Source organism: Schistocerca americana, chromosome 3 (genome assembly GCF_021461395.2).
Source record: "Schistocerca americana isolate TAMUIC-IGC-003095 chromosome 3, iqSchAmer2.1, whole genome shotgun sequence".
NCBI lineage: Eukaryota > Metazoa > Arthropoda > Insecta > Orthoptera > Acrididae > Schistocerca > Schistocerca americana.
The window spans coordinates 215,251,199-215,395,377 of record NC_060121.1 but is presented as its reverse complement, the minus strand read 5'-3'; the positions used below and the strand labels follow the sequence as shown (position 1 = coordinate 215,395,377).

The 144,179-nt window shown below is 44.9% G+C and overlaps 1 protein-coding gene, 1 non-coding gene and 1 pseudogene across 2 annotated transcripts; 2 read left to right on the top strand and 1 right to left on the bottom strand.

The window, feature by feature from the left end:
• Positions 1-31,451: 31,451 nt before the first annotated feature.
• Positions 31,452-31,570, bottom strand: LOC124608127 (annotated as a pseudogene).
• A 23,850-nt stretch (positions 31,571-55,420) lies between these two features.
• Positions 55,421-107,684, top strand: LOC124605981. Its single transcript, XM_047137945.1, has 5 exons — positions 55,421-55,466; positions 55,516-55,746; positions 100,113-100,233; positions 103,502-103,856; positions 107,466-107,684. Exons 1-5 carry the CDS (start codon positions 55,421-55,423, stop codon positions 107,682-107,684), a joined length of 972 nt encoding a protein of 323 aa, XP_046993901.1.
• Positions 107,685-134,757: 27,073 nt separating this feature from the next.
• Positions 134,758-134,832, top strand: Trnas-cga. The gene has a single exon. It is a non-coding gene; the product is annotated as a tRNA-Ser (tRNA).
• The last annotated feature ends 9,347 nt before the right edge of the window (positions 134,833-144,179 follow it).

The following is a 144,179-nucleotide window of genomic DNA, read 5'->3' as shown; positions in this document are numbered from 1 at the left end:
CCCATACCATCACGCCGGGTGATACGCCAGTATGGCGATGACGAATACACGCTTCCAATGCGCGGTCGCCGTGATGTCGCCAAACACGGATGCGACCGTCATGATGCTGTAAACAGAACCTGGATTCTTCCGAAAAAAAATGGCGTTTTGCCATTCGTGCACCCAGGTTCGTCGTTGAGTACACCATCGCAGGCGCTCCTGTCTGTGATGCAGCATCAAGGGTAACCGCAGCCATGGTCTCCGAGCTGATAGTCCATGCTGCTGCAAACGTCATCGAACTGTTCGTGCAGATGGGGACGTTCGCAAGACAACAACCATCTGTTGACTCAGGGATCGAGACGTGGTTGCACGATCCGTTACAGCCATGCGGATAAGATGCCTGTCATCACGACTGCTAGTGATACGAGGCCATTGGGATCCAGCACGGCGTTCCGTATTACCCTCCTGAACCCACCGATTCCATATTCTGCTAACAGTCATTGGATCTCGACCAACGCGAGCAGCAATGTCGCGATACGATGAACCGCAATCGCGATAGGCTACAATCCAACCTTTATCAAAGTCGGAAACGTGATGGTACGCATTTCTCCTCCTTACACGAGGTATCACAACAACGTTTCACCAGGGAACGCCGGTCAACTGCTGTCTGTGTATGAGAAATCGGTTGGAAACTTTCCTCATGTCAGCACGTTGTAAGTGTCGCCACCGGCGCCAACCTTGTGTGAATGCTCGAAAAAGCTAATCATTTGCATATCACAGCATCTTCTTCCTGTCGGTTAAGTTTCACGTCTGTAGCACGTCATCTTCGTGGTGTATCAATTTTAATGGCCAGTAGCGTAGATACTAAAGACTCTTCTGGGCAGATGACACTGTAGATGCAGTAGCAGAATGTCAGCTTTAATACAGCCATTGGACTAGAGACAGATGTGTGTGTGTGTGTGTGTGTGTGTGTGTCTGCCTTTGAGTGCGACACATGCAGTAAGAGAGGAGTTCGGGGGTGGAAAGTGAGGTGAGGAGAGGGTGGGAAGAGAGATGGAGTTAGAGAAGGAGGAGGAAGAATAAGGCCCAGTAACAAGGAGCTAGAGAGAACGAACTTTCAAAGCGATGCGAGTCCAGTGAAGAAAGAAGTGGCGAAACAGGGGAGTGGGCCAGCTGTGGCCCAGGCTGAGTGCCGGCCTCACAATACAGAGTAGGGGGGGGGGGGGGTGAGGAGGGGGAGGCAGTGGTATTGGGCGCTGACGCTGGCTGCCGCACGCGTGGGCCCGCCCTGTCCTGTGCCTTGCCGTGCCGTGCCGTGCAGTGCTGTCCTGTCGATAGCCGGGCCCGAGGCTGCGCGCCTGCTACGTCACGACTGCCCTTTCCCTGCCTGTCTCGTGGCGGCTGCCGGCCGACGCCCTGTGTCCACTCTCGAGTCACTCTCCACGTGGTACCTAGCCAGTGGGTGCGATAAGGCCGCAGCAACGGAAGTCAAACGTGTTTCACAATGAAGCGCCATTTTTCAATCTTTGAGAAAATATTCATCTGTTTTTTTTTTAAAAAAAAAAAAGATTGTAAGTAGGCTGTTTAGGTGTAAGTAGGCTGTTTAGGTTTTTTATGTTGGTAACGACACGTAGCGCTCTGTATGAAAATCACTGACTGTGCTGTGTGCAGTCTGTGGTTGGTTAGCGTTGTTAGAATATTCGCTACTGTAGTGCTGTGCAGTTCGATGTGAACAGCGCGTAGCGTTGCGCAGTTGGAGGTGAGCTGCCAGTAGTGGTGGATGTGGGGAGAGAGATGGCAGAGTTTTGAGAGCGGATGATCTGGACGTGTGTCCATCAGAGACAGTAAATTTGTAAGATTTGATGTCATGAATTGATATATATATTATGACTTTTGAACACTATTAAGGTAAATACATTGTTTGTTCTCTATCAAAATTTTTCATTTGCTGACTATGCCTATCAGTAGTTAGTGCCTGCAGTAATTTGAATCTTTCATTTAGCGGGCAGTAGTGGCGCTCGCTGTATTGCAGTAGTTCGAGTGACGAAGATTTTTGTGAAGTAAGTGATTCGCGAAAGGTATAGGTTATTGTTAGTCAGGGCCATTCTTTTGTAGGGATTATTGAAAGTCAGATTGCGTTGCGCTAAAAATATTGTGTCTCAGTTTAAGCACACTCATTTATAATTTTTCTAAGGGGACGTTTCAAGATGAGTCATTAGTCTTCTGACTAGTTCGACGCGGTCCGCCGCGAATTCCTCTCCTGTGCCAACCTCTTCATCTCAGACTAGCACTACGTCCACAATTATTTGCTGGATTTATTCTAATCTCTGTCTTCCTGTACACTTTTTACCATCTACAGCTCTCTCTAGTACCATGGAAGTTATTCCGTGAAGTCTTAACGGATGTCCTACCATCCCGTTTCTTCTTCTTGTCAGTGTGCCGCGCGGGATTAGCCGAGCGGTCTTGGGCGCTGCAGTCATGGACTGTGCGGCTGGTCCCGGTGGAGGTTCGAGTCCTCGGCATGGGTATGTGTGTTTGTCCTTAGGATAATTTAGGTTAAGTAGTGTGTAAGCTTAGGGACTGGTGACCTTAGCAGTTAAGTCCCATAAGATTTCACACACTTTTTTTTTCTTGTCAGTGTTTTCCATATATTCCTTCCTTCGCGATTCTACAGAGAACCTCCTCGTTCTTTAAATTGTCAGTCCACCGAATTTTCAACATTCTTCCATAACAACACATTTCAAATGCTTGGATTCTCTTCTTTCCCGGTTTTCCATATTTCACTACTATACAATGTTATACTCCAAACATGCATCCTCAGAAATTTCTTCCTCAAATTAAGACCCATATTTGGTACTGGTAGACGTCACCAGCCTTTGCTAGCCTGCTGTTTATGTCGTCCTTGCTCCGACCGTCAGGATTATTTTGCTGCCTAGGTAGCGAAATTCCTCAACTTTGTTTGCTCCATGAACACTAATCCCGATGTTGAGTTCCTCGCTGTTCTCATTTCTGCAACTTCTCATTACTTTCGTCTTTCTTAGATTTACTCTCCATATCCTGTACTCATTAGACTGTTCATTTCATTCAGGAGATGCTGTAATTTATCTTCACTGTCCCTGAAGATAGCAATGTCATCAGCGCGTTGATCATAATATACTTTCACCTCGAATTTTAATCCCACTCTTGAACATTTCTTTTATTTCCATAACTGCTTCTTCGATGTATAGATTGAAAAGTAGGGGCGAAGACTACTTTCTCCAGGTCGACAAATCCTATGAATGTGTCTTGGTTTTTCTTGAGCCTTGCTTCCATTATCAACTGCAACATCAAAATTGCCTCTCTGGCTCCTTTACCTTACCTAACGCCAAACTGATCATCATCTAACAGATCCTCAATTTTCTTTTCCATTCTTCTATATATTAGCATCGGCCTTGTCGCGGTGGATACACCGGTTCCCGTGAGATCACCGCAGTTAAGCGCTGTCGGGCGTGGCCGGCACTTGGATGGGTGACCATCCTGGCCGCCATGCGCTCTTGCCATTTTTCGGGGTGCACTCAGCCTCGTGATGCCAATTGAATTGAGGAGCTACTCGACCGGCTTCGGTCAAGAATACCATCATAACGATCGGGAGAGCGGTGTGCTGACCCCACGCCCCTCCTATAAGCATCCTCCACTGAGGATGACACGGCGGTCGGATGGTCCCAGTAGGCCACTCGTGGCCTGAAGACGGAGTGCTTCTTTTATTCTTCTGTATATTATTCTTCTCAGAAGCCTGGATGCAGGAGCCGTTAAGCTGATTGTGCGATAGTTCTCGCACTTGTCGGCTCTTGCAATTTTGGGAACTGTGTGGACGATGTTTTTCCGAAAGACAGACTCATACATTCTGCCACACAGCTACGTGAATAGTCGTTTTGTTGCCACTTTCTCCAATGATTTTAGAAATCCTGATGCAATGCTATCCATTCTTTCAGTCTTATTCACTCGTATCCGCTATCTCTTCTACATAGACTCCTGTTTCTTCTTGTATCACATCATCAGATAAGTTTTCCCCCCTCACAGAGCCTTCAGTGTACTCTTTCCCACCTATCTGCTCTCTACTCTGCATTTAACACCTGAATTCCCATCGCTCTCTTAATGTTACCACCCTTGCTTTTAATTTCACCGAAGATTGTTATGACTTTTCTGTATGTTGAGTGAGTCCTTCCAACAATCATTTCCTTTTAGATTTCTTCACATTTTTCCCGCAACCATTTCGCCATAACTTCCCTGCACTTCCTACAGGATGTATACACGGACAAGTAAAAAAAATTCCCGGATTTTTCCCGCATTTCCCGGTTAAAAGTACAATTTCTTCCAGGTGAATACACACTTTTTCCATATTAAATGACAGTAGATTTTCCCTCGGAATTGTAAAACTTATCAATCCCTTGGATGGTTATGTTTCTATACACGGGAGTAGAATTTCCCATGCATTTTGGAAAACGAAACTCAGGGAAAAAAACATGTTTTGGAAGGATGTACGCTGCACATGTTCGTATTACGAAAGTATAAATTCGAATTCCACCAAACACCGCATGTCACTTTCAGAACCAAGCTATGAAACGATCGTTTCATGGCTTCTGTTACTGATAATACCTAGACACCAGTGCCTACAAGCTTTAATTTGTACGCTAAAGCACTGAAGATGATCATTATGTGATAGAAATTCGATTTTGCTGTTAATACATCATCAAAATTACGGTCAACGCTGACTTTCCTTCTAATTTCACGATTGAAAATTATCGCAAAAGCAGTTCGTCCAAGAATTGGTAAGACCAAAACCATTATGAAAGATTGTATACCACTTGACAACCTGACTGGCTGACACTCTTCAGTTTTTATCTACTGCTGATTCTTATATAAGTTTGACATATCTTTTCAAAGTACATTGCTCACCGATATGCCTCTTGGTACCATACTGTGCAGCTCTTTGGTAGAAGGACTCAAGAAATCAAATGTTTATGTTAATATTTTGCTATCGTACACTGAGAGAACTATGAATTTCATAAATGCGATAAGTCTACAACCAGTGTTATATTAAAAAATGATAACTGGTATGTTGCTGGTCACGAACATTAAAAGCACATGATGAAGCTTAAAAAAGTTTGTAAGGATTATCTTAGGTAAAACAGAATTACGGCTCACTGTTGCAGGTTTTCTCCCACAGCGCGAACGAACTTTTTCAGGTTGCTGTAGTTTGCCACCAGTCTTCAGAATTATCCGAGAGATATACCTGTGTTCTCCTACGCCTCGTATTCGTATCAACTGGCGTCACATGCGTTATGTGACAATAGTGTACTTGGTTGATATAGCTGCCGCCTACACAGTTAGTTCATGTTCAACAATGGAGTATTTGCTGCTACCTCGCTACGGAATTGCGGGACATCAAAGGTTGTTGAGCGGATACTGAAGCAAATAATTATGCTATTTAACCAAAAGCTTTTCCGCCAACTGAAGACTGGAGTGAAACTGTTTAAGCTAGAGTGCTTTAAAGTATTTGATAAAATGTTAAGTGAACTGGGAAACAGATCTCACATGTAACACAACATTTCATCTCACTGTCGGGGACGCCTTAAATGAGACCTCCGTATATTATTTTGCGACCAGAAAACCACAGATGCCAAGGCACCTGACACATCTGCGGCACAGCGGCGCCCTCTGGCTCCATCCCCTATGACCACCTTTACGGCTGCAACTCATTCGTTTCCTGTGACGATTACCAAATCCCAACAAATAGAAAGGCCTTCTGCAGCCTCATCACGCCCACTTGTTGAAGTTTCCCAGCCCTTCATTGAGGCGCCTTCTCCACCAGCCACCACATCCACCCCTGTCCGCCGTAAGGTCAAGCACCTGGGATGTTCCCCCAGTGGTGGAGACAGATGCTTCGTTTTGGGATGACATGAGAGAGATCCTCCAGGTCATCTCTCTGGTCACACAGCCCCACATCAGGACTATCATTCGTGAAACTGCTCAAAAGATCCATCGGTCAGAGGACAGGCTCACAAAGGTCATCACTCTGGTTGAAGGGCTCAGCCAGATCTGTTATAATGGGGAATCACCCACTGCACAACCATCAGCCCCCTCGGGATCTCACCGATTATATTTTCAATGCTAATGGTATTAAAAAAATGAAGACTGAACTGAACTCCTTCCTCTACGTCCACCTTGTGGACATCTTACTTGTCTCAGAAACCCACCTCAAACTGGCAGACGATATTCGTTTATGCAACATGGTTTGCTATTGCACATACTGATTCCATCGCCGAGGTGACGGCACAGCAGTTTTTCCTACAAACACACTATCCACTATCACGAATCTCTCGAATCACTAGAACATACAGAGGTCGCAGCGGTCACTGTCTCTACCCGCCGTGGTGTTATTACTTTTGCTGCGGCGTATTTGAGCCATAGCCTTCCACTTCTGGAAGCGGACCTACACATATTGACATCATTTGACAAACTCAGCGCTGGGGCAGGTCTCAATGCCAAGTAGGCATTTGTTGGTATGAACAAACTCGCCCTCAGAGGTGATTAATCCAACAGGGATGCAAATGTGTCACTCCTCGTCGCCCACTGTGGCATTCCGCTAGCTGCTGAACTACTGGGCGCGTGTTTCCAAACGACGGGCGAGCCGCCGAGCGGTTCTAGGCGCTTCAGTCCGGAACCGCGCGACTGCTACGGTCGCAGGTTCGAATCCTGCCTCGAGCATGGATGGGTGTGATGTCCTTAGGTTAGTTAGGTTTAAGTGGTTCTAAGTTCTAGGGGACTGATGACCTCGGATGTTAAGTCCCACAGTGCTCAGAGCCATTTGAACCATTTGAACGGGCGAACCGCCGAGAGCCTCGCCAGGAGCATCTCAAGTGTGTGCTGTGCAGGCGGTGGCGATCTCGGAGGGTGTTGCGCCGCCGCGCTCGACCGGTCAAGAGTAAAATGCCCTGCCGGTTGCCGCAAGGTCCTGCCACATAAGGAGACAACTGCCACGCCAGTTTCTGCCCCATTCTGTGCGATGGGTAACACTGCTGTTTGGACGGGTATTAACGCAGCTCAAGAGGCCGCTGATATAGATCTGCCTTGTCCATGCTTCGTAGAGGCAATAGGGGAGAGCAACAGACGACTTGACGCTTAAGACACCTTCGCGGTGACGACAGACGACTCAGATGTCTGTTAGACGCGGCAAGGCCGCGGAAGAAGGACCCGACGGTCACTCCCGTCGTCGCTACTGCAGCCGAGACAACCGCGGCGGGCTGCTCCCGGAGCTCCATCGCAAAGAAGAAAAAGACGAAGGCGTAGCGGTCCACTCCTGCGCCTGCTGCCGCGCGGCAGCCAAGTGAGAAGGCTTTGTTTTCCCGGACAGGCGATACACACCCATGTGCGGTCGTTGCCTACCAGAAACAGATTCGAGGACGAGGACGACGAAATGGTGGACGATGGCGAGGCGTCTGCGGCGCCACCCAAAAACAAATCTCTACAGCCGACACCTATAGCCGTGCAGTGGGACCGTGCTTTCGCCGTAAGACTGAGAGGGCCCCCACACCCAAGGCGATGAGAGTTCCTGGCTGTGACCTGTGTAGTTACAGACACCATCTGTAAAGATGGCCTTCTCTGCTATACGCACCTATCAGAACCGCTGAAACTGCTGGAGGTATTGGCCCACCATCTTCCACTAAAGTTTGAGCGGATAATCTTCGAGAAGTACTCGAGGATATGGCTTCGGCGTCAGGTTCACGGGACTGGCGAAGTCGCTGCGCACCCACCAAGACATGTCGCAGTACCAGGTTGTCCTCGTTGACAACCTGGACGCGTCACGGTGACAGTGGAGCCACTCCAGGTCAAAGGCAAGAGAGCGCAATGCTATTCTTGCCAGCGGCTCGACCACATCTCGAGGTACTACTCTGTGGTGGCCCCTGTGTCAAGTGCACAGGCCCACACGAGAGCAGGAACTGCCGATTTTCCTGAAAGGAGAAGCGGGCAGCGTCGTGCCACGTGGAGTCGAGCCTTTGAGACGTCAAGGAATACCGCTCCTATGTACTCCCTCGTCTTCAGCGCTCGCATCGCCTGTTCCACCAGGCGTAGCAGCTGTTGGGTTGCGGAATGGCCACTTCGGAACCTGAACTGCTGCTCTGGGATGAGCTGTTCCGCGTGATGTGACGTAGCAGCCACCCCGCGTGTAACCTCTTGGTTCGTCTCTGAGCACTATGCGACTTGACTTCTGTGGTCATCAGTCGCCTAGGATTTAGAACTACTTAAACCTAACTAACCTAAGGACATCACACACATCCATGCCCGAGGCAGGATTCGAACCTGCGACCGTAGCGGTCGCTCGGTTCCAGACTGTAGCGTCTAGAACCGCACGGCCACTCCGTCCGGCGTGTAACCTCTCAAAGACTTTGGAGTAGGTTGATCGACCAGTAGTTTGCTCACAGTCATCCGCCTTTGCTGCTTTTCTGGATGGCTACGATCCCTCTGCGTGTTTCTACGACGAAGGAAAAACACTGGAGATCAGAATGCTGCTGAAGATGTCCGCCAGGACCTGACGGACCTACGATGGCAGCCTCTTCAACAGACGGTTGGCAACAGCGTCAGTGCCACCCGCTTCTTCACGTCGAGGCAGCGGAGTTGCCGATCGACCTCCTCCGCAGGCGTGATCGGTTCGATCACGTCGTCGGCATCTCTAGCTGCAAGGAAGACCGGCAGTCGGTCCTCGAAGTGACGGGTATGATCGACATTCGGCGGCCGGCGAGGACGCTGGCCTTAGCATCAGGCTCGCAGATGGTGTCGCCCCCACGTGGAGAGGCGGGATTCTGATGGCGACGGAGAAAGTTTCCCGCGCAGCGGCAGCAGAACGTCGAGGTCTGCCTCCTGTATCAATCCTGTCGGCAGCCAGCAAGCCGCTACGAAGGTGATTACACCCGCCGTGGTAGTAACAACACCCCCCCCCCCCCCCTCTCAGTGGCCTCCATCGTGGCGAGAGGCGGTAGCTAGCGTTTGGGGGAAGTCTTCCCATAGACGGCAGTCCCTCCGCCGGCGGACAGCCTCTCGGTGTGGTAGCACGATAGTTTGCAACATCTACACGGATTCCAGGTTTCAGGAAAATCTCGCACACGAGGCCGTTGTCAATCGCCTTGTCGCGCAAGAAACTCTCTGAACTCCCCTGCTGGGGCACCAAACTGTTTTGTTCGTGAGACTATGAATATGCTGGTTATTCATGTCTGATCGCAGAACGCACGACGCCGGCCGGGAGGGCCGTCATGGCAGCGGTGACAAGCAGCGGAAGTTCTTGGAGCAACTGGCTTAAGTAAGATCGCAGGAGCGATCGGAGCTCAGCCGCATCGTCAGCCGCGGGGGCGGCAGGGGCCGCTGGACCGGGCTCCACCGTGGGGGCTTCTGACTGTGGCCACTCCATACGCGGCGGCTGCTGCACGGCCTCAGAGGCCTGCTGCGACTGCTGCGCAGCGTGTGTAATGGGCTGCGGCCGTTGCGACGCATTAGTGGCAGGATGCAGTGCAGCTACGGGGACGGCTGACCCATTTGGCCGGGGGCGCCTGCTGGGGCGGCAGCCCGCGCGCCAGCCGTGGCCGTGGGAGTTGCCGCCGCGTCAGGCGTAGCCACAGATGGCTGCCGTGACTCACGCACTTCGACCATCGGCCGCTTGGAAGATGGGACCCTTAGTAGCGGTAACGAAGCTAGTCTCAAGCTGCACCCTTCTGGAAGGCGAAACCCTGTCTCGCTGTTGTTGACGGCCTTTTCGGAAGGCCGAGAATCGTCCGTAGCTAGCGGCGTGTACAAACTCTTCATGTACTGCGTACCGACGTCGTGTATGCTCTCCCTGCGCTCTTACTTCTCGGGAAGCACTTTCCACGTCCGAGAAGCTCGAGGGACTTCCACTGACCGGACAATAAGTGCCGGGAAGCCGCAGGGGTCCGTCCTGGGCCACCTGCTTTACTCTCTGTACACGGCCGATGCTCCGCTGTTGGCGCGCGTCGAGTTAGCACTCAATGCTGACAACACGGCGACGTTCACCTGCAGCATGAACGCGGTCGCGATGCGACGCCGCCTCCAGTTCGGATGTGATGTCCTGGGTCTCTGGTCTACCAAATGGCGCCCCAGATTCGATGCAGGGAGAAGTCAGGCGTCGTCTCGCGGAAGAGGCTTCCTCCAGACCTGCCGCTGGCCATAATCGTGGCTGGCTCCATGGCATGGTTGCGGACCCTCAAATACTTAGGGGTAATGCTGGACAGGCTGCCGCACGTCAGGGGGTGGGCAGTGGGGCTCAGTCCTTCCTCCACTCTCCCCCCACGGCATGGCTTCATCATGTACCAGGCCCTTGTCCAACCGGTACTTGAATATGCGGCATTGGTGTGGGGAATTGCTGCTGTTTCACACATTGCGCCCAAAACCGTGCGCTGCGACTTGCGCGACAAAAGCTGCCTCGCTACCCAACGAGGCTGTTACATGAGAAGGCAGGCATTCCACTCACACGGGACCGCTTCCGGCAGACCACCAGGCAGAACACTCTTGACAGTCGCCTAATACGGGAGTTGGGCCACCAGGCACACCAGAGGCTGACCACACGTATTAGTGTCTCCCGCGGCACAGAGACACTGGGAAGAAACGTGTATAAAGTCTTTATAGGTGGTCTAGGGGTAGCGTCTTTGATTCATATTCAAAACGTCCTCGGTCCCGGGTTCGATCCCCGCCACTGCCTAAATTTCGATAAATAATCAGCATTTGCGGCCGATGACTTCTGGCATAAGAAGTCAGCCTCATTCTGCCAAGGGCCTTGTCAAAGAGGGCGGAGGAGCGGGTAGAGGTTCAGGGCACTCTCTTGTCCTAGGGGTGGGAAATTGCCCCTAAAGGCGGAAGAATCAGCAATGATCAACGACATGAGGATGCAGAAGTCAATGGAATCCACTGCATTAAAGATACGTAACGTGTATCCACAGGACATGTGGCCTATAATTGAAGTCTCATGATGATCTCTCCATTGGCAAAAGATTCCGGAATAGTCCCCCATTCGGATCTCCGGGAGGGGACTGCCAAGGGGGAGGTTACCATGAGAAAAAGATTGAATAATCTACGAAAGGATAACGTTCTACGAGTCGGGGCGTGGAATGTCAGAAGCTTGAACGTGGTAAGGAAACTAGAAAATCTGAAAAGGGAAATGCAAACGCTCAATCTACATATAGTAAGGGTCAGTGAAGTGAAGTGGAAGGAAGACAAGGATTTCTGGTCAGATGAGTATCGGGTAATATCAACAGCAGCAGAAAATGGTATAACAGGTGTAGGATTCGTTATGAATAGGAGAGTAGGGCAGAGGGTGTGTTACTGTGAACAGTTCAGTGACCGGGTTGTTCTAATCAGAATCGACAGTAGACCAACACCGACAACGATAGTTCAGGTATACATGCCGACGTCGCAAGCTGAAGATGAACAGATAGAGAAAGTGTATGAGGATATTGAAAGGGTAATGCAGTATGCAAAGGGGGACGAAAATCTAATAGTCATGGGTGACTGGAATGCAGTTGTAGGGGAAGGAGTAGAAGAAAAGGTTACAGGAGAATATGGGCTTGGGACAAGGAATGAAACAGGAGAAAGACTAATTGAGTTCTGTAACACGTTTCAGCTAGTAATAGCGAATACCCTGTTCAAGAATCACAAGAGGAGGAGGTATACTTGGAAAAGGCCGGGAGATACGGGAAGATTTCAAATAGATTACATCATGGTCAGACAGAGATTCCGAAATCAGATACTGGACTGTAAGGCGTACCCAGGAGCAGATATAGACTCAGATCACAATATAGTAGTGATGAAGAGTAGGCTGAAGTTCAAGACATTAGTCAGGAAGAATCAATACGCAAAGAAGTGGGATACGGAAGTACTAAGGAATGACGAGGTACGTTTGAAGTTCTCTAACGCTATAGATACAGCAATAAGGAATAGCGCAGTAGGCAGTACAGTTGAAGAGGAATGGACATCTCTAAAAAGGGCCATCACAGAAGTTGGGAAGGAAAACAGAGGTACAAAGAAGGTAGCTGCGAAGAAACCATGGGTAACAGATAGGTGGAAAGAATACATTGAAAGCCTCTATGAGGGTGAAGATTTGTCTGATGTGATAGAAGAAGAAACAGGAGTCGATTTAGAAGAGATTGGGGATCCACTATTGGAATAGGAATTTAAAAGAGCTTTGGAGGACTTACGGTCAAATAAGGCAGAAGGGATAGATAACATTCCATCAGAATTTCTAAAATCATTGGGGGAAGTGGCAACAAAACGACTGTTCACGTTGGTGTGTAGAATATATGAGTCTGACGACATACCATCTGACTTTCGGAAAAGCATCATCCACACAATTTCGAAGACGGCAAGAGCTGACAAGTGCGAGAATTATCGCACAATCAGCTTAACAGCTCATGCATCGAAGCTGCTTACAAGAATAATATACAGAAGAATGGAAAAGAAAATTGAGAATGCGCTAGGTGACGATCAGTTTGGCTTTAGGAAAAGTAAAGGGACGAGAGAGGCAATTCTGACGTTACGGCTAGTAATGGTAGCAAAGCTAAAGAAAAATCAAGACACGTTCATAGGATTTGTCGACTTGGAAAAAGCGTTCGATAATATAAAATGGTGCAAGCTGTTCGAGATTCTGAAAAAAGTAGGGGTAAGCTATAGGGAGAGACGGGTCATATACAATATGTACAACAACCAAGAGGGAATAATAAGAGTGGACGATCAAGAACGAAGTGCTCGTATTAAGAAGGGTGTAAGACAAGGCTGTAGCCTTTCGCCCCTACTCTTCAATCTGTACATCGAGGAAGCAATGATGGAAATAAAAGAAAGGTTCAGGAGTGGAATAAAAATACAAGCTGAAAGGATATCAATGATACGATTCGCTGATGACATTGTTATCCAGAGTGAAAGTGAAGAAGAATTAAATGATCTGCTGAACGGAATGAACAGTCTAATGAGTACACAGTATGGTTTGAGAGTAAATCGGAGAAAGATGAAGGTAATGAGAAGTAGTAGAAATGAGAACAGCGAGAAACTTAACATCAGGATTGATGGTCACGATGATTGGTTGGTTGGTTGGGGGAAGAGACCAAACAGCGAGGTCATCGGTCTCATCGGATTAGGGAAGGACGGGGAAGGAAGTCGGCCGTGCCCTTTCAGAGGAACCATCCCGGCATTTGCCTAGAGCGATTTTGGGAAATCACGGAAAACCTAAATCAGGATGGCCGGACGTGGGATTGAACCGTCGTCCTCCCGAATGCGAGTCCAGTGTGGATGGTCACGATGTGAATGAAGTTAAGGAATTCTGCTACCTAGGCAGTAAAATAACCAATGACGGACGGAGCAAGGAGGACATCAAAAGCAGACTCGCTATGGCAAAAAAGGCATTTCTGGACAAGAGAAGTCTACTAATATCAAATACCGGCCTTAATTTGAGGAAGAAATTTCTGAGGATGTACGTCTGGAGTACAGCATTGTATGGTAGTGAAACATGGACTTTGGGAAAACCGGAACGGAAGAGAATCGAAGCATTTGAGATGTGCTATAGACGAATGTTGAAAATTAAGTGGACTGATAAGGTAAGGAATGGGGGGGGGGGGGGGGGTTCTATGCAGAATCGGAGATCAAAGGAATATGTGGAAAACACTGATAAGGAGACGGGACAGGATGATAGGACATCTGCTAAGACATGAGGGAATGACTTCCATGGTACCAGAGGGTGCGGTAGAGGGCAAAAACTGTACAGGAAGACAGAGATTGGAATACGTCAAGCAAATAATTGAGGACGTAGGTTGCAAGTGCTACTCTGAGATGAAGAGGTTAGCACAGGAAAGGAATTCGTGGCGGACCGCATCAAACCAGTCAGTAGACTGATGACCAACAAAAAAAACAAAAAAAAAAAAAAAAGGTGTTCACAGAGGCCAATTCAATGCCAGAGGCCAACATTGCCGCTATCAGGTCTCAGCAGGACAGCTTGTTGCTATAGCCTGCGCACATACCTGGCTTAGGAAGCCAGTGAACTTGAGCAAGCCGGCCGCTGTGGCCCAGCGGTTCTAGGCGCTTCAGGCCGGAACCGCGCTGCTGATACGGTCGCAGGTTCGAATCCTTCCTCGGGCATGGATGTGTGTGATGTCCTTAGGTCAGTCAGGTTTAAGTAGTTCTAAGTCTAGCGTACTGATGATCTCAGATGTTAAGTCCCATAGTCCTTAGAACCATTTGCTGCAGTAATTTTTCTTCGTCTGAACTATCGTATTTTACGAAATAATTCTTGAGAGTTTTATTTGTACTTGAGGATGTTATGTTGGATTTATGATTTTCCTATACAACTTGATGCTTCATATCTGGAATTCCTCTATGATCAATACTTAAATAAGTGTTACAGAGTTTGCAGAAGGCTTCATATTCCGTTCTGCCTTTTTTAATAACGGGACATTAATCGCTATATCTGTCGGAAATTTTGCACTTTCTGTTAGACATTTTTACCAGAGCTAAAAATTATAAAATACGGTATTTAGAAACTTCGTCATTAGTTTTAAAAGAAGCTATATTTTATGTACAATACGACAACTTTGTAAAGAGATCACTTTAGAAGCGGGTGAGAGAGAAAGGGCAGTGCAGGGGTAAGCAGTTAACAGCATTTTGTGCATGGCGGACAACATAAACATTGACCAATCTTCCACTACGGTAGAAATGCCCCACGGAAATATCAAGGTTTCGAGAATGCGCACTGTAAGGGTGCTGTCATTCAAATATATTATTTGTAGTAGTAAATCTTTATAAATAGAAACGCAGATGTTCGTTTCTTCAAAATCGTGTATCTCCGAAACGTCTTGAGAGATTGTTTTGAAATTCTAACACAACATTGTATTATACTCTGAAGCGTCAAAGAAACGTATAGGCATGCGTATTCAAATACAGAGATATGTTAACAGACAGAATACGGCCCTGCGGTCGGAAACGCCTATATAAGACAACAACGGTCTCGCGCGGTTGTTAGGTCGGTTACTGCTTCTACAATGGCTGGTTATCAAGATTTAAGTGAGTTTGTACTTGGTGTTATAGTCGGGCGATGGGACACAGCATCTCCGAGGTAACGCTAAAGTGGGGGTTTTCCCGTACAATCATTTCACGAGTGTACCGGAATATCAGGAATCCGGTAAAACATCAAATCTCCGACATCACCGAAGCCGGAAAAAGATGCTGCAAGTAACTGAAGAGAATCGTTCAACGTTACAGAAGTGCAACCCTTCCACAAACTGCTGCAGATTTCAATGCAGGGCCGGCAACAAGTGTCAGCGTGCGAACCATTCAACGAAACCACCGATATGAGCTTTCGGAGCCGAAGGCCCACTCCTGTATCCTTGATGACTGCACGACACAAAGTTTTTCGTCTCGCCTGGACACGTCAACACCGACGTTAGACTGTTGATGTCTGGAAACATATAGCCTGGTCGAACGAGTCTCGTTTCAAGTTGTGTTGAGCAGATGGACGTGTACGGTTATGGAGACAACATTATGAACCCATGAACCCTGCATGTCAGCAGGCGACTTTCAAGCTGGTGAGGCTTTGTAATGGTGTGTGACATGTGCAGATGGAGTTATATCGGAACCCTAATACATCTAGATACGACTCTGACAGGTGAAACGTACGTAAGCGTCCTGTCTGCATCTGTTCATGTCCACTGTGCATTCCGGCGGATTTAGGCAATTCCAGCAGGACAATGTGACATCCCACACGTCCAGAAATGCTACACAGTGGCTCCAGGAACACTCTTCCGAATTTAAACACTTCCGCTAGCCACCAAACTCCCCAGACATGAACATTATTGAGCGTATCAGGGGTGCCCTGCAACGTGCTCTTCAGAAGAGGTTTCCAGCCCCTCGTATTCTGACAGATTTATGGACAGCCCTGCAGGATCCATGGTGTCAGTTCCTTCCAGCACTATTCAGGCACTAGTCGAGTCCATGCCACGTCGTGTTGCGGCACTGCGGCACTTCTGCGTGCTCGAGGGGGCCGTACGCGATATTAGCTAGGTGTACCAGTTTCTTAGGCTCTTCAGTATAATATAGGCTTGTTTCTAGGTACCTACCCCTTTAAAAATGAATGTATGTATATTTAACTTTCAAATTTTGTAACAAAGTTTTCCTACTATTAAGTTTATTTGAAAAAATTTATTTCCTACATTAAAAAACATGTATTTCAGTGCAATGTTGTGTCAAAATTTGAAGCATTCGATTCAAAAACTTTCGGAGATTTGCGATTACGGACATTTACAGTTTCTATACACATACGTTTGTCATATCAGGTGCATTGTGCTGCCACCTACTGCCAGGTACTCCATATCTGCGACCTCAGTAGTCATTAGACATTGTGAGAGAGCAGAACGGGGTACTACACGGATCTCACGTACTTCGAATGTGGTCAGGTGATTGGGTGTCACTTGTGTCATACGTCTGTACGCGAGATTTCCACACTCCTAAACATCCCTAGGTCCACTGTTTCCGATGTGACAGTGAAGTGCAAACGAGAAGGGACACGAACAGTACAAAAGCGTACAGGCCAACGTCGTCTGTTGACTGACAGAGGCAGCCGACTGTTGAAGAGGTTGGGGTGGTTGGTTTTGGGGAAAGAGACCAAACAGCGAGGTCATCGGTCTCATCGGATTAGGGAAGGACAGGGAAGGAAATCGGCCGTGCCCTTTCAGAGGAACCATCAAGGCATTTGCCTGGAGCGATTTAAGGAAATCACGGAAAACCTAAATCAGGATGGCCGGACGCGGGATTGAACCGTCGTCCTCCCGAATGCGAGTCCAGTGTGCTAACCACTGCGCCACCTCGCTCGGTAGTGTTGAAGAGGGTCGTAATGTGTAATAGGCAGTCGTCTATCCAGACCATCACACAGTAATTTCAAACTGCCTCAGGATCCACTGCAAGTACTATGACAGTTCGGCGGGAGGTGAGAGAACTTGGATTTCATGCTCGAGCGGCTGCTTATAAACCACACATCACGCTGGTAAATGCCAACCAGAGCCTCGCTTGGTGTAAGGAGCGTGAACATTGGACGATTGAACAGTGTAAAAACATTGTGTGGAGTGATGAATTGGGGTACACAACGTCGCGATCCAATTGGACGATTGAACAGTGTAAAAACATTGTGTGGAGTGATGAATTGGGGTACACAATGTCGCGATCCAATGGTAGGGTGTGGGTATGACGAATGCTCGGTGAACGTCACCTGCCAGCGTGTATAGTGCCAACAGTGACTCGGAGGCGGTGGTGTTATGGCGTGGTCGTGTTTTTCATGGAGGAGGTTTGCACACCTTGTTGTTTTGTGTGGCACTATCACAGCACAAGCCTACACTGATGTTTTAAGCACATTCTTGCTTCCCATTGTTGATGAGCAATTCGGGGATGACGATTGCATCTTTCAACACGATCGAGCACCTATTCATAATGCATGGCCTGTGGCATATATATACTGGAACGCCATTTCGTATATATGAAATAAAAGGGGAAACGTTATAAAAATGTAAATATTGTTTTTTTTTCAGAACCATTAATCTCCGAAAGTTCTTGAGTGAATGCTTTGAAATTTTGATACAACGTTGAATTCTAATACGTGTGTGTTTTTAGGTACCTAGTTATTTTATATATATAACTGTCAAGTCTTCGGGGTAGCACTCGAAAAACGAATTCACAGCATCCAGATACTGATGGCTCAAGTATGCTAATGTCCATAATTTGACTGTCTATACATGAAGTTCATGTGGGGCTTGAAGATGGCATATTGGAATGCTGAACTGGTTGTTAAAATACTATAAAGTACTTCTCAGAATGTACCGCTGATTGGCGATTTTCCAAGTTACAATCATCTATGAGCTTAGCGTATAAGGACGTGGTATTGTGCACAATATACCTTTTAATTCTAAAAGTTTTGTTTCTGACAAACCTTTGCATTATGTGCTACATTTTATCTACTAGTATGACACAATGGCATGAGCTTCCAACTCAAAATGAACACATTTTATAACAAGAAATTCTTGAAGACCAGAAGGTGACAATTATATTTGTCGAAACCGGTTGTCATAAATAAAGAAGAATTTATGCGATCTTGGTTCTAGAAAGTCTTCTACCTAGTAAAACAGATCACTCCTTCTAATTTCTCAAGGTGACGAAATTCAGTCAAATGGTAACTTCCTATATGCAGCGACAGTGTGGTATGATTTTTGGTCAATGAGAGCACAAGTACCTATAGGTCTATCAATCACTGGTATTATTGATAAAGATACGGGATTTTTTTGCTATGAAAAAGATTCTATTAATTGTTCTTGCTTTGCCGCAACTACACACGCAACTGCACGATCCTTTAGTACTCTACGAAGAATAGATCTGTTGCTGTGTTCTAGAACGAGTGAAAACAGGTTATGTGAGCTGTACACGAGAAGTGTACACAGAAAAGAAATGAGTGACAAACATGATTTCACTAACATAGTTATTGACACTCCGCCTGCTTACCTGGGTGGTAACATGCTCGCCTCCCATGCAAGCGGGCCCAGGTTCGATTCCTGAGCGGATGGGAGATTTTTCCCGCTCGTTGATTGGATGTTGTGTTGTCCTCATCATCATTTCATCCTCATCACCGGCACACAAGTCGCCCAATTTGGCGTCGAATGAAATAAGACTTTCCCTTGGCGGGCGAACTTCCCCGGATGGGGCCTCCCGACCAACGATGCCACATGCACATTTGATTTCCATTGATAAATTTTGGCAGCAGCCGCAGCTTCAAACGACGTCAGCTGCAACATTAAATTTTGTGTAGTTTCATGTAACATGTGGTTCTTCATGGTTAGTCTTTTATTCATCAGCTCTTTTTTTAGAAAAACAATTAATCAATTTCTTATTTCAAACAATAATTTGTAAGCTATCATTTATTACGGTTGAAACTGCTTTTTGTGATTGTGAATAGATGTAATTTTTGTAAGGAGAGTTAAAATAACAGTGCATTAGCATTTTTAAAATTTGTTCTCCTCGTTTTCACTTTCGAGGAAGATTAAGACTCTTCATGGCTGTTTTTTTTTTGTTTATACTCAACAGTATTCTTATTTCTGATTTTTTTCTACTTAGAGTTTTCACATTCAGTATCATTTAAAGTTACCGGTATAGGAATAAAAATATCTTTTTTAAAGTTTTACTTCTTTCCTTCCTAATTTATTGATCGTTTTGTTGGATGTAATATGTCAGATTTATTCGTGAAAAGATATAATTTAAGATTATCAACTTCAAAAATGTGTCATATCCATAATCGTTTTTATAATACAAAACGGTTTACTTTGAACGTAATCAGGAAATGGTGCTTAGTTTTCAGGTATTAAGATAATCTACTTATAACAAATACTTAGCGTATAATCATCAGTTTTTTGAGACATGCAATAAATGTCAATTTTAGAGCTACGCTTCCCCCCCCCCTCCCCACCCCACAGAAACATTTCTGGAGACACCCTTGATGGGTGGCCAACGTAATGCGATAGGGAGAAGCGTGAGGCGAGGTAATGCGTGTGAGTGTGTGTGTGTGTGTGTGTGTGTGTGTGTGTGTGTATGTGTGTGTTTTCAGTACACCCAAGATAAACTGAGTTTCCTTCCGAAGTTGTTGTAGGTATACATCTGCACCATTCGTTTCGGCTTTCTTTTGTTTACGACTACGAACAGTCTCAGCAAAACTAGAGAGCAAAGCAACTCTGCTACGGAGACAGACGGTAGCACTTAATGTTTAAACTACAAATTGTGGTTTTATTGTTATGATTATAAGAAACTATTTTTCAAAAAACTGAATTTCAAACACTTTTATTGAAAAAAGTTTACTCATTCTATGAAACTTCCCCTTTGAACAATTTATACATGACTGTGCTTAAACTGACATAAAATATTTTTAGCGCAACGCAATCTGACTATCAAAGATCCCTGCAAAAGAATGGCCCTGACTAACATTAACCTATATCTTTCACAAATCACTTACCTCACAAAAATCTTCGCTACTCAAGCTACTGCAATACAGCGAGCGCCACTACTGCCAGCTAAATAAAAGATTCAAACTACTGAAGGCACTAACTACTGATAGGGATAGTTAGCAAATGAAAGATATTAATAGAGAACAAACAATGTATTTACCTTAATATCATCACAAGTCATAATATATATATCAGTTCATGACAAATTACAAACCTCCGCCATCTCTCTCCCCACATCCACCACTGCTGGCGGCTCACCTCCAACTGCGCAACGCTACGCGCTGTTAACATCCAGCTGCCCCTCTACAATGGCAGACAACAATGCAAACTAGCCACAGACTGCACACAGCACAGCCAGTGATTTCATTTTCATACAGAGAGCGCTACGTGGCGGCGGCGTTACCAATATAAGAACCTAAACAGCCTACTTACATAAGAACCTAAACAGCCTACTTACATAAAGAAAACATAAACAGCCTACTTACATAGCCCCCATGCTCCCCACAAAAAATTTTTACAAATGGTGTTGGGCACTGGCCAATACAGATTTGACAAAAATTTTTCATAATTACAGTAACAAAGATATAAAATGCACACACTTATTGATGCAATGTTGGTCAAAAGCTAAAATTTTCTCACAGTCCATAAAGATAGTCCTGATCATTCATCATAATAGTAATTACAGTTTCTCATTAGTAAAAGAAATTGCACATAGAAGTAGTGGATTTCCATACAGTCTTGAAGAAGTAGTGTTGTCCTTCCAACGGAAAGACAGTGCTGACTCTTGACATGCTGACTGGTAATGGGCCACAATGGAGCAAACCCACAGCAGAGTCATTCAAAGTTTTGAAGAATATTGGTAGGTAGGTCATCACAGAGCAGACCCACTGGAGTCCTGGTAGAGATTGTGGTATTGGTGGGCCACCAGAGGTGCAGACCCACTGCAGTCCTTGTAGAAATAATGGTATTGATGGATCATCAAAGATGTAGACCCACTGTAGTCCTTGTAGAGATAATGGTATTGATGGATCATCAAAGATGTAGACCCACTGTAGTCCTTGTAGAGATAGCCAGCAGCCATCTGTTGTGACTGTGCAGGTGCACAATCACCATTTAAGAGTCTTGCGGATAATATAGCAAGTCCATAACCACCACTTGTGCACTCACAAAGTTTTTGGAATTGTCCTTAGAACCAGCAATGCTGTTATCCAGTCCCTTGCTGAATTATTAACACACGTGCAAACACTAACAGTCCCAACTTCTCACATATTGTCCCTATACTATGACCAACAGAAACGTGTGCAGTGAAATGTAACTAACAAGTTAATAATATCATGAACTGGTGACAATTACAATTTTATAACATAAGAATACAATAAAGGTACAAAATACATCATTAAAAACATAAAAATATAGATAACATTTGTAGTACAGGCTTTACAAAAGAATAGAAATAGACATATACGTCAGTGTTACAGGAATTATGACATGAGTACATACATAGAAGATCAGAATAACTTGCGAAACATCAACTTCACACATGAGCATTTAAACAGAATGAATAATGTCTAACATCTTTACAAAGTAAATAACATATTATTAATGCCAATTATATTTGAGGATAACAGTATTCCTCATCATAGTGAATGTAGCTTAATATTAAAAGAGAAAAAAATTCTATGAAACTACACAGAGACAGGAAGAAAACAACAACACAAGGGTACACAAACACATAGTGGGATAACACCAATAGGAAAGGATAGGGTTCGTTTTCAGTGTAACATTTGGTACTGCAGTCCAACCCAAAACTTCATATATCTTTCCTCTTATTTCATCCTTTGTTTCCACAAAAAAAATTCTATCTAAGCATGCTTTCTGTATTTATATGTTCACACATTTCTCACCTCAACATTTATTTCCAAGAAAATCCTACCTAAACCTGTTTTCTGTACTTTTTTTGTATAACTTCTCAATGCATTCTTTACCTATTCTCCATAGTCAGTTTCTTATATAGTCTACCCCCTCTTAAGCTAACTAAATCTACTGAGCTCAGATGCTAAACTAAGGGACGAGGCAATGCAGCAGCACATAAAACAATTAATATAAACAGCAATGAAAAAAAATGGAAAATCGCAAAGCAAGCTACAGTAAATCTAAATTACCAAGCAATTCAACATTACAACTAATATGAGGCAATGCGCAGCAAACAAAAAAATAAATCTGGCTTAGCAGAGTAACACAAATTAAAGTTCAGTAGCACTATGCCTGGCAAACAGCAGCTTATATCTAAACATGACATAGCTCAAGCAAAAAAAATAGTACACTAAAGATAACAATGCAGATAAGGGAAATGTATAATCACATCTTAATGTCTAAGTAATTAAAGTGGTGCACCACAACAACTTATTGTAAAAGAAATATTACCATGTACTTGAAAAGAATATTATGTATGCAGTTACTGTTACTAGTCCCTTCTTCTTGTTCTTTCCTTTCCAAGTGCTCCTTTTTTGAAGAATGTGGATCACAAAATTATTATTTAATAGATCTGTTGACAGAAAGTGTTCACATTAGCAAATGCATTTAATTTTATTTTATGAAACCAATGCTGCAACACAGCTGAAAAACAGATGTCAAATGAAATAAGCAATTACGCAAACCAAAGCATAAAAACATCATTCAATAGTCATGTGGCATTTCGTAAGTCAGTAGCTCTCAACTCTCATAGAAAGACACTTGTCATAATCAGGTGTGCAGATGTACGAATATTTCCCATCAATTCATAAGCATTGCAGTAATTAGCACAAAGTACGAGTAATCATATGTTTTCAGGTAATGAGCGTGTAATATTTGCGATGCTTTCTACAAAGGAATGTCAATAGCAAGGTTAATGGAAGTAATGAGGGTGTCGCATTTGCAATATTTTCTCTAAAGGAATGTCAATGGCGAGGATAAAGGCCTTCCCCTTTTTTTTCTACCACCTAATGGCTTTTTCTCAAGGCGGCTGGCACACCTGGCCGCTCACAACGAATTACGTCACGGTCACTTACTTTCTTACCGAAATATTTATGACAGCAGTTTCCGCTACAGTGACAGTCTCATATAAAAATTTCACAGGTCGAAAATTTGCGTTACAAATGTGTAGAAACAAAATCCTATAAATATAACAGCGTCCAAAAAATTTTCGCCAGCATTGTGATACATTCACGCATATACACACATTTCATAACTCTTAAAGTACGATTCTTGGTTTCCAACAAACTTTTTCACAAATCAGAGTCCCTAATCACTACTGAAGTAGGCTGTTTATGTTTTCTTTATGTAAGTAGGCTGTTTAGGTTCTTATGTAAGTAGGCTGTTTAGGTTCTTATATTGGTAACGCCGCCGCCACGTAGCGCTCTCTGTATGAAAATGAAATCACTGGCTGTGCTGTGTGCAGTCTGTGGCTAGTTTGCATTGTTGTCTGCCATTGTAGAGGGGCAGCTGGATGTTAACAGCGCGTAGCGTTGCGCAGTTGGAGGTGAGCCGCCAGCAGTGGTGGATGTGGGGAGAGAGATGGCGGAGGTTTGTAATTTGTCATGAACTGATATATATATATTATGACTTGTGATGATATTAAGGTAAATACATTGTTTGCTCTCTATTAATATCTTTCATTTGCTAACTATCCCTATCAGTAGTTAGTGCCTTCAGAAGTTTGAATCTTTTATTTAGCTGGCAGTAGTGGCGCTCGCTGTATTGCAGTAGCTTGAGTAGCGAAGATTTTTGTGAGGTAAGTGATTTGTGAAAGGTATAGGTTAATGTTAGTCAGGGCCATTCTTTTGCAGGGATCTTTGATAGTCAGATTGCGTTGCGCTAAAAATATTTTATGTCAGTTTAAGCACAGTCATGTATAAATTGTTCAAAGGGGAAGTTTCAATTCTAAGTTTTATCTGAAGTTTTCAACACTGGGGAGGTGGGATTGTGTGGTTGAAGAGGTGCGTTCTCGTACCTAAAATTTTTGAAATTAAGCACTGAACGTAGACGTACATTCCGAATAAACCTCGTCATTAAATATACTAAATTCAGAAGTCCCGTTAGTGGTAGTGATGTTTTTGACAATATCGACAATTCTCTTTAATTTCCCCCTGCTGCCCTAAGTTTTCGTTCTACTATTATTTCCGAACAAAAAACATTCAGCAGCCTAGATCGCAAAAACATTTCTTTATTTAAGACATCCAGTTTCGGCAGATTTTACTGTCACCTTCACGTCTTAAAAATCTTTTTGTTGTAACACATGTTCGTTTGTCCAGCTTAGGTAAACAAAGGTGCTACTGTGTATTGTGTATTGTGCGAGCGATATACGTATGGACATGACATTTTGCACAAGGCCCTTTAAGTTTTTCAATATTTTAGTTATGACAAACCTTATTTAATATTACAAGTAGTATTCACTTGACAGTTTTGCGTGAAGTTTCTACGTATAACGAATATGTTTTACAACAAAAAGATTTTTAAGACCTGAAGACAACAGCAAAGTCTGTCTAAAACGGTTGTTCAAATGGTTCAAATGGCTCTGAGCACTATGGGACTCAACATCTTAGGTCATAAGTCCCCTAGAACTTAGAACTACTTAAACCTAACTAACCTAAGGACATCACACACACCCATGCCCGAGGCAGGATTCGAACCTGCGACCGTAGCAGTCTCGCGGTTCCGGACTGCAGCGCCAGAACCGCACGGCCACCGTGGCCGGCTAAAACGGTTGTCTTAGATTTTATGCGCTCTAGGATGATGAATGTTTTTTAGTAAGTAAAACAGATAGCACCTTCGGTACTCTCAAAATGAGAAAATTAGATTAAATATTGTTTCCTAGCTGATTCATCGATCGGGTCCTGAAGACAATGTGCTGCTGATCGAAAGCCGTGGGTTCCTCTACTAGCGCTGTTATTGGTTGCGTATTGGAGGGACGTGGAGTCAGCACACAGCTCTCTCGGCCGTCGTCAGCCTTATGACCTTGGAGCCTCTACTTCTCGCTCAAGTAGCTCCTCAGTTGGCCACACGAAGCTGAGTGCTCTCCGTTCCCGTATTCATACAAAGCAAAAAATCAATACGGTATCGGGTATCGCGCCCAGGACTTCCGCGTGGTAGCCATCCACGCTGACTGCTCATTTATGGAGGCAGTCTCTGTTTCCAGTAAATGCTGTATGTCGTCATGACGGCAGTAGTATGCAGTCTGTACAAAAGAAGGCAGGAGGTTTACTATCTTTGGCTCGAATAAAGCACGTTCTTTGAGAATTTTTTTTCTCGGGATACGTAACAGATATCAATGTCAAATTTGGTCAAAATTTTTGTTGATATTTCCTCCACGAACTGGAATTTTTTCGATCGGAAATGTCGAAGAGCAAAGGCGGAAGTGCTGTCGGAACGAAACAAAATTTCGATGTAGAACTCTACGCGCAGTATGTCACAGTGCAGCTGGCTGAAATCAAAACTGAGTTGACGTTAGCGAAGTATATAAGATTCTTTAGGAGTTGTACCTCGCTTAAGTTATTTGGACCATAGGAAACAAAATGGCGTCCATTTGAAAAAAATTGGGTTTTTTCATCGATTTTTCGATTTCGTCGGCCAAGTAAAAATATTTATAGTTGATGGATCGGAATAAAAATGGTACAACTCCTAGACAATTTCTTTAGCTTCGTCGGAAACAAAGAATCATGCCAATCCGTTAAGTAGATTTGAAGTTACCATACCGCGCAATAAAAAAAAAGTCATTTAGAGAAAAACGCGTTTGAAGTTTTGACTACAGTTAGATGCAATATTAGGTGGTGGTGGTTAGTGTTTAACGTCCCGTCGACAACGAGGTCATTAGAGACGGAGCGCAAGCTCGGGTTGGGGAAGGACTGGGAAGGAAATCGGCCGTGCCCTTTCAAAGGAACCATCCCGGGATTTGCCTGAAACGAGTTAGGGAAATCACGGAAAACCTAAATCAGGATGGCTGGAGACGGGATTGAACCGTCGTCCTCCCGAATGCGAGTCAGTTAGATGCAATATTAGGCAACGTATGTTCAATATGCTATTCCGAGTCCATAAACTGGTCCTTCCTCTTCCTCATAGAAGGTGTTCTTCTCGATCTGGGTCATCCTGCGTTGCTCCAGAGCCGCTCGTGCGACCGGTGACAAGAAGTTTTCGGCCGCTTGAATCCGGTGGTCGTCCCCTAGAACTTAGAACTACTTAAACCTAACTAACCTAAGGACATCACACACATCCATGCCCGAGTCGGGATTCGAATCTGCGATCGTAGCGGTCTCACGGTTCCAGACTGTAGCGCCTAGAACCACTCGGCACACTGGCCAGCGGGAGTGTATTTAAGGAAGGACACAGAAACCGTATTAGAACATTGTTTGTTTGTAAGAAGACCTCGGGTACGGAGGAGAAAAGTCTACCAGTATAATGGGAGGGCCGCTGTCTGTCACGACTACAATTTACCATTCCGTTATTTTGCAGCTCGCGTTGGGCGGGTTGCCACGACAGTTATGAGAATTTGGAATCGATGCTTTCCGGAGGATAACAGTCAGCACCATGCAGATTTTGAACAGCCCCACGTGACAAGCTCCCGAGAGGACATAAACATTTCTCGCTCTATTGAGTAGGGCCGTGATGGCACGACACGTATGTTGAAACCGGAAATGGTCTTGTTTACAGAAGGACAAGTATCCACACCACGAACTGTCAGTGCGGCGAACATTGTTGCCATTTCCCTTGGCGCTGCAATAGACAGAGGTGCGCCAACGAAGTTACACCAACGACAATACTGCACATGACAGTGCCACCACAACGTCTTTTCAGACCAGTCACGGTTCAGAGTTCTCAATGGATGTTTCCTTGTCTGGGGGCTCCGGGAAGAACGAATGTTGTCACGGTGCATTCGTCATTCTCATGCGCACCCATCACCCTGCGTGATGGTATAAGCTTCTGTTACATACATAACACGGCGGTCTCTGTTTCCCTTAGCTCAGAGGTCACCAAACGTTTTTCACATAGAGCCACCTAACTGACAAAGTGACGAGCAGGGGCCGCATCATCATTCTGCACAATACTTGCAAGCCAGACCAAAAGCACTAGGAAAAGAGACGAAACGCAAAGTTCTGCATTCCGTATTAATCATAGGTGAGTGGCATGCAATGCACTATATGCAAGTACACCAAACATATTTATGTACAACAAAATTCTCAAAAGAGGCGGCGTTGTAAAAAGATATTTACATTTTTCATTGAAAAAAAAAGGAACATTTAGTTTCTGAGTTCGTAAAAACGAAACAGGCGGCTGAGTTTTACCACAGCTGAGCCACTTCACTAAGATAAGACCACTCACAGAATTCAGAATCAATTTCTTAAAGAAAAACCTGGCACTGTCTACGACTGAGTGCACGTCCCCGAATGAAATTCACAGCGGAAACGACTGGTTTCAGTACGCAATAAATACTCAATCTTTTCCACAGAGCCGGCCGAAGTGGCCGTGCGGTTAAAGGCGCTGCAGTCTGGAACCGCAAGACCGCTACGGTCGCAGGTTCGACTCCTGCCTCGGGCATGGTTGTTTGTGATGTCCTTAGGTTAGTTAGGTTTAACTAGTTCTAAGTTCTAGGGGACTAATGACCTCAGCAGTTGAGTCCCATAGTGCTCAGAGCCAGCCAGCCATTTTCCACAGAGTGCTTGCTATTGTATGATGAGGCGTATGAATTTGGAAATTTTCCAACTGATCTGGCCCATAAGATGCTTCCTCAATTAAGCCATGTTTTCTTCCTCAATGAACTGCAACACCCCGAAGCCGATTCCATTGAAGATTACAGTCTTGCAAAATTTTTTGCACTACCGTGAAGATGTATTCTCCTGTTCTTCTTCCATACCTGCCACAAAACGGGCACCTACTCCTCCGTTACCTGGAAGTCTAAATTGATACCATGAATGAACATGAGAAGTTTTTTCACACTCGAGAGGTCAACAGACTCGTCCAGCACCAGAAAATATCACAACAAGCATGTAGGTTTCTAGCATACGTTAGCACCATGTTCCCTCCAATTTCTTCTGTTTTCTGCACAACTGGAGTTGTAGGTGACAATCCTGTCCCGATTTTGTAAGCATCGTCGCTACTTTTTTTTTAATAATAGTCGTCAAGTCTCGCTACACGAGTACGATAGGACAGTGTAGAACGTAAACAATTCAACTTTTAAATATTTTAAGTTGCAAATACGATAGTTGTATTGTAGTTTTGACTAACAGTGTCACATCTTAAATATTTTATGTTTCATGTATGACAGTTGTAGTTCAGCTTTGGTATGAGAACGAAAAACGGACGAACGTTAGTAAAAATTGACATTAATATATTAAATATTACCTTTTCTTTGAACTGTCCCAATTTTCTACTTGCAAAGGTGGCAATGTCGCGACTTTTGACTTGCCAAAATCGGCAACCCTACATAGAGCTTAAGGAGCATGGGCTGACGTACTAGTACTGTTATCCAAGCTCTGATCGACTCGATGCCTAGCCCGGTCAGAGGCGTTGTTGCTCCAGAGTTCACAGGTTTCCATGCTATATTTCACGCCCTGTATACATATATCTGAATCAGCTACAACTTCAGTCTTGTATTCTTTTTACTGTGCTGTATACGCACAATACGTAAAATTTCATTATTTGACCAGCAGTGTATGACACCTAAGTGGTACAGAGTGTAACCGCTTTCTGTAACAGACCGGTCGCGATAAATGTGTAATTCGCACAAGTTAATTAACACCTACACTGGATAAGTAGCCGGAATGTAAGATAAAAGTGTCACATAATTCTAATACTAACGGAACACGGTAAACACACCTAAGAAATATGTATCTGCCTCTCCACCTCAGATAACTAACTGTATTAGTATTGGCATGTAATAGGTCTTTCGCATAGGCAACAACAAACACTACCCTTAAGATAACCGTTACTAAGATTTTATTGTTGTGGTCTTCTGTCCGAAGACTGGTTTGCTGCTGTTCTCCGCAGTAGTGTACACTGTACAAGCGTCTTCCTCTCCGCGTAACTGCCGGCCGAAGTGGCCGAGCGGTTCTAGGTGCTACAATCTGGAACCGCGCGACCGCTACGGTCGCAGGTTCGAATCCTGCCTCGGGCATGTATGTGTGTGATGTCCGTAGGTTAGTTAGGTTTAAGTAGTTCTAAGTTCTAGGGGACTGATGAAACTCAGAAGTTAAATCCCATAGTGCTCAGAGCCATTTGAACCATTTCTCCGCGTTACTACGGCGATCTATATCCGTTTGAAGTTCCGTGCTGTGTTCAAGCCTTGGTCTTCTTCTACAATTTTTACTTTCCATACATCCTTCTGTTATCAAGATGTCCGTCTGCTTAGCTGAGTGGTAACGTGCTTGCCTCCCATGCAGCGGGCGCAGGTTCGATTCCCGGCCGCGATGAAGATTTTCTCCGCTCATTTCATCCTCATCTCTGGCACACAAGTCGCCCATGTGGCACCGACTGAAACAAGACTTTTGCACTAGGCAGCCTAACTTCCTCGGATGGGGCCTCCCGGCCAACAATGCCTCACGCTCATTTAATTTTATTTTGTTACCAAACTAACTATCCTTTGATGCTGCTGGACGTGTACCATCAACTGACCCTTTCTTTTAGTCGTGTTGTGCAGTAAGTTTCTTTTTTCTCCAATTTTATTTACTACCTCCTCGTTTGTTATTCGACGTTTCCATCTATTCTTCAGTATTATTCCGCATACCCACATTTCAAAAGCTTCTATTCCCTTCCAGTCTGAACTGTACGCATATCATCCATGTTTCACTTCTGTTCAAGCCTACGCTTCAGGCAAATACTTTTGAGAAAAAACTCTGTAACACATAAATTTATATTCCTTGTTAACAAATTTGTCTTTTTCAGCAACGCTGTCCTTGTTATTTCTAATCTATATTTTGCATGCCTTTTACTTTAGCCATCGTCAGCTGTTTTACCCATATCGCGAAATTCATTTACCGCTCTAAGTATCTCGTTAATGACATGCAGATGTATAAACATGGCTCCCGGGTTCTACGGCTCCAAGAAAACTACCGAGTTATTTATCCTCTCCTACTTTTCTTTCTCCTTTATCTTTTCTGTATTCTTCTTTTTGTATAGCGAACGTTGTTCATATTTCTAAAGTTTTTGTTATGTCCTTGTTGTGGCATGACAGTCGTCCAGTAGCACATCACCTCAATACGACTGCACCACTGTAGTGTCTAGGCAGCTACACAAATAAATAATCCAAGTAAGATAACTGCGTCTGTTAGAACAATCAAACAGGAAGTAGACCTCTGGTATAGTTGGACACAATTAGTACTTTCTAGACCAGGAAACTTCCTATAACTAACCCCCTCAGCTTGACATGCAATACAAGTCTGATAGTTCGATTTACGTCTGTATCTTATAAGTTATATTGTGAGATGACTTTGTAGAGATTCATTGTGCTAGCACTCTCCGATGACTGCCGTAGACCGTGGCTGGCTTCTTGACGTCGACTGCAACCGTGGGCTGTTAGCGTCGTGAACCCACGGTGAACTCGCTGTGGACTGAGCGTGGACTCAGCAACGCTGGCTATATGATCACGCGGATAAGTCCTTGTGATTGACTGCCGCTGGCCGGGATGACGAGCTACTTGCTCATTGGCCCTCTGCGTAACGTGATGTCATGCGACGGGTGATTGGCGTCTACGGAAGGTGTGGCAATGTAGTACTGTCGGCTGCGGTACCCTCTTGGAGCGGACGTCGCTATCAGCCTTGCCGAACGGCCGCGCCAGCCGTAAAAAGTGGTGTCGTCCGGCGGGCGTAGGAGGATGTAACAGCTCTGATGAATTACTGCAACCTAGAAAGAATATAATAAAAATTGAATAAAAAAAGACTGTTCTTAAAAGACTTCGTATTCGCCATTGACTGTATTACAATTTACTACTACTACTACAACTATCGGAAATATGGACCTTTTGGTCATTTTCAAGCGGCTAGAGCTGCTATCAATAACACAACGAAGTTAGACATACCACTTACAGAAATACAAAAACTTTTCGCAGTACAACCACGAAAAATATAAGCTAAAATAAACGTCAATTTCTCTACTCTTACTTTAAGATTAGCACCCAAGAGTATACTGGTCTATATTGGCAATGGTTTTGTATCAGGACGCCTGCTTGCGTCTTGAATCTAGACCTACAAACTCCGTCAGAACAGGCCTCGGAAGGTTCAATGGAACCGACCGACCGCCGTGTCATCCTCAGCCGATAGGCGTCACTGGGTGCGGATATGAGAGGCATGTGGTCAGCGCATCACTTTCCCGGCCATTGTCAGTTTTCGTGACCGGAGCCGCTACTTCTCAGTCAAGTAGCTTCTCATTCGACCTCACAAGGGCTGACTGCACCCCGCTTGTCAACAGCGCACGGAAGACCCGGACGGTCACCCATCCAAGTGCTAGCCCTGCCCGACACCGCCTAACTTCGGTGATCTGACGGGAACCAGTGTTACCACTGCGGCAAGGCCGTTGGCAAATATAGTCTTTGGCTAACGAATAAATGACTTAGAGCTGCTTCCCACCTTTTTTGAACAATTAAGTTTTCGTTACTGACATGTGCTGTAAGCCCGAATTCAGTTTCATGTGTTTTTGTTCTGTCACATAATGATAAAATTAGTTAAGAGTGTTGCATTTATCTGTGCGTTTAATGATATGTTGTCATAACATCATGATGATACTATATATAGATGGTGTATGTTTTTTTTATTAATGTTAATGACTACTATGTTTTCAGCACGTGAGTAATTTTCGGTTTTTTTTAAGTCGTATATTTCATCGTCTTACTGTGAAATGTGTGTGTGTATTTCTTCAGTGGTATGCCAGAGTTCAATGTATATATTAATTGCAGCTCTAACGAACTGGAAATTATCAAGACGACGCAAACATTGTAGTTTAATGTTAATTAATATTGTGTTTATACTGGTTGCTGGTGAGGAGGAAAGTTAGTTATTAGTATTTTATTAATGATCTCATTCATAAGCACCCATATAACACTCATCACAGTCGCTGTAGAAAGTTGTAATTAAGCTTTACTTGTTTAATCAGAATCGGACGATGACTCTCCTTGTCCGCAGTCTCGATGATTCGAAGCGATCTGCAATCCTGTGTAAATAAAATGTCTTGGTTTTCTTGCGTTGCGTAGTCAGTCGGGAAACCTCGGATCAAGCGGAAAGTTTGCTTTGGTAGAGTTTAATTATCCGATGAAATAATGGAGCTCTTGGATCTAATAATTGCAGGTTCGTTTCAAATTCATCGGAAGTTCCCTTCTGATTACCAACGAAACGACACCTCCATGCAAATTTCCAATTAGAGAATACATGTATAATGAAATTCCTTACACGTCTTTTATGTAAATGCTCAGTATATATTTTCTTGAGGAGCATACAATATATTTTGAATCTCTTTCTTCCAGTAATCTCGATAGCAAAATTACACTTATTCAATGGGCTATTCGGCACGGAGAAGATCCTAGAAGTCCTCTCAACACACCAGAGAGAATATTACAAAGAGTAATTATGCGCTCATGGAATAGTAATAGTACTGTACTACTTTGCACATCGATTCTGCGAGTATATAGATGGTCAAGTAGGAAACGTAATTCACTCATAGAATTGTGCAGGGATAAGTAGTAGAATATAAAGAGATATTACAGTAGTAGTGGATATTGTAAGATATGCATAGTCAATGGCGAATATGAAGTCTTTTAAAAAGTTCTACGTGACTGTGAGCCCACAACAAATACAGTTGTAAAAGAGGATAAACTGGCAGCGCACAACAAACGGAACACGAGAAACGGCGCTTAGGCCTCTTGGAATTAGGACCGGCTCCATAGCGCTCTCGCCGACTGCAGCTGCTAAGCAGCTGAGACGCCAGCGCGACCCGTCCTAAGTAGTCCGACGACGCGACGGGTTGAAAAGGTGGCAGCAGTACAGAAGAAAAGAATCCTACGAAAACAGTCGAAACGTGGACGAACAAGAATACGGAAGAATGAAGAAATAAACAATCAACAACTTCTTTTCGGCGGCATCTCAATACCATAGAGAAAACGGTGAAGAATTTGGTTGTATTTTTGGATGGCCATGTCAAATGTGCAGAAAATATTGTTGTCACGTGCAGCTAAATGTCATCTTGCCAATGTGCCTTTCAGAGATTGCTAAATATTTTTCGACAGGATGTAAAATGCACACTTGTGCGTTCACTCGTTCCGCCGAACCTACACTACTGCGAGGTGGTCCAACACGCAAGTGCGACTTGAACGGGGTGGTCATGGGTAGGTGGTGCCTGTGAATGGAGCAGGCGCTATACCTCCACGAACGCTAACAGCAGTTAGCTGATGGTCTGAATATGGTCTAAAGCCGACCGAAACCGGTAACTTTACATTAAAAAAAGTTTATCGCGGTTGTGACAGATCATATTCATTTCTAAGTAAGAAATAAACCGCTGTACTCCAGAGAGACATGTTATCAAAAATTAACAAAATATCTCTACCCAAGTTCTATGCTGACTGCTGTGTGTGAAAATTCTTCTGTGTCTGATAATCAATTTCAGTTTTTATGTTTGAGGTTCGGCTTTCTACAGCGTGATAAGGAAAGGATAACAGCATCCGTAGAGCAGGGAGGACGACTGTCATAACATTAGAATCAAATCAGAATCAGTCGTCAGATGCTTTCTCTAAATAGCTCCAGTGCGGCGCAGAACTTCTACGCATCGTTAAAATAATAAATTAAACTCTTCTCTCTTAAAGTTGTCTTCAAACGTCTAAGTAATTCACTTATATTCTGTCGTACGACCTAAAAACACCTCTTTAGGCTCACGCGTATAGTAAAAATTTGTAACATATTTTTCAGATAAAGTTAATATCAGTCTGTACGCAAATCTAGCATTAACTTTCAAGCTTCAAATAATTTATTTTGTGTTGTAAGCTTTGCACATCTGAATGAGCAAGCCCATCTGATAAAAACTGCAGTCAGCTCAAAACCATATGTTACGTTTAAAAATGAACGATACAAGATGTCATGGTGAAAGCAGGGATAATACGTGACCGGTTGCTCTGAGAGACTATGACCCTCGGCGCGTTAAGTTTTGTGACCAAATATTCGACAGCGCGGTCTATCTTTAAAGGCGTCACACATTCTTCCCGTGAACAACAATTACACGAAAAGACAAATACACCATTTCCGCAGTCTCATAACAAACACTTATTTTAACATGGAAAACAGCTTGTAAAACGGCTTGTACAGGCATTGAGTGGGCGATCACAGGTAGCGAGACTCACCGACAATTTCGTGACGCTACAGCGTTTATAATGTAGGACAAGAGGTACCGGCCGATTTGAAGCTGCGAGGGCGGGTCCTGAGTTGTGCTTGGCCAGCTCAGTCGGTAGAACACTTGTCGCCAAAAGACATCTCTCCCAGGTTCGAATCCCGGTCCACCGCACAGTTTTAATCTACCAAGAAATTTCAGATGAGCGCACTATGCACTGGGGAGCGAAAACTCATTCTGGAAGTAAATAAAGTGCCTCCATCTTCTCCAAGTTGCAGTTTTTTCTCTTTGAGTTCCAGATAATTATGTCACTTCCTTTTCGCAGAACTTCATTACTTGTTTCTTTTTTTTAATCGCGTTCCTCTTTCTCTCTCTTCTCTTCCGTCAACTACTGCCCCCACCCTCAGTTTACACTGTTTCCCATTGTTTATGAGTAGTTATTTCTGTGTTGTAGCTATATTTAACGTAAAACCTTTTCTCATGCAAGTGTCGTCATGAAAATAATATAAAATATTTGAAAGGTTTGGTTTTGTACAAGAGAAAGCCTGACAGAATTAATCTTGCCAGGATAAATATATTAATAATCGCAATTGACGCCATGTCACAGAATTTTATTTTATTATGGTAAATTTTATTATGGTAAATAAACAATCAATGTCTGGATTACACCTTGTATTGCCGACTATTGTTTTCAATCTGCGGTGCAGATAATCTTCAGGTCTAACGCCTCAAAGAGCAGTTTGTTAACTGACATTGGCGATGCTTGTTTATTTACTCAGTCACTAAATAACAAAACCACAGAAATGAGTGACGAAATACGATGTTTTATTGCGATATAATAAACCACAAACAACTTAAGAAAAACTCCAAATGAGAATATAGTGTGCAGAGGGACGAACAGAACGTGAAACGATAACAATAGTAGGCACACTATCTGATCAAAAGTATCAGGAGATCCCTATCTAGTAGACCACTAGATGTCACGAGAGGCTGATCCACCAGTAGAAGATGACGCGGAGAAAAGCAGTAACAGCAAGATGGGATTGTCAGAAGAGCTGTGACTTCCAACCTGGACTAGTCATTGGATGTCCTCTAAGTAACAAATCCAACATAGTCATCTTACCCATTCTAAAGCTGCCCAAATCGACTGTTGATGATGTGAATTTGAAGTATAAACGTGAAGGAACAACCAAAGCTGAACCAAGACCAGACAGACCTCAAGCTTTCCGGAGATTGGTGAAATAGGGGGAAGGAATCACTTGTGAACTCGAAAGTGCTCCCAGCAGTCCAGATAGCAAAATGGCTGTACGGAGGGAGTTAAAAATAATGGAGGACAACGTTCAGACAGCTCCTCATAAGGCATATACTTCTGTATTGAATGCTAAGCGACGCTTGAGCTAGTGTAAAGAGCGACACCTCTGGAGAGTGGATGACCGTAGAAGTTTGGAGTGATGAATCACGCTGTACCCTGTGGCAATCCGATGACCGGGCGAAGAGCGTTGGGTTTGACGACGGCGACTGCCTGCAGAATGTTACCAGTCATAAAGAGGCATCTGTCAGGCAATGGTTTGTGGACAATAACATTTTTGAAATAGACTGGCTTGCTAAGAGTCCTGAACTGGATGTCATGGAACATCTTTGGGATGCGTTAGGACGTCGACTTCGTTGCAGACCCCAGCACTCAACTTCACTACCTCCTCTGGTTTCGCCTCTTGAGAAACAATAGGCTGCCATTCCTCTGCAGCCATTCAGGCACTTCATTGGAAGTGTTCCAGCAGAGTTCAAGCCATCGTGAAGGCGAAGGGTGGACGCTTCCCGTATTAATGTTCACTAATAGTGTCAGGGCACTTTTGATCACATGAAGTGGCGTGCCACTCGCAACCATGTCGCACGACGTAAGAACAGTGTTCGCAGAAAGATCTAGCGGACAGCGACCAGAGATGAGTGTCACGCCTTGTCAACGGTGATCGGTTTCAAACCAGAAAGCAACGTCTTCTTTCTCTGAATGGAGACCCATTTCAGCCAATTTCATAGTGAATATTGCGAGGGGGACTGTATGTAATGGACATTTGGAGCCGGGTACCTCCCAGAAGGTCATTTCTCTGAGCGGCACATACAGCTGTATGACTTCAGTGCCAACCAACACAGGAACTGGACAGTAGCTGACTGCAGGCGTCTAGTGTGGTCCGACTGGTCGAAATTTTGTCTCTTTTTCCAAATGATACAACGCTTCGAGTGCAGCGACGGACAACTGAGATGTTTAACCCGCCGTGTTCATTACTTACAGTACGACTGCAACATATTTTGTTCTGAAACAAGTTGGTTTTATTCAGGACTCCAACATACCATATTATTCTTCACTCTTTTGGCTACAAAATCCTATTTTTCAACATTATCTCCGTTCAATGCGACGGCTTTACGCCACCTTAGTGCGAGGGCCTGTATGCCTTCATGGTACCACTCTACTGGTCGACATCAGTGTCAACGTGGTGCTGCATCAGTACCTCCCCACCATCCACGTAGTTCAGCCCTTGGAATGCAGCCTTCATTGGGCCACACAGATGGAAGTCGGAAGCTGTGAGATCCCGGCTGCAGGGTGGTTGACTAAGACCAGTCCAATGAGGTTTTGTCAGTTCCTCTCGGCTGCGCACACTTGTTTGCAGCCTTGCGTTGTCATGAAGAAGCAGAAGTTCGTTTGCATTTTTGTCGCGACAAACATGCTGAAATCCTTTCTTCAATTTTCTGTGGCTAGCATAGTACACCTCCGAGTTGATCGTTGCAGCATGGGGGAGGACATCAGACAGAATAACTGACACTTTCACAGTCCTTAGAAGACCGTCGCCATGACTTTACCGACTGCGGGTGAGACTTTAATTTTTCGGGTTTTGAGGAGAGGTGGTGTGGCGCCATTCTGTGAATTGGCGATTTGATTCCAGTTCGAAGTGATGACCCCATGTTTATTTGCCAATGACAATGTTCGACAAAAAATTGTCGCGATCAGCCTCGTAACGCGCAAGCAATTCCGCACAGATAGCCCTTCGTTGCACTTTATGGTCTACTGTTAGGCGGCGAATAATCTAGTAGGCACGCACGTTCGAGTACCACAACTGGTAGACGAGTGTATCAGCACTCCCAACAGAGAAATCCAGTTCAGCCCGACTGGAGTCACAGCTGTGTGCGACCGGCCAGCACGCGGATGTTCGCGCAGGTTTGCGCGATCTCGTTGCGATGATGACACACTCCTGGCCCAACGGCTCATCGTGCTTTTGTTAACTGAAAGGTCCCCGTAGACATTCTGCAAGCGCCCGTGGATATCTGCGATGCTCTGATTTTCCGCCATAAGAAACTCAGTGACAGCTCTCTGCTTGGAACACCCCTCGGTTATAGTCGCCATTTTGAAGGTCCCGTATAGCGTCGCCACCAATCAGAACTTCACGAAACTGCAGGGGCTGAAGCAGATATATTTCACGATGTCGCACAACAAATTCCCACTTTTTTCAACCGAAACTGGCCGACAAAAATGTGTTGCATTACTTACTGAACGCCTCCCGTACTACATCAATAATAATAATAATAATCCTTCAGACGACGTTGCGATCATTAGAGACAGAGCACAATCTCAATTTGACTCAAATCAGGCAGAGTGTACAACGCTACTGAAGAAAACCTTTAGCATTCGCTTATATGTATTATGGGAAATCGCACGAAACCTAAATCACGCCAGTCCAACAGGGATTTTAACACCGAGCATCTCCACTAAGTGCCTAGCGCTTTATTCTCTGCCACTGCTCGCTCGGCGGTCTTAATTCTCTTTAACTTCAGCTGTAACTTGCACTTTAATATGGTGTTCATTTTTTATCTAAAACTATACCAGAAAAATAATTGTTTGAAAATATCCCGTGCCCTGTGCTTATCTGTAGTTACGTTTGTAGGAAGTATGCTATTCGCCGCTGTTGTTTCAGGCAGATCTCCTCCTCTGTGTATTTGGTGAATCTTTATTAAAACCTTGTTTTATGCACTCTCCTTATGTCATGAGCATATAATCGTATGTAGTACATGTCAGTAATAAGTGCAACTACCCCGATTTCGGTATTAAATAGCTGGCCGGTGTGGCCGAGCGGTTCTAGGCGCTTCAGCCTGGAACAGCGCGACCGCTACGGTCGCATTTTCGAATCCTGCCTCGGGCATGGATGTGTGTGATGTCCTTAGGTTAGTTAGGTTTAAGTAGTTCTAAGTTCTAGGGGACTGATGACCATAGATGTTAAGTTCCATAGTGCTCATAGCCATTTGAACCATTTTTTTTTAAGTATTAAATAATATTTCACTTAGCTTTTTCTGCAAGCTGTAATCGGCTTCTCGTTGTCCCATGGCTGATCTGAGGTCCACAGGTTTTTTATAAAGCATAAAATAATCTAAACCCTAATTTCAGAATGCGAACTATCTGCTCTAGTTCAGTCAAGTCGAACGTATCAAACACCATTCCGCCATCTTGTCTTTGTCTTTTTTCACGTGCACCAAATGTCATTTTTACAAACACTCTACTTCTTGACAAATGTGCACCACGTAATTAGTGTATATCAGCTGTGGCAATGTGTAAACAGTACTGAACTGAATGTAACTGGTCTCTCGACAACTGTTGGTACTGCTGTTTATAAACTTTCCAGAGATTCTAAAATAAACATTATGGGGGCGTCAAATAATTAAAATTACAGTTCCGGCCTTTCTCTGTGTTATTACATTTTAAATCAAAGATATTGTTGTCAATTAACGTAGTAGTGAAATCATGAAATGTATGTAGGTTGCATAAATGACATTGCTGATTCAAAATTTTTGTTTGTATTTTGCACAAATCGAATTTAAGGAATATTGCATCAGTTTGAGTGCGCTTTTTAGCGTTTTTATGAGTAAACGAAAAAAGTTATACAAATCCTTGCAGTAATCGTTGCAAAACAAAATGGGATATTTCGTTATAGCATATTTATACTCACTTCTACTCTCTAATTTACACAAAGTACATGTTCTGAGAGGCGTGTGAATGTCTTAAACGACGTAATTAATCAGGTAATAAGTTTCAATATCATTCTGAATCGTTTTGTGACTCGTTCGTACTTCTGCTAAATATTACGAAACATTTGTAAAGATACCCAGTAATTGTTCATAGGCGGACATTTCTTATGAAATTAGGTTTTAGTTCGGATATCGTAGTTCGCAGTACATTTTTCTCATTGATATTACCCATTAGATGCTGCTAGATTTTCTACAAGCTGTACTACAGATAGTGAATGACTTTGTCCAGCAACACTTCTCGCCTCGTGTTGTCTCTGAATTTCATTAATATTCTGATTGTTTCAAGGAAGAGTACTTTCCAATCTACTACCAAGAAGTAGTTCAGTAAAAGCCAAATTTGTGTCTCTCTTTAAAATGCTACCCAATGCTACGGTACCTTCCCCGCTTTGTTCCATTTCCCTAAATCAGAAGTGTTTAGCCCTTTGTAATTCGTAAATAAGATTGCTTTAACTACGTCAATATTTAAAGGAGAAGGATTCTGTAGGGAATTCGGTGATGGTACATTCCCAGTATGTTTAAGATACTAGACCCAGTGGGCTAGACAATGCAGCTTCAAAATTACTTAGTGGAAGTAATGGTACGAGATATCGAACTAGGATGGAACAGCCAGCCGACTGTGCACAATGCGACTTATTTGACGGAAGTAACGGCATCTCTGTTCTTCGTGAGCCACGCGGAAGACAGCGCTTGCAAACGGAGTCTCACTACGACTGCGCATAAGATAAATTCATAAGTGCGAGGGTACATGTATGACTCTTGCACATGTTGGTGGCACACTTATTCGAACTTGAACGTGGAAGTAAAAAAAAAGTCACGAATAATGATCTTCCCAACAATTCTTTTTCGTATTGCTTACAACAAATTCACACAGACTCTGACAACACCCGTTAAAAGACATTTTGCTGTACGTTATGAACTGCATGTAAAAATGTTTAATTGCCAGACCGGTATTCGGGCTTATAATCCATCACCAGTGGCACCTGGTACAGAGGGCAAACAAATAAATTTATACATACTGATGTCTGTAACATAAGAACATTTTGTTCACATTAGAGCAGAAATAGAAGACTACTTACATATTGTCTATGTCTATATGAAATGACGAGTTTGTCATGTATGAAATCTTTATGATGTTAAAATTGATTTGGATCTAGGAAACATAGAACGCCGTGGGTATTTAAAATCTAATTACAACCATGTCTGTGTACCAACGATAGCGTCCTCTGTCTGTCTTACTCTGTAGAACAATGTCTGTCGTGTGTACATCGTAGCTGTCAAACGCGAAAAGGCGAAACTTCTTGATCGTGTTGGATACTACTGTCACAGGATGAAAACATGAAACTGGTGGTCAGGGCAATGAGTCTTATGTTACAGGTCCTTTGTTATCTCTGAAATCATATGTAGATGCATCTGTGACAAGCACTCACTGTTACAAATAGTTTGCATCAAATGCCTTAGGGTGACGGACCACTTCATATGGAACAACTTCTGTTAGAGACATACGCTGACGCTTCTCGGCACCCTTCACTATTTGCCACTTTTGGGACAGCGAGATTTCGCCGAACTTGCTGGGTATACTACGCAGCTGTGCTGCATACTACCTACCGCATTAAATTCATAGGTTATTTTCAGCAACGAAACCTTAAGGATGGGAAAGATGTTTTAGAAGCGAAACAATAATTATAATTTTTAAATGAACACATTACCATTTGACAATATTGTTGTTCATTTAATTACGACATTGGTTCGGCCTTTTATGCCATTTTCATGTGATTGAGCTTACGTCATTAACATATATTGCATGACATAAACTCAATCACTGAGTGTGAGTGATTGAGTTATGTCATTAACATATATTGCATGACAAACTCAATCACTTGAAAATGGCATAAAAGGCCGAAACCTGGGTCGTAATTAAATAAGCAAAAATACAGTCTAATGGCGGTGTGTTTATTTAAAAATTACCGTATGACTTTGCTCAGCAACATCAAAAACTATTTAGTAATTTTAATTTTGCTCGGTCTATGTCCTTACACGCAGAGCAGATGTCTGGACTATAGGAAAATCCCATACCGTACAAAATTCGGAGAATATCTACATCCCACCGCATCTCGGGGGCCTAGCCGATGATCAAAGACGCTTAATGTCACACAGAAGTATCAGAAAACATTTTGTCTTCAACCCAAGTTGTTCGTACTCGGTCATATTGGAGAACCCTGATGACGTACCACTCAGACATTTTCACTACTGCAAACTTCGTCTTACGCGAAATTTTTAATTACACAGGATTTTTAAGGATAGCGTTAGATATGCGTGCAGTATTCGTGAAAACTATAAGAAAGTTCCTATAATTACGTGTTCAGAAACCAAACCCGCTGAGATATCCGTTGTTTCACGGCGTTTTGCTTGTGTTTAGTAATGTCTACTAGGGACCGAACTGCTGAACAAGTGGCATCGTAAATTAGCATAATACACACTTGTGGGCAGATGTAAATCTTCCAGCTATCATGGAGCCGAGTGACAGACTCGTATGGATATACATCTTACCAAACGGATTAACAGGTGCTGTGTATCACGGGTTTCTGTGCAGTGAAGTGAGAACATTATCCTAGCACAAAGACAACGACTGTGGTTGACGCACGACAGAGCACCACGTCATGTTCTATGGAGCATGCGACAGGACCTCACCGAAACGATTCATGGGCGATGGATCGGTCAGTGAGATCCGGTTGCATGGGCTTCCCGTCCAACGGACGAGAATCCGTTAGATTTCTGGCTCCGGAAACATTTAAAGACGCTGGCATATGTCCAACCCACAGACAAGACATTTAAGGGCTCTGGTGCACTCCCAACCCACAGACAATATGTAGGCTTTACACTCAGATTGTTGAAACACATACGTTTACGTTGCGAGCACTTCTCCGAGCCTGTTAAGCAGAACGAGCTACTACATAACGTATTCAGGGGCGTGTAGCTTGATTTGGAATTAAATTTCCTAGTATTTGTCTACCTCATTTATCTTTCTTTTTAAACACATCATGTAGAAACATCAACACAGTCATTAATTAAACTTTTGTCTACATTTTTAGAGACAGGGGCAGATAACCAGTTTTTATGCATTGCTGCTGGGAATTACGTTCATCGCCTCTTTTATTACACGATGTTCGGATGTCTCTGTCTTCTTCTTTACTTTTTCTTGCGTGGATATCGGAACGAAGTGCACGATTTCCGCCATTGTGCTGTGCAGTTGTTTCATTCCTTATGAATTTACATAAATGCTACACTCAGGAGCACAGGCATCAACTTAAAAAAATGGCTCTGAGCACTATGCGACTCAACTTCTGAGGTCATCAGTCGCCTAGAACTTAGAACTAATTAAACCTAACTAACCTAAGGACATCACACACATCCATTCCCGAGGCAGGATTCGAACCTGCGACCGTAGCAGTCGCTCGGATCCAGACTGCAACGCCTAGAACCGCACGGCCACTCCGGCCGGCGGCATCAACTTAAAAGATATTGTGTAAAGCACCAACATTAAAACCAAGGTGAAACATACTCTTTGTGTAATTCATTTGTAGTTACTCAATATCTGAATGCACTCACCATTCTTTTCTCCTCAATTCTAATTACATGGCAGTCCACGTATAATATTGCTGTGGGAGACAGACCTCGAAAAGGTTAAGTTGTCAAACATTCGTCTCTACATAGTCGAGCATATTGCTGAGAGAGCCATTGTAGCGATCTCCGATAAGACCAGGAATAGTTATTTCCAGTTAATTTCAGAAACATAAGGCAGTTCGAGGAATAGCTGTTTTAATATTTATCCAAACAAATTTTTAAGTATTATTTGCAGTTAACCTAACATAAAAAAGCTTTTAATGCTTGTAATCATACCATACCATCTAATTCACGGGGACGCTACAGTGTAATAATAATTTGCTAAGAAGTCGAAACTGGTAATGATATGTGACCTAAGGTTGAATTACATGAAGATTTTGGCTGTAAACGGTGGTAAGCTGCACACGATGAGAGATTTTTTGCACTTCATTCATATTGGCTGATAGTTCCACGATAAACCGAGAAATGTGTCTAATGTCTAATGTGTCTAATGTCAGAGTCTTCGCTAATTGCAACTTTGGTAGGATATGTACATGTAAACAGTTGAAATGGTTGTTGTTATCTTCAGTCCGAAGGATGCAGCTCTCCATGCCACTTTATCCTGTGCAAGCCTCTTCATCTCTGAATAACTACTTCAACCTACATCCTTTTGAATCCGCTTACTGTTTCCATCTCTTGGTCTCCCTCTATGATTTTTAACCCCCACGCCGGCCGGAGTGGCCGAGCGGTTAAAGGCGCTACAGTCTGGAACCGCACGACCGCTGCGGTCGCAGGTTCGAATCCTACCTCGGGCATGGATGTGTGTGATGTCCTTAGGTTAGTTAGGTTTAAGTCGTTCTAAGTTCTAGGGGACTTATGACCACAGCAGTTGAGTCCCATAGTGCTCAGAGCCATTTACCCCCCACACTTCCCTCCAATACTAAATTGGTGATCCCTTGATGTCTCAAAGTGTGTTCTGTCATCCGAATGCTTCTTTTGGTCAACTTGTGCCACAAATTTCTTGTGTCCCCAGTTCATTTCAGTATCCGCTCATTAGTTACGTGAGCAACCCATCTGATTTTCAACATTGGTTTGTAGCACTCCATTTCGAAAGCTTCTTTCTCTTCTTGCCTAAACTGTTTATCGTCCATGTTTCATTTCCATAGATAGCTACATTCCATATAAATAGACAGTGGTAAGTGACAAAAACAAGGCTGCTAGTAGTAGTAACGTGTGCGGTTTCGTGCCTGGAAAATTATTTTCAGAGACGATTTGTACAAATCTGACGATGATGTGGATAACTACGCTTCAGAGAAAGACCTTGAATATTTTCCTGAACACAAATGAGCTTCAAAAGTTGTCGCTAATCAAGTAAATGTGAATAATTCTTTAAGTTAGTATATAATGATGTCTCTCTCACCATGTCACTTGAACTTAAGGGCGTTAGATGGCAGAAATGTTATGGGCCATCCTTAGCATTGTTTACGTGCTTTTGATAAGGCGACGGTAAAACTAATTTTGTATTGTGCGCAATCATAGATTGTCATACTTCGTTATTTCAAATATTGCTAATGCAAGTCTTAGTATCACAAACTGAAGCAGTTCGGACCCTTTAAAGTTGTATTTTTGAGATGTTTCGCAGTATTGCTTCGTTAACTCACCAGACAATCAAACAATGGACAGTCATTGGTAACTGATGTTAAATGCGCTCAGTTTGCAAGTAAACAACGTTAAGTAACCATTGACGTACCCTTTTGGATAGAATGTACGATTCTAATAATATCTCATTATTTTAGAAATATTTGATAACGAAGACTTATCCGAATAGAAAAATGACATTGCCTGTAGCTGAAACATCCTATTTATGAAATTTTATTGAGTGTGTATCGTGCAGTTTTTCAAACAACCAACTTCTCCCATATCTTCATTTACAACCAAGATGTTCACATAATAAAAAATTTCGTTCTCAAGACGGTCACTCTAGTTTCCCTGAAGCAATACACTGAGGCTGTATTCAAATGCTGCAGCATCTACTCACATCCCCAAATTACTCATCGCATTATCACATACTTGCCCCGCATTCTCTTCTCCTCTTTCAATATTGTTGTGCTCGTCGGAGTGAGGGACGCTTGTGCTCTAAAAATGGAAAGCTTCCCACAGCAGTATGGGGAAATCTTACGCCGCTTCTGTCTAGAACCACGATCCTGGCTGGCTGCTCGTAAATATGTACTGGCCCGTTTTCTTGGTCATTTCCGCTGCGCATGAACAATGTGTTGTTTTTGTTGTGGTCTTCAGTCCTGAGACTGGCTTGATACAGCTCTCCATGCTACTCTATCCTGTGCGAGCTTCCTCATCTCCCAGTACCTACTGCAACCTACATCCTTCTGAATATGCTTGGTGTATTCATCTCTTCGTCTCCCTCTATGATTTTTACCCTCCACGCTGCCCTACAATACTAAGTTGGTGATCCCTTGATGCCTCAGAACATGTCCTACCAACCAGTCCCTTCTTCTAATCAAGTTTGTGCCACAAACTCCTCTTCTCCCCAATCCTATTCAATACCTCCTCATTAATTATGTGATCTACCCATCTAATCTTCAGCATTCTTTTGTAGCACCACATTTCGAAAGCTTCTATTCTCTTCTTGTCCAAACTATTTATCGTCCGTGTTTCACTTCCATACATGGATACAGTCCATTCAAATATTTTCAGAAACGACTTCCTGACACTTAAATCTATACTCGATGTTAACAAATTTCTCTTCTTCAGAAACGCTTTCCTTGCCATTGCCAGTTTACATTTTATATCCTCTCTACTTCGACCATCATCAGTTATTTTGCTCCCCAAATAGCAAAACTCCTTTACTATTTTAAGTGTCACATTTCCTAATCTAATTCCCTCAGCAGCACCCGACTTAATTCGACTACATTCCATTAACCTCGTTTTGCTTTTGTTGATGTTCATCTTATATCCTCCTTTCAAGACAATATCCATTCCGTTCAACTGCTCATCCAGGTCCTTTGCTGTCTCTGACAGAATTATAATGTCATCGGTGAATCTAAAAGTTCTTATTTCTTCTCCATAGATTTTAATACCTACTCCGAATTTTTCTTTTGTTTCCTTCACTGCTTGCTCAATATACAGATTGTATAACATCGGGGAGAGGCTACAACCCTGTCTCACTCCCTTCCCAAACACTGCTTCCCTTTCATGTCCCTCGACTCTTATAACTGCCATCTGGGTTCTGTACAAATTGTAAATAGCCTTTCGCTCCCTGTATTTTACCCCTGCCACCTTCAGAATTTGAAAGAGAGTATTCCAGTCAACATTGTCAGAAGCTTTCTCTAAGTCTACAAATGCTAGAAACGAAGGTATTCCTTTCCTTAATCTAGCTTCTAAGATAAGTCTTACGGTCAGTATTGCCTCACGTGTACCGATATTTCTACGGAATCCAAATTGATCTTCCCCGAGGTCGGCTTCTACTAGTTTTTCCATTCGTCTATAAAGAATTCGCGTTAGTATTTTGCAGCCGTGACTTATTAAACTGATAGTTCGGTAATTTTCGCATGTCAATACCTGCTTTCTTTGGGACTGGAATTATTATACTCTTCTTGAAGTCTGAGGGTAATTCGCCTGTATCATATATCTTGCTCACCAGATGGTAGAGTTTTGTCAGGACTGGCTCTCCCAAGGCAGTCAGTAGTTCTAATGGAATGTTGTCTACTCCCGTGGCCTTGTTTCGACTGAGGTCTTTCAGTGCTCTGTCAAACTCTTCACGCTGTATCATATCTCCCATTTCATCTTCATCTACATCCTCTTCCATTTCCATAACATTGTCCTCAAGAACATCGCCCTTGTACAGACCCTCTATATACTCCTTCCACCTTCCTGCTTTCCCTTCTTCGCTTAGAACTGGGTTTCCATCTGAGCTCTTGATATTCATACAAGTGGTTCTCTTTTCTCCAAAGGTCTCTTTAATTTTCCAGTAGGCAGTATCTATCTTACCCCTGGTGAGATAAGCCTCTACATCCTTACATTTGTCCTCTAGCCATCCCTGCTTAACCATTTTGCACTTCCTGTCGATCTCATTTTTGAGACGTTTGTATTCCTTTTTGCCTGCTTCATGTACTGCATTTTTAGATTTTCTCCTTTCATCAAACAAGTTCAATATTTCTTCTGTTACCCAAGGGTTTCTAGTAGCCCTCGTCTTTTTACCTACTTTATCCTCTACTGCCTTCACTATTTCATCCCTCAAAGCTACCCATTCTTTTTCTTCTGTATTTCTTTCCCCCATTCGTGTCAGTTGTTCCCTCATGCTCTCCCTGCAACTCTGTACAACCTCTGGTTTAGTCAGTTTATCCACGTCCCATATCCTTAAATTCCCACCTTTTTTCAGTTTCTTCAGTTTTAATCTACAGTTCATAACCAATAGATTGGTGGTCAGAGTCCACATCTGCCCCTGGAAATGTCTTACAATTTAAAACCTGGTTCCTAAATCTCTGTCTTAGAATTATATAATCTATCTGAAACCTGTCAGTATCTCCAGGCTTCTTCCAAGTATACAACCTTCTTTTATGATTCTTGAACCAAGTGTTAGCTATGAGTAAGTTGCGCTCTGTGCAAAATTCTTCCCCCCAATCCATATTCACCTACTACGTTTCCTTCTCTCCCTTTTCCTACTACCGAATTCCAGTCACCCATGACTATTAAATTTTCGTCTCTCTTCACTATCTGAATTATTTCTTTTATTTCATCATACTTTTCTTCAATTTCTTCATCATCTGTCGAGCTAGTTGGCACATAAACTTGTACTACTGTAGTAGGCGTGGGCTTCGTGTCTATCTTGGCCACAATAATGCGTTCACTATGCTGTTTGTAGTAGCTTACCCGCATTCCTATTTTGTAATTCATTATTAAACCTACTCCTGCATTACCCCTATTTTATTTTGTATTTATAACCCTGTATTCACTTGACCAGAAATCTTGTCCCTCCTGCCACCGAACTTCACTAATTCCCACTATATCTAACTTTAACCTATCCATTTCCCTTTTTAAATTTTCTAACCTACCTGCCCGATTAAGGGATCTGACATTCCACGCTCCGATCCGTAGAACGCATGAACAATAGGTAATTTAATTTAATTTCTTCCTCAGTCTCGACCGTAGAAAGCTATCGTTTTCACATCTACCTGCAAGCCTCTACTTGCGTGGCTTCCAATATGTATATATGAAAACTGCGTCCAATGAAATTTGCGCCCACACAAAAATCTATAAAATTTGCGCTCCGTATTCATCGAAACTAACACCTCCTAACTCACGGTCGGCTTGCACGCCGAGAGTCGTCTACGAGAAGTCTACTTGAATTCAGCCGGCCGCTGTGGCAAAGCGGTTCTAGGCGCTTCAGTCCGGAGTCGCGCCGCTGCTACGGTCGCAGGTTGGGCATGGATGTGTGTGATGTTCTTAGGTTAAAGTAGTTCTAAGTCTAGGGAACTGATGACCTCAGATGTTAAATCCCATAGTGCTTAAAGCCATTTGAACCACCTACTTGAATTCCGTAAGTCCTCGTTAGCCAAGTGGATATGATGATCTGCTTGGCTGAGGTACGTGCTGCTGAAGTTGGCCTGTGTCCGCAGTGAGGCGCTGGCTGCCCTGTCCGTGCCGTGTCGACGCCTCCACGCAGATGACCGACGTAAACATCCAGCTGCCGGAAAAATGGCCGACACGACGTTCTGCGATATGCCCTCTTACATACGCATACTGAACTAGTCCTAGTCTTTTTAAGATTAATATCCTGCATTTCCATCGTTTATGATGCGTACTCAGTCTTAAACGCGATAAATCGTCTTATGCATTATCACTTTAAAAGTTTTTTGTTCGTTATTACGTAAATTATTTTGTGATATTTACTCTGTCCTTTTAAAGTATATCTTACTTAATGTATGATATCTTCCACTTAGTGACACTGATAATGGTAAGCTAAATTAAAATTGTCAAGATAATTTTTGTTTGTTTGTTATTACATAAGTTATTTTATGATGTGTACTCCGTCCTTTTATGCAACGTCCCCTTTAGAAAAATTATACAAGACTGTGCTTAAACTGACACACAATATTTTTAGCGCAACGCAATCTGACTTTTAAAAATCCCTACAATGGCCCTGACTAACAATAACCTATACCTTTCACAAATCACTTACCTCACCAAAAATCTTCGTTACTCGAACTACTGCAATACAGCGAGCGCCACTACTGCCAGCTAAATAAAAGATTCAAACTACTGAAGGCACTAACTACTGATAGGCATAGTTATCAAATGAAAGGTTTTGATAGAGAACAAACAATGTATTTACCTTAATAGTGTTCAAAAGTCATAATATATATAGCAGTTCATGACATCCAGTCTTACAAATTTCAAAACTCCGCCATTTCTCTCCCCACATCCACTACTGCTGGCGGCTCACCTCCAACTGCGCAACGCTACGCGCTGTTCACATACAGCTGCCGCTGCCAAACACTACAATGGCAGACAACAATGCAAACTAGTCACAGGCTGCACACAGCACAGCCAGTGATTTTCCTACAGAGCACTACATGGTGTTACCAATAAGAAAACTTAAACAGCCTACTTACACTTTTAAGGTGCTTTTTACTTGATACACAATTTTATAATGTTTGTATATCTCCCGCTTGTCAATACTGACGACAATATGGAGGATAATAATTATAAAGAGAATTGCTTCCATGTTTTGATGTCACGTATAGAAAACGTCCCTGCCTACCGTAGGGAATGGGAGGATAGGCTGTGCAGCGTTTACGTCACCAATAGACACGCATAATCCTGCCCATTTAGTTATTATGGCAAGACATCTTACCTACATTACGTGTACCATATGACGCCCCACGGCTATGAATATTGTATGTTTATTCTAAAGTCTGCTCCGACAAGTAGAAGAGAGACGATTATTAAATTTCGTGATTCTGATTTGATTTTTATGTTCCCCTTTTTAATTTCAGAAGACCCAACCAAAAGTAGAAATTTAGTGATCGTGTCAGGAAGAAGTACAATAAACAATAATCACTTCCATTTTTTTAAAATACTAGCACTATAATTCTCGTTCGAGTGTCTGCAGTCCTCTTTATCAGTTCACCACGTGCGTAAGAGCCGACTGCTCCTCTGCCTGCACGACAAGTTGTGGTGTTCGGACAGGGGGATTAGTGCAGCTTTACCCGACCTTTTATGGGCGCACATTTCACTAGGCGCACTTTACAGTACAACTTCAAGTATAGCTACTTACGAGACTGAGGATGGCGGGTAGAGGCTACAACACAGCAAACCGACCCAGCGAGGTTTTCCCTAAGGTACTGACCACTCTTGTCGCCTACTGCTTATTTAATAAGATACTCTGTTTCACGATTCTGTCGCTGTAGCTACTGCACGGTGATTTTGAGCAATTTATGTGTTTTGGCAAAAAAAGTCAAAATTAAACCTGTCCGCAAGAGAAATGTAACCGTTCTTGGTACCTGATGGCGCTTCTTCAAATGATAAATAGTTAACAATTCAGACAGAAATAAATCTCCACTTCTGTTGCAATTTTGGAGGAATCCTGTAACGCACCGTATTTTTGAAAGTGAACGACTGGAATAGAAACATATGGCAGGACTTTCTACCTGTTCTTCATCTGAGAAATATGGAAATAATTCGCACCGGAAGGGGGGGGGGGTACCATACATCTATTCCAATCCCCATTCAGAGTGAAGTGGTGAACGTGTCTGTCATAATTATCATTTAATGTGTTAAAGATAGAGTACATGTATTTATAATCTCCTTTAACCTTAATGAGTAGTCTGTAACGGTCCATAAGGTAATGAAACAATGCAATTTTTAGAGCCATCCATAGGCATTGAAACGAGATCTGCTGTGGGCTTTTGCAAAACAACATGTGTGAAGAAATTACACGTTTAATTTTCGTATCAAGGATGTAGTTTTTTCTAAGCAGTTGTCCTGATTTGTCCTCAGTTCCTCAGGTGCAGAAAGAAAATCATTTGCTAAGTTTCAGTCCATCTGTTCCTTATTAAAAAGACAGTGGGTTACAAGATCACTCTGAAATTGCAACAAAAGTGACGATTTATTTTGGCCTAACTTTTTAAGCTCCTCTCAGTCATCAGTGGCTATTTTTGGCTAAAATGTTAAATAACTTATATGAAAATAAATTTTCAATTCTGTTGTAATTTCACTCTGCAACTTATTTCTTTAATAATGAACAGCTGGGGCTGAAGCTTACCGGAGGATTTTCTTTCTACATCCCAGTTGTATTTGACATACGAAAAAATGCACCAAATATCGTATGGTCTATCCTGTTCCTATCCCTATACACAATGGGAGAGTGAATCTTCTTACTACCAATATTTTTTAATCCATCACTGATATTGACTTCGACAAATATCTGGCAAGACTCTGCAAGTCTTCAGTGTGTTCCCAGCTTCAGAGTTACGAAAGAGTTTTATTCCGCAGCAAAAATGCAGTATTATTCCATTAGAAATACCAAATTTGGGGCCTGTGTATCTGTGGATAAAAGCGTCACAAAAACATGATAGTCATTAGTTTATGAACTGCTTGAGACTATTCATTAAGGTTAAAATAAATTATATATATTTATAATCTATCTTTAACATATGAAAAGATTATTAGGATGAAGACGTTCACTACGTCACTCTAAATGGCAGTGGAACAAACTCGTGAGACCTCATTGCTGCGAATTATTTTCATATTTCTCAGATGAGACACAGGGAGAAAATCCTTTTGTACGTTTCCATTCCAGTCGTTCACTTTAAAAATACTGTGGATTACAGGATTCATGCAAAATTGCAACAGAATTGGCGATTCATTTCTGCCTGAATTGTTAACCATTCCTCATTTGAAGAAGCTTCGTCAGTTATGAGGAATGGCTATGTTTTTCTTGTTGATAGGTTCAGTTCTGCTTTTTTGCGAAAACACAGTGTAAATTTCACAAACTCACCTGTTAATAGCTATTGTGACAGAATCTTGGAGCAATGTCTTATTAAACAAACAGTAGTCGACCAGAATGGTCAATACCTTATGGAAAACCTCAGTGTGTCAGTTTGCTGTAATATAAGAAATTTGACGTTTATTTTCGGACCAGCAAATATTCTTTTCACTAGCTATCAATGACTTTTTAAAAATTACAATACTGAATTGAAAAATATATATAATAAAAACCATAGCTCTTGGTATATCACTATAGATAAGAAAGAAATTACATCAATACCATTAGCTGCTGACGGGCGTTGATATACATCAAATGGGACAGTTGAAAATGTGTGCCCCGACCGGGACTCGAACCCGGGATCTCCTGCTTACGTGGCAGACGCTCTATCCATTTTTTTTAAATCTCATTTTGTTCGTTTTCGTTCGTTGTATCTGCTCGGGGCGGACGTCGCAAGACACCCATATCAGTTCGTCATTGATCCATTAACTCATTTTTTTATTACAGAGGGCAGCTAACCCTCTGACCGAACACGCTGAGTTACCGTGCCGGCAAACCATCTGAGTCGCCGAGGGCACAGAGGATAGTGCGACTGCAGGGACTTACCGCAGGTACACTCCCCGTGGGACCCACATTCTCAACTTATGGTCCACACACTACATTCGTAGTGTCCCTGCCATTATACCCATTACTCGCGGCAGACAATCCACCGAGTCCCGTAAGAGTTCAGGCAATTCGTGTGCATCCGAACTGAAGAAGGTCATCAGCCGGTTAGCATTAAATGATATGAAGATGGCATCTGTTCTTTCGGACATGTCCGGAAGAACAGATGCCATCTTCATACAGATAAGAAAGTTCCGTAAGTTAACCATGCAGCAAAATACACCCCTCTTTGTGTGCTCTCACTTGCCAAAATCTCGTATCAATATCTCGAATGGTTTAGGTATATGAGGTGTGTTTTAAATATTTCATTCTCAACTATGTGCAGTCGGAAGTGTATCTGCTATACAAATCCCATTTTATTGAGATTGGAAACGGATAGAGACCTCGTCCCAATTCTAAGGAAAAATTCGGTATGTTACCTAAATTTCATTCGCGACAACATTTGATGTAAAATGCACCAAATGAAAATTCATAGCGATCCATATTTTTCACTGCAAACTTTTTCGAATTGCGCGCGCAGCGTCTTACTTAAATCAGGATATCACAATAAGTATGACCATTACCGAAATTTCGGGCATTTTACCATGAAGATGACATATGAAACTATAAGTAAAGTGAAAATAATTTTTTTTAACGATTAGTTCTGTGTAATCATTTGAGAAAGACTGCAGGGTTGCGTTCCGATTCTGTCCGTGCAGCACACAGTCAACCGGCCCGCCGAAATCGGGCAAAGAATGTCTTGTTCATTCCAGCTCGGCAGCAGCCGCGAGACAGCGTCACTCAGCACCGCCACCTGGCTGCCACTGTATGCTGACTCATTAGATAACAAGGGGTTATTTATCGCAGTGGTTCAAGCCGCCTTGCGCTGCCCCCCCCCCCCCCCCCCCCCCCACGGGGGTGAAAGCTATATGGGTGGAGAGGCAACAAGCCAAGTAGTTCCTTCCAGACCACTAGAGGCGCTATGGGTCAAACGAAGCTGCAATTGACCAATGAGAACTGTCCATTGGCGGTTATTGATATTATATGACTCTAAGCATTATGGGACTTAACATCTGACGTCATCAGTCCCCTACTGATATTATATCGTCTTGCTCTGTACTGAAGTCCACGGTTACAGTCGTCTTTGTATATGTTTCATATTTACATACTACTCATCTTCATTATAAACAGATTTATTACTTTAAATTTCATAAAGTTCACTGTCGAACTGAAGAGATTTCCTGCAGAAAAATGTCCACAATTAATCCTAAGGTAAGACATTTAATTTTCTGTAAATAATCTCGTAGCCTATGAATGAAATGTATTCCCTTCTGTCGTGAATGAATCTGTGTGATTTCTCTTTGCTCACTTAAATAATATTGATATGTCAATAGTGGTTTTATTTGATGAAGAATTTTATGTTTTTCAGAATATTCAACACAACAAATTGACATAGAAATACTCCTGTAAATTCCCTGGCTGTTCATCTGGATATTACGTCGGTTCAACTAGGAACAAGCATTTCAACAGGTTTCCAAAACTACTTCAAGGATTGCTTCTGAAGCGGAAAAGTGTTTGTAAACTGTGACCTGATGTGAATTGTGCTACTTATTTTGTTTGTGAAGATCACTTTTTCGAGGAAGATTTTACGAATAAAACTAGGCATAGGCTAAACAGGGGCGAGTTTCCAAAACATGTGGCAGGTGTTCCATGTGAAATTGTTAATATCAGTAGTGAATCAGGTGAAACTGTTGCTCATTGAGAAATTTGTACTGTGTGCTTAACAAATAAAAAGTAAGTTTTGTTTTCATTTCACTGTTTTTATCCACCTTTCCTATTTTTGGTACTTAATATTGATGTCTTCTTTTTTGTGTTGAAGCGTTTACAGTTATAAGATGTAGGAACTTTTTTAAGAAATTAATGGTCAGTAGTGCACTTTTCCTGGGCAATTACTCAGAGATTACAGTCCTGAAACATAGTTGTAACAAATTTTAGAGTTCTTCATTCATTAACACTGTGACAAAGATTTCTTAATTGAACCTCTGTAACTGCCAATTATTCTCTTAATAATAGTTTTTTTCTTCCATTGCCCCCACAGCTTATAAGATGTCAAAGAATGACATTATTCAGGAATATTTGTGGTCCAATTTATATGCAACAATTTTTATTTAGCTTGTGACAGTTATTTAGACTACAAGCTTGATACGACTTACTGTCAGTTTCAAGTGTTGCGTCTAGTTCTTGTGATGTTTGCGCCTGACGGTTGCTGCTCAAGAAAAGATCATAGAAGCAGCGACTGTCAGACGCAAGCGTCAAGAATATACTTGTAAACTGACATACTTATATTGATTTCTATCAACACATAAGAGCTCCAGGATATTGTGTGCGTCATAAAAACTAGACGCAACACTTGAAACTGACAGTAAGTCGAAACAAGCTTGTAGCTTAAATAGCTGAAGCTAAATAAAATTGTTGCAGCTGCATTGGACTACAAATATCCCTAAATAATAGGTTGTCACTGCTGTATTGCAGTGTGCTATAGTTGTGTTTAAATTATTTTATTATGATGCTAGCCAAAATAATTACATAGCACGCCCAGAAAACTGAGATAAGAAAATTAAAAGAAAAAAAAAACAGCGTACATAAGGTAGGAGGGATGCAACCCGCAATGTTTATCCGTTTTTAGTTCATCTCCATACCACTAGAGGCGCTGCCATCGGTTAGTGTTTCCCATTTTTTAACATGGGAGATGCGCTTCTCTTTTCTTGTTCTTCTGTCGGTCCCCCAGCACGGGGGTACAGTAAGAGTCTCTTGTGACAGAACCCCTGTTGACTGTGTGTGCAGGCTTCATCGTGGTGGCGGCCTGCGTGATGACTTTCGAGGCGCGGGACAGCGCGGCCAAGGTGGTTCCGGCGCGGCTCAAGGTGACGGGGTCCGCGCGTGCTGGCGGGCAGTCGCCGCAGCCGGGCGCGCACGCGCACCAGGCGGCGCTGGCCGCCGGCAAGCAGGGCAGCTACCGGTCGGACGCGGGCAGCGCGCGCCGCAGCGCCAGCTGCCAGACTCGCTGGGACAACCACCTCGGCCTCTTCCGCGCCATGCAGCTCAGCAACGGCGCCGTCGACTCCGGCACGGCGGTGAGCCGCCCCACTCCTCTTACCGCTACCGTCCCTCAACCTAACTACTGCGGTTCCCACCTTGTCTGAAGGAGACGGCCAATATCCTTGAAGCTGTCCTCATTAAGCGCGCCAACCGTGGTTTATATCGCGGTTGGTGCGCACTCAAAATCGAGCCGGTGCATCACACGGAACGTGCCCCTCATCATGATTTGCGACACAGCGGCAACTGTCGGTTGCACCTGGCTCGCAAATCACACACTTTTTTTTTACACGAATGGACGTGCGCAAAGCTACTACGTTACCTCTGTTCAAAGTCTCTTTCATTCCTTGTCCTGTTGTTCTGTCTTTTATATACGTAAACAAAAAATTCAATGTCCATGAACATGTGATGAGACAAAAAGACAAGTACCATCTCCTGTCAATAACGACATTAGGATTTAAAAGTTCCACTACACAAAAAGTGTGAAATATAAATTTACAGTCATCATCCACGTAAGATGAAAATTACTTCAGCGTTCCCAATTTGAGTAAAGTCCTAAGCTCATTGTTACTTCGTTACTGCTTTGACTCAATAGCAACATTTTCAGAATATTTGAAATAGAAGACTTTGAACAACAAAGTGCAAAATAACCTGTTGTACCTATTGCAACTAGTGCAAGCTCTCTTGTACATACAGCCGAAAATAACATATGTACTGCAATATCACTGTTACATTTTCTCTGTACTTCATTTAAGAGTGTGTGTGTGTGTGTGTGTGTGTGCGCGCATGTATACAGGGTGGTCCATTGATCGTGACTGGGCCAAATATCTCACGAAATAAGCGTCAAACGAAACAACTACGAAGAACGAAACGTCACTAGCTTGAAGGTGGAAACCAGACGGCGCTATGGTTGGCCCTCTAGATGGCGCTGCCATAGGTCAAACGGATATCAACTGCCGATTTTAAAATACGAACCCCATTTTTATTACATATTCGTGTAGTACGCAAAGAAATATGAATGTTTTAGTTGGACCACATTTTTCGCTTTCTGACACGGCGCTGTAACAGTCACAAACATAAGGCTCACAATTTTAGACGAACAGTTGGTAACAGGTAGGTATCTTAAATTAAAATCCAGAACGTAGGTACATCTGAACATATTATTTCGGTTGTTCCAATGTGGTACATGTACCTTTGTGAACTTATCATTTCTGAGAACGCATGCTGTTACAGCGTGATTACCTGTAAATACCACATTAATGCAATAAATGCTCAAAATGATTTCCGTCAACCTCAATGCATTTGGCAATACGTGTAACGACATTCCTCTCAACAGCGAGTGGTTCGCCTTCCGTAATGTTCGCACATGGATTGACAAAGCGCTGACGCATGTTGTCAGGCGTTGTCGGTGGATCACGATAGCAAATATCCTTCAACTTTCCCCACAGAAAGAAATCCGTGGACGTCAGATCAGGTGAACGTGCGGGCCATGGTATGGTGCTTCGACGACGAATCCACCTGTCATGAAATATGCTATTGAATACCGCTTCAACCGCACCCCGAGCTATGTACCGGACATCCATCATGTTGGAAGTACATCACCATTCTGTCATGCAGTGAAACATCTTGTACTAACATCGGTATAACATTACGTAGGAAATCAGCATACATTGCACCATTTAGATTGCCATGGATAAAATGGGGGCCAATTATCATTCCTCCCATAATGCCGCACCATACACTAACCCGCCTAGGTCGCTCATGTTCCACTTGTCGCAGCCATCGTGGACTATCCGTTGCCCAATAGTGCATATCATGCCGGTTTACGATACCGCTGTTCGTGAATGACGCTTCGTCCCTAAATAGAACGCGTGGAAAAAAATCTGTCATCGTCCCGTAATTTCTCTTGTGCCTAGTGGCAGAACTGTACACGACGTTCAAAGTCGTCGCCATGCAATTCCTGGTGCATAGAAATATGGTACGGGTGTAAACGACGTTGATGTAGCACTCTCTATACCGGCGTTTTTGAGATTCCCGAGTCTCGCGGAATTTGTCTGCTACTGATGTGCGGATTAGCCGCGACACAGCTAAAATACCTACTTGGGCATCATCGTTTGTTGCAGGTCATGGTTGACGTTTCACATGTGGCTGAACGCTTCCTGTTTCCTTAAATAACGTAACTTTCCGGCGACCGGTCCGGACACTTGGATGATGTCGTCCAGGGTACCGAGCAGCATACATAGCACACGCCCGTTGGGCATTTTGACCACAATAGCCATGCAGCAACACGATATGGACCTTTTCCGCAATTGGTAAACGGTCCATTTTAAACACGGGTAATGTATCACGAAGCAAATACCGTCCGCACTGGTGGAATGTAATGTGATACCCTGTACTTATACGTTTGTGACAATTACAGCGCCATCTATCACAAAGCGAAAAAAGTGGTCCAACTAAAGCATTCATATTTCTTTACGTACTACACGAATATGGATAAAAATGAGGGTCCTATTTAAAAAAAACGCTGTTGATATCCGTTTGACCTATGGCAGCACCATCTAGTGGGCCAACCATAGCGCCATCTGGTTTCCCCCTTCAAGCTAGACGAGTTTCGTTCTTTGTAGTTTTTTTTTCGTTTGATACTTATTTCGTGAGATATTTGACCCGGCCACTATCAATGGACCACCCTGTTTTTGTTCACACAGTCATAAGCATTGTAATATTTATAATGTATGCCACAATCTATAATGTTTTTTTTTTTGGATGAATAAATAAATACTGAATTGCGATCAAATCAAGGGTTAAGGTAGAAACTACCCTCGCAATTCGTTGCTCTACTATATTCTCAGGCGTGTTCACAAAATCGATCCCGTCCCCCACTCGGATCCTCTATGATCTCATTCCTTTCCCCCATCTGCTCCTATTCCTCGAACATATCCGCATCCTCTACACCTCCCGCTGCCTTGAACCCCCTCACCCCCTGGTTGCTCCTCTCCTCTCCCATCCCTGCCCCCTGCCACGTCTTCACTGTTGTGTCCCCCCTATCCTCCATCTCTACACCCTACATCTCCTTTCCCAAGGTGGCTTCCACCAACTCCCCCTCCCAGATGATGCCCTCTCTCCCTCCATTTATCCCTCCTATCAACTCTGATCCTCACTCCCCCTCCTTTCCTCTTCCTGGGCTCCCTCTCCCCCCCTTCCATCCTCTTTGTTCCCCACCTCCCCTCTCTTTGCCTCCTTCTCTCCCCCCAATCCTTTTACATTTCCCTCCTCTGCCTCCTCTCATTCCCTCTCGCGTCTGCCCTTCTCCCCCTTTATTAGTCCTCTCTCTCCTTGGTTCCCCTCCCTTTTCGTTTTTTCCTCTCCTCCCTCCTTGTTTTTCCCCCTCCTCCAGGTCCCCCCCCCCCCCCAATCTGCCTTTGGCTCAGGAGTGCCATATTTGTGCCGCCATTTTCGTGCAGTGGTTTACAGTGTGTGTTTTTCCAGTGAGTGTTCTGTGTTGTGTCTTTTGGGAAGTGTAGCGAACAGCCATCATACTGTCGCTGGGTGTGATTTTTTATCTCTTGCGAACAGAAACCAGACTGTCGCCCTGTTTTTTAATTGTGTGTCTACTATGTTACTTGTCTGATTCCTGTGTACTTTATCAACATTGGCAACCCCCTTTTGCTTTCTGTTTTAACTTTCCGCATTTTTACGCCATTTTACACTTTAAGTCACCATTTTATCGCCTGTTTTCCTTGTTTCTTTCTTCTTCCTCTTTTTTAAAAAAAAGTCTGTAGGCTGTAGAACAGCGTACTAAGCTGCTGCCAGCCCGCCTCCTTCGGGGGGAATTGAAAATCAATAAAGAAAAAAAACACAAAATCGAACGCACGCGCCCCTGAGATTGAGCAGTATTATATTTACGTGATACCGAATACTAAAGAATATATTTGTATTAAACTGATAAGAAAGTCCTAGATCGTTTTCTAAAACGCTAAAGAGAATACAAATATCTGTTGATATAGAGAACGCGATCGATCCACATCTGATTTCGTAACGCCACGCCCCACTGCACTAGATGAACATAATACCACAACCCTGTGTATTTCATGTCATTATTTAATAAAGGCTTTAATTGCCAATATATTGTCCACGGATAATTATAACAATCTTATCAAGAACGATGCGCGGTTGATAAATCTTCAATGTGCCGTTGCCTTGAAACAGCGTACTTTCACAACATGCAAATTTTACGACAGGGTGGCCACGAATTCGGCTGGCGAGTCGTGCCCTGGCCTAGGTGCCGTAGTGCTTAGTCGGACAGTTACATTTCCCCACGGCCACGCCACGCTATCTGAACATGAAGACGGGTAAAGGGCGAACGCGCTGCATTTAAATGGCAATGTACTCATACTGCGTACGACTTGGTTTCATATTTCACATCTGTCAACAATATAGACCACAAACAAAACAAATTTATGGTATTACTTAATTTCTGAAGACATAACGTAATTTTTACCTGGTACAAATTGTCGGCATACAGGCAGACGGAGACAGTTTCACAGATTTTCGCACTCAGGTTCTCATATAATAGTCACTTATTTCGTTTCGTAGTTGAAAAAAATCCTATCACACACACACACACACACACACACACACAAACACACACACACTCACACACAAATGATAATCGAAATATTTTATCACGTTGCAAACTCATTATGGAGACACAGAAACTGTCTCTGAGGACGGCGTCCTGGACAGTTTTAACGTAAGGGGAATTGTCTTTAAAATGGAAATTATATCGCAGATCTGCCGGCCGGAGTGGCCGAGCGGTTCTAGGCGCTACAGTCTGGAACCGCGCGACCGCTACGGTCGCAGGTTCGAATCCTGCCTCGGGCGTGGATGTGTGTGATGTCCTTAGGTTAGTCAGGTTTAAGTACTAAGTTCTATGGGACTGATGACCTCAGAAGTTAAATCCCATAGTACTCAGAGCCATTTGAACCATTTTTTGTTTTTTATATCGCAGATCAATCACGTACATCTGCACATGCAAAGCGGCGTTTTCAACTGAGACCGCAAACGGTCTCGAAGCAGATGTAACATTAGCAGTATCCTTGTAACTAAATAAATAGATTAAGAAAACACGGAACCACAAAATCCAATTCTATACTAGGAATGAGCTCAGCCAGAATACACTCCTGGAAATGGAAAAAAAAAACCATTGACACCGGTGTGTCAGACCCACCATACTTGCCCCGGACACTGCGAGAGGGCTGTACAAGCAATGATCACACGCACGGCACAGCGGACACACCAGGAACCGCTGTGTTGGCCGTCGAATGGCGCTAGCTGCGCAGCATTTGTGCACCGCCGCCGTCAGTGTCAGCCATTTTGCCGTGGCATACGGAGCTCCATCGCAGTCTTTAACACTGGTAGCATGCCGCGACAGCGTGGACGTGAACCGTATGTGCAGTTGATGGACTTTGAGCGAGGGCGTATAGTGGGCATGCGGGAGGCCGGGTGGACGTACCGCCGAATTGCTCAACACGTGGGGCGTGAGGTCTCCACAGTACATCGATGTTGTCGCCAGTGGTCGGCGGAAGGTGCACGTGCCCGTCGACCAGGGACCGGACCGCAGCGACGCACGGATGCACGCCAAGACCGTAGGATCCTACGCAGTGCCGTAGGGGACCGCACCGCCACTTCCCAGCAAGTTAGGGACACTGTTGCTCCTGGGGTATCGGCGAGGACCATTCGCAACCGTCTCCATGAAGCTGGGCTACGGTCCCGCACACCGTTAGGCCGTCTTCCGCTCACGCCCCAACATCGTGCAGCCCGCCTCCAGTGGTGTCGCGACAGGCGTGAATGGAGGGACGAATGGAGACGTGTCGTCTTCAGCGATGAGAGTCGCTTCTGCCTTGGTGCCAATTATGGTCGTATGCGTGTTTGGCGCCGTGCAGGTGAGCGCCACAATCAGGACTGCATACGACCGAGGCACACAGGGCCAACACCCGGCATCATGGTGTGGGGAGCGATCTCCTACACTGGCCGTACACCACTGGTGGTCGTCGAGGGGACACTGAATAGTGCACGGTACATCCAAACCGTCATCGAACCCATCGGCCGGGAACTTGCAAGGGAACTTGCTGTTCCAACAGGACAATGCACGTCCGCATGTATCCCGTGCTACCCAACGTGCTCTAGAAGGTGTAAGTCAACTACCCTGGCCAGCAAGATCTCCGGATCTGTCCCCCATTGAGCATGTTTGGGACTGGATGGAGCGTCGTCTCACGCGGTCTGCACGTCCAGCACGAACGCTGGTCCAACTGAGGCGCCAGGTGGAAATGGCATGGCAAGCCGTTCCACAGGACTACATCCAGCATCTCTACGATCGTCTCCATGGGAGAATAGCAGCCTGCATTGCTGCGAAAGGTGGATATACACTGTACTAGTACCGACATTGTGCATGCTCTGTTGCCTGTGTCTATGTGCCTGTGGTTCTGTCAGTGTGATCATGTGATGTATCTGACCCCAGGAATGTGTCAATAAAGTTTCCCCTTCCTGGGACAATGAATTCACGGTGTTCTTATTTCAATTTCCAGGAGTGTAGGTTAACTTCCGATTTTACCAGACGACGGCGCAGTACTCTCTGCGCATGCGCAGTGTGCAGCAAAGTCAGAAATTTAGAACCCCACGCTCGGCAGAATCTGTAAGTAACTGATATTGCGCCACGGACACGTTCGCGAAGTGGTGGGCTGCTGATTTACACACGGGCACGGAAGTCGCACGCTCTTCCGTGTAGTCGATTTCAGCCAGAAAGTCGCTCGTATAAAACGGGCTTTAGGTGCGGCAGCCCACGCAGGGTGTGGAGTATGAGGGTGCGGAATGTCGCTGCATCCCACACAGGAATGGAAATCGCACGGCGAAACTAGCATCTTCTCTCCCTGTTCCACTCCCAAACAGAACGGGGGAAAAATGACTGCCTGTATGTTTAATGTTTACGACGCCATGTCTCCTGAACTATTTGTCCTACAATGATATAATTTTGAAGGAACACTCAGTGGTATATGTGGACACTGTTTGTGAAATTTATTGCGAAGCGACTTAGTAGCAAATAAGTAATAAATTTAAACGTCATGCATTACGCGGCAGTTTTTCATGCATCTCATTGTTTATGGCGTCATATCTCGTACAATGATATAATTTTACACTTACATTCAGTGGTGTACGTGTATACTGGCTATAACATGTGCCACTAATACAATTAGAAGCAAAGAAATAATAAACTATGACGTCGTGCCTCATAGGGTACTTCTACTGCGTAATAAACCACAAAGTCGTGCCTCATGCGCTACTTTTACTGCATGAGCAGCGAGAAAGTAGTAAGCGATAAACATTTTTCCATAATTTTGTAGGGGTTGTTAGCGGAAAAAAAAATTCGTAAAGGATTGGAATTATGAGTAAACTTTGTTGCAAGTCGCTAAGTGCTCTCATTCTGAAACAATGGATGAGCAAAGTCTGACACCCGCACCCCTCAGACAGGTAGGTGGTTTTTACCCCCACAGCGATTGTCCTCTGACACTAAGGTATGCGTGTGCGAAGTTAGGTTGAAATCGGTCCAGTGTTGTAGGAGGCGATATGGAAAACAAACACACACACACACACACACACACACACACACATATATATATATATATATATATATATATATATATATATATATATATATAGTGTTCATTTTAACTGAAGACATTGAAATATCTCGCAAACTACACATCGAATCAATAAAAGTTATAATTCCATAATTCCAATTTGTTTGTCTCAGTGTGCGGATGGCGGGGCCGAGAGGGGTGGGGTGGGGGGGGGTGGAGAGGGAGGGCAACATCGAAACATCGAAATCTTCAACTGACACCCCCGTTTTTTATTGCAGATTACTGTACTACAGCAAAATCTTCGTAATTTTGTCTGAAGCATTTTCTTCGTTTCGCCAGGGATGGCGCTGTAATTGGGGGTTCAAATGGTTCAAATGGCTCTGAGCACTATGGGACGTAACACCTACATCTACATCTACATCTACTACATCTACATTTATACTCCGCAAGCCACCCAACGGTGTGTGGCGGAGGGCACTTTACGTGCCACTGTCATTACCTCCCTTTTCTGTTCCAGTCGCGTATGGTTCGCGGGAAGAACGACTGTCTGAAAGCCTCCGTGCGCGTTCGAATCCCTCTAATTTTACATTCGTGATCTCCTCGGGAGGTATAAGTAGGGGGAAGCAATATATTCGATACCTCACCCAGAAACGCACCCTCTCGAAACCTGGACAGCAAGCTACACCGCGATGCAGAGCGCCTCTCTTGAAGAGTCTGCCACTTGAGTTTGCTAAACATCTCCGTAACGCTATCACGGTTACCAAATAACCCTGTGACGAAACGCGCCGCTCTTCTTTGGATCTTCTCTATCTCCTCCGTCAAACCGATCTGGTACGGATCCCACACTGATGAGCAATACTCAAGTATAGGTCTAACGAGTGTTTTGTAAGCCACCTCCTTTGTTGATGGACTACATTTTCTAAGGACTCTCCCAATTAATCTCAACCTGGTACCCGCCTCACCAACGATTAATTTTATACGATCATTCCACTTCAAATCGTTCCGCACGCATACACCCAGATATTTTACAGAAGTAACTGCTACCAGTGTTTGTTCCTCTATCATATAATCATACAATAAAGGATCCTTCTTTCTATGTATTCGCAACACATTACATTTGTCTATGTTAAGGGTCAGTTGCCACTCCCTGCACCAAGTGCCTATCCGCTGCAGATCTTCCTGCATTTCGCTACAATTTTCTAATGCTGCTACTTCTCTGTATACTACAGCATCATCCGCGAAAAGCCGCATGGAACTTCCGACACTGTCTACTAGGTCATTTATATATATTGTGAAAAGCAATGGTCCCATAACACTCCCCTGTGGCACGCCAGAGGTTACTTTAACGTCTGTAGACGTCTCTCCATTTATAACAACATGCTGTGTTCTGTTTGCTAAAAACTCTTCAACCCAGCCACACAGCTGGTCTGATATTCCGTAGGCTCTTACTTTGTTTATCAGGCGACAGTGCGGAACTGTATCGAACGCCTTCCGGAAGTCAAGGAAAATAGCATCTACCTGGGAGCCTGTATCTAATATTTTCTGGGTCTCATGAACAAATAAAGCGAGTTGGGTCTCGCACGATCGCTGTTCCCGGAATCCATGTTGATTCCTACAGAGTAGATTCTGGGTTTGCAAAAACGACATGATACGCGAGCAAAAAACATGTTCTAAAATTCTACAACAGCGAGTTGGGTCTCCCACGATAGCTGTCAGAGATATAGGTCTATAGTTTTGTGCATCTGCTCGACGACCCTTCTTGAACACTGGGACTATCTGTGCTCTTTTCCAATCATTTGGAACCTTCCGTTCCTCTAGAGACTTGCGGTACACGGCTGACATCTGAGGTCATTAGTCCCCTAGAACTTAGAACTAATTAAACCTAACTAACCTAAGCTCATCACACACATCCATGCCCGAGGCAGGTTTCGAACCTGCGACCGTAGTAGTCGCGCGCTTGCGGACTGAAGCGCCTAGAACCGCTCGGCCACCATGGCCGGCTGTAATTGGGGGAACAGAAATGGTATACACTACACAGTCGTAATTTACGATATGCTACTCAATGGCCTTGTATATCCAATGGCACGTGGGACTCCACCTCCATGCTGCGAGGGTACGACAGGCCAATATTTCATAGCTCCTAATTGGAAATCCCATTCGCAACGTTGTATTCCTCCTATATATCGAACAGGGGACTACTCGAAGCGCCACTGCGGCTATGACTCAAGGCGAACGCTGCTCTGCTTTTCCAATTAGAGTTAGTGTTCAAACGTAGTAGCGCCAACTTCAGTACACTTACAGATCCGCTCTTCAAATGACCATACACAGGACAGAAGCACATCTGCGAGAATGTCAGCACAGGTCGACCGTGTCTTCACGGCCTGTTGGCACACCTTCTCTTTTAAATATTCACACAGAAAGAAATCCGGTGGCGGGAAATTCGGCGGCCTAGCGTAGCAATTCGACTAAATACCTAGGAATTACAATGACCAGCAAGTTAAATTGGAAAGACCACAAAGATAATATTGTGGGGAAGGCGAAACAAAGACTGTCCTTTGTTGCCAGAACACTTAGAAGATGCGACAAACCCATTAAAGAGACAGCCTACACTACGCTTGTCCGTCCACTGCTGGAATATTGCTGCGCGGTGTGGGATCCTTACCAGGTAGGATTGACGGAGGACATCGAAAAAGTGCAAAGAAGGGCAGCTCGTTTCGTGTTATCGCGCAGTAGGGGTGAGAGTGTCACTGATATGATACACGAGTAGGGGTGGCAGTCATTGAAACAAAGGCGGTTTTCTTTGCGGCGAGATCTATTTACGAAATTTCAATGCCCAACTTTCTCCTCCAAATATTTTGTTGACACCCACCTACGTAGGGAGAAATGATCACCATAATAAAATAAGGGAAATCAGAGCTCGAACGGAAAGATTTAAGTGTTCCTTTTTCCCTCGCGCAATTCGAGAGCGGAATGGTAGAGAAGTAGCATGAAAATGGTTCGATGAACCCTCTGCCAGGCACCTAAGTGTCAATTGCAGAGTAACCATGTAGATGTAGATGTAGAGGGCCACCTTTGACGATCCACCGACCAGTGTAAATACGGTCTAATACCTCCCGCGCTTCAATTACGTAATGCCCTGGGCAACCGTCCTGCTGAAATCACATACTTTGGACGTCCAGGGGAACAGCCTGCAGTAGCATTGTAGTTCCTGTTCCAAAAACGTTCGACATTTGCTTCCAATATTTACCAATGTGTTTGTTCTTCATGATACCTCACCATACTTTAACCGACCAAGGACTTTGATACTTATGTGAATATGATGTCTGTTCTTTCGTTCATGTCCAAAAGAACAAACACCATATTCATATAAGTATATAGTTCCGACAATACCGGCGATGACCTTCCTCTTCTGTGCGGACTACCCATACTCTTACGGGAGTGAAACGGGAATTCCACTGTTAAATGCAGAGGAGAGAGCAGATAGGTGGAAAGAATACATTGAAAGCCTCTATGAGGGTGAAGATTTGTCTCATGTGATAGAAGAAGAAACAGGAGTCGATTTAGAAGAGATAGGGGATCCAGTATTAGAATCGGAATTTAAAAGAGCTTTGGAGGACTTACGGTCAAATAAGGCAGAATGGATAGATAACATTCCATCAGAATTTCTAAAATCATTGGGGGAAGTGGCAACAAAACGACTATTCACGTTGGTGTGTAGAATATATGAGTCTGGCGATATACCATCTGACTTTCGGAAAAGCATCATCCACACAATTCCGAAGACGGCAAGAGCTGACAAGTGCGAGAATTATCGCACAATCAGCTTAACAGCTCATGCATCGAAGCTGCTTACAAGAATAATATACAGAAGAATGGAAAAGAAAATTGAGAATGCGCTAGGTGACGATCAGTTTGGCTTTAGGAAAAGTAAAGGGACGAGAGAGGCAATTCTGACGTTACGGCTAATAATGGAAGCAAGGCTAAAGAAAAATCAAGACACTTTCATAGGATTTGTCGACCTGGAAAAAGCGTTCGACAATATAAAATGGTGCAAGCTGTTAGAGATTCTGAAAAAGTAGGGGTAAGCTATAGGGAGAGACGGACAACCAAGAGGGAATAATAAGAGTGGACGATCAAGAACGAAGTGCTCGTATTAAGAAGGGTGTAAGACAAGGATGTAGCCTTTCATCCCTACTCTTCAATCTGTACATCGAGGAAGCAATGATGGAAATAAAAGAAAGGTTCAGGAGTGGAATTAAAATACAAGGTGAAAGGATATCAATGATACGATTCGCTGATGACATTGCTATCCTGAGTGAAAGTGAAGAAGAATTAAATGATCTGCTGAACGGAATGAACAGTCTAATGAGTACACAGTATGGTTTGAGAGTACATCGGAGAAAGACGAAGGTAATGAGAAGTAGTAGAAATGAGAACAGCGAGAAACTTAACATCAGGATTGATGGTCACGAAGTCAATGAAGTTAAGGAATTCTGCTACCTAGGCAGTAAAATAACCAATGACGGACGGAGCAAGGAGGACATCAAAAGCAGACTCGCTAAGGCAAAAAAGGCATTTCTGGCCAAGAGAAGTCTACTAATATCAAATACCGGCCTTAATTTGAGGAAGAAATTTCTGAGGATGTACGTCTCGAGTACAGCATTGTATGGTAGTGAAACATGGACTGTGGGAAAACCGGAACAGAAGAGAATCGAGGCATTTGAGATGTGGTGCTATAGACGAATGTTGAAAATTAGGTGGACTGATAAGGTAAGGAATGAGGAGGTTCTACGCAGAATCGGAGAGGAAAGGAATATGTGGAAAACACTGATAAGGAGACGGGACAGGATGATAGGACATCTGCTAAGACATGAGGGAATGACTTCCATGGTACTAGAGGGAGCTGTAGAGGGCAAAAACTGTAGAGGAAGACAGAGATTGGAATACATCAAGCAAATAATTGAGGACGTAGTTTGCAAGTGATACTCTGAGATGAAGAGGTTAGCACAGGAAAGGAATTCGTGGCGGGCCGCATCAAACCAGTCAGTAGACTGATGTCCAAAAACAAACGGGACGTGGTAAGAATGTCTTCCACAAGTTTAGTGTGTTGGGTAGGGACACGACGAATGTAGTGTGTGGACATATGTGAGAATGTGGGTCTCGCGGGAGGCGTGCGCGAGATAGACCCTGCAGTCGCACTATCCTCGGTGGCTCAGATGGATAGAGCGTCTGCCATGTAAATAGGAGATCCCGGCTTCGAGTCCCGGTCGGGGCACACATTTTCACCTGTCCCCGTTGATGTATATCAAAGCCCGTCAGCAGCTGAAGGTATTAATATATAATTCTAAGGACTTTGATGGTCAACTTGCCGTATCTAGTGAGGATTGTCTACACTCCATAATGCGTGTTACGCCGATTAACACTGGTTTGTGAATGAAGACTCGTCGGAAAATTGTACCTCGGCAAAGAACGTGCTTGTCGTTTGCATTTGTTGACGCGCCCATTCACCAAATACTAACCTGTTATGGAAATCGGTGATGCAGTGACACGTAGTATGAATGATACTTACGACGATGCGGTATCGTGACAGTCTGCTTATGGAAATACCGGAATCGCCGTGTAATTGCCGGGCGTTTATCCGTGGGTTGTGATGTGCTGCCGCTAGTACAGCTATTTCGTTAGCTTGTGCTGTAACACGTTTCCTTCGTTTCCTTTTGCCTGTCTGTACGCTGTCGTCAGACAAAAGGTTTTCAGAATTTTGGGAAAACACTCGGCGTAAAAGACAATCGCAGCCTCAACATTTGTCTACATTCTCCGAAAATCAGGATGATTTCAGTTTTTTCTTCTGTTCTCCAATGATAGGTAGGCGTTCAGGCAATAAACACTGCGCAAGTATTGTAATGTTAGAGCCGCTATCTGTCCTACGTCTGGACGATACAAAAATGGTTCAAATGGCTCTGAGCACTATGCGACTTAACTTCTGAGGTCATCAGTCGCCTAGAACTTAGAACTAATTAAACCTAACTAACCTAAGGACATCACACACGTCCATGCCCGAGGCAGGATTCGAACCTGCGACCGTAGCGGACGCTCGGTTCCAGACTGTAGCGCCTAGAACCGCACGGCCACTCCGGCCGGCCTGGACGATACGTGAGCTCCGGTAGCAGTGAAGTGCACCCACCTTACTCATCTGATCTTACGCTGCCTCGGGCATGGATGTGTGCGATGTCCTTAGGTTAGTTAGGTTTAAGTAGTTCTAAGATCTAGGGGACTTATGACCTCAGCAGTTGAGTCCCATAGTGCTCAGAGCCATTTGAACCATTGATCTTACGCCCGCAGATTTTCACCTTTGCCGCTCTCTATCGAACAACCTTCAAGGAAATTCCTTTCCGGACGAAAATGCGTTCGGAACATGGCTCGACGAGGTCTTCGCCATAAAACCACGTGATTTCTTCAGTCTCGAAATGGAAAACATACCCCATCGTTGTAATATATGAGTAAAGCATCTGTTGTGTTTGTTAAACATATGGGAAAACGCTACGAACTTATACACCAACCCAATGCTTTCCTTACTGCATCATGTGCCCACAACTCTACCAGGCAGCATTCAAACTAGCGATGCCAGTGGTCGTAACGATTAAACTCAACCTCGTATATCGCCTATTATTTGGCGTTTAGAAAGAGGTATGGGGCTACATTAGGTTTTAAAAATAATTTAGATATGTTGGCTGCACTTCATACATAGAAAAGTAGTACCCAAAATGCAGCAAACCTAATCTGACCAGCGAGTACATTTATCACAGTAAAATTTTCGAAATGTATGCAGTGGGTTACTTAATTTCGAACTATGTAATAACTAGGAGCAATGGCGAAAAGAGAGACATTTAATTATCAGACTTGGATGTGAGACTATGAAACAAGAAAGAATAATGTTTGTTTATCGAATAGATTCCTCAAAATCGAATGACGCGGAAAGTAGAAACTAACTACAGAGATGGATATTCTTTGATCCGCATCAAACAATTTTTTTAAAGGTACATTAGAAGATTCGGAATTCGGTCCGTAGGAGCCCCCCTTCCGACCCCTGACAGTAACTACGCTCGCTTGTAATAACTCAAAACAGCACATGAGACGCAACTTCCAGAAGATGAAAACCGCATTTCGGAAATTGTTTTCCGGTATCGTGTTTACAAGTTAAGGACTGAAGGGTTTGCAAGATCGGTCAAATATCAGTCTTCCGGTAGTCAGTTATTTTACACAAATGACCTCTGGTAATCGGGTGATCCGGTTTCTGATTAAGTGAGCACAGTGGCTCTTTCTCTTAAATTAAATACCGAAGGTAGACAACTTCATGCTCATTCTAACACACTGACGTGACAGAAAATGGCTCTGAGCACTATGGGACTTAACTTCTGAGGGCATCAGTCCCCTAGAACTTAGAACTAATTAAACCTAACTAACCTAAGGACATCACACACCTCCATGCCCGAGGCAGGATTCGAACCTGCGACAGTAGCGGTCGCGCGGTTTCAGACTGTAGCGCCTAGAACCGCTCGGCCACACTGGCCGGCTGACGTGACATAAGTAAAGAGATATCTTCTAATACCGGGACGGACTTTCTTTTGCCGGGAGTAGTGCATCAGCTTGACGCGGCATTGACGCAACAAGTCGCTGGATGTCCCCTGCAAAGATACTGAGCAATGCTGCCTCTGCAGCTTCCATAATTGCGAAAGTGTTACCAGTGCACAATTTTGTGCACGTACTGACTTCCCAGCTATGTCCCACAAACGTTCGATGGGATTCATGTCGGGCGATCTGGGTGGCCAAATCATTCGCTCGAACTGTCCAGAATGTTCTTCAAACCAATCGCCAACAATTGTGGCCCGGTGACATCGCACATTGTTATCTGTAAAATTTGCTTCATTGTTTGGGGATATCAATTCAATGAATGGCTGCTAATGGTCTAAAAGTACCCGAACATAACCATTTCCAGTCGAGGATCCATTGAACTGGACCAGAGGACGCCGTCTATTCCATGTAAACATAGCCCACGCCATTATGGAGGCAGCACCAGTTTGCACAGTGCCTTGTTGACAACCTGGGGTCTCCGCCACTCTCGAACCCTACCATTAGCTCTTGCCAACTGCAGTCGGATCTCATCTGACCAGGCCACGGTTTTCTAGTCTTCTAGGGTACCAACCGATATGGTTATGAGTCCTGGAGAGGCGCAGCAGGCGATATCCTGCTGTTACAAAAGGCACTTGCGTCGTTCGTCTGCTGCCCTATCCCATTATCGCCAAATTTCGCCATACTGCCCTTTCGGATACGATCGTCGTTCGTCCCACATTGTCTTGTGCAGTTTTTTCACGCGGTGTTACTTGTCTATTACCATGACAACGCTACGCGAGTGCAGCTGCTCTCGGTCTTTAAGTGAAGGCCCTCAGCCAGCCGGCCGCTGTGACCGAGCGGTTCTAGGCGCTTCAGTCCGGAACAGCGCTGCTGCTAAGGTCGCAGGTTCGAATCCTGCCTCGGACATGGATGTGTGTAATGTCCTTAGTTAAGTTTTAGTTGTTCTAAGTTCTAGGGGACTGATGACCTCAGATGTTAAGTCCCATAGTGCTCAGAGCCATTTGACCCATTTTTGAGCCCTCAGCCATTGCGTTGGCAGTGGTGTGAGGTAACGTCTGAAATCTGATATTCTCAGCACACTTTAACACTGTAGATCTTTGAGTAGTGAATTCCCTAACGATTTCCAAAATGGAATGTCCCATGGTTCTAGCCCCAACTGACGTTCCGCGTTCAAAGTCTGTTAATTCCCGGCGTGCAGTCATAATCGTGTCGTAAACGTTTTCACACGAAACACCTGAGTATACCTGACAGCCCCACCTGCGCACTGTCCTTTTATACTTTGTGTATGCGATAATATCGCCATCTGAACTTATGCATATCGTTAACCCGTGACTTTTGTCATATCAGTGTATTTCTGTTTCCCTTCATTCTTCAAAATCCGGCAGCTAGAACCACATTTCCAGAATCGATTTCGGAGTGCTTAGATGACCATCCAGATGCGATATTGGGACATAGCTTAAGGAAACCTGCCCTCTTTTGCACGTCGCCTCCCATTTTCATCAATTTTATTAATGTTCTGTTTCACTGCATGGTGGTAACAGACCGAATAAGGTTACTGTAATGAGAGTATTTGTACTGAGAACTCAAAAATACTTTTCACTTGACTCCTATACATGTTGGGTTAGTTACCTGTGTGGCCTGTGCGAGGCGACCATCGGAGGACGCGGCACACTGCATTTCCGGTTGGGGGCTGCACTTCCCCGAATTCTGAGGGGTTCGTACAGTGGGCTTAAGCGCCTGGCGGAACGACTGACGTCGGTCGAGTTTCGCCAATTGTACGAGGTGCATTCAAGTTCTAAGGCCTCCGATTTTTTTCCTCTGGACTGGAAAGAGATAGAAACATGCACACTGTTTTAAAATGAGGCCGCGTTCATTGTCAATACGTACGGCAGAGATGGCAGAGATGGCAGCACCGTACGGCAGATGGAATTTTACCGCCAGCGGCGAGAATGAGAACTGTTTTAAATACTTAAAATGGCGACCTTTTCCTTACCTGAACAGCGTGCAATCATTCGTTTTCTGAATTTGCGTGGTGTGAAACCAATTGAAATTTATCGACAGTTGAAGGAGACATGTGGTGATGGAGTTATGGATGTGTCGAAAGTGCGTTCGTGGGTGCGACAGTTTAATGAAGGCAGAACATCATGTGAAAACAAACCGAAACAACCTCGGGCTCGCACAAGCCGGCCTGACGACATGATCGAGAAAGTGGAGAGAATTGTATTGGGGGATCGCCGAATGACTGTTGAACAGATCGCCTCCAGAGTTGGCATTTCTGTGGGTTCTGTGCACACAATCCTGCATGACGACCTGAAAATGCGAAAAGTGTCATCCAGGTGGGTGCCACGAATGCTGACGGACGACCACATGGCTGCCCGTGTGGCATGTTGCCAAGCAATGTTGACGTGCAACGGCAGCATGAATGGGACTTTCTTTTCGTCGGTTGTGACAATGGATGAGACGTGGATGCCTTTTTCAATCCAGAAACAAAGCGCCAGTCAGCTCAATGGAAGCACACAGATTCACCGCCACCAAAAAAATTTCGGGTAACCGCCAGTGCTGAAAAAATGATGGTGTCCATGTTCTGGGACAGCGAGGGCGTAATCCTTACCCATTGCGTTCCAAAGGGCACTACGGTAACAGGTGCATCCCACGAAAATGTTTTGAAGAACAAATTCCTTCCTGCACTGCAACAAAAACGTCCGGGAAGGGCTGCGCGTGTGCTGTTTCACCAAGACAACGCACCCGCATATCGAGCTAACGTTACGCAACAGTTTCTTCGTGATAACAACTTTGAAATGATCCCTCACGCTCCCTACTCACCTGACCTGGCTCCTAGTGACTTTTGGCTTTTTCCAACAATGAAAGACACTCTCCGTGGCCTCACATTCACCAGCCGTGATGCTATTGCCTCAGCGATATTCCAGTGTCAAAACAGACTCCTAAAGAAGCCTTCGCCGCTGCCATGGAATCATGGCGTCAGCGTTGTGAAAAATGTGTACGTCTGCAGGGCGATTACGTCGAGAAGTAACGCCAGTTTCATCGATTTCGGGTGAGTAGTTAATAAGAAAAAAAAATCGGAGGCCTTAGAACCTGAATGCACCTCGTATGCAGGGCGAAACTACGTGCAAGACGTCTGAGTGTCGCCGCAGTTTATGTGTTTACTGTTCCAGCGCGTCCAGAACGAAGATTCCTGGCATCGACTGACTAAATTGTTCTCTTGATTCTGAGAGTACTTGTGGACCTTGCCCTGCTGGGTGGAGCTGTCTGGCGCCAGATTGCCGGCAGTGTAGCCAAGTTGTTTTCGTAGCCAGTCGAACGGCAAGTTCAGTGCCCTGAGATGAATAGCGCAGGCGTGATTGGTCAACTTAAACTGAGGCTAGTTGACGTCATAAAGCCCTGCTCGAAATTGGAACGGTCGCTATTGGCGCGAATGATGTTCTGAGACAGTGTGGAGGAATTTTGGAATCAGAACCGAATGCTGATTCGCGGTTTTCGAGGAGAGTAGGGAGTTGAGCAATGTTGGCTTCGCTCTTGCGTTGCGCTAGGAGCGGAAATTCGGGATCTGATTTTCGCCGGAGTCGGCCGGTCTTGCGACTTAGTCGCACATTTTTTCGGCAGAACTTAGAATTCTCGGACAACCTTCGAGGCCAGGGGTTGAAACAGAGTTGCTGCACACCAGAAGTCGGCGCCTACATCATCAGAAAGCTGCCTAGCGACGACCTGCTACAAATTTCAGGATTGGTAAAGTATTTTGCGGCTCCGGCATTGTAGGACCTTATCAGTTTTATACTGAAGTCCTCAGCAGCACGCGCGCTCGCTTTGCCACAAGTCCACCTTGCTTGTTTCTCCATGTGATCTCATGTGAGCTCTCACTACTAATTACGATACTGCAATATAGTCGAGAGAGTAACATTTGGTTGATTAGGACCTCCAGTCATTGTCGTCAAGGTATTGCATCACAGAGAGTAGGAGCCCTTGTTCTCGAGCCAACTCTTATTCTCATAATAGTTCAGTATACCCTATCCTTTAAACTACTGTTTGTGTCGATAATCATGTGCCTTTATGTTCTGATGAATAATAAATCTCGTTGTAATATTTAATCCTCATATCATTTCGTAGATACTGGTGATCAAAAAGTCAGTATAAATTTGAAAACTTAATAAACCACGGAATAATGTAGATAGAGATGTAAAAATTGACACACGTGCTTGGAATGACATGGGGTTTTTATTAGAACAAAAAAAAAACACCCCACATTGCTAGACGCGTGAAAGATCTCTTGCGCGCGTCGTTTGGTGATGATCGTGTGCTCGCCGCCACTTTCGTCATGCTTGGCCTCCCAGGTCCCCAGACCTCAGTCCGTGCGATTATTGGCTTTGGGGTTACCTGAAGTCGCAAGTGTGTCGTGATCGACCGACATTTATAGGGATGCTGAAAGACAACATCCGACGCCAATGCCTCACTATAACTCCGGAGATGCTTTACAGTGCTGTTCACAACATTATTCCTCGACTACAGCTGTTGTTGAGGAATGATGGTGGACATATTGAGCATTTCCTGTAAAGAACATCATCTTTGCTTTGTCTTACTTTGTTATGCAAATTGCCGTGCGGTTCCAGGCGCTGCAGTCTGGAACCGCGAGACCGCTACGGTCATAGGTTCGAATCCTGCCTCGGGCATGGATGTGTGTGGTGTCCTTAGGTTAGTTAGGTTTAACTAGTTCTAAGTTCTAGGGGACTAATGACCTCAGAAGTTGAGTCCCATACTGCTCAGAACCATTTGAACCATTTGAACCATTTGTTATGCTAATTATTGCTATTCTGATCAGAGAAGCGCCATCTGTCGGACATTTTTAACGTTTGTGTCATTTCAAGCATATGTGTCAATTTGTACCTCTCTATCTACATTATTCCATGATTTATGCAGTTTTCAAATTTGTACTGACTTTTTGATCACCCGGTATATGCAGAATCCCATTTCCTGTTGTTTGTTATGATAAAGTTCTCTTTTTTTTATCTGAGTAGATTACAATTTTTATTAAATTATTGTGAGTGTGCACTTCTTATTTTACCATATAGCAGGGTGCACCATCATTTCCTTCCATTACCGTTGTGCGCATAATTAATTAGGTAGTAGATAAGGAGGGGGTCGAGTGCATGTCTCGCTCTCATGCAAAATTCGTCAGAATTAAAGAGGTACAAACTCTTCTCCGCCCCGGCACCTCACAAACCCGCATTTGGGAGCCTCATGTAAACACTGTGAATGAAAGCATAGCGCTTACACAGCATTAGCTCGCCCAAAACATGCGCCGCAGCACAACCAGGAGGCGACAAGCAATTTGGCGGTCCGTGCTGGCCACCGTTGTGTCTGTGGCGGGCAGCGCAGTGGCCGCTCGCTGGTTAGCCCGGGCCAAGCGGCCGTGTTGACAGCCCGTGCCGCCTCATTAATCACGCCGCCGGGCACACTCACTGTGTGCGCCGTCCATTAAACGCCACTCCGCAACATCTCGATCGAGACTCGTTTCCTGCTTAATACACTGTCCACACAAAGTCATTAAGTGCGGACGTTTAAATACACTGTTGTTCCAGCGTGTTTACGTGTTGTCACAGGCCGGCCGGAGTGGCCGTGCGGTTCTAGGCGCTACAGTCTGGAGCCGAGCGACCGCTCCGGTCGCAGGTTCGAATCCTGCCTCGGGCATGGATGTGTGTGATGTCCTTAGGTTAGTTAGGTTTAATTAGTTCTATGTTCTAGGCGACTGATGACCTCAGAAGTTAAGTCGCATAGTGCTCAGAGCCATTTGTTGTCACAGAAGAGATACTGAATTTAATTGATGAAAGGAGAAAATACAAAAATGCAGTAAATGAAGCAGGCAAAAAGGAATACAGACATCTCAAAAATGAGATCGACAGGATGTGCAAAATGGCTAAGCAGGGATGGCTAGAGGACGTATGTGAGGATGTAGAGGCTTATCTCACTAGGGGTAAGACAGATGCTGCCTACAGGAAAATTAAAGAGACCTTTTGAGAAAAGAGAACCACTTGTATGAATATCAAGAGCTCAGATGGAAACCCAGTTCTAAGCAAAGAAGGGAAAGCAGAGAGGTGGAAGGAGTATATAGAGGGTCTACACAAGGGCGATGTACTTGAGGACAATATTATAGAAATGGAAGAGGATGTAGATGAAGATGAAATAGGAGATATGATACTGCGTGAAGAGTTTGACAGAGCAGTGAAAGACCTGGGTCGAAACAAAGCCCCGGGAGTAGACAACATCTCATTAGAACTACTGGTAGCCTTGGGAGAGCTAGTCCTGACAAAACTCTACCGTCTGGTGACCAAGATGTATGGGACAGGCGAAATACCCTCAGACTTCAAGAAGAATATAATAATTCCAATCCCAAAGAAAGCAGGTGTTGACAGATGTGAAAATTACCGAACTATCAGTTTAATAATCCACTGCTGCGAAATACTAACACGAATTCTTTACAGACGAATGGAAAAACTGGTAGAAGCCGTCCTCGGGGAAGATCAGTTGGGATTCCGTACAAGTGTTGGAACACGTGAGGCAATACTGACCCTACGACTTATCTTAGAAAATAGATTAAGGAAAGGCAAACCTACGTATCTAGCATTTGTAGACTTAAAGAAAGCTTTTGACAATGTTGACTGGAATACTCTCTTTCAAATACTGAAGGTCGCAGGGGCAAAATACAGGGAGCGAAAGGCTATTTACAATTTGTACAGAAACTAGATGGCACGAAAGGGAAGCAGTGGTTGGGAAGGGAGTGAGACAGGGTTGTAGCCTCTCCCCGATGTTATTCGATCTGTATATTGGCAAACAGTAAAGCTTGTACGAAAAATTCGGAGTAGGAATTAAAAACCATGCAGAAGAAATTAAAACTTCAAGGTTCGCGATGACATCGTAATTCTGTCAGAGACAGCAAACGACCTGGAAGAACAGCTGAACGGAAAGGACGGTGTTCTGAAAGGAGGATATAAGATGAACATCGCCGGTCGGAGTGGCCGTGCGGTTCTACGCGCTACAGTCTGGAGCCGAGCGACCGCTCCGGTCGCGGGTTCGAATCCTGCCTCGGGCATGGATGTGTGTGATGCCCTTGGGTTAGTTAGGTTTAATTAGTTCTAAGTTCTAGGCGACTAATGACCTCAGAAGTTAAGTCGCATAGTGCTCAGAGCCATTTGAGCAATTTAAGATGAACATCAGCAAAAGCAAAACGAGGTTCAAAATGATTCAGATGGCTCTGAGCACTATGGGACTTGACATCTGTGGTGATCTGTCCCTTAGAACTTAGAACTACTTAAAGCTAACTAACCTAAGGACATCACACACATCCATGCCCGAGGCAGGATTCGAACCTGAGACCGTAGCGGTTACGCGGTTCCAGACTGTAGCGCCTAGAACCGCACGGCCTCACCGGCCGGCTGCAAAACGAGGATAATGGAATGTAGTCGAATTAAATGGGGTGATGCTGAGGGTATTAGATTAGGAAATGAAACGCATAAAGTAGTAAAGGAGTTTTGCTATTTGGGAAGCAAAATAACTGATGCTGGTCGAAGTAGAGAGGATATAAAATGTAGACTGGCAATGGAAAGGAAAGCGTTTCTGAAGAAGAGAAATTGGTTAACATCGAGTATAGATTTAAGTGTACTTTCTGAAAGTATTTGTATGGAGTGTAGCCATGTATGTAATTGAAACGTGGACGATAAATAGTTTAGACAGAAGGAGAATAGAAGGTTTCGAAATGTGGTGCTACAGAAGAATGCTGAAGATTAGATGGGTAGATCACATAACTAATGAGGAGGTATTGAATAGAATTGGGGAGAAGAGAAATTTGTGGCACAACTTGACTAGAAGAAGCGATCGTTTGGTAGGACATATTCTGAGGCATCAACGGATCACCCATTTAGTATTGGAGGGCAGCGCGGAGGGTAAAAATCAAAGAGGGAGACCAAGAGATGAATACACTAAACAGATTAAGAAGGATGTAGGTTGCAGTAGGTACTGGGAGATGAAGAGTAGCATGGAGGATAAGAGTAGCATGGAGAGCTGCATCAAACCAGTCTCTGGACTGAAGACCACAAGAACAACAACAACAACAACAACAACAACAACAACAATGGTAGCTTTATCCTCGGAGAGAGAAATTACAGCACATGTGTGATTTCCGAGCTTATCTTTGAAATGCCACACAAGCGGTCAACTTTTTGACAGTTTTAGCAATTTTTGTTATGCAGAGGGTCCCAGAAATCTTTCCCTGATTACAAATATGCATAACGCAGAGAATATGAATCACAGACTCATCTCTTTTTATCTTGAAGTGCAGGTAAAATACACACATACACAATTAATAAATTTCGACGTGCGCTAGCTTCATTGCCCGAATGATATCCAGACGATATTCCATTCATATGCTTCGTCAACATTTCGTGAGGGATACATGTTATGACCAGTAATTCTACATCTACATCTATACATCTACATCTATACTCCGCGAGCCACCTTACGGTGTGTGGCGGAGGGTACTTATTGTACCACTATCTGATCCCCCCTTCCCTGTTCCATTCACGAATTGTGCGTGGAAAGAACGACTGCTTGTAAGTCTCCGTATTTGCTCTAATTTCTCGGATCTTTTCGTTGTGATCATTACGCGAGATATATGTGGGCGGTAGTAATATGTTGCCCATCTCTTCCCGGAATGTGCTCTCTCGTAATTTCGATAATAAACCTCTCCGTATTGCGTAACGCCTTTCTTGAAGTGTCCGCCACTGGAGCTTGTTCGGCATCTCCGTAACGCTCTCGCGCTGACTAAATGTCCCCATGACGAATCGCGCTGCTTTTCGCTGGATCATGTCTATCTCTTCTATTAATCCAACCTGGTAAGGGTCCCATACTGATGAGCAATACTCAAGAATCGGACGAACAAGCGTTTTGTAAGCTACTTCTTTCGTCGATGAGTCACATTTTCTTAGAATTCTTCCTATGAATCTCAACCTGGCGCCTGCTTTTCCCACTATTTGTTTTATGTGATCATTCCACTTCAGATCGCTCCGGATAGTAACTCCTAAGTATTTTACGGTCGTTACCGCTTCCAATGATTTACCACCTATGGCATAATCGTACTGGAATGGATTTCTGCCCCTATGTATGCGCATTATATTACATTTATCTACGTTTAGGGAAAGCTGCCAGCTGTCGCACCATGCATTAATCCTCTGCAGGTCCTCCTGGAGTACGTACGAGTCTTCTGATGTTGCTACTTTCTTGTAGACAACCGTGTCATCTGCAAATAGCCTCACGGAGCTACCGATGTTGTCAACTAAGTCATTTATGTATATTGTAAACAATAAAGGTCCTATCACGCTTCCCTGCGGTACTCCCGAAATTACCTCTACATCTGCAGATTTTGAACCGTTAAGAATGACATGTTGTGTTCTTTCTTCTAGGAAATCCTGAATCCAATCACAAACCTGGTCCGATATTCCGTAAGCTCGTATTTTTTTCACTAAACGTAAGTGCGGAACCGTATCAAATGCCTTCCTGAAGTCCAGGAATACGGCATCAATCTGCTCGCCAGTGTCTACGGCACTGTGAATTTCTTGGGCAAATAGGGCGAGCTGAGTTTCACATGATCTCTGTTTGCGGAATCCATGTTGGTTATGATGAAGGAGATTTGTATTATCTAAGAACGTCATAATACGAGAACACAAAACATGTTCCATTATTCTACAACAGATTGACGTAAGCGAAATAGGCCTATAATTATTCGCATCTGATTTATGACCCTTCTTGAAAATGGGAACGACCTGCGCTTCCTTCCAGTCGCTAGGTACTTTACGTTCTTCCAGCGATCTACGATAAATTGCTGATAGAAAGGGGGCAAGTTCTTTAGCATAATCACTGTAGAATCTTAAGGGTATCTCGTCTGGTCCGGATGCTTTTCCGCTACTAAGTGATAGCAGTTGTTTTTCAATTCCGATATCGTTTATTTCAATATTTTCCATTTTGGCGTCCGTGCGACGGCTGAAGTCAGGGACCGTGTTACGATTTTCCGCAGTGAAACAGTTTCGGAACACTGAATTCAGTATTTCTGCCTTTCTTCGGTCGTCCTCAGTTTCGGTGCCATCGTGGTCAACGAGTGACTGAATAGGGGATTTAGATCCGCTTACCGATTTTACATATGACCAAAACTTTTTAGGGTTCTTGTTTAGATTGTTTGCCAATGTTTTATGTTCGAATTCGTTGAATGCTTCTCTCATTGCTCTCTTTACGCTCTTTTTCGCTTCGTTCAGCTTTTCCTTATCAGCTATGATTCGACTACTCTTAAACCTATGATGAAGCTTTCTTTGTTTCCGTAGTACCTTTCGTACATGATTGTTATACCACGGTGGATCTTTCCCCTCGCTTTGGACCTTAGTCGGTACGAACTTATCTAAGGCGTACTGGACGATGTTTCTGAATTTTTTCCATTTTTGTTCCACATCCTCTTCCTCAGAAATGAACGTTTGATGGTGGTCACTCAGATATTCTGCGATTTGTGCCCTATCACTCTTGTTAAGCAAATATATTTTCCTTCCTTTCTTGGCATTTCTTATTACACTTGTAGTCATTGATGCAACCACTGACTTATGATCACTGATACCCTCTTCTACATTCACGGAGTCGAAAAGTTCCGGTCTATTTGTTGCTATGAGGTCTAAAACGTTCTGTGCCGTTATGCGACGATATCGTCCACTGATGTTGCGTAAACCCGGTCCTTGACATCACCCCAAAGGAAGAAATCCAGTGGTGTTACGTCCAGTGATCGCGGAGGCCAGGTGATGGGACAAACAACGTCCGATCCATTTTCCCGGAAATGTTGTCTCCAAATAGGCACGTACATCTAGCCCCCAATGAGGTGGCGCTCTACCTAGTTGGAAAATTAAGTCCCAGATGTCATGAATCTGTGGCACAACAAAAGCTGCAACAAATGAAGATACGTAGTGGCTGTGATTGTCATTTCAATGAAGAAGAAAGATCGTATGATTTTATTGTGCATAAGACCGCACTACGCGCTCAGCTTAGTGCTGTCTCTGACGGTCTCAAATACAGAGTGGGGTTTTCCAATCCCAATCCTAGTACTTTGTCGATTGACAACACCGTTCAAATTAAATGTACCCTTATCTGAGAAAAGGACACGTTTCAGATAGTGATCATCTTCCTCAATCTTAGCCAGCATGGCAACAGCAAAGTGTTCCGTTGGTTGGAGGAACTGCATGATCTGGACTTTGCACGCACGGCAAGAAGTGCAACTCACGTGAGGATCTGTGGACTGACGTTTTGGGACTTCTCACGAGAGCGTCTCTCATTGTCTGAATTGTATAAGCATTAGGTCGAGGCCTGCCTGTTCTAGGGCGATCAAAGACGCCAGCTGTTTCCTAAGTCCACATACCACATCTTGATGCTTTTCAGATCTGGTGGCTGCCTACGGTACGCCGTCTGGAATTTACATTTCCTTAAGCTGTTGGTCGTCTAGACACTCCAAAACCGATTCTGGAAATGTGGTTCTAGCTGGCGGATTTTGAAAGTGAAGGGGAAGAAGAAATTCACTGAGATGACAAAAGTCACGGGATAGCGATATGCATATGTACAGACGGCGGTATTATCGCGTACACGAAGTATAAAAGGACAGTACATAGGTGGGACTGTCATTTGTACGCAGGTGTTTCATGCGAAAACGTTTACGACACGATTATGACCACGCGACAGGAATTAACAAACTTTGAATGTGGAATGGTAGTTGGGGCTAGACCCATGGGACATTCCATTTCGGAAATAGTTAGAGAATTCACTATTCAGAGAACCACAGTGTCAAAGGGTGCCAACAATATGAGATTTCAGACGTATCCTCACACCACTGACAACGCAATGGCTGAGTGCCTTCACTTAACGACCGAGAGCACCGGCACTTGCGTAGAGTTGTCATGGTAACTGTTTTTTATGTCTGTGTCTCGTGATACCAGGCGACACACTGGGCTTTCTCCTGGTTTGACTACATCTTGTTTGCAAATGGTGTCCCATTCCGCTGTTGTTGCGTCGCTGAACCGTGTAATAAACAAAAAAAAACATTATGTATGTACACAAAATCTCAAATGCACTTCAAGATAAAAGATATGTGTTTATAAGTTTCATATTTCATGCCTTATTAATGTTTGTAATTAGGAAAGATTTATGAGACACCCGCCATAGTCCTTATCAAAATATGTCCCCACACGTTCAGTAACCACGTATATGGAATTTTATAACTTTTATTCTTTAATTTTGACAGCAATAAAGGCTTTCTGTGCAGTGAACTATTCGGAAAATAGAATATTAATCGTCACGAAGTTAGTCCCTAACTAAATGGTTCAAATGGCTCTGAGCACTATGGGACTCAACTGCTGAGGTCATTAGTCCCCTAGAACTTAGAACTAGTTAAACCTAACTAACCTAAGGACATCACAAACATCCATGCCCGAGGCAGGATTCGAACCTGCGACCGTAGCGGTCTTGCGGTTCCAGACTGCAGCGCCTTTAACCGCACGGCCACTTCGGCCGGCGGTCCCTAACTCAGGACAACATTGCGGCATAAAGTCTAAGACAGGTAAAATGAAGTTAAATTAATCTTTCACAAAGTTGAGCTAACAGTCATAGCTTTGTTACAAATTTTCCTAGTTTTATGAGTTTTATCTATACGCAGAAAAACTTTTGTCGCGAAGTTAGCCAAACTGGTGACATCTCTTTCGCGAATCATCCTAAAATCCAAATAATTATGAGCTGAAACTAAATAAGAATGAAGAAAATAACTGGCCTGAATTTAGCAAGGCACTAGTTAAACAAAACTGTAACATTGATATTTATGTATTTTCACTTTTCGTAAAAACTCTTTTCTATTATTTGCTTTATTATTGTGATTATTATTTGCGTAATAACGCATATACGAAAAGAGCCGCGAAATACCTTTTAATAATGCTGTGCCTTGAATTTCTTTATAATAATTAATTTTCAACAAAACAGAATATATTGGGTTCTTATTGTTCTGTATCTGGCTTCCTATTAAAGGAACATTTTTCGTTACTGTAACTCACTATAAATGTCAACATATCTTCCCTACTTTATAGCTATTGAAAATTAAAATTACTTTGTTATAAATACTGATGTTACAGTTCACGATAATTGTTCACATCAAAATTTTGCAGTGGATTTTTGTTAAGAGCAAAACACCAATAATTACCACGACTAGCACAAGAACATGAGACTATTGTCGGAGAAAAATACGTTTTCACTATAAGGTTTGCCAGACAAGAACTAAGCACAGCAAAATTCCTATTATGTTACAAAGGTAAATTATCTCTTTTGTACTGTTAGCAATATATTATCAGCAGCCCGCGTCAACCTGCAAAACACATCATAAAATCTGCTGCTCTGCTCTGCACGTCCGGAAGCTGAAAGAGATGATTTTATTCCACTATTACTTTCCCGCTTCTTTGCGTTATGATCGATTTCTTTCAATGCAGTTTGAATGCGCCGCGACAGCGGCTCGCTCGTTCGTAACGCAGCTCTGCACCACGGATAAAATTTAAATAACTGAAAATGTCTTAAAAGGATGGGATAATATTCCAAGCAAGCTACTACAAATAATAATGCAACGCTTCATTAAATAACTCTATTCAAAACATTCAAATATGTTAACTAATACACACCTTTTACAATGAGTACGTAATGGCGTACATCCATCGACCTTGACAAAAGAAGACTACGTTAGCATATACTACAGCGTCACAGGCTATCTTACTCGTACAACTCCAAGAAGAAGACAGAGAAATTAATGTTCATTCTGTATTATTTATACTAGTGGTATATTCTTATCTTTGTATGATATTTATCGTCTGTGCGGTTTCAGTACTCGCCGACACAGATATTATCTAAAATAAATAATAAAAAAAATACATAATTCCATACAATAACAAAATATGATACACAATATTTTCTCTTTACTACACAATATGTCTTTTGCTAATAGACGTTACGGTATCTGTACAGTGGGAGTGCATGAGAAAAAAAGCTTGTGTCGACACATTTAACTTAACGTTCTCTAAGGATATTAAATTACATCAAACTGTTGGACACTTACTTGCAAACAAAAATCAACACATTTAATAGAATAATCTGAATAGCTAGATTCACTGTTACACTTCTTTCTACAGATAGGTGTGCTGTCACGAAGTTACCTCTTTACTCTACTAAAATAATTTTCTTCGCTTTCCAGTGTCCACAGACAATGTTTGTAACATTTAACTCTTTTTACGGAATGGTCAGCGGATGTATCGGTACTGAGGATGTTACACCACCACTTGGCAAATGCGTGATATTTTGACCGCAACATGTTTCGGGATAATATTATCCCATGTCCTGTACAACAATGAAACCAATAAATAAACTGCAGTATTACACGTACTGACCAAATATAAATATTTACTCGTCACTGATGAGTGGTACTGAAATTCCGGCTCGCTCCTTAATTCCCTGCTTATGGAGCTCCCTAAGTGTTGTTTTGCTGTTGACAGGGTTCGTCTATTCGACATTCAGTAGTACAGTGCATTTTGCAGTTTTCGTCGTCTTATTTTTCATCACAATCCTCTTCCATGACCGTCCGCGTTGTGACTTAGTGGATGATGTCTTTTGCTTTCCCTGTTGTTGTTGTTGTGGTCTTCAGTCCAGAGACTGGTTTCATGCAGTTCTCCATGCAACTCTATCCTGTGCAGCTTCTTCATCTCCCAGTACCTACTGCAACCTACATCCTTCTGAATCTGCTTAGTCTATTCGTGTCTCTCCTTCTACGATTTTTACCCTCCACGCCGCCGTCCAATACTAAATTGGTGATCCCTTGACGCCTCAGAACGTGTCCCACCAACCGATCCCTTCTTCCAGTCAACTTGTGCCACAAATTTCTCTTCTCCCCAATTCTGTTCAATAACTCCTCATTAGTTATGTGATCTACCCATCTAATCTTCAGCATTCTTCTGTAGCACCACATTTCGAGAACTTGTATTCTCTTCTTGCCTGCACTATTTATCGTCGACGTTTCTCTTCCATACATGGCTACACTCCATACAAATACTTTGAGAAACGACTTCCTGACACTTAAATCTGTACTTGATGTTAACAAATTTCTCTTCTTCAGAAACGCTTTCCTGGCAATTGCCAGTCTACATTTTATATCCTCTCTACTTCGACCACCATCAGTTATTTTGCTCCCCAAATAGCAAACCTCATTTACTTCTTTAAGTGTCTCATTTCCTAATCTAATTCCATCAGCATCACCAGATTTAATTCGACTGCATTCCGTTATCCTCGTTTTGCTTTTGTTGATGTTCATCTTATATCCTCCTTTCAAGACACTGTCCATTCCGTTCAACAGAATTACAATATCATCGGCGAACCTCAAAGTTTTCATTTCTTCCCCATGGATTTTCATTTCTACTCTGAATTTTTCTTTTGTTTCCTTTACTGCTTGCTCAATATACAGGTTGAATAACATCTGGGATAGGCTATAACCCTGTCTCAATCCCTTCCCAACCACTACGTCCCTTTCATGCCCCTCGACACTTATAACTGCCATCTGGTTTCTGTACAAATTATAAATGTGCTTTCCCTATATGCGGTATAAATCTTGGATACGGTGCCTCTTGAAACACCAAACACTTCAGTGCCTTGGTTACATAAGCACCTACTACACGATCTCCAACAATTTGCCCACGTTCGAATTCCCTTATCTCCGACATAACGCACTCACAACTACACAGAACACTGTTCTGACCACGATTCACATTTGCAACGTACCGAGGGCACTGCACAGGTGCCGTTGGTGGTCAAATGGGACGGCTCTACCTGCAGGCTTGGCTACCATCTGCATTTATGTTCAAGCACGCATTATAGCGGTGTTTCCATACTTCTGTCCAACCCCTGTAGTTTCAGCAAAAGCGAGTAAACTTAGAAAAAAGTGACGGTCTATTGATTCCAAATCCACACGATCTATCTGGTAAGGGAGGTGTTTCACGGGGTCCCAGTTTACTGATTCACGTAATTCATTTAGTTTATGAAATATATTCGCAAACCGCAATTACGATATTACGTCATGCGTATAGTTTACTACAGCCACACGAAATTTTGTGCCAGACCGGGACTCGAACCCGGTTTTCTCGCTAATTGCGAGCGGCTGCGATAACCGCGTAGATAATTCGTGCTCGCTTCCTGCACAGATCCAAACTTCTACATGTCATCGTATCTACGTCCCATACTGCTCGCACACTGTTCGTGTGGTTCCCGCACATGGCGAGACAATGTTTTTCTCATCTGTTTCCCTTCCTTTGATATGTGCAGGGTCTGTGTCTGACAATGTCTATGTAGTTCGATGCACAGGAACAGGTACTGCTGACGATCTACAGCCAGATACGACAATACATCAGCTGTATGGTTGAACACGATATTATGTCAGCTACAAGGGTAGAGAGTGACTTACAGTGAATAGTTCAGTGGTAGGGCTATTCTTATCAAAATCAAAAGCAAACCAACACCCACAACGACAGTTACATATGCCGATGTCGCAAGGCAAAGATGAAGAGATAGAGAAAGTGTATGAGGACGTTGAAGAGGTAATTCAGTACGTAAAGTGAGATGAAAGTCTCTTAGTCATGAGGGATTGGAGTGCGGTTGTAGACGAAGAATCAGAGAAGGGTTTACGGGAGAATATGGGCTTGGTACTAGGAACAAGAGAGGAGAAAGACTAACTGAGTTCTGAAATAAATTTCGGCTAGTGATACCGAATACTCTGTTCAGTAATCACGAGAGGAGGAGGTATAATTGGAAAAGGCCAGATTTAGTGGTAAGACGACCCACTGGAAAGCCCGTGAAAGCCTGAAAATGGGAAGAAGGTGTACTGAACTGTGAAAAAAGAAGCAAAGTAGAAACAGCATAAGGTTCCAGCGCAAGATGTGCATTATCGAGCGAGTTGGAAGAGCCATCGCGTCGTGGTTAAGTGGTCCTGGAGTTGGACTACAAAGGAAGAGATCCGTGTTCAAATCTAACTCTTCTCCCATTTTTTTACAAAATTATAAACTTTCCGTCCGGTTATTGACGTGTCTGTACGCTTTATTCAAATTCGTATCTGTGTCGTAGTGTAACGTCCGTTTGCAACAACGAAATCTATGGAAGGGACCCATAATGAAAGCTGATTCCGCACAACTGCTCTATTAGCAGCCGAAAGGAATTGGCTCTCGAATGGGAACCGAAAACGTTTGATGACAAGGCGACAAGTCAACCGAATCCTCCACCGGAAAACGCGTTTGCTGTGTCATATACGACATTGGTGACTTGTGTGTGTCATATGACAGAAATCCCTTCTCGACGCAGCCGATTTGTACGCCTGTGAGTAAGTGTGATATTCCCTCTTGCCGATTTACACTGAAGAGCCAAATAAACTGGTACACCTGTCGTGTAGGGACTCCGCGAGCACGCAGAAGTGCTGCGACACGACGTGGCATGGACTCGACTAATGTCTGAAGTAGTGCTGGAGGGAACTGACACCAGGAATCTTGCAGGGCTCTCCTTAAATTCGTAAGAGTACGAAGGGTGTGAAGGTCTCTTCTGAACAGCATGATGCAAGGCATTCCAGATATCCTCAATAATGTTCACGTCTGAGGCGTTTGGTTGTCAGCGGAAGTGTTTAAACTCTCTAGAGTGTTCCTGGAACCACTCTGTAGCAATTCTGGACGTGTGGGACGTCCAATTGTCCTGCTGGAATTGCCCAAATCCTTCGCAATGCACAATGGACATGAATGGATGCAGGTGATCAGACAAGATGCTTACGTACCTGTCACTTGTCAGAGCTGTATTTAAACGCAGCAGGGGTCCTATATCATTCCAACTGCACATGGCCCACACCATTACTGAGCCTCCACCAGCTTGAACAGTCCCCTGCTGACATGCAGGGTCCATGGATCCATGAGGTTGTCTCCATACCCGTACACGTCCATCCCCTCGATTCATTTTGAAAAGAGACTCGTTCGACCAGGCAACATGTTTCCAGTCATCAACAGTTCAATGTCGGTGTTGACGGGCCCAGGCGAGGTGTACAGCTTCGTGTTGTGCAATCATTAAGGGTATACGAGTGGGCCTTCGGCTGCGAAAGCCTATATCGATCACGTTTCGTTGAATAGTTCGCACGCTGACCCTTGTTGATGGCCCAGCACTGAAACCTGCAGCAATTTGCAGTAGGGTTGCACTTCTGTCACGTTCAATTAATCTCTTCAGTCGTCGTTGAACCGTTCTTGCAGGATCTTTTTCCAACCGCAGCGATGTCGGAGATTTGATGTTTTACCAGCCGGCCGTTGTGGCTGAGCGGTTCTAGGCGCTTCAGTCTGGAACCGCGCTGCTGCTACGGTCGCAGGTTCGAATCCTGCCTCGGGCATGGATGTGTGTGATGTCCTTAGGTTAAAGCAGTTCTAACTCTAGGGGACTGATGACCTCAGATGTTAAGTCCCATAGTGCTCAGAGCCATTTGAACCATTTGATGTTTTACCATATTCCCGATATTCACAGTACACTCGTGAAATTGTCGTGCCGACTACAAAACCACGTTCAAACTCACTGAAATCTTGATAACGTGCCATTGTAGCAGCAGTAACCGATCTAACAACTGCGCCAAACACTTTTTGTCTTATATAGGTGTTGCCACAGCAGCGGCGTATTCTACCTCTTTACATAGCTCTGTATTTGAATACGCATGCCTATACCAGTTTCTTTGGCGCTTCACTGTAGGTAATCGCATGAATGTGGATGTTATCACTCCAAAAAAATGATGGAAACATAAAGCATACAGTTTGTGCTTTGTCAAAACATAGGTTTTTCACGTTTTTGAGGTTTTCCACGTGTATTCTATCAAATCATGCATATGTTCAAGCAAACATGAACATGTCCTGGAATTTCGGAGGGCGAAGCTGATTATGCGTCAGTGCTTGGACTTCGATAATAGACACACGACGACGCAAACAATTCTGCTCTGTGTATCTGTACAGATTTGCTAAATCGTAGTAGAGTCTCTTCGCAAAGTATTTCACTTTTCTAAAGCCAGACACAGGAGGTGCACAACCCTAATGGTAATGTCTACTTCCACACCAAAATTTTACAATTCCTGATCCTTGCAGTCAAGGAGTAAACCAAAAACTTTGTTCGCATAAGGAGCAATCACACGACCATTATAATCTTTCATTAGTCTTTTCCCCATTTTTCCTGACGCACTACAATTCACAGTGACATTGGGCTTTTGCGTAAGGACTCTATTCATCTGTTGCTGAGCTTGCGGTCGAAATACACTATTCTTTCCTGCAATCTTAAGTTAAACGTAGGTAAAAGAAATCATGCTTTGTTAAGGGAATACTGCATAATGTAACTGTGGGAAGTGGCATGCAGTTGGTCTATACTACATTTAGTGTCGTCTTCTCCAACCAACGACAGCGTGCGGGTTGACTTCATTTCATAGTTAAAACCTGTTTCATCTGTGTTGATGACAATGCGTCTTCATACTATCCGAATTTGACATTAGTAGCTGTAACAAATTTCTTGGAACAGTCTGGAAGTTCTTCCAATTTACTGGCATAATTTTTGTTTACATATTTGGTCATTTTTCAGCCCGTGATTTTGAATTTCCTCTTGAAAGTGAATTTAAAAAAAAGGGACATGAGGGAGAGTTAAACATTGATCTCCCGCTTTAAGTCCAGTACCTTGACCATATAACTACAACGACGTGACTTATCCATTTCACTCGATGCCGCAGATCTTAAGCTTGGACCGTTCACTGTTACTATTTTGCTTCCTTTTTCACAGTTCAGTACACCTTCTTCCTCTTTTCACGCTTGATTCAGTTTTTGACAGTCTATCCACTGGGTCATCCTACCTTGTTAGTAACATGTACAAATATAGGTGTCATACTGAACTGACTTTCAACTGAGGACTGCGAAAAGAGGGAGATGGAAAATTGGAGAGAAAGGGGATGTTACAAGAGTCAGATGAGGACAAGTGTATGGAAGCGAGGGCTACTGTGATAGAAGGTGTGGAATTTAAAAGGAATTTCATTTTTCTGATATTCTGAGCAGGATCATTCCAATGTCGTGTTCCTGATACTGAAAATGATTTTGAAGAGATGGTTGTGTTATGAATTGGTACAGAGACGATTTTACTTTGTTGAGAACGAGTTCTTCTGCTGTGCTGTTCAGGCAGTAACGTGTGAGTTAAAGATAAACAAGAGGGAATCCAATGACTGAGAAGACAATGTAGAGAACGAAGGGTATGGCAGTCTGCACCAGGCTCCTCGGCACGCAGCCATAATAATTCTTTTTGGGCAGGAGTGACGTGGTCTGAATATCGTACATTACAAATGACTCGCACACAAGTATTCAACGCCAGTTTCAGTTTGTGTGAGTTGTCATACGAAAGTATTTGAAGATCCTTCTCCATAATGAAGTAGGAGGTGTATTACTGATTCTACGAGTTTGTTTGTGAGCTAAAGAATTTTATATTTCTGTAGTGAATGTAGTGATACTGATACCTGACTCAAAGCTCTTCTCAGTAGTGCGAAAACTTATTTCTGGGCCGTTTGTTACTAAGAGTGGAAGAGATTTTCTAAACTGTGGCGTAATACGTCTTTTATGAGCAACTAAGACTACTTGCGTTTTAGACGAGTTAAGTTTCAAATCCATATTCTGCGACCACACTGACGAGGTAAAGTAACTCAGCAGTTACACAGTACACAGTTTGTTGTGGACTTGCGCTTAGATGTAGCAGAATGTCGTCAACGTATAAGCTATATTTCCAGAGGTGGAGAATAGTCGACAGATCATGAATATAAATGTGAAACGTAATGGACCCAATACTGATCCTTATGGGAAGCAAGATACTACATCTTTCCATTCTCTTTTTTTTTCGGTCATCACACACGTAGTGACACTGCCCTTTATCTTTTCACCACAAAATGAGTACCACTGTGGATACCTGTAGATACACCCGCAGCTATCCACATCTCCGCAGACCTCTGCCTATAAGGAATCACGTAATGTCCCTTTTTCACTGACTTTTACCAATAGTGTAGACTCAACACGACGAACTCCCGTGACAATGAGTAGGTATGCCGTTGGCTATGCCAGTGTTAACTTCGCTAGTCACCGAGGCTCAGTTCGAAGTGAGACTCATCAATAAAGACAGTTCTATCCAGTGAACGAGGTTCGACGCCGAAGACGTGCCTGGAAACGCCCCGGATAGCGGTGGGATACCAATCCGACTGACACCCGCCAGAAGGCCCGAAAACCTGGAGTAACGGCCTAGGGTACCATTTCGTTTCATAGTAGGATTCCTTTGGTTGTCATACGCGGCACCCTTACATCAAAGCGGAACATCGACGATATTCTACGCCCTGTTTGTTGCTCATCATGGCGATCCATCCTCGGCTTAAATTTCAGCAAGATAATGCCCGCCTCCTCGCGGCGAGGGTTTCTGCTGCTTGACTTCGTGCTTGCTAGAGATAGGTCGTTCGCGAACTAACAGGTCCAAAGGAACGGTTCACTAAGATGAACGGCACGAGCGAGGAACGAATTCTAAGTAACGGTCTTTCATAGTTCACTTCGGTCGCGGGTTTCTGCTTACAGTTCCCGGGAACTGGAAACGGTCGGTCTCGTTCCAGAACGGCACATCGGCCGGTCTCGTTCCAGCCTCGGTCCCGTTCCCGTCTGTCTCGGTCTCGGTCTCGCTCGGCCGGACTCGTCCTTCTTCGCGTGGCCACTCGTCGCAGTTCCACTGCCGACTGCTCATAGTTAGTCCAGTATCGAGTTGTTGTTCGTTTCGTTCGCTTCGCACGCCCATTCTAGATCTGTTTCAAACCTTTTTTGAACTCTGAACTTCTGGTTCTTTTCGTATTTTATTCAGCGTCCACGACCTGTAATTAAAATGTATTTTATAATTATGTAAACTACATAAAAATTACGTGGTATGTAATTCATACATCTTTCCAGGTAACAAAACGGCGTATCAGCTTATAACTATTTCGATAAACAGCATGTTCATTCTTATGGAAGGCAGACCGACTTACAACTGAATGAAGCCCGCGCTTCGTAATCGAGTGTATGGTGTCACATTTTGTAAAGAGAATATAACTGTTTTGAAAGTCTTTTCGGGTTTGCTGCCGGATCCTAAAATCAACTTGACTCGATATTTCGGCGATCCAACTGTTCGCCATCTTCAGGGAGCCGGATCCTAAAATCAACTTGACTCGATATTTCGGCGATCCAACTGTTCGCCATCTTCAGGGAATGCTGCTTCTGCTGATGAGTCCCGCTGAGAACTGACGCAAGATTGCAATTCGACGTCCTATATAGGCCACCGTTCAGTACACGGCGCATGCGCCGCCCATCACGGTTTCTGACTTCCAAAACAGGGAGGTGGCGCCGCCCTTAGTGAAACACTGCTGGCAACGATATATCGCAATCAAGGCCGCACCGAAGAACGTTCTGTTTTAATGCGAGATAATACAACATTCCACGTTTTACTAAGAGGAAACCCATTGTCCCTGTTGATTAAATTATCAACAGGGACAATGGGTTTCCTCTTAGTAAAACGTGGAATGCTGTATTATCTCGCATTAAAACAGAACGTTCTTCGGTGCGGCCTTGATTGCGATATATCGTTGCCAGCAGTGTTTCACTAAGGGCGGCGCCACCTCCCTGTTTTGGAAGTCAGAAATCGTGATGGGCGGCGCATGCGCCGTGTACTGAACGGTGGCCTATATAGGACGTCGAATTGCAATCTTGCGTCAGTTCTCAGCGGGACTCATCAGCAGAAGCAGCATTCCCTGAAGATGGCGAACAGTTGGATCGCCGAAATATCGAGTCAAGTTGATTTTAGGATCCGGCAGCAAACCCGAAAAGACTTTCAAGACTTATTACGCCGGGAAAGCCTACGTAGTTACAATATGATAACTCCTACAATATTATTTCAGTGGCACAGGGTGGTGCACGAAAAATCGGCCCCGACTGTTAGACTGCTCATTGTCGCTTACTAATCGTCATCTATTGTTTCGAAGTTGTTTGCATTAGCTTATTTCTTATTTCTTCACTGCCTACATATTACATGTTCATCTATTCTGCTCGTAGCGGTCAACAAATCGTACGTAATTGGCGAGTAGTTCAATAAATCGTGCGTAATTGGCGAGCAGTCTATACTCGGGGCCGGTTTTTCGTGCACTGCGATCAGCCACATAATGCTACAGTGACTAAACGAGATGTTTTGCAGAATCACGAAAATTACAAGTGTGCGAGAATTCTGTTATGAATAAAAGCTCTGTACTCCAGGGGGGAGGCAAGTCCCTATCTTGGCGCCTTCCACCTTCAGTCACCTATGCTACTAATTTACAATTTTTCATAGGAACCATGTACCAAACACAATGAACGGCCCGCAGCTCGTGGTCGTGCGGTAGCGTTCTCGCTTCCCACGCCCGGGTTCCCGGGTTTGATTCCTGGTGGAGTCAGGGATTTTCTCTGCCTCGTGATGGCTGGGTGTTGTGTGATGTCCTTAGGTTAGTTAGGTTTAAGTAGTTCTAAGTTCTAGGGGACTGATGACCATTGATATTAAGTCCCATGGTGCTCAGAGCCATTTGAACCATTTGAACCACAATGAACGGCGAAGGAGTAAAAATGAACTGTTCCCAAAATAGACCGATCACCAATGAACTAGTTCCCAAGGATGAGCGACTTTGCCCATCTTTAGTGCTCGCCAAACCCTACCACGGCCAGCAAAGTCGCCAGATCTCTCCCAACTGAGAACATTTGGAGCATTGTGGGCAGAGCCCTCCAACCAGATCGAGATTTTGCCGTTCTAACGCGCCATTGGACAGAATTTGGCACGATATCCCCCAGGAAGATATCCAAAAACTCTGCCAATCAATGGCAAGACTAATTTCACAACGGTCAGGATTGGACGAACGTGTTATTGACTTAATTTGTGAAGCTCTTTCTCTTGAATAAACCATCCAATTTTTCTGAAATTATAATCATTTGTTTGTCTGCACATATAGATCACATCTACCGATTTCCGTCCTATTCAGATAATGCCTTCATTGTGTGCTTTTTTCTGAGTATAGAATAAATTTATTGAAATGATGATTTAATTGGACACCCTAGCTGCAAACAGGTGTTGATATACTTCATTGGGGACATGTTGAAAATGTGTGCTCCGAACGGGACTCGATCCCGGGATTTCCTGTTTGCATGACAGACGCTCTATCCATCTGAGCCACTGACGGCACAGAGGATAGTGCGCCTGCAGGGACTAATCCCTTGCACGCTCCCCGTGAGACCCACATTCCCAACATGTCCACACCACTACATTCCCGATTCCGGGTTCGAGTCCTGGTCAGGGCACACATTTTCAACATGTCCCCAATGAAGTACATCAACGCCTGTTTGCAGCTAGGGTGTCCATTTAATTATCATTTCATTTCTAGCAAAGCTGCATGGTCATCAACGGTAACTGTTCTTTCGGGAACAGATACTACAGTCACATATAATAAATTTATTGTTATAATCACCTGCCAGCGTATTAAAGGACGCCATTGCTGGTCTCCATGTGGCATGACTGGTCGAATTGTGCAATATACTGATTTGTGGGGCGTTCGGATGTGACGGTGGCCTGATGTTGGGCTGCATAGAAATATGAAGGCAGGCATACCACCAGTTAAGATTCTGCTCGATCACATCTGACGACCACAAGGTAGGATCGCCAAATTGTGCACCATGAACAACGTAAGCCTTTCATATCTTCACCTACCAACCAAAAACAAGTGTGGGACCCGCTGAAACATTCTCACACCACTGGTCAGAGGCCAGCAGCAGGCCTCATTAGGGAATTCCTGTCTCCTGCGAAGGCTGCTGTTAACATCACGACACAAATGGCGGCGTATGGAGTGGTGTTGTGAACGGGAAGCGTGAACTGCTGACGAATGGCGTGACATTGTATTTAGCAACGAATTGCGGTTCTATACTACCCCTGATAAGCGTCGGAGGCAAGTATGGCAGCGACTGGGGAGAGGACCCTTCTTCCTATATCTTGGAGAGGTATAGCTGTGTCAGTCCTGGCGTCTTTGCGTAAGGAGCCATCGGATATGTCTTCAGGTCACTGCTGATTGCAATTGAGGGAACTCTGACAGCATAATAAACGTCACGGAAATCCTGCTCCTTCACGTGTTACCTCTGACGCGACAGTATCATTTTGCAACGAACAACCCTCATCCACACCTGGAATGCCTGTCTATGAACTGTCTGCATGATGTTCAGGTACTTCCATGGCTACCAAGGCACCCAGATCTGTACCTGATAGCTCATGTACGAGTGCAGGACGTCACCTCCATGCCAGCCGAAGTGTCAACGATACGAACGACCAGTTACAACAGCTGTGGGCCAGCTTTGCTCGACAGAGGATGCAATGTGTTTATTACGCCCTCCCAACCGACTCAGTGCATGCACCTAGCCCAGAGGAGTGCAACTACTCACTAGTGGGGTTATATATGTCCTGTCAACCTGTAAAGTTTCATTTCGTTCCATCTTCCCCTTCTGGGTGCTTCACCATTTTGTCAGGCAGTATAGACTGTCGAAGTCAGTGTTTTGATTTATAAAAGGTTACCATACTGAGAAGGCTGTATACAGATAAAGCGAGAGTTCACTTAATTTCTGAGACAAAAAATTACCGGCTACTGGCACTTCTGTGTTCTGTCAAAGACATTTAACTGTGCAAATTCTAATGACCTAAGTAAGTTAAAATATTGCGGTGTAACAAAATATGCCGAAAGTTGGTTCAGATCCTCACAGGAAACAATGAATGTTGATATGAAAGACTCCACGTATTAAGATAACGGTAAACATTTAACTGGGAAGTAGTTACATGTGGTGCCCCACAAAGTTCCATCTTAGAACCCTTATTATACCTTATGTATATCAATGGTCTTTCATCAGTAACATTACCAGAGGCCAAGTTTTATTTTCAATATGAATCAAATATTGAAATAAATATAATTTTAGAATGATCGGTTGATTAAATTTTCATGGCTGTTAATAAATGCTTCCTAGCCATTTCTTTGTCACAAAACTTTGAAAAGACACGCTATATGCAATTCAGAACTTGTAAGAGGTTTCCCTCCAATTGCGCCTAAAATATGAAGACTACCACTTAGAAGAGCTTGCCAGTATTAAATTCTTTGAATTATAACGTGGACATAAATTCAAAACGATCAGGAGCAGGTTGTACACGACAACAGTTTCCCGTATAACACGGTGGTGTAGACGAAGAGGGGAAGTTGAGACAAACAGTTTGATACGGGACAGTTGTGGTCTATCAAGCCAGGAAAGTGGCCTACAACAGGTAGTACCCAAAGCTCAGCCCATGTGCGCCGTAGGAGGTGTAGAGTATGCCGTGACTTTTTTACGCCGCCTGATTAGCCGATCATAACCGTTTGGAGCTGGTGTCTTTTTTTCGCTAAAATCATCCTTGAATATTAAACACACCTTGTTGTTGGACTTAAAAATTGTTAGACGGAGATGTTCATAAATTTTAAATCAATTTTTTTAAAATTGTAATAGCATAAAATTAACAACTAAATTATTTTGTTTCTATGGCCTTCTTACTACGAGAATGCTGTGCTTGTAAGGGTTAAATTTAGATCGAAATGTAAACGTAATTAGATTTTTTCACAACCTTGATAAAAGACTTTTTTCTTTCGTTATGTCATGAGGAAATTTAAATTACTACTGTTCACGAAATAAAAATATCGCATGGCCAATTTGAATGTGTTTCCCGACCTGATAGAGCACAAGTGTGTCATATCAAATTGTTCGTCTCAGCTTCCTCTACAGCTCTGTGGTATGTTGTAAACAGAATGAGATTTTCACTCTGCAGCGGAGTGTGCGCTGATATGAAACTTCCTGGCAGATTGAAACTGTGTGCCGGACCGAGACTCGAACTCGGGACCTTTGCCTTTCGCGGGCAAGTGCTCTACCATCTGAGCTACCCAAGTACGACTCACGCCCCGTTCACACAGCTTCACTTCTGCCAGTACCTCGTCTCCTACCTTCCAAACTTCGCAGAAGCTCTCCTGGGAACCTTGCAGAACTAGCACTCCTGGAAGAAAGGATATTGCGGAGACATGGCTTAGCCACAGCCTGGCGGATGTTTCCAGAATGAGATTTTCACTCTGCAGCGGAGTGTGCGCTGATATGAAGCTTCTTGACAGATTAAAACTGTGTGCCGTACCGAGACTCCAACTCGGGACTTTTGCCTTTCGCGGGCAAGTGCTCTACCAAGGCTGTGGCTAAGCCATGTTTCCGCAATATCCTTTCTTCCAGGAGTGCTAGTTCTGCAAGGTTCGCAGGAGAGCTTCTGTGAAGTTTGGAAAGTAGGAGAGGAGGTGCTGGCGGAAGTAAGGCTGTGAGGACGGGGCGTGAGTCGTGCTTGGGTAGCTCAGATGTTAGAGCACTTGCCCGCGAAAGGTAAAGGTCCTGAGTTCGAGTCTCGGTCCGGCACACAGTTTTAATCTGCCAGAAAGTTTCATGTTGTAAACAGTTGTCGTTGCTTATGCACGACACGGATTGAAATGTTGACTTATTATGGATGTGTGGTTAGATGTAAGAGAGGAACCTAAAGACCCTAGCATTAGTCAATAAAGAATTTGAGATTATAATCGTTCTTCAATTGGAAACAAAGCTGGGAGATTACTTCCGAAGGTGGAGATTACGGCCAAACGCGACAAAAACGGAGGTGACATGCTTTCACCCTGACAATGCCCAAGCAAAAAGAAAGCTCAACGTTCATTTCGAAAACAGGCAGCTAAACCATAATAATTACCCCAGATATCTAGGCGTCACCTTTGACAGAACCCTAACGTTCAAGGAACACCTACGTAATACAGGCGCAAAACTTAAAACTCGAAATAATATCATACAGAAGCTATGTGGGACCACGTGGGGCTCTTCCGCGGCTGTACTGAGATCTTCGGCTCTGGGACTTGTCTACACAAGAGCAGAATATGCCGCACCGGTATGGCTAAACAGTAAACACACAGGCTTGATCGATGCTCAACTAAACTACACAATGAGGATGATATCAGGAACAATAAAGCCTACGCCTTTACACTGGCTACCTATACTGAGCAACATTCCCCCACCGGACCTGCGCAGAGAGAACGCTCTCTTACGCGAGTATGGAAAAGTGCTGAACAACGAGAAACTGCCAATCCATAAGGATGTTCCTGCTCTGGAGATGAACAGATTGCGATCAAGACACCCCTCTTTAAAAAGGGCAAAAAATACGCATCCTCTCAATCCGGATTATGGCAACCTCTGGAAAATGCGGTGGAGAGAATCTGTGCCCCAAAACCTGCAGAATATTTCATGCATCAATGTCCAACCACCAGGATTCAATTTGCCAAGGAAAACTTGGACGACCCTGAATCGAATTCGGACAAATAACGGCAGATGTGCAGACAGCCTCCACAGGTGGGGTAAAATCACCACCCCGAGATGTGACTGCGGTGCGGACCGGCTGACGATTCGTCACATCGTGGAAGATTGCCCTCTGAGACGTTTTGCAGGAGACCCCAATGAGTTTCTGACCGCGACTGAAAGTGCAATAGACTATGTCACAAATCTGGATGTTTGTTTGTGAACTTTTGTTTGTTATATACACTATTTTTAAACACTTTTATATCTACAACTATATGTTACACACTGTGACTACTTTTTATTTCTGTGTCTTACGATTTTTATGTCTTTTCTATATGATGTGTTATATGCCATAAGCTAAATAAATAAATGGAAACAAAAGAAGCACAGTAGTCGCTGGTGTAGGCGATGTCCTGTTGCTGTTGAGACGCCAGCGGGTTGCAGGGCGAGTGGTGACGACGGTGCCTGGTTGCGCAGATGGGGGCGTTGGCGGGGGCGGGCGGGGGCGTCTGCGGGCCGTCGCCCAGCTGCACCGACGTGCTGAGCCGGCGCGCGCTCACCGCCGCCTTCGTGCAGTTCTCCCGCGCGCTCCACCAGCGACAGATCTCCGTAGAGTCTTCCTCCTCCTCTCACAGGTAAGCTGCATGCACGGCACCACACCATGCACCTCTAACACGAGCAATTAAATCGACTGTTCGTGGCAAGTGAGTCTACTATAGCGCCCCTGGCGTATTGTTCCTGTACTAAGTCTCGTCTAACAAGACTGGTGGTTGTTTTTTATTTACATGTTGTTGTTGCTGTTGTGGTCTTCAGTCCTGAGACTGGTTTGATGCAGCTCTCCATGCTACTCTATCCTGTGCAAACTTCTTCATGTCCCAGTACTTACTGCAACCTAATCCTTCTGAATCTGCTTAATGTATTCATCTCTTGGTCTCCCTATACGATTTTTACCCTCTACGCTGAACTCCAATGCTAAATTTGTGATCCCTTGATGCCTCAGAACATGCCCTATCAATCGGTATTTCTTCTTGTCAAGTTGTGCCACAAACTCCTCTTCTCCCCTATTCTATTCAATACCACCTCGTTAGTTACCTGATCTACCCGTCTAATCTTCAGCATTCTTCTGTAGCACCAGATGGCAGTTATAAGAGTCGAGGGGCATGAAAGGGAAGCAGTGGTTGGTAAGGGAGTGAGACAGGGTTGTAGCCTCTCCCCGATGTTATTCAATCTGTATATTGAGCAAGCAGTAAAGGAAACAAAAGAAAAATTCGGACTGGGTATTAAAATCCATGGAGAAGAAATAAAAACTTTGAGGTTCGCCGATGACATTGTAATTCTGTCAGAGACAGCAAAGGACTTGGAAGAGCAGTTGAACGGAATGGACAGCGTCTTGAAGGAGGATATAAGATGAACATCAACAAAAGCGAAACGAGGAAAATGGAATGTAGTCGAATTAAGTCGGGTGAGGCTGAGGGAATTAGATTAGGAAATGAGACGCTTAAAGTAGTAAAGGAGTTTTGCTATTTGGGGAGCAAAATAACTGATGATGGTCGAAGTAGAGAGGATATAAAATGTAGACTGGCAATGGCAAGGAAAGTGTTTCTGAAGAAGAGGAATTTGTTAACATCGAGTATAGATTTAGGTGTGAGGAAGTCGTTTCTGAAAGTATTTCTATGGAGTGTAGCCATGTATGGAAGTGAAACATGGACGATAAATAATTTGTACAGGAAGAGAATAGAAGCTTTAGAAATGTGGCTACAAAATTCCTTGTGTCGTGAGAGCTGTCTATAGTGCAGTTCGGCACTCCAGTGGTGAAAGCGACTTTATTACGAGCCATCCTTCTGAGGAAAGCCGAAATATAGTAGTACATTTAGGGAACTAGCCATGACAATAGATAATTTGTGTTGATTTCAGCGTACTTAGTAAAACATTGTAGTCTGGGAAAAAGACATTTTCCATCAGTTTCACTGATTATTAATTTTTGCGATTTAGGTTTTGGGTTATTAGCCCATTTTCCAGACTCACTGACAAAGATATTGTTGTGTCTAATGTTTTTTAAATTTATTAATCGTTTTGGAAATTACTCATACAGACAACCTCAGAATGTTTTTAACATTTAAGTGGGTAACAGTTTGAAACCATTAAAACAACAATTATCAGTTACATTCATTTAACCTGGAATTAAGTTGTCTGGGCTAAGAGCTGACACCGACAGCAGAGGAGGAACCGGCCATTCGTAGATCAGGAAATGGTGCCATTTCCTTGCCTACACATGTTTTGTATTGAGGGTGGTGACTGATGGAGAAATCCCTTAGTCATTTTGGTACAGAGACGAAGTTGCAGCATGCGGAATGCTATTTCCCCTTGTTGATGTAGTTCGCTGCTGACAAACCACGCGCCAATGTCAGCGACTACTGGTGGAGGGCAACATGCGCTAAAAGCGATGGGTGCTGGCGTTTGTGTGGCTGCCATGTGCCACCTTTAATGTGTGACAGACACAGCTCGCAGCAGCCTGACTGCTTCGTGGCAGCAGCGTGCCACAGTGGGAAGGACGCTATTTAGACCGTAGAACCCAGCACGGGCAAAGTAAAAGGCATATTCCTTCACTGGGTGGTGACCAGCAAGGATCAGGGTCCACAGCAGAAAGGTGCACAGTAGCACTGAGGCCGGAAGGCCCCTAGCTGAGCCTTACATTCGTGACCCACCAGGGAGCAGGTTAAGCAGCGGTGCAAATGCACCAAGATGTCTTCATACAGTTCCCAGCTCAGGCAGACACCTGCAGCTACTGGAGACAAAGCCCTTGAAAGGTAACTGGATGCTTCATCAGGCACTGCAGGGCTCATCACCTCGAAGTTAACAGCCAGTGAAGGTGGTAGCATTCGTATCATAGACACACCCCAATACACTCGTGTACAGAGAACATGAGTATGTGAGAACATCTGAGAACGAAGGTCTGATTTGGGGGGGGGGGGGCGGGGGGATGGGGGAGAAGGTTATTTATGAGAGTCTGCTGGTCAGCACTTCTCCTACCACTACCCCAGAAGGCAAACCAGACCCTAACGGCCAGGAGTCACCATTGGGTGGGGATGACTTCATGTATTTTGATTTTCTTGTTTTGTCTGTTCCTGCAGGAGTGTAGCCAGAGTTGTAATATTGCCCACGTTCCCCCTTCATAGGCACTGGCTATCTTTTCTCTCTATGTCAGCATTCTCCATAAGCGCTATTTCGCACTGAATACACCTTCTTGTGAAACGGTGTCTGGATTTCAAGTTGATGCTCATCTCCATCTGCATGGCGTCGTTTTGCTGAGCATTGCAGAAACAGTTCATTGTGCCCAAAAGAGTCTTGGTGCAAGGTTCCTCAACCCCCCATCCCCCCCCCCCCCCCTTTGAAGAAATCCAGTCTCTGGATTGTGCCCTGTTTACATTTTTGTACAACAAATATCTAACCGCTAACGTGTGTTTTCTGAACTGACACAAAAATACAAGATTTTACTCTAATTCTTAGCATAAACCACCTGGTTCGTTGGTTTTCTGTGCTTGGCCCAGCCTTTTGGTACTGGTGCACTGGAATCTTAATAGCTCAAGGAGTTTTCCACTCGAAGCAGACACAGGTTGCACAAAGCAGCATCGGAACTACAACTGAGACACTCATATTCAAAATCTTATTGCATTGCTCATTGTGGTACTGTTGCATATTGGAACATTCGTTAAGTGATAGTACGACAGTGTCCCAGTAGGCCCTCGCTCCAGAGCTGCCAACTGCCAGCATAGGCAATGGCAGGAGCATGTGGCGTGGAACAAAGACAGAAGTACGCTGGCGATGGTAAGGTATTCTCCATCTGCGTCCGGTTCCTGTACCCTTTCGTCAACCTGAGGAGCGTGTGTGTGTGTGTTTGCGCAGCAGGCACGGGCGCGGCGGGGGCTCCCCCGGCGCGCCGCCGCTGCCCAAGAGCCCCTCGGCGCCGAACCTGCAGCTGGACACGTCTCCGCTGCTGCTGCTGCGCAACGCGGTGGCGGCGGGCGCGGGCCGCCAGCCGGCGCTGGCCAAGCCGGCGCGCCTCACGCAGTCGGCGCGCGCGCACCGCCTGCACCCCGCCAGCGCGCTGCTCAGCCCCTACCTGCTGCAGCGCCAGGCGCTCTCCATGGACAACCCGCACTGCTACTCGCCGCCGCCCTCCATGCTGCCCGGCCGCGACAACGCCGGCAGCCGCGACAGCCTCGAGCTGGGCGCCAGCGCCGGCGTCGGCGGCTCGCAGGTGCGTCCCCACCACCTGACGCCGTATCGATACCCCACTACTGTCGTGTCACAAATATCGATACTACCAGTACTGAAGCTTCCTGCCAGATTAAAATTGTGTGCCCGTCCGAGACTCGAACTCGGGACCTTTATCTTTCGCGGACAGGTGCCCTGCCAACTGAGCTGCCCAAGCACGACTCACGACCCATCCTCACAGCTGTACTTCCATGTCCACTATAATTATCCGGGCTGTTACGCCGTGGTCGGTTGATGAATTCTGTGTCAATTCCCAACGTTTCGTCCCCGTCTGTGGAGGACATCTTCAAGGGGGTCTATAGCTCGATGGAAGGTCCTACATACCCACTGGATTCTAGGCGATCCAGTGGGTTTGTTGGACCTTCCATCGAGTTATAGACCCCTTTGAAGATGTCCTCCGCAGACGGGGACGAAACGTTGGGAATTGACACAGAATTCATCAACCGACCACGGCGTAACAGCCCGTATAATTATAATGGACATGACATTTCCGGCCGTGAAAATCTACATTTTAGTATCAGCTGTACTTCCGCCAGTACCTCATCTCTTACCTTTCAAACTTTGCAGAAACTCTCCTACAAATCTTGCAAGACTAGTTTCTCCTGGAAGAAAGGATACCGCGGAGATGTGACTTAGCCACAGGCTGGGGACTTGTTTCCAGTCTGAAACAAGTTTCATGTCAGCGCACACTCTGCTGCACAGTGGAAATTTAATTCTGGAAACAATGGCCCAGGCTGTGGCTAAGCCATGTTTCCGCAATCTCCTTTCTTTCAGGAGTGATACTCGTGCAAGGTTCGCAGACCCGACAGGATAGCCGAGAGCGCTAATGCGCTGTTTCCTGGACTCGGGTAGGCGCGCCGGCCCCGGATCGAATCCGCCCGGCGGATTAACGACGACGGCCGGTGTGCCGGCCAGCCTGGAAGTGGTTTTTAGGCAGTTTTCCACATCCTCCTAGGTCAATACCGGGCTGGTCTCCACGTCCCGCCTCAGTTACACGACTCGCAGACATTTGAAACACATTCACGCTATTTCACGATTTACACTAGACGCAGACAGCTGGGTTACACTAATTCCGTCCTGGGGGGTATGGGGTGGCGGCAGGAAGGGCATCCGGCCACCCCTTAACATTAACCATGCCACATCCGTACTTAACCCTGCCGACCCCGCACAGAATGCGGGATAAAGGCAGTAGCAAAAGAAAGAAAGAAAGAAGAAAGTCTTGCAAGGTTCGCAGGAGAGCTTCTGTAAAGTTTGAAAGGTAGGAGACGAGGTACTGGCGGAAGCAAAGCTTTGAAGACTGGTCGTGAGTCATGGCTGGACAGCTTAGTTGGTAGAGCATTTGCCCGTGAAGGACAAAGGTCCTGAGTTTGAGTCTCGGTCCGGCGCACGCTTTTAAATTGGAAATTTGTAGTTAGGTCTTACGGGACCGAACTGCAGAGGTCATCGGTCCCTAAGCCTACACACTAATTAATCTAACTTAAATTAACTTACGCTATGGACAACACACACACCCGTGCCTGAGGGAGAAATCGAACCTCCGACGGGGCAAGCCGCACCGACCGTGACAATGCGCCCCTGACCGCGCGGTCGCACGCTTTTTAATTGCCAAGAAGTTTCATATCAGCGCACACTCCGCTGCAGAGTGAAAATTCATTCTGGACTGCCAGTATTGCTAGATATCCATTGTCTTTTATATACAATGTGTCTCAGGAGGAACATTCAGTATTCATGGATATGACAGGGACGATCATCTGAAGGAAACACCTTCATACGGACATGCGCCATATTCAGAATGGTTTGCGAGATAGAACACATCCACTGTACATTATTATTATTTTTCTGTATTATTCAATACAATGTTGGTTTACACATGTACAACAGTCAGCAAACTTATAAAATGCGTTCTACAAAGTATCAACTGAAAAATACGTGCCTTTATCACATTCAACTCTTAACATGTCGGCCACGATAGCTGAGTGGCGCCGGCACGGTAGCTCAGGGTGTTCGGTCAGAGGGTTAGCTGCCCTCTGTAATAAAAAGACTGACTTATCGGATCAACGACGAACTGAATCGGGTGTCTTGCGACGTCCGCCCCGAGCAGATACAACATACGAAAACGAACAAAATTAGATTTTTTAAAAAAAGTGGTCAGCGTGACAGATTGCCGTCCTACGACCCGGGATCGATTCCCGACTGTGTCCGGAATTTTCTCCGCTGAGGGATTGGGTGTTGTGTTGTCTTCATCATCATTTTATCCCCATCCGGCGCGCAGGTCGCCCAATGTGGCGTCGAATGTAATAAAGAGCTGCACCAAGGCGGCCGGACCTGCCCCGCAAAGGACCTCCCGGCCAATGACGCCAAACGCTCATTTCCAGTTTTACCTCTACCTATTATTGTACACGAGTCGAATTCCGCCCTCCCGAAACTGCAGTTCGATAGTTCTAGTACACTACATAAATGACGTATTAAATGGTATACCTCAGATGTATTTTCAATTGCGAATACGGACAACAATCAGCTTTAGCGTGGAATGACGACAATGAAAATTCGTGCCTGAGCGAGACTCGAACCCTTATTTTCCACTTATTGCGAGCAGTCGCCTTACCAATTGCCTACCAATGGAGCACTGCCAGTTAGACCTAAACTTCCATATGTCGTCAACCATGCGTCTACAACCTGTACTCGTACACCCATCATCGCGTACTCCTGTACAGGTGAGATATTTTACTTGAATGTCGTTTGCCCGGTGTCGGCGGATAAATACGATAGTATTGCGCCTTTGTTATTTCGAATTACGACGCAAAGTTCGTTTGGAATGACTGCATGTCCGATGGAATTTTTCATAGTAATTCGGAGTAACACAGGCACTGCATTATCGTAGAAAATGGTAGGATAATTGCCAGAAGTATTGGGGAAAGCAACATAACTGAATTTGTAAGAGAGAAAATGGGAGCAGACCACTTACCTTTTGTTTTTCTGTTCTTTGTTTGGTTACTTGTTTTGCACATAATTAGAACTGCACATCATTCAGTGTCAGTCGATTGTGTATTTTACATCCTTACACAATTAACTTGCATTTTATAAGCAATAAAAATTAGTCGAGAACTCCCTGTTATTATTGATAAATGCGAAAGTTATTTATGAATAACAGAAACATGTTTTATGTAACTTCTACAAAGTGTTGAAGTGATGTTTGATATATTTTTGTATTGCTTTCTTTACCTGTTTCTTGACCAAGTTGCGTTTTTAGCGCTATATAATACATCTGTAGTGTCTTCTTTAGTTTTTCTGCAACGTCCCTCTGTTTCACGTTACAGATCAATAAAGTATACGCACAACTGTCTTAATATCATTCACAGTGCGATGAACTTTTCTTCGTCACCGCTGTACTAATTTATTGTAATTCCACCGCTTGTTTTCAATATCGCGGTCAGGTAGTAGCTCTGTTTGATCATCTGCGATATCACACGCATGAACACCGTTACATCACGGGTCAATATCGACGTAGGTTTATCACTGTGCTACTGAGCAATTTCCTCTGGTCGCAGCATAGTATGTTTCCAGAGAGAAGACGTGTGAATGTGTGTGGCAGGCGTCGATGGCGATGGACCTGCACCTGGACTGCCCGGTGACGCTGCGCGTGCGCGACCGCTCGGAGACGGCGCGCCGCCACCTGTTCGTGCGCCAGCGGCCCGTCGAGGCGGACGACGGCCGCGAGTCCCGCTCGTGCAGCCCGCGGGCCTCCACGCTGCACCTGCCCTCGCACCGCCGGCAGTCCGCCACCTTCTCCAGGGGCTCCAGCGGTAACTAACTTCATTACCTTCATTACTAACTTCATTCAGAGCGCCTTCCCAACCTTTCGAAACATCCAAAAACTAAAATACACGGTATTAATGTTCCACACTAATACACTACTGGCCATTAAAATTGCTACACCACGAAGCTGACGTGCTATAGACGCGAAATTTAACCGACAGGAAGCAGGTGCTGTTATATGCAAATGATTAGCTTTTCAGAGCATTCACACAAGGTTGGTGCCAGTGGCGACACCTACAATATTCTGACATGAGGAAAGTTTCCAACCGATTTCTCATACACAAACAGCAGTCGACCGGCGTTGCCTGGTGAAACGTTGTTGTGATTCCTCGTGTAAGGAGGAGAAATGCGTACCATCACGTTTACGACTTTGATAAAGGTCGGATTGTAGCCTATCGCGAATGCGGTTTATCGTACCGCGACATTGCTGTTCGCGTTGGTCGAGATCCAATGACTGTTAGCAGAATATGGAATCGGTGGGTTCAGGAGGGTAATACGGAACGCCGTGCTGGATCCCAACGGTCTCGTATCACTAGCAGTCGAGATGACAGCCATCTTGCCCGCATGGCTGTAACGGATCGTGCAGCCACGTCTCGATCCCTGAGTCAACAGATGGGGACGTTTGCAACACAACAACCATCTGCACGAACAGTTCGACGACGTTTGCAGCAGCATGGACTATCAGCTGGGAGACCATGGCTGCGGTTACCCTTGACGCTGCATCAAAGACAAGAGCGCCCGCGATGGTGTACTCGACGACGAATCTGGGTGCACGAATGGCAAAACGTCATTTTTTCGGATGAATCCAGGTTCTGTTTACAGTATCATGATCGTCGCATCAGTGTTTGGCGACATCACGGTGAACGCACAATGGAAGCGTGTATTCGTCATCGCCATACTGGCGTATCACCCGGCGTGATGGTATGGGATGCCAATGATTACACGTCTCAGTCACCTCTTGTTCGCATTAACGGCACTTTGAACAGTGGACGTTACATTTGAGATGTGTTACGACCCGTGGCTCTACCCTTCATTCGGTCCCCGCGAAACCCTACATTTCAGCAGGAAAATGCACGACCGCACGTTGCAGGTCCTGTACGGGCCTTTCTGGATACAGAAAATGTTCTACTGCTGCCCTGGCCAGCACATTCTCCAGATCTCTCACCAATTGAAAACGTCTGGTCAATGGTGGCCGAGCAACTGGTTCGTCACAATACGCCAGTCACTACTCTTGATGAACTGTCGTATCGTGTTGAAGCTGCATGGGCAGCTGTACCTGTACACGACATCCAAACTCTGTTTGACTCAATGCCCAGACGTATCAAGGCCGTTATTACGTTCGGAGGTGGTTGTTCTGGGTACTGATTTCTCAGGATCTGTGCACCCAAATTGCGTGAAAATGTATTCACATGTCAGTTCTAGTATAATATATTTGTCCAACGAATACCCTTTCATCATCTGCATTTCTTATAGGTGGAGCAATTTTAATAGCCAGTATTGTATTTACTTTATTTTTAGTTGTGGACCGGCTTTCGGCTTTTGAGACCATTCGTAGCATCAAACAGACAGTCCCCACAACATCAGCAACCATTAAGAGCTGTACAAAGATAATTTTCCGAAGATATATAACCTTTTATGACTATAGAGTGTTTCTCGAGGAATCGTCAGCATTGAGAGATGTGACAGAAACGATCATCCGAAGCAGAAAGCTTCATATAGACACATCCCCTACCAGGGCGCATTCGCAAATGTTTTTCCACACAAGCGACTTGTAATATGGCGTCCCCCTGTCTCCACTCTTTTGCCTCGTGCACATCCACCGGTATCATTTTTTGCTACTAATTGTGATACGCACTGTTTACAAATCTTGCACTGATGTCCCTCTAAGCTTTGCGTCCCAAGCGGCTGCTCCTAATTGTGATGACACAACGACTGTGGCGTCTCTGACCTTCGAAACTGCGGCTTGTGTCACCAGCCCTGTGTTCGTCGTGGAACAGAAACGCTACCTTTCCGGGCATGGATTCCTATTCAAAATATTATGTACTCACTCCCCGCTACAAACCCTAGAAGTTTGTAACGGGAATTTACGAACACCATGAATGTGCACTGATCAGCAGGCACATTATGACCATCGATATAAACACGGACAGGCGATAGCAGCGTCACCTGGCGAGGAATGACAGCTAGTCAGACACACGAACAGTGAATGTAGTATCAGTGAGCGTGCTGTCCATGTGTAGAATAGGGAAGGCGCGCGATCTGACTTTGACCGAGGGCAGACTGTAATGAGCACTATGGGACTTAACATCTGATGAGGTCATCAGTCCCCTAGAACTTAGAACTACTTAAACCTAACTAACCTACGGACATCATACACATCCTTGCCCGAGGCAGGATTCGAACCTGCGACCGTAGCGGTCGCACGGTTCCAGACTGAAGCGCCTAGAACCTCTCGGCCACAGCAGCCGGCGCAGACTGTAATTACCCGGAGGCTCGGCGCGAACATTTCGGAAATTGCACGACTTATCGGGTGTTCGAGTGGTGCTGTAGTGAGTGTCTTCAACACGTGGCGAAACCAAGGTGGAACCACGTGCAGACGTCGTGGGACGGCCAGCCTTCACTACAGGTGTTGAACTTTGGGCTGGACAGACTGGTGAAACAGCACAGGTGGAACTAACATCACACTTTAATGCTGGGTAGAGTACAAGTGTGACAAATAAATGCCGGCCGGTGTGGCCGTGCGGTTCTAAGCGCGTCGGTTTGGAACCGCGTGACCGCTACGGTCGCAGGTTCGAATCCTGCCTCGGGCATGGATGTGTGTGATGTCCTTAGGTTAGTTAGGTTTAAGTAGTTCTAAGTTCTAGGGGACTAATGACCACAGCAGTTGAGTCCCATAGTGCTCAGAGCCATTTTGACAAATAAATAAAAACACCTACAGCCGTCCTTACGATTTTATTTTGTTGATGGTTGATGTCCTGACACATTACCTGCGTATCCAGTAATGCTGGCAACTGATGTGTTATGCCTGGGGATCATATCAACATGTATGGCATCAAAAACAGCCTGAAGCGTTGAAACTGGTAGCGACAAAATAAAATAAAATCGTAAGGACGGCTCAAGGTGTTTTTATTTAATTCTCATGATAGTAAACGGCTGTCGTCCCAGAGAGCTCCAACTAGAAGCATGGGCATACAAAAGCTTGAGTACGTGTGTCTGAACACGCAGCGCAGCGAACACTGCTAGCGATGGGTCTCCGCAGTGGACGATCCATACTCGTGCTGGCCGGCCGAAGTAGCCGTGCGGTTAAAGGCGCTGCAGTCTGGAACCGCAAGACCGCTACGGTCGCGGGTTCGAATCCTGCCTCGGGCATGGATGTTTGTGATGTCCTTAGGTTAGTTAGGTTTAACTAGTTCTAAGTTCTAGGGGACTAATGACCACAGCAGTTGAGTCCCATAGTGCTCAGAGCCATTTGAACCATTTGCACCATACTCATGCTAATGTTAACGAGACGATATCGGCAACTACGACTGAAATGGACACGTGACAGTCGACGCTGAACGTTGTCGCAGTAGGAGAGCGTTTCACGGTGTGATGAATTCCGATACCTTCTTCATCATGTCGGTGGGACGGCGCGAATCCGTCGTCTTCCAGAGGAACAGCTCCTTGACAGCTGTACGGCTGGCGGCGGCTCCATTGTGCTCCGGGGAACATTCATGTTGCTCCAGTGGAGCTCGTGCAAGGCGTATCGTGACGATCATGTTTCCCGACGACAGCGGCATTTTTCAACAAGATAATACGCCACGTCACTTGCCAGGAGTGTGAGAAGTTGTTCGAGGAACACAGTGGCGAGTTCCAGTTGATGTACTGGTCCCCCAACTCGCGAGATCTGGTATGCGATTTAACATGGCGTCAGAGTTCATCGCCGTCCTCCTCGCAGTTAACGGGAATTACGTGACTTGTGTGTGCGGATGTGATGACAACTCACTCCAGCGAACTACCGCGACCTCATTGCTTCCATACCACGACGCATCCCCGCTGTTATCCGTGCCCAATGTGGACGTTAGGCAGGGGGCCATAACATTCTGGCTGATCAGTGTATACTGAATGTAATTATTAGACCACGGATTTTCAGGTCGTAAAAAAGTGTGTTTTAGGCACCTAAGATGGGCTCCTTCAGTAGTTCATTTAGGCTATATAAAACCTAAAATAGGCTCTAATAAAAATGATGCAGAGAAAATAAAAATAAATTAAAATACACAGTGTTGACAGTATGAACATCTTATCAGTCATTAAAACAAGGAGAATGAATATTTACACAGTTACGGAGCACAGCAATCTACAACATTAATGTTGAACATAACTCCAAATATTTTTGAGTTCCTGCAAGATAAAGATCTCCGTAAAAAAGATGTGGCAATGGTTTAAAAATTAATACATTCGTAGTTTCACATATTCTGACCATAGTTGGCTTCACAGTAAATAACCAAAATCTTTTCTAGGTTTTCTAGTGAAAAATTGTGGCGCTTGTCAGTCAGAATCAATTTATACGCTGAAAAAGAACGTTATACATCAACAGATGTGACAGGGACGTATTTCATTTTCGGCACATGTTGGACAGGAATGCTGCAGTCAGGAGTGCTGGATTTTCCACTAAGTATGTCGGCAGCTGCACACAACTCCTTCAGGCCAGTGTTCTTCTGCAAAACCGTTTGCATTTTTGCCCGTACTTTTTCCCCTACTTCACCTGGCGCTTCATTAATTTTCATTTTGACTTCTTCAAGCAAAGAAATATTGTCGTAGATAGGTCTCCCTGAGCCTTCTAATTGTGAAATTATTCTTGCCATAAATGTGTAGTGGGCCCTAATGTCCCGTTTTAAAGAAGAATCTTTGAGTAACTCCATTGCTGCAGTTACGGATGCAGCATCCTCCGGTATATTTTCAACCACCTTCTGGACAGCTGAGAGATGCGTACTATAGTATTCTGCTGCTATCAGCCACGTGCCCTAGCGGGTGACAACAGGCTCTGGCGGCAATGGGACATCTGGAAGCTGTTCTTTGAATGCCTGTATTCTTGGTGGTGCCTTAACAAAAATTTTCTTCACCATAGCTATTACTTTATTTACTTTAGGAAATTATAGCCTTACTTGCTCTGCAAAGCGGTTGATCCCATGCACTATACAAGTTACGTGCAGCATCAATAGGTAGAATACTTTTAATAGTTGAAACGCTGCTATCGTATATGCAGCAGCATCAGTGACGGCCAGAAGCACCTTATTCTCATCCACTCCGTTTGGATACAGCACCATAAGCCGATTGTTCACAAACTGTGCTATTGTTTGTTGGTTAGTTTTTGCAAGCTGTTTTGAGTAAATCAAATGAGCCCTGGATGGAGCATCTGGATCTAGCTTGCCAATAATCATGTTTGCAATGTAACGGCCTAGACTGTCAGTAGTTTCCTCCACAGAAATCCATATACAAGATTCTCCAACACCTTCTCGGATCCTGTGCAATGCAGCATTGTTAGCTGAATCCACATAATTCTTAGTAAAGTTGACTCTGCAGGAATAGACTGATGGCAGTACTTCTCAAGAAAACCTCCGAAAATAGGGTTTTCTAGTTTCCTAAAGGGGATGTTGCTGCCACAAGTGCATGACACAAATCACTGCAGAACTTGTTTTTTTTCGGAGGATTCATCAGATTTGTTGGTTAAAAGAGTTTGCTTCAATTTTTACTTTCGTTCAACATTAGCTTTATGTGCGATTCCATGTGCATGCTGAATTAAGTAAGATTTCTTAACACTCGAAACCTAATACGAGAGAAAAGGGAAATGCAGTTTGGAATCGCATATAAAGAGTATTTCGTATTACTAAAGGATAGCGATAAAAAAGAATCCTAAGTGACAGGAAAATAAGAAGTCTAAGAAAAACATCAACTAACCTCCTTGTTGCATGCTTGGCAGAAAATAATTTTCCCATCTGTTGTATAATGCGGAAAATCTTGCAGCCACTGCCTTATATGAGTTGACTTTGAACTAGCTGTTTTCGGCATGGCGTAGTATTCTCACACAGAAACTAGAATTTATTTTGCACTTAGAACGTCAGTAACACTTAACACGTCGGTCACTACACAATGTACTGATTTGTTTTCGCTGGGAAAAAGTGAACGATGACCTGTTTTTTTTGTTTGTTTTTTTTTTACCTTTTACTGCGGTGCATGGGAAAGGTAGGGAAAGTACCGTACTCGTTGCTGGACATACGGCACCTGACAGATGGCCGCCCCTTCTGAACAAGCGAATGGAATCTACCGGCGCTTCAGATGAAATCATCTCACTACTGGCAAATTATTTTTCGAACCGGAAAATTCACGTATAATATCTTTCACGAAACAGAGTAGTTTGATAGGACTGCCTGTAGACAGCAGCGAGAAAATGCGCGTAGGGCAGTAATTTAGCTATAGAGGGCGTCTACGATTAACATTGTGATTTTTTAATCCGAGCTCAGCTTAAGGCCTAAGAAACCGTTTCCTTGCGAAAATAAACAGCTGGCCAGAATCCTTCGAACGAAATATTTTCAAATGTAACATTTAGTACTCCCACGTTCGATTCTAATGTGTAAGTCAAATCTTTGACCGGTTCCCATTCGCTCACCGAAGTTAAGCACTGTCGCACTCGGAGCGTACTTGGATGGATGACCATTCAACCGTGGCGAGTGCTGTTGGTAATAAGGCAAGCGAAGGTATTGTAAACAGTCTCTAACGACCTTCGCCTTCGACGAGACGTAAAGCCCTAAGTTTACTTCCATTTTCTAATCTTTGAAAACACAAGAACTCTATGTCAGATTAACGAAATCGGTACTTTTTAGGATTTGGATGCCGCAATAAGCAAAATTAGGCGTCAACGTCGAAATACGCAATTGTAGGTCCTATAGAACTAACGGTATTCAGTTTAGTTAGTCATGAAACGCATAAGTACCAACTTATATGCAAATTGGAGCTTTGGAAAAAATTGGTTTTAATCTAAAGATCCGTGATCTATTTTTTACACATGAATAATAAAACATCTATAAAGAGTATTTGGTGTTAATAGGGACAGCGATGTAAAAAAATAAAAAAAGACCGAAGTGTTAGGCAAATACGAAGCATGAGTGCATATCAACTAGCCACCTTGCTGCACGCTGGGCAGAAACTATTTTTTTCCATCTGTCGTATAGTGTGGAAAAACTTGGAGCCACTGTCTTATATGATGAAATAGGCACTTTTTAGGATATTAAAGCCGAAATAGGCAAAAATAGGCACTAACGTCGAAATAGGCTTTTTTAGGTCCAATAGAATTAACGCTATTAAGTGTAAATAGTCATGAAACGCATAAGTACACATTTTTATGCAAATAGGAACTCAGGAACAAAATAGGTTTTTACCTAAAATCCGCGGTCTAGTAATTATTATTGCCTGGAGACGAGATTAGAAGATGAATGTTAACAAAAGCAAAACACTAGTCATTGAATGTAGTCGAATATATATATATATATAAAATTTTTTGCGGAATAATCACAACATGAGCGTTTCATGATGTCACAACCGATTTCGACTACCCAGTGGTCATTTTCGGACTGAAGGCACATGCTGCAAGCGGTTCCCATTGCGCCATCAATAATACTCTCAGCAATTTATTCAATTTTAATCTGCTGTTCATAACCAATAAACTATGGTAAGAGTCTTCACCTATCCCTGAGAAATCTTTTTCAATTTAAAGTCTGATTCGAGATCTACATCTTACCATTATGCAATCTACACTCCTGGAAATTGAAATAAGAACACCGTGAATTCATTGTCCCAGGAAGGGGAAACTTTATTGACACATTCCTGGGGGTCAGATACATCACATGATCACACTGACAGAACCACAGGCACATAGACACAGGAAACAGAGCATGCACAATGTCGGCACTAGTACAGTGTATATCCACCTTTCGCAGCAATGCAGGCTGCTATTCTCCCATGGAGACGATCGTAGAGATGCTGGATGTAGTCTTGTGGAACGGCTTGCCATGCCATTTCCACCTGGCGCCTCAGTTGGACCAGCGTTCGTGCTGGACGTGCAGACCGCGTGAGACGACGCTTCATCCAGTCCCAAACATGCTCAATGGGGGACAGATCCGGAGATCTTGCTGGCCAGGGTAGTTGACTTACACCTTCTAGAGCACGTTGGGTGGCACGGGATACATGCGGACGTGCATTGTCCTGTTGGAACAGCAGGTTCCCTTGCCGGTCTAGGAATGGTAGAACGATGGGTTCGATGACGGTTTGGATGTACCGTGCACTATTCAGTGTCCCCTCGACGATCACCAGTGGTGTACGGCCAGTGTAGGAGATCGCTCCCCACACCATGATGCCGGGTGTTGGCCCTGTGTGCCTCGGTCGTATGCAGTCCTGATTGTGGCGCTCACCTGCACTGCGCCAAACACGCATACGACCATCATTGGCACCAAGGCAGAAGCGACTCTCATCGCTGAAGACGACACGTCTCCATTCGTCCCTCCATTCACGCCTGTCGCGACACCACTGGAGGCGGGCTGCACGATGTTGGGGCGTGAGTGGAAGACGGCCTAACGGTGTGCGGGACCGTAGCCCAGCTTCATGGAGACGGTTGCGAATGGTCCTCGCCCATACCCCAGGCGCAACAGTGTCCCTAATTTGCTGGGAAGTGGCGGTGCGGTCCCCTACGGCACTGCGTAGGATCTTACGGTCTTGGCGTGCATCCGTGCGTCGCTGCGGTCCGGTCCCAGGTCGACGGGCACGTGCACCTTCCGCCGACCACTGGCGACAACATCGATGTACTGTGGAGACCTCACGCCCCACGTGTTGAGCAATTCGGCGGTACGTCCACCCGGCCTCCCGCATGCCCACTATACGCCCTCGCTCAAAGTCCGTCAACTGCACATACGGTTCACGTCCACGCTGTCGCGGCATGCTACCAGTGTTAAAGACTGCGATGGAGCTCCGTATGCCACGGCAAACTGGCTGACACTGACGGCGGCGGTGCACAAATGCTGCGCAGCTAGCGCCATTCGACGGCCAACACCGCGGTTCCTGGTGTGTCCGCTGTGCCGTGCGTGTGATCATTGCTTGTACAGCCCTCTCGCAGTGTCCGGAGCAAGTATGGTGGGTCTGACACACCGGTGTCAATGTGTTCTTTTTTCCATTTCCAGGAGTGTATATGAATTCTTATGGCGTCGCTATGTCTCTTCCTCATACACAACCTTCTTTCATGATTCATAAATTAATTGTAAGGAATTATTTGATTGTGCTCTGTGCGAAATTCTATATGGTGACTTCTCTCTCATTTTCCACCGGTGCACACTGTCCTATTTTCCTTTCTCTTGCTTTTCCTACTACCAAATTCCAGTCCCAAAACATAAAATAAACTTTCATTCCCTTAACGCCCTTGCATATCTCCTTTTTCCCATCTATCAATTTCCTTATAGTCAGGTGAGCTAGCTGGCATATGAGCTTGCATTATTGTGATGGGGATTGGTTTTGTGTCTATCTTAGCTATGCTGTTCATAGTAGTATAACTGTAATAATATTTTCTTATTCATTATTAGGTCTACTCCTGCATTACCACTACCTGATTTTGTATATATGACCCTGTATGTAACTGAATAGTAGTCCTGTGCTTCCCACCACTGCGCTTCACGAATTCCCACTACACCTAACTTCAGCCTGTCCATTTCCCTTTTAAAATTCTCTGACCCACGTAAGCAGTTAAGGAATATAACATTCTATGCTATGACTTGTAGAACCACAGAATTGGTTTCCCTGACGACATTCTGAGTACTTCCACCCGGATATTTTATCGGGGCACTGTTCTACTCGTACGGTTCTAGACGCTACAGTCTAGAACCGACCGATCACTACGGTCACAGGTTCGAATCCCGCCTCGGGCATGGATGTGTGTGATGTCCTTAGGTTAGTTAGGTTTATTTAGTTCTAAGTTCTAGGCGACTTATGACCTCAGAAGTTAAGTCCCATAGTGCTCAGAGCCATTTGAACCATTTTTGAACTGTTCTACTTATGGAACATTTTACCCAAGATGATCCACCATCGCTAAATTATATAGTACAGCTGCTGACCCTTGGTAAATACAAAGGCTGTAGTTCCCCTAGATTCCAGCTTTTTGCAGTGCCGATATAGCAAGGAGATGTTACTGCTGCTGCGGCTGCGGATGCAGCTGCTGATATAGACTTTGAGAGATCGCTGATCCATTACGACCGTCATTTGTGTAGGCTTCTTTCCGTTTTTTTTTTTTTTTCTTGAAGGACGTTACCCGGCGTACGCCATCTTTGGAGGTTGTCTACATGTAGCATTCCCTTTATACGTTACACATTAAACAAACTAAAGACATGAAATCATATTATTAGGAAATTGGGATTAAGTCACGGGGTGCAGATGCATCCACACAACAAACAGCGGCAACGTCAATAGACTTAGCCACTGCAGAATACTTTGTCTCGTTTTGGCAAGAAATCCACCAGACCAACAAGATAGACGTGCAGCTCCACGAAATCATGGGTACAATCACAGATACTCCGCTACCGTGGCTCTCCGACATCAGTAACATAGTTCCACCAAAATTAAGAGGACAAAAAACAACTATTAAAGAATAAAAAATACTACATAAAAAATTACCTATTGGAGATGTAGTAATGAATTTGCCAAATACACGACTGAAATCACGAAAGCTAATATGTATGCAAGAGGGCAGAACGTTTTTAACCTAGCAGACACGTGGAAAAATGTCTGGATGACTCAGTAATCGTCATCTCATAGCTGATCTCTCAGAAGTGCTGCAAGGGTTCAACTTACCAAGTAAGACTGAATTGTATCCAAAGTGGTCACACAAGACGCTAGGTCATGATTTATTGTGCGACCTTGTGGACAGCCCAAGATGTGACTGTAGTGCGTCTGAGCAAACCTTGGACCACGTCATAAAGTTGTGCCCTGTTGGAAAATTTGGTGGATCGGGTGCTATGAAGTGGATACAAGACGTGAACATCAGTGTCTAGTTGCCGACTACTCTCGCATGCTACATAGCGTAATTCTGCGTGTTCGTTACAAGGGTTGGACGAAAACATAGAAACACCCTGAGAAATGCATGCTTGAACATAAATGCAAACGGTAGCCGTGCCTGCAGGTTGTGGTGTTGCATTTGCCCACGTACGGCACCTGTGCAATGCCCTCAGTGCCTTGAAAGTGTCAGTCGTGGTCAGAACAGTGTTCTGTGGAGATGTTAGTGTATTATGTCGGAGCTAAGTGAATCCGAAAGTGGTTCAAAAATGGTTCAAATGGCTCTGAGCACTATGGGGCTCAACATCTTAGGTCATAAGTCCCCTAGAACTTAGAACTACTTAAACCTAACTAACCTAAGGACATCACACACATCCATGCCCGAGGCGGGATTCGAACCTGTGACCGTAGCAGTCCCGCGGTTCCGGACTGCAGCGCCAGAACCGCACGGCCACCGCGGCCGGCAAGTCGAAAGTGGGTATGTTGTGGGTGCTCGTAGGGTGGATGCTTCCGTAACCAAGGTAGCCAAAGTGTTTCAAGAGGCACCGTATACAAGAATTACACTGCATACAGGGAAAGAGGCTCAAATGGCTCTGAGCACTATGGGACTTAACATCTATGGTCATCAGTCCCGTAGAACTTAGAACTACTTACAAGGGGAGGCCGCCAATTGTGAAATTCAGATTCGATTCATACTGCGCATAATAAAAGCTCATGGCCAGAGGTGTAATGTGGCAAAGCACCAATATGCACTTCTCAGCCGTTGTCGAGAAAATCGACAGTTAAAAGAAACCGTTGCCGTGAAATACTCTCTACGATTAATAATTTTCTACAGCGTCGTGGCGCAGCGGTAAGCGCTCGGGTTCGTAATCCGAAGGTCGCCGGATCGAATCTCGCGCCATGCAATTTTTTTTTTAGTATTTGTTTTTTGCTGTGGCAGGTATGAAATATAAACTCCGTTACTCGCTCGTTACACTTGAAGGACAGATGTTGAATGGGCCGAAACGAGCCGCCGCATAACAGCGTAGTTGCCTGCTAACTTCGGAAGAAGGTAGATGCCGTCCCTAGCGCAACTTATAACATCGTCGAAAATCAGTGCGGACGGGAGAGCTTTGGTACACCCTGTTAAAAAAAAAGGGAAAAATGGAGGCGGTACAATTGGAGAGCGATCCGCCTTCACCAACATGCATAAGCAATTCATTAATAGTATATATATATATATATATATATATATATATATATATATATATATATATATATATATTTGAATTACAAAAAACTAATAATAAAAAAAGTTGCATGGCGCGAGATTCGATCCGGCGACCTTCGGATTACGAACCCGAGCGCTTACCGCTGCGCCACGACGCTGTAGAAAATTATTAATCGTAGAGTATTTCGCGCAACGGTTTCTTTTAACTGTCGATTTTCTCGACAATGGCTGAGAAGTGCATCTTGGTGCTTTGCCACATTACGCCTTTGGCCATGAGCTTTTATTATGCGCAGTATGAATCGAATCTGAATTTCACAATTGGCGGCCTCCCCTTGTTAAACCTAACTAACCTAAGGACGTCACACAACACCCAGTCATCACGAGGCAGAGAAAATCCCTGACCCCGCCGGGAATCGAACCCGGGAACCCGGGCGTGGGAAGCGAGAACGCTACCGCACGACCACGAGCTGCGGACGCATACAGGGAAAGTGGAAAAACATTATCCTTCGAGTCACAACGTGAACGGAAGTGCGTGCTGAATGGTCGTGAGGCGAACCGTCACTGAAGAGGATTGTGAAGAAAAATAAGAGGACACTAGCTGTAAAAGTCACTAGAGAACTGAATGTCGCACCCACGAACTCTCCCAGTATCAAAACAGCACGAAGGGAGCTCCATGAGCTGGAAATTGCTGGGTGAGTTGGTAATCCAAAACCACACATCACTGACGCGAATGCCTGTAACAGAAAATCTTGGTGCCGAAGCCATAAAATGTGGGATATGTAGCAATGGAAGGAAATCATTTGGTGATACGCCTCTTGTTTCACTCTGTTTCCATCTTCTGGCCTAGTTTAAGTCCTAAGAGTGAAACATGTCGGGCTTTCGGTGATGCTTTGAATAGCCACAGCGGTGTATTAGATGGATCCCATGGGCATTCTGCAAGGTCGCAGTACTGCAAAGGATTATGTGAACATTTCGGCTGATTAGGTCCAACACATGGTTTTTTTCCCCAGCGGTGATGCTCTGTTCCAAGGCGACATGTCCCTTTTCACACAGCACACATCATCCAGGACTGGTTTTGTGAACAGAAGGATGATTTGACAAACATTCCGCCCCCCCCCCCCCCCCCCCCCCGAGATCACCACAGTCGCAAGATTTCAGTACTATTGAGATTTTGTGTCTACACTCCTGGAAATGGAAAAAAGAACACATTGACACCGGTGTGTCAGACCCACCATACTTGCTCCGGACACTGCGAGAGGGCTGTACAAGCAATGATCACACGCACGGCACAGCGGACACACCAGGAACCGCGGTGTTGGCCGTCGAATGGCGCTAGCTGCGCAGCATTTGTGCACCGCCGCCGTCAGTGTCAGCCAGTTTGCCGTGGCATACGGAGCTCCATCGCAGTCTTTAACACTGGTAGCATGCCGCGACAGCGTGGACGTGAACCGTATGTGCAGTTGACGGACTTTAAGCGAGGGCGTATAGTGGGCATGCGGGAGGCTGGGTGGACGTACCGCCGAATTGCTCAACACGTGGGGCGTGAGGTCTCCACAGTACATCGATGTTGTCGCCAGTGGTCGGCGGAAGGTGCACGTGCCCGTCGACCGGACCGCAGCGACGCACGGATGCACGCCAAGACCGTAGGATCCTACGCAGTGCCGTAGGGGACCGCACCGCCACTTCCCAGCAAATTAGGGACACTGTTGCTCCTGGGGTATCGGCGAGGACCATTCGCAACCGTCTCCATGAAGCTGGGCTACGGTCCCGCACACCGTTAGGCCGTCTTCCGCTCACGCCCCAACATCGTGCAGCCCGCCTCCAGTGGTGTCGCGACAGGCGTGAATGGAGGGACGAATGGAGACGTGTCGTCTTCAGCGATGAGAGTCGCTTCTGCCTTGGTGCCAATGATGGTCGTATGCGTGTTTGGCGCCGTGCAGGTGAGCGCCACAATGAGGACTGCATACGACCGAGGCACACAGGGCCAACACCCGGCATCATGGTGTGGGGAGCGATCTCCTACACTGGCCGTACACCACTGGTGATCGTCGAGGGGACACTGAATAGTGCACGGTACATCCAAACCGTCATCGAACCCATCGTTCTACCATTCCTAGACCGGCAAGGGAACTTGCTGTTCCAACAGGACAATGCACGTCCGCATGTATCCCGTGCCACCCAACGTGCTCTAGAAGGTGTAAGTCAACTACCCTGGCCAGCAAGATCTCCGGATCTGTCCCCCATTGAGCATGTTTGGGACTGGATGAAGCGTCGTCTCAGGCGGTCTGCACGTCCAGCACGAACGCTGGTCCAGCTGAGGCGCCAGGTGGAAGTGGCATGGCAAGCCGTTCCACAGGACTACATCCAGCATCTCTACGATCGTCTCCATGGGAGAATAGCAGCCTGCATTGCTGCGAAAGGTGGATATACACTGTACTAGTGCCGACATTGTGCATGCTCTGTTGCCTGCGTCTATGTGCCTGTGGTTCTATCAGTGTGATCATGTGATGTATCTGACCCCAGGAATGTGTCAATAAAGTTTCCCCTTCCTGGGACAATGAATTCACGGTGTTCTTATTTCAATTTCCAGGAGTGTATTTTGGAGAGACGAGTCCATTATCGGAATCCATCATATTGTTTTCTAAACGTGCCTCCATTTTGTAGAAAGAATAGTATAAGATTTGCTTGAAAACCAATACAGGACTTGTCTATTCCGAGATGATTGGAAGCTGTTTTGACTGCTAGCGGGTAAGCTGTGCCGTATTGGACACGGTTCTGTGTTGTGTTTTTAGAGTTTCTACATTTTTGCCGATCCCCTGAATGTTTTTTACGTTCTCTTTTACATGGTGTTCGGAAATTCTCGTTAAAAACTTCTAGGATTTGTAGAGGGTAGTGAGTAAATAATGTTTTGTCCGGAAGAATAGTGTTTCCGTGCTACATCCGTCTGAAGACGTTTGCTAGCTAGGTATGCAATAGGGACGTTGGATCTGCTGATGTCATTTGGCGTCTATCGTATCTCTCTGACCTTGTTAGAGCCTCATTCACGTGTATGTGAGCGTTATAGCAACATGGTTGAATAAACGTTTGTAGAATACAGCGACATTGTCCTTCTGTATGCCGAAGTTCACGGTAATGGAAGAGTTGCTCGTCGCTTTTATCAAGATCTGTATCTACAACGTGCGACTCCATAGCATACAGTTCTCGGCACAATCACGCAACGACTTCAAGAAAGGGGTACCTTCACCATCAGCAGGCGTGACGGTGGTCCTCCAAGGAGACGCCGCACACTCAGAACTGCGCCACGTTTAGGAGAACCCGTCAAAGAGTACACGAGGAACTGCACGTGTTCTTCGGTTATTAGTGAGTGGTATTACAAAACAAGTGATGTACTGGCTCACGCCCACTCAATTACCTGTATAAATGGCCGCGTTACCTACATGTTTTCAAACGGCTGTTGCACGAAAACGGCACGTTTCCGGACATGGGTTCCAACTCAAAATATTACGTACTCACTCCCCTCAACAACCCCTAGATGTTTAACACCCTGTGTGTACACTGAAAAGCCAAACAATTATGACCATTTTCCACCGCGACGCTGGATGCCGCGTGGTGGAGCGGCTCGTACGTGAGGCGATAACAAATGTATGTATGTAAGCAGAGCACACACGGACGGTGCATCGCCCTACAAATGATATGGGCTGCAAATGAGGAAATCCATTGAGATAAGCTACTTTGACAAAGGGCAGATTATTATTACACAGAGCATGTGAACGAGTATCTCGAAAAGGGCGAAGCTGGCCGGATGTTCACGCCCTACAGTCGTGAGCATCTACGGAAAGAAGTAAATGGTTGGACATCCACGACTCTTCACAGGACTTGGGGTTCGGAGGTTTGTCTGCTCTGTAAAGTAGGGTAGATGGTGGTCTGTAGCATTTCTGCCGAAAGAGCACAATGCTGGTGCACGCACAAGTGCCTCGGAGCACACCGTTCATCGTACATTGTTGAACAAGCAACTCCACAGCAGACCACCCTACGTGTTCACACGTTGACGCAGCGACGTCGCTAACTACGATATCAGTGGGCACGGGACCATCGGGAATGAAAATGGAAATGAGCGTATGGCATCGTTGGCTGGGAGGCCCCATCCAGGGAAGTTCGGCCGCCAAGAACAAGTCTTATTTCAGTCAACGCCACATTGGGCGACTTGCGCGCCGGTGATGAGGACGAAATGATGATGAGGACAACACAACACCCAGTCCCAGTGCGGAGAAGATCTCCAACCCAATCGGGAATCGAACCCGGGCCCGCTTCAAAGGGGGGGGGGGGGGGGGGGAGCACGTTACCACCCAGCTAAGCAGGCGGACGGGACCATCGGGATTCGACTGTGGATCAATGCGAATGTGTCGACTCTTCAGGTGAATCACATTTTTGCTACACTAGGTCGATGGTCGTCATAACAAACGCCTTTACCGAGATGAACGACAGCTCGAAACGTGCAGCGCGCCACTCACGCAGGCTGGTTGGAGCAGTATTATGCTATGGGAGACATTCTCCTGCACTTGCATGGGACCTGTGGTGGTAATCGAGGACACGCTGGCAGCTGCGAAATATCTGCATCTCTTCATGCTTGATGCCGTCCCCGGCACCAATGTCATCAAAAAATGGCTCTGAGCACTATGGGACTTAACATCTGAGGTCATCAGTCCCCTAGAACTTAGAACTACTTAAACCTAACTAACCTAAGGACATCACACACATCCATGCCCGAGGCAGGATTCGAACCTGCGACCGTAGCGGTCGCGCGGTTCCAGATTGAAGCGCCTAGAACCGCTCGGCCACAGCAGCCGGCCCCCAGTGTCATCTTTCAGCAGTGTAATTGTTCGTCCCTCGGAGCCAGACCCGTGCTCCAGTAGTTTGGGGAACATTATAGCGAACTCACGTTGATGTCTCAGCGAGCAAACTCGCCTCAAGTAAATCCTGTGGGATCTACTTGGGTTGCTATCGGGCGTCGCCACCGCGACCGAAAATCAGCAGCCCGTTATTTACGCAAATTACATTGACCCGTGCGTAGACATCTAATGTCAAATACCTCCACAAACCTACTAAGAAACTGTCGGATCCCTGATACGCATGATCGGTGATGTATTTCGTTGCAAAGACGGACAAACAAGTTATTAAGCAGGTGGTCATAATGTTCTGGCTCATCAGTGTATTACAAGTTTGTAGTGGAGTTTATTACTGTATTTATACGAGGATGAGTCAAATGAAAACCTTAAATTCGTAATAACAAATCGAAATTTCACGCCGTTATCCTGTAAGTTGGTAAGCGTGCTACAAACGGCGTGCTTAATGGCCTGTAGGTGGCAGCATTTGCAGATGCACACATACCGTCGCAGTATCAGTATAAAGATGGCCGCCACACTTGGGATTTGCACTAGGGAAGAACAGCATTCTTTTATTCGGTTTTTGCGTAGTGAAGGTGTGAAACCTATTGAAATTCATCGACAAATGAAGGTTCAGTACGGTGATGCATGTTTGTCACAGATGCTCCTTGTCCAAGTCAGGCACAACGAATTGTGACTCAACAGAACACTGCAGCAATTCAAGCCATAGTGAAGGAAAACCGCCGACTAACACTGAAAGACATTGCAGCATGATTATACAGATTAGTCATGGGCCAGCACACCACATTGTGCTCCAGTTTCATAAAGTGTCTGCAAGATGGGTGCCACAGCAGCTGACTCCTGAAGTGAGAGAACGACGTGTTGATGCTTGTGAAGAACTTCTTCGGCGCTTTGAACGAGAAGGTGATGGCTTCCTTGCAAGAATCGTTACTGGGGACGAAACATGGGTTCACTTCCACCAACCGGAGACGAAGAGAGCGAGCAAGGAATGGCGCCATTCCTCATCACCAAAACCAAAGAAGTTTCGAACAGAACCATCAGCAGGGAAGGTTATGCTGACTCTCTTTTCGGACGAAAAAGGCGTCATTTTGGATCATTACATGCGTAGAGCGACTACTGTCACCAGTGCATCATACACAGATCTCCTAAAAACTCATCTGCGGCCTGCAATCAAATCAAAGCGACGTGGATTGCTGTCAGCAGGTGTCCTTTTGCAACACGACAATGCAAGGCCCCACACTGCCCGTACAACAGTTGCAACAATCACAGACCTGCATTTCGAGTGTCTTCCTCATCCACCATACTCATCAGACCTGGCCCCAAGTGATTTCCACATGCTTGAACCACTCAAAGACGGAATGGGAGGAAAGAAGTTCCGTTCTGATGAAGAGGTACGGCACGCGGTGCATGGAGTGGTTCTACATCTAGATCTACATTTATACTCCGCAAGTGACCCAACGGTGTGTGGCAGAGGGCACTTTACGTGCCACTATCGTTACCTCCCTTTCCTGTTCCAGTCGCCTATGGTTCGCGGGAAGAACGACTGCCGGAAAGCCTCCGTGCGCGCTCGAATCCCTCTAATTTTACATTCGTGATCTCCTCGAGAGGTATAAGTAGGGGGAAGCAAAATATTCGATGCCTCATCCAGAAACGCACCCTCTCTAAACCTGGACAGCAAGCTACACCGCGACGCAGAGCGCCTCTTTTGCAGGGTCTGCCACTTGAGTTTCCTAAACATCTCTGTAACGCTATCAAGCATACTAAATAACCCTGTGACGAAACGCGCCGCTCTTCTTTGGGTCTTCTCTATCTCCTCCGTCAACCCGACCTGGTACGGATCTCACAGTGATGAGCAATACTCAAGTATAGGTCGAACGAGTGTCTTGTAAGCCACCTCGTTCGTTGACGGACTACATTTCCTAAAGACTTTCCCATAGAATCTCAACCTGGCACCCGCCTTACCAACAACTCATTTCATATGATCATTCCACTACAAATCGTTCCGTACGCATACTCCCAGATATTTTACAGAAGTAACTGCTACCAGTGTTTGTTCCGCTATCATATGATCATTCAATAAAGGATCCTTCTTTCTATGTATTCGCAATACATTACGTTTGTCTATGTTAAGGGTCAGTTGCCACTCCCTGCACCAGGCGCCTATCCGCTGCAGATCTTCCTGCAATTCGCTACAATTTTCTAATGCTGCAACTTTTCCGTATACTACAGTATCGTCCGCGAAAAGCCGCATGGAACTTATGACACTATCTACTGGGTCATTTATATATATTGTGAAAAGCAATGGTCCCATAACACTCCCCTGTGGCACGCCAGAGGTTACTTTAACGTCTGTTGCGCGGACTACCAAAAGAATTTTTTTCTAAGGGAATTTATGCACTTTGTAAGCGCTGGAGGACTTGCATTGAGCGTGGGGGAGATTATGTTGGGAAGTGATACAGCTTTGTACCACCTCGGCACAATAAATAATATTTTAAAAGAGTATTTAAGGTTTTCATTTTACTCACCGTCGTACTTGTATACAGGGTGTTACAAAAAGGTACGGTAAAACTTTCAGGAAACATTCCTCACACACAAAGAAAGATAAGATGTTATGTGGACATGTGTCCGGAAACGCTTAATTTCCATGTTAGAGCTCATTTTAGTTTCGTCAGTGTGTACTGTACTTCCTCGATTCACCGCTAGTTGGCCCAATTGAAGGAAGGTAATGTTGACTCCGGTGCTTGTGTTGACATGCGACTAATTGCTCTACACTACTAGCATAAGCACATCAGTACGTAGCATCAACAGGTTAGTGTTCATCACGAACGTGGTTTTGCAGTCAGTGCAATGTTTACAAATGCGGACTTGGCAGATGCCCATTTGATGTATGGATTAGCACGGGGCAGATTTCCAGAATGAAGGTGTCCCGACAGGAAGACGTTCGAAGCAATTGATCGGCGTCTTAGGGAGCACGGAACATTCCAGCCTATGACTCGCGACTGGGGAAGACCTAGAACGACGAGGACACCTGCAATGGACGAGGCAATTCTTCGTGCAGTTGACGATAACCCTAATGTCAGCGCCAGAGAAGTTGCTGCTGTACAAGGTAACGTTGACCACGTCACTGTATGGAGAGTGCTACGGGAGAACCAGTTGTTTCCGTACCATGTACAGCGTGTGAAGGCACTATGAGCAGCTAATTGGCCTCCACGGGTACACTTATGCGAATAGTTCATCCAACAATGTGTCAATCCTCATTTCAGTGCAAATGTTCTCTTTACGGATGAGGCTTCATTCCAACGTGATCAAATTGTAAATTTTCACAATCAACATGTGTGGGCTGACGAGGATCCGCACGCAATTGTGCAATCACGTCATCAACACAGATTTTCTGTGAACGTTTGGGCAGGCATTGTTGGTGATGTCTCGATTGGGCCCCATGTTCTTCCACTTACGCTCCTTGGAGCATGTTATCATGATTTCATACGGGATACTCTACCTATGCTGCTAGAACATGTGCCTTTACAAGTACGACACAACGTGTGGTTCATGCACGATGGAGTTCCTGCACATTTCAGTCGAAGTGTTCGTACGCTTCTCATCAACAGGTTCGATGACCGATGGATTGGTAGAGGCAGAACAATTCCGTGGCCTCCACGCTCTCCTGACCTCAACCCTCTTGACTTTCATTTGTGGGGGCACTTGAAAGCTCTTGCCTACGCAACCCCGGTACCAAATGTAGAGACTCTTCGTGCTCGTATTGTGGACGGCTGTGATACAATACGCCATTCTCCAGGGCTGCATCAGCGCATCAGGGATTCCACGCGACGGAGGGTGGATGCATGTATCCTCGCTAACGGAGGACATTTTGAACATTTCCTGTAACAAAGTGTTTGAAGTCACGCTGGTACGTTCTGTTGCTGTGTGTTTCCATTCCATGATTAATGTGAGTTGAAGAGAAGTAATAAAATGAGCTCTAACATGGAAAGTAAGCGTTTCCGGACACATGTACACGTAACATATTTTCTTTCTTTGTGTGTGAGGAATGTTTCTTGAAAGTTTGGCCGTACCATTTTGTAACACCCTGTATGTGCTGCTGCTGTGTGCGTCACAATGAATAAATAATATTAACCAGATCAGTCAATCATCCAGTTTTGTTGCCCCTGCTGCTAACACTCATTTCACTATGGCGAATAACAACGAAACGTTAGTAGGCCTACGAAGTAGTTGCGTCGACGTCGTACACTGGAGACGGGGCAGTAACGGCGGCCGCTCCCGCGACAGGCACGGACGATCTGTCGCTGTCGCGGCTGCGCGCCAACACGGGCGACTTCCAACGCTACCAGTACCGGCGCGAGTCGCTGCCGCGCGGCAGCTGCGGGCCCGCCCAGCCGGCCGTGGCACGCCTCCACCACTCGCGCTCCGTCGCCGGCGCCTCGCCCGCCCCGGAGGAACTGGCCGTCGCCGTGGGCGGCTGCGCCGGCCGCCAGCTGTACCGCCGCGGCTCCGACTACCGCAAGCTGGCCTCCGGCCCCGCGCAGCAGCGGCCGGGCTCCGCCTCGCCCTACTCCATCACCAGGTGGGGCACCTAGTAAAGTAGCACTCAGCGATATTTTTCCCTTCATTGTTATTTTGACACTTTATACAAAGGTAGGCCGGCAGCGGCAATACTACGCCGCTCTTTGGCTACAGATCATACATTTATTACAAGTGGAGACATCGAAAAACTAAACAACACGGTGGATAAACGACAGTAGGCACACAAATTTAAAAATACATGAAGTCGTTCACAAGTGTAGCGACCAAAGAAAAGCCTTCAGCACTCGGGCACTAACAGAGACGACAGAAACGGCACACGTGAACGAAGGAGCACAAATGACGAAACACTAACACGTTGGTACGCGCAAAACGCTGGCGACGATCTCCAGTGCACGAATGTTCACTTTACGTGTACGAGTCTGGTGATCTGCCAAAAGGGGAAAAGGTGAGGGAGGATGAAGAGGGGAGGGGGTAGATGCGAGTGGCAGAGGAGATGGGAGGGGGAGGAAAGAAGGTAGGGGAAGCACAGGGGGGGGGAAGAGGGTGGAGGAAGGGAGGAGGGAGAGAAAGGGTGCCCTTGGGAAAAAAGAACAAAGGGGGTGGATGAGGAGGATCAAAGTTGGTAGGAGTGGTAGACGGAGGGGAGGAGGGCATCATCAGGGAGGGGGAGTTGGTGGAAGCCACCTTGGGCAAGGGTATGGAGAGTCAAGAGATGGAGAGCAGGTGGGACGTGGGAATACAGGCACGGCAGCAGACAGGGTTTGGGAAAGGATGGGAGAGACAAGCAGGTGAGGGGGATCAGGTTTAAGGGAGGTGTAGAGGATCCGTATCCGCAGTCAGTGATTTTTTTTTTTCTTTGTTGAGTTCGATTCCCCCCAAAGGGGGCGGGCTGGCAGCAGCTTAGTACGCTGCTCTTCAGCCTACAGAATTTGTTTTCATAAGATGAAGACAATAAATAATAAAAACAGGCGATAAAATCGGAGACTTAAATGGTAACATGGCGGAAAATCGCGGAACTTAAAACATAGAACAGAGGGATGATGATTCTAATAAAATACATATAAAGAAGACAGGTAAAATAACAGACAGACAATTAAAAAACACGGTGACAGTCTGGTTTCTGTTCGCAAGAGACATAAAATTCACACCCAACGACAGCATGATTTTTGTTCGCAACACTTTGGAAAGACAAACAACACTGAACATTCACTTGAACACTGCACTAAAAAGTTGGCAAATATGACGTACCACAGCCGAGGGCAGACGGGGGGAACCTGGAGAGATGATGGGAAAGAAAAGGGGGGGAAGGAGAGGAAAAACGAAGGGGGGAGGGGGGAAAGGAGCCGATGGAGGACGAGGAGCCATAAGAGGGGGGGGGGGTGCTGGGCAGACGCAACAGGGAGTGGGGAAAGGCAGAGGAGAGGAATACAAAAGGACTGGGGGCAGGGACAGGTTAGGCGGGGAGAAAACAGGATGGAAGAGGGGGAGAGGGAGCCCAGGGAAAGGACGGAGGAAAGGAGGGGGGTGAGGATCAGAGTTGATATGAGGGATAAATGGAGGGAGAGAGAGCATCATCCGGGAGGGGGAGTTGATGGAAGCCACCTTGGGAAAGGAGGTGAAGGGTGTAGAGATGGAGGGCAGGGGGGACACAACAGTGAAGGCGTGGCAGAGGGTGGGGATAGGAGAGGAGTAACCAGGTAGTGAGGAGGATCAAGGTAGTGGGAGGTGTAGAGTATGCGGATATTTTCGAGGAATAGGAACAGATGGGGGAAAGGAATGAGGTCATAGAGGACCTGTGTGTGCGACGGGAGGCGTATACGGAAGGTGAGGGGAGTGCATGGCACTCGAGGAGCTGGAGGGACTTATAGAATTTGGGGGGGGGGCGGATATCCAGGTGGGACTGGCATAACAGAGGATGGGATGGATTAAGGATTTGTAGATGTGGACGATGGTAGAGGGGTGCAACCCACATGTCCAGCCAGAGAGGAGTTTGAGGAGTCGGAGGCGGTTGTGGGCTTTGGATTGCATGGAGCGGAGATGAGGGATCCAAGTGAGGTGATGGTCAATGGTGAAGCCAAGGTAGGTGAGGATGGGGGAGAGGAGGACAGGATGGGCGTAGATGGTAAGGGAGAAATCAAAGAACCAGAAGGAGCAAGTGGTACGAACTACAATGATTGCCTGGGTCTTGGAAGGATTGATTTTCAGGAGCCACTGGTTACACCATGAGGCAAAAAGGTCAAGGTGATTCTGGAGAAGGCGTTGGAACCGTTGGAGGGTAGGAGCGAGGGCAAGGAATGCGGTGTCATCGGCATACTGCAAGAGGTGTACTGGAGGGGGGGGGGGGGGGGTTGAGGCATATCTGCCGTGTACAGGAGATAGAGAAGAGGGGAGAGGACAGGGCCCTGGGGCACACCTGCAGAGGGGTAGAAGGTGTGGGAACTGGCATTATGGATGGTAACGTAAGAGGGGCAGTGGGAGAGGAAGGAGGCCATCAGACGGATGTAGTTGACAGGAAGGGCGCAGGTTTGGAGCGATACACTGTTGGCCATTAAAATCGCTACATCGCAGAGAATAGCAAATAAGCACTTTCTGCTTACTCTAGCGATACATTATACTGGGTGTACATAAAATCCGCGAATACTCTCAATTATCTATTGCACAAGAATCAAACATTGTACAGATATCATACATATGTTATTTTGAAGAAAAGCCCTGAAAGTTTTTTTTTCATTTATACTGCCACAGCGTAGTTTAGTAATTTGCCAATAGTCTGCGCTAGTCGCAAACATGGCGACTTCAGGTGCGGAGCGATCTTTCTGTGTGTTGGAGTTTGACAAAAACAAGTGTGCTACAGCTGTTCAGTTTATTACCTTTATTACCAATTCTATGTCATTCACCAGCCACAGCTGGACAGACAGCGTCAAGATACAACATTATCCAAATGCATGAATATAACTCTATTGCGATAGTAATTTAATACTGCAAGACATATTTAAGCTATAAATTAGTTTACAATAATATCACAACAATAAAATAGATACAAGTATATAATGAAATTAAATATAACGGTTGCTGTTGGAGTCATGGAACTGAGCTGCAGTTCAGGTAAACAGTATGCTATTACTGGAGAAGAATTCTTCAATATTGTAGAGGGGTTGCTCTTTTAGCTTACACAAAATAGTAGTTATAAACTGCTCCCATGGTACAGACTGAATGTTATCAGGGAGAGCATTAAACAATTTTAGGGCCACCATTGGGAAGCTGTTTCGTGTCTTTGCTGATCGACACTTTGGCATGTCGATACTATCTTTGTTGCGAGTGCTGTATTTGTGAACTTCATTTCTCTTTCTGTAGATATCATAGTTTCTCTTTATGTGGAAGAGGCAGTTCAATATATACTGGCTGTAAACATTCAGAACTCCTAACGTGGTGAAAATTGGTTTACAGTGGTCTGTTTTTTTGCTTGAAGTAATGATCCTCATTGCTTTCTTTTGCAGTAAAGGCACATTCTTGCAGCCTGCAGAATGGCCCCAAAACAACAGCCCATAACTGATGTGGCTGTGGAACGTTGCATAGTACACATTTAGCAGGTACTGTTCTGGTATTACATTTTTCAGTTTCCTCAATAGGTACAGGACCCGTGAACGTTTGAAACATACATGTTTGGTGTGCTGTTGCCAGGTTAATTTGGTATAAATGAGAAAGCCCAGAAGTTTAACATCTGCTGCGTTACCCAGTGCTCCAGTATTGCTAGGGCTGTATATCATCCTCTGAGTTTTTCCTTCATTAGTTTTCATTTTGTTCATGATAAGCCAGCCTTAGCTTCACTGAACAAGACTTCTGCTTGTTGTACTGCCTGTACAACATTCTCGCCTTTTGAGAACAAGGTTGTATCATCTGCAAACTGGAAGGTATGCCCATTGGAGCCTATGTCATTTACGAAGATAAGGAACAGCAGGGGCACTATTACCGACCCCTGTGGCAGACCATGCTGTAGCTTCTTCTCACCTGAATCAGCTCCTTGTACGGAGACAATCTGTTGTCTGTTTCTCAGGTAGGATTCAAGAGTTTGCAGGACAGGTCCCCCTATGCCATATGTTTTTAACTTTCTGGGCAGGGCTTTATGTTGGATGCAGTCAAATGACTTACTAAGGTTGCAGAGTACTAGTGCTATAGGCTCTTTGTCTTTAAAACCCTAACTTATGTTTGTAACTAAATATAGCTGTTGCTGTTGACATGCCCTTCCAAAAGCCATGCTGCGCATCATAAAAGAGACTACTTCCTTCGAAGTAACTGAATAGTTGTTCTTTCATTATCGACTCCATCACCTTCGCTAGTACTGCTATTGTAGATATGGGCCTGTAGCTTGACATCTTTCAGCAAGATGGGGCTCCACCCCATTTTCATCGTGAAGTTCATGTGTACCAGAGCTGTCACATTGATCGATCGGCCGTGCTACTGAAGAGGACAGCTGTTTCATGAAATGGCCTCCCCAATCACCAGATCTCACTCCGTGTGACTTTTTCTGTGGGGACACATTAAAGATCTGGTGTATGTACCGTCTCTACCAAGTAATGTAGCAGAGCTCCGGGAGAGAATACAGGGAAGCGACTGCCACAGTCGACGATGCCACGCTGGGACGGGTATGGCAAGAATTCAATTACCGTATTGACGTCTGCCAGGTCTCTCATGGTTCGCATATCGAATGTTTGCAAAAAAAAAAAAAAAAAAAAAAAAAAAAAAAAAAAAAAAAAAAAAAAAAAAAAACTTTCGGAGTTTCTCTTCAGAATGCAATATGTATAACATCTGTACAATATTTAGTTCTTGTGCAATAAATAATTGAAAGTGTTCCGGAACTTTATGTACACCCTGTACTACGTAGAGTAACTGATGTCCTGAGAGCCGTAAGGGACCAATGCACAAACATCATGTTTTGAGAAAAAAAATGTTTGTGAGAACTGAATTTGTATGCATAGCACCAGTCACATAAGTTTGACTTTCTTTTTAACCATCTCTCAACATCCCATATTTCCTATGAAAAGAAATAATGTACCCGCTTTGTGGTACAAAAGTTTAATTAACATTTATGATCCAAACTTCACAGAAGCTCTCCTGCGAAGCTTGCAGAAATAATATTTCTAATTATTAATACTAATGAAAATTCCTGGCAGATTAAAACTGTGTGCCCGACCGAGATTCGAGCTCGGGACCTTTGTCTTCGCGGGCAAGCGCTCTACCACCTGAGCTACCGAGGCACGACTCACGCCCGCTACCCACAGCCTTACTTGTGCGAGTATCTCGTCTCCTACCCTCCAAACTTTACAGAAGCTGTGGGTACCGGCCGTGAGTCGTGCTTCGGTAGCTCAGTTGGTAGAGCGCTTGCCCGCGAAAGGCAAAGGTCCCGAGTTCGAGTCTCGGCCGGGCACACAGTTTTAATCTGCCAGGAAGTTTCATATCAGCGCACACTCCGCTGCAGAGTGAAAATCTCATTCTGGATTATTACTAATGTTAATTCACAAAATTTTCATATACACATATAACCTATTGACAGTACACTAAGGTGGCAAAAGTCATGGGATACCTCATAATATCGTGTCGGACCGCCTTTCGCCTGGCGTTGTGCAGCAACTCGACGTGGCATGGATTCAACAAGTCGTTAAAACTACCGTACAGAAATATTGTGCCATGCAGCCTCTACAGCCGTCCACAATTACTATAGTATTGCCGGTTCAGGATTTTGCGCACGAACTGACCTCTCGATTATGTGCCACAAAAGTTCGATGGGACTCATGTCGTGCGATATGGGTGGCCTAATCATTCGTTCGAAGTGTCCCGAATGTTCTTCAAACCAATAGCTAACAACTGTCGCCTGGTAAGAAGGCGCACTGTCATCCATAAAAATTCCATCATTGTTGGAAAACATGAAGTCCGTGAACGCCTGCAAACGCTCTCCGAGTAGGCGAACACAACTATTTCCAGTCAATGATCCATACAATCACAGCACACCCAATTATGGAGCCACTACCAGTTTGCACAGTGCCTTGTTGACAACTTGGGTTCAAAATGGTTCAAATGGCTCTGAGCACTATGGAACTTAACTTCTGAGGTCATCAGTCCCCTACAACTTAGAACTACTTAAACCTAACTAACCTACGGACATCACACACATCCAAGCCCGAGGCAGGATTGGAACCTGCGACCCTAGCGGTCGCGCGATTCCAGACTGAAACGGCTCGGCCGGTCAACTTGGATCCGTGGCTTCGTAGGGTCTGCGCCACTCTCGAACACTTCCATCTGAAATCGGGACTCATATGACCAGGTTACGCTTTTCTGGTCGTCTGGGTCCAGTCGATATGGTCACGAACCCAAGAGAGGCGCTGCAGGCGACGTCGTGCAGTTAGCAAAGGCACTCGCGTCGATCATGTGCTGCCACAGCCCATTAACGCCAAGTTTCACCTCACTGCCCTAACGGATACGTTCGTCGCACATCCCACATTGATTTATGCGGTTATTTGATGCAGTGTTGCTTGTTTGTTAGCACTGACAACTCTACGGAAACGCCGCTACTCCCGGTTATTAAGTGAAGGCCGTCGGCCGTGCGTTGTGCATGGCGAGAGATAATGCCTGAAATCTGGTGTTCCCTCGGCACGCTCTTGACACTGTGGGTCTCGCAATATTGAATTCCCTAACTGTTCCCGAAACAGAATGTCTCAAGCGTCTAGTTCCAATTACCATTCCTTGTTCAAAGTTTGTTAATTCCCATTGTGCTTCCATAATCATGCCGGAAACCTGTTCACATGAATCACATGAGTACAGATGACAGTTCCGACAATGCACTGCCCTTTTATAGCTTGTGTAAGCGATACTTCCGCCATCTGTATATGAGCATATCGCTGTCCTATGGCTTTTGACACCTCAATGTAGCGCCTTTTGGCAGTTGCAAAGTTTGTAATAAGTATGCAACTAGAATCAGAACGTAAAGAACAGATACTAAATGCACCATTGCACACAATCATGGTCCTGGTTACCATCATTTTCATGAAACACATTCTGTGACTTTTTTTTGGGGGGGGGGGGGTGTTGTGCGTTGGCAAGGGCACTACCTCCGGAGGAGGTTGGTCCCTCAAGAGTGCGGGGTAGGTTTTCTTACTGGGGACACCATTTATTTGAAAAAAAAAAAGGGACACCTTGTATTCATTTGAGAGCCTTTGGGCACGGTTTATTGGTCCTTGAGGCCCACAACAGTCTTGGTATTTTTATATATACTTTTGTTGCTTCGTTGTTTTTGTTGTGATCTTTCAGATTTGACTTGCATCTTGGTTCTTAATTGTACTGTAATATGGATAGCGGAACTCTTCTTTTGTGCCAAGGGGCTGGTTCCACAGTTGCCAATTCTTGTAGTTGCTGTCTAGTAGGTCTGAGCATTTCTATTTTTTCGAAGAATCTTCTTGCAGAGGTGTTGATATGGTTGTCCACTGTCGGCATGTTGAGTTCTTCGTGTATTTGATTAGTACTCGTCCACCATGGGGCGTTAAGAATGAGCTTGAAACTCCCTAGCAGATTAAAACTGTGTGCCCGACCGAGACTCGAACTCGGGACCTTTGCCTTTCGCGGGCAAGTGCTCTACCATCTGGGCTACCGAAGCACGACTCACGCCCGGTCCTCACAGCTTTACTTCTGCCAGTACCTCGTCTCCTACCTTCCACACTTTACAGAAGCTCTCCTGCGAACCTTGCAGAGCTAGCACCCCTGAAAGAAAGGATATTGCGAGACATTGCTTAGCCACAGCCTGGGGGATGTTTCCAGAATGAGATTTTCACTCTGCAGCGGAGTGTGCGCTCAGATGGTAGAGCACTTGCCCGCGAAAGGCAAAGGTCCCGAGTTCGTGTCTCGGTCGGGCACACAGTTTTAATCTGCCAGGAAGTTTCATATCAGCTTGAATAACATTCTATGTGTTGCTTGAATAACATTTTATTGTCTATTGTTACGCCAAGGTACTTTACTGATGTGGTCCATGGAAGTTGTGTACCGTTTAACTCGATTTGGTCATGAATTTGTGGTCGGCGGCATGTAAATATGATGGCGACCGTCTTCTCTGGGTTTATTTTTATCTTGTTTAGTTTGGCCCATTTTTCTGTGTAGTCAACTTGTTTTTGTAGTCTATTTATTGTTGTTGACAGTCGTCTGTGCGTTTCCAGAAGTGCTGTATCATCTGCGAATTGTGCTATTTTCGAGGTTTCTGTTTTCGGGATGTCGTTTACATACATGGTAAATAGGGTTGGCGAAAATACTGAACCTTGTGGTATTCGTTCTTGTAGTACTTTGTGTGCTGATCGTTTGCCATCTATCTGTACAAAGCATCTCCGGTCGTGTAAAAAACTGTCAATTATTCTGATATAGCATTCACGTATGTCAGTCTGGTCTCGTAATTTCGTGACAAGGTTGTCCTTCCATACTTTATCGTATGCTTTCTCGACGTCTAGAAAAACTGCAGCTGTATACTTGGAGAGATTCATGTTTTGAGTAATATGTTCTGTAATACGGAGTACCTGGAGTTCTGCTGACAGTTTCTCTTGGAAGGCGAACTGTTCTTGTCGGACGATGTTCCCGTCAAGTAGTGGTTGTCTAATTCGTGGGAGCAGGATGCGTTCCAGGAGCTTTGACATGGTTGGAAGTAGGCTAATCGGTCTGTAAATATGTGGTTGTTTCAGGTCCTTTCCAGGTTTTGGAATAGGTACTATTTTGGAAATTTTCCATGCTTGTGGGAAATAATGGTTGATTAAACAGGAGGAGGAGGAGGAAATTAGTGTTTAACGTCCCGTCGACAACGAGGTCATTAGAGACGGAGCGCAAGCTCGGGTGAGGGAAGGATGGGGAAGGAAATCGGCCGTGCCCTTTCAAAGGAACCATCGCGGCATTTGCCTGAAGCGATTTAGGGAAATCACGGAAAACCTAAATCAGGATGGCCGGAGACGGGATTGAACCGTCGTCCTCCCGAATGCGAGTCCAGTGTGCTAACCACTGCGCCACCTCGCTCGGTGATTAAACAGGCGTTGATGATTCTGGTCAGTAGGACTAAGAGCTTTCTAGGCAGGTTCTGAAGTTGAATATTGGAGATGAGGTCCGGTCCAGGAGCGGAGTTTGTGCCAAGTCGGTTGATAATTGTTTTTATTTCCGCAGGAGTGGTTAGTTCTGGTAGGTGGCGAGGTGGTTTCTGACTTATGTTCTGGGCTGTAGCTGTCACATGTTGGTATTGGAGTATGTCTTGTTGTTGGTTTTCTTGAGGTTCTATTGTATTTTGTTGTGCGTAAGTAGCTGCAAATAGTTCCGTCTGGCTGAAAGCGTCGAAGATGAGGTTGTTGTTGTGCGGTAAGGCCGGTTTATGTGTTTTTGTGCGTCGCAAGTTTTTTATTAGTTTCCAGTCATCTCTGTTTCGAAGTTGCAGGGTACTCATTCGGTCTTCCCAGACTTCGGCTCTCCATTCTTGTACACGGTGATGTATTTGTTTTTAAGTCTGTTTAATTGTCTTCTGTCTTCCGGATTGCGTGTTTGGAGCTATCGGCGTCTAGCTGCGTTTTTGAGGTACTTGAGATCTTGTATAAGTGGTGGCAGAGTGTGAACGTTTGTTTCAGGAAATATGATTGTTGTAGATACTTTTTTATAGGCTGTTTTAATTTTGTCTGTTAGAGTGCCGATGGCTTCTTCAATTTTTTGAGTAGTTGTTAGGTCTAGTGTGGGGCGAATGTTATTGTTTAGCCATCTCTGGAATTGCTCCCAATTAATTATGGTTTTGTGTCATGGGTGAGGCGGTTCTATTGCGTTACCGATGTGGCCCATAACTGGTAGATGATCGGAGGTGAGATCTTGCAGGGTTCAGAGATGCAGGTCGGGATCGAGTTTCTTGGTTATGCATATGTCAAGGACGTTGGTGGCGGTGATTGAATGGAATGTGGGTAATATCTTCAGGAGCGGAAATTGCAGCATTCCGTCGTCCTTGCAGATTATATAATGTGTTCCCGCTTGCATTGTTCCGTCGGGCATTCCACGTCGTGTTTTTTGCATTTAAGTCGCCGGCCAGTAATATTCTGTTGTTGTTATCAAATATTTGTAGCAAGTCATTTTCTTCAAATACTGCTCTGGGGCTAAGGTATGCGGCCACCAGGGTTATTTTTCCTTGTATTGTTTCTATTATTACTATTGTGGCTTCTAGTGATGTTATTTATGGCGTAATTTCAGGATTGTGTCGTATGTGTGAGCGAATGAAAATAGCCGTTCCACCTCCCTGTCGGTTGATTCGGTCTGTTCGGTGGCAGACCGTGTTACTGAGTTTAAAAGATTGTGTCGGACGTAAATGCGTTTCAGTAACAAATAGTATGTCGATCTTGTTTTCTTCTACGAATTCATTTAGTAGGTCTTTTTTGTTGTGTATTCCTGAGGCGTTAAAATTGCGAAAACGTAGGTTTTGTTTCTTAGTAGGTCTAATTTCCATTGTCGGTACCAAAGAATTTCATTACTCCACCGACAATTGCCATTATTTTTGATAGTATGTCTGGGGCAGTCGTAAATTGTTGAAATGTGGTAGTGATGATTGATATGATGTTCGTCCACTGTGTGTTTTGCCAGAAGTTTTTGGCGTGGTTAAGGAAGTCGAGGAAAGAAGCAGGTCCAGTTGTTTGGTTTGAGGTTGAATTTGGTGCCTGTTGTGTCTGGGTAGTTGAGGATGATTCCTGATTTGTTTGGAGATTTGCCCATGTTTTGCGTCCTCTGCGGCTGGCTTCAGCTGGAGTTGGCATTGGTGTGTTCTTTATACCTGGTTGAATTGTTGCTACTGTTGGAGTGGTGGTCCTTGGTTGTTGGGCTTGGTAAATGCGTATTGCTTTCTGGAATTCTTCACAGCCGCGAAAGGACGCGGGGTGGCCATCTTGTTTACAGTTGACACAGTGTGATGTAGCATTTACTGGTAGGCTGCATTCTCTTGCTCTGTGGGCGGCACCGCAGCGGACACAGCGCGTCGGCATAGAACAATAGTTTGCGGTGTGAAAGAACCCCTGACGCTTTTTACATTATGGTGGACGGTCTTTATTTTTATGAGATTCAATTGTCACCTTTGTGTCGAGGATGTAGCGGTCGTGGTAAATGGCGTCGTTCTCTGGTTTTCTGTCAAGTGTAACACAGAAGACATCCATGGGTCGTAATTGTTTTGTATTATTCTCCCTTTTCTTGTACTGGTGAACGTTTCTTGGCTTGAAGTTGAGCTGTCGTAAGTCTTTTTCTACTTCTGCTTCTGTGACTGTTTCTGGTAAACCTTTTATCACTACTTTTAGGTGTCTTTCACTTTGCGGTTGATGAGTAAAATTGCAAATGTTGTGATGATGGAAGAAGTCGATTGCTGTCCGTTGATCTTTCATTGAGTCAAAGTGATACTTGATAGTATCTCCTTTATAGATAGCCTGGATAGGTCCTTCCATGTGTTTTTTCAGTGCTGCGTAGCGTTAGGTAGTGGCCTTTGTACTGGATGGTAATGGGCGGGATCCTTGGTTTCTTTGGGATGGCTTGAGGTGCGTTTGATGATGATGGAGTTGGTTGGGTTACAGTTGCTGGATTTCTGGTGCTATTGCTTCGTTGTGTTGGAGGTGTGAGGCTCAAATCGGTTTTCCGTTTGAATGGTGAATTGTTTGTGCGGTGCTGTGTCGTCCTCGGCGTTCTTTCGTTTTTCTGTTTTGCGTGGGGGAGGAGTTTGGAAATCCCCTTCCCCATCGTCTTGTTCCATCTCTTCTTGTTCAGATGACTCAGATTCTGAAGAGCGGTAGTACTGTGAAATGTTGTCATCATCGTATGTTTGATTTGTGTCTTCATTGGTCGAGTTTTGCTCTATGACCTGTCGTGGTGCGTCGTGATTGGTTGGTTGGTTTTGGCGGAAAGTCGCCATGTTGTTGTCTTGTTGTGCCTGTTGTAGCTTCTGGATTTGTTGTCTGAGTGCGTGTTCGACATCTATTTCCTGTGTGTTGGTGGTGTTCGGCTCAGACCTACTCGCGAGATCTACCTCAGCCCTGAAACTTCCTGGCAGATTAAAACTGTGTGCCCGACCGAGACTCGAACTCGGGACCTTTGCCTTTCGCGGGCAAGTGCTTTACCATCTGAGCTACCGAAGCACGACTCGCGCCCGGTCCTCACAGCTTTACTTCTGCCAGTATCTCGTCTCCTACCTTCCAAACTTTACAGAAGCTCTCCTGCGAACCTTGCAGAACTAGCACTCCTGAAAGAAAGGATACTTCGGAGATATGGCTTAGCCACAGCCTGGGGGATGTTTCCAGAATGAGATTTTCACTCTGCAGCGGAGTGTGCGCTGACCTGCTGGCAGAGCTCATTTCTGATCTACACTACTGGCCATTAAAATTGCTACACCACGAACATGACGTGCTACAGACGCGAAATTTAACCGACAGGAAGTAGATGCTGTGATATGCAAATCTTTAGCTTTTCAAAGCATTCACACAAGGTTGGCGCCGGTGGCGACACCTACAACATGCTGTCATGAGGAAAGTTTCCAACCGATTTCTCATACACAAACAGCAGTTGACCAGCGTTGCCTGGTGAAACGTTGTTGTGATGCCTCGTGTAAGGAGGAGAAATGCGTACCATCACGTTTGCGACTTTGATAAAGGTCGAATTGTAGCCTATCGCGATTGAGGTTTATCGTATCGCGACATTGCTGCTCGCGTTGATCGAGATCCAATGACTGTTGCAGAATATGGAATCGGTAGGTTCAGGAGGGTAATACGGAACGCCGTGCTGGATCCCAACGGTCTCGTAGCACTAGCAGTCGAGATGACAGGCATCTTATCCGCACGCTGTAACGCATCGTGCAGCCACGTCTCGATCCCTGAGTCAACAGATGGGGTCGTTTGCAAGACAACAACCATCTGCACGAACTGTTCGACGACGTTTGCAGCAGCATGGATTATCAGCTCGGAGATCATGGCTGCCGTTACCCTTGCCGCTGCATCATAGGCAGGAGCGCTTGCGATGGTGTACACAACGACGAACCTGGGTGTACGAATGGCAAAACGTCATTTTTTTCGGATGACTCCAGGTTCTGTTTACAGCATCATGATGCTTGTATCCGTGTTTGGCGACATCGCGGTGAACGCACATTGGAAGTGTGTATTCGTCGCCGCCATACCGGCGTATCGCCCGGCGTGATGGTATGGGGTGCCATTGGTTACATGTCTCGGTCACCTCTTCTTCGCATTGACGGCACTTTGAACAGTGGACGTTACATCACAGATGAGTTACGACCCGTGGCTCTACCCTTCATTCGATCCCTGCGAAACCCTTCATTTCAGCAGGATAATACACGACCGCATGTTGCAGGTCCTGTACGGGCCTTTCTGGATACAGAAAATGTTCGACTGCTGCCCTGGCCAGCACATTCTCCAGATCTCTCACCAATTGAAAACGTCTGGTCAATGGTGGCTGAGAAACTGGCTCGTCACAACACGTCACTCACTACTCTTGATGAACTGTGGTATCGTGTTGAAGCTGCATGAGCAGCTGTACCTGTACACGCCATCCAAGCTCAGTTTGGCTCAATGCCCAGGAGTATCAAGGCCGTTATTACGGCCAGAGGTGGTTGTTTCTCAGGATCTATGCACCCAAATTGCGTGAAAATGTAATCACATGTTAGTTCTAGTATAATATATCTGTCCAATGAAAACCCGTTTATCATCTGCATTTCTTCTTGGTGTAGCAATTTTAATGGCCAGTAGTGCATATTCGTTATTTGCATGACAGTCGTGGGGTCCCGACTAACACTAACAGTAATATCATGGAAAAACAGACCTCTGTCTCAATAAGCCACGATCCTGCTGCTGTCGAATTCCATACGTGCTATTAGCCGTTTTTCCTTCTTACGCGAGGCATATTTCCACAACCAACATTTAAATGTACGCTCCTGGAAATGGAAAAAAGAACACATTGACACCGGTGTGTCAGACCCACCATACTTGCTCCGGACACTGCGAGAGGGCTGTACAAGCAATGATCACACGCACGGCACAGCGGACACACCAGGAACCGCGGTGTTGGCCGTCGAATGGCGCTAGCTGCGCAGCATTTGTGCACCGCTGCCGTCAGTGTCAGCCAGTTTGCCGTGGCATACGGAGCTCCATCGCAGTCTTTAACACTGGTAGCATGCCGCGACAGCGTGGACGTGAACCGTATGTACAGTTGACGGACTTTGAGCGAGGGCGTATAGTGGGCATGCGGGAGGCCGGGTGGACGTACCGCCGAATTGCTCAACACGTGGGGCGTGAGGTCTCCACAGTACATCGATGTTGTCGCCAGTGGTCGGCGGAAGGTGCACGTGCCCGTCGACCTGGGACCGGACCGCAGCGACGAACGTATGCACGCCAAGACCGTAGCATCCTACGCAGTGCCGTAGGGGACCGCACCGCCACTTCCCAGCAAATTAGGGACACTGTTGCTCCTGGGGTATCGGCGAGGACCATTCGCAACCGTCTCCATGAAGCTGGGTTACGGTCCCGCACACCGTTAGGCCGTCTTCCGCTCACGCTCCAACATCGTGCAGCCCGCCTCCAGTGGTGTCGCGACAGGCGTGAATGGAGGGACGAATGGAGACGTGTCGTCTTCAGCGATGAGAGTCGCTTCTGCCTTGGTGCCAATGATGGTCGTATGCGTGTTTGGCGCCGTGCAGGTGAGCGCCACAATCAGGACTGCATACGACCGAGGCACACAGAGCCAACACCCGGCA

Excerpts from the sequence above, each read along its gene's own strand:
- LOC124605981 (XM_047137945.1), top strand. The coding sequence starts at position 55,421 with ATGCGCTTCTCTTTTCTTGTTCTTCTGTCGGTCCCCCAGCACGGGG. Across the intron at positions 55,747-100,112 it reads CCAGACTCGCTGGGACAACC|GGCCGTCGCCCAGCTGCACC; the intron begins ACCTCGGCCTCT and ends GGGGCGTCTGCG. Across the intron at positions 100,234-103,501 it reads TCTTCCTCCTCCTCTCACAG|CAGGCACGGGCGCGGCGGGG; the intron begins GTAAGCTGCATG and ends GTGTTTGCGCAG.